Source organism: Coccinella septempunctata, chromosome 8, assembly GCF_907165205.1.
Source record: "Coccinella septempunctata chromosome 8, icCocSept1.1, whole genome shotgun sequence".
NCBI lineage: Eukaryota > Metazoa > Arthropoda > Insecta > Coleoptera > Coccinellidae > Coccinella > Coccinella septempunctata.
Window position 1 is genome coordinate 16,870,397 of NC_058196.1, and position 105,471 is coordinate 16,975,867.

The 105,471-nt window shown below is 36.0% G+C and overlaps 4 protein-coding genes and 1 long non-coding RNA gene across 5 annotated transcripts; 3 read left to right on the forward strand and 2 right to left on the reverse strand.

Moving 5' to 3' along the window:
- The first annotated feature begins 8,481 nt into the window (after positions 1-8,481).
- LOC123318777 (AMME syndrome candidate gene 1 protein homolog) lies at positions 8,482-15,878 on the forward strand. The gene is made up of 3 exons (XM_044905516.1): positions 8,482-8,852; positions 9,071-9,387; positions 14,379-15,878. Exons 1-3 carry the CDS (start codon positions 8,659-8,661, stop codon positions 14,543-14,545), a joined length of 678 nt encoding a protein of 225 aa, XP_044761451.1. The 5' UTR covers positions 8,482-8,658; the 3' UTR covers positions 14,546-15,878.
- An 8,955-nt stretch (positions 15,879-24,833) lies between these two features.
- Positions 24,834-41,241, reverse strand: LOC123318896 (trypsin-1-like). The gene is made up of 7 exons (XM_044905672.1): positions 40,825-41,241; positions 40,723-40,765; positions 30,787-30,949; positions 26,383-26,594; positions 25,768-25,970; positions 25,148-25,208; positions 24,834-25,019 (listed from the first exon to the last, which is right to left on the reverse strand). Exons 1-7 carry the CDS (start codon positions 40,900-40,902, stop codon positions 24,886-24,888), a joined length of 894 nt encoding a protein of 297 aa, XP_044761607.1. The 5' UTR covers positions 40,903-41,241; the 3' UTR covers positions 24,834-24,885.
- A 16,950-nt stretch (positions 41,242-58,191) lies between these two features.
- Positions 58,192-74,049, forward strand: LOC123318784 (trypsin-1-like). Its single transcript, XM_044905524.1, has 7 exons — positions 58,192-58,420; positions 61,810-62,143; positions 62,214-62,376; positions 67,694-67,929; positions 69,862-70,040; positions 72,069-72,123; positions 73,921-74,049. Exons 1-7 carry the CDS (start codon positions 58,358-58,360, stop codon positions 74,034-74,036), a joined length of 1,146 nt encoding a protein of 381 aa, XP_044761459.1. The 5' UTR covers positions 58,192-58,357; the 3' UTR covers positions 74,037-74,049.
- LOC123318785 lies at positions 65,684-65,983 on the forward strand. The gene is made up of 2 exons (XR_006538395.1): positions 65,684-65,872; positions 65,935-65,983. It is a non-coding gene; the product is annotated as an uncharacterized LOC123318785 (long non-coding RNA).
- Positions 74,050-81,597: 7,548 nt separating the features above from the next.
- LOC123319407 lies at positions 81,598-92,679 on the reverse strand. Its single transcript, XM_044906342.1, has 4 exons — positions 92,456-92,679; positions 88,383-88,482; positions 86,249-86,338; positions 81,598-81,821 (listed from the first exon to the last, which is right to left on the reverse strand). The coding sequence occupies exons 1-4, from the start codon at positions 92,626-92,628 to the stop codon at positions 81,639-81,641; spliced, it is 546 nt and encodes a 181-aa protein (XP_044762277.1). The 5' UTR covers positions 92,629-92,679; the 3' UTR covers positions 81,598-81,638.
- Positions 92,680-105,471: the final 12,792 nt, after the last annotated feature.

Genomic DNA, 105,471 nt, shown 5'->3' on the forward strand with positions numbered 1-105,471 from the left:
CACTTATGGAGTTCACTCCATAGGTTCACTTCACTATTGTGAACTGTACAGAGAACAAGCGCTCAAGCGCATATGGATTTTCCGTACCCTGTAGCAGAGATAAACTCTTGTCTCTGCCTATAGAGTTCACCACAACCACAATTGCAAACAAGGAGATATATCTCCTTGCGTTGCAAACCACTCTACGAACAAACGTATTATGATAATTAATTATAGTTAATTAATATCTTCATTATAATATTAATGATAATAATAATTAGGTCCTTTAATTCGTTTGCATAAAAAGTGTAGCACTTTTCCACACTCGATTTTAGTATTCGTTTGCTGATTGAATTTACACCAGTGTAGAGGAGTTATCTACATTTCCTTTTGACTATGTGTAGATAAACTACACTTCCTCTACACTGGTGTAAATCAAATCGAGTGTAGAAAAGTGCTACACTTTTGCAAACGAAAGGACCTATAATCTGGCCTGACTGGCAGCTATCTATAATGAATGGCCTGTCAAGTGGGAAGTGGGCACCGTAACGACGTAGACGGTGCAAGCAAAGATATATATCTTTGGGCAAAGATTATAGAGTTACCTAACTCTATAATCTGCTCTATAATCGCTGAATGTGCTGCGCAGGATATTCATCAGCCAGTACTCACCCAAGCTGAGTTAGTAACAAAGCGCATGAAGTGGACAATGACCATAATTTTTATGAAACTATTGTGCGCGGTATAACATCACGGAACTAGGGCAGAACACGAACAACTATAGGAAAAGGCTCTATGAGGAATTTTGTTATGCCTACCCACATCTCAATGTTACTAAACAACGGGTGGCAGAGACCAATACCACGTAATTTTGAGGAATGAACTCATACGCAAAGCCAACATCGAGGCAATAAACAAGAACTTCACTGTCAGTTATCAATAGAGAACAATACCAAAGCCTGAATACCAGCACGAAAGGGGAGAACTTCACCGACAAATTGACTCTGACATGAGGAGACACGTTGCTGAGTTTGAAGGAACAAATACTTTTCATTGAATAGCAATTCCTGACTCAATATATCCAAGAAATTATCAGTTGTACCTAATTGACATCTTGCATAAGGACGTTTTACCCGAGTACTTTCAGGACCAAAATCATTGGAAATTGGAATATCTGGAAATAGTTTTTTACTGTGCAGTATACTATAACAACTAAAACAACAGCAAAAACGTTGTGGGCAAAAATTCGCCGAACGAACACTGATGGTCCAAGATTGAATAAATTACATATGCCACCATGGAAGAAACGTCTACAAAACAACTCTAAGAAGAGACATTGGACGACAGTCGGAGTACTTGAAAGGGAATCGAGAAACGAAAAAGGCGAATATGGCTGAAACATTAAGGCTGAACACAGGACACACACAGACAGAGAGATGAAGAATACTACGACTTACCACTGCCTCGACACATTAAAGCAGAAACTAACTCTGTATGCGGAACTTCTGAGGAGATATAAAATCAATTACAGCCTGAAAAAAGACAATTTATTTGAAAAGAAGAAGAAACATTCAACAGGTCACTCACATCGCCTCTGGTAGAGAAAATGGAAAGTTACCAACAAAGTAAGCCATTCAACAATTCTGGACAGAGCAATTATCTATAAAAACTCAGTTCAATTGAGAATATTGAGATACTAGATAGACTGAAGATGAAAATTCTGAAGCTCTGAATTACGAACCGATGCAACATGACAGAATCAAAATTGAAAAAATGAAATCAGCTATCAAAGAACTTCACAACTGGAAAACACCTGGACCTGATGGTTTGCAGTACTTCTGAATCAAGAAACATTGGATAATGCATGAAGATTTTACCCTTGAAATAAACGAGGTCATGAAATATCTTGAAAGTATGCCAATAATTCTAACACATGGCACAACATACCTATATGAAGGGTTCAGAGCTGAAGTGAACCAAGTCCAATCAGCCTAGTTTTGGGATGAATGACTTAGAAGTTGTTTATCACCCATTAATTTAAAAGTGACTTAATTAATTTAATTAATTGGTGATAAACAACTTCTAAGCCATTCATTTCAAAATTAGGCTGAATGAACTCGGTTCACTTCAGCTCTGAACCCTTCATATATTGCCTGAAGACCAAAGGAATACAGGAGAAGATCCATCGAAATATCAACCAATCACATGCCTTCCAACGCTATATAAGTTAACCATATCGTGCATTTCAAACCGCATTGAAAAGAATAACATCATCGCCACACAACAGAGAGGATGCACCAAAGACCGCCGAGGATGCAAAGAACAGCTAATAATAGATTCAGTTGTCTGCGATCACGCATTCTCCAAACGAAGGGTAGACCACAAAAAAGCATTCGATTACATATCCCACGAATGGCTCTTGACGATCTTGAAGATTTACAAGGTAGATCCCAATATTGTTAAGGGAAAACGCTATGTCAACCTGGCGCACCAGTCTACAGATGAAAGCAGCACATGGCCCCATCGCAACTGGTGCAACAGGATCGCATATAAATCGTTAGAAATCGCGCAGAAAGCAAAATGCAAACCTTTACATGGGAGACACCAGAACGAGGTCAACCATGATTATATCTGTGTCGAACTAGTTGAATTCCGTAAGGTTATAGTCCGAGAGCTGGCAGCAAAAACAACTACCTCATAAGTTACCAAAGATTTGGTTTGGTACTTTGATTCAACTTTATAATGTGAACTTGAAACCGTCCGTCTGCCGTGCGTGAGTGGTCGCCTTATTGGATAAAAAAAATTGAAAAGATGAGAAAAAATCGATTAGAACCTCCTCATCAGTTACCACTGTAATTTTTATGTCAAATTTTCAATTAATATATCACAAATCGAAATTCAGAAAGAAAACATTGGCAGACGGTCGCATTCTCAAGACAGACGGCCTAAAAGTATAACTACCTGAGGTACGTAGTTCACGTAGATTCGCAAAATTTGTCGCGGTTTTGAACCAATTGTGATTTTTCCTGATGTGAATATTGTCTTTTGAAATAAGAGCTTACATGTATTTTAAAAAGCGTCATCAACTTCTTCACAAGGGATATCAATTTCGATTGCCAGATCATTTTCATCATTGAAAGTTATGAGGACGAATAGAAAAATCGGCATACGGTCGCATCCTACGAACAGATGGCTTCAATTCTATGAATATGTTAAAGGCCTTGTGTAATTATTCGCAACAACAACGGATACATTAAGGTCGTCAAGCAGAAATTTCATGTAAAAAATGAGCAATTTAAAATTAATCTCATTTTGTGTATATTGTTTAGAAAAACAGGAGCCAAAATACAACAAAAAATTGCAAAGATAACACACATTGAAAATCTGAATAGCTAACAAAGAAAAATGAATAAATAATTGTTATCTAATAAGAAGTATTAAAATTTAAATTCTAACTCAGTACGTTAATTATTAATTCATCGATTAATCTTCATCACTCCTCGCACTGTGGAATACTTATCTTCTTCTATGTCTGGAGTTGGTTTTCACATATTTCTTGAATTGTAGAAGGGCTCTGTTCGTGGTCCAATAACGCATTTCAGTTTGTATCTTCCATCAACTAGAAGCCAGGCATGTTTTCCAGAATAAAAAAAAAGCGGATGCACTTTTCAGACGTAATTCCAGATGGCTCAAACTTGATTAACCCTTTCCATTTCATTTCTAATTTTTTTTACGAGGTGGCATTAAGCATCTATCACAATTTTTTTCTTTCTGAAGCTTTATCTGCCTGTCATGCTTTAATAGGCGGTGATTATACAGCATCATTTACTGATGCACACAATTATATAAGCATTTTAGTATTATTGAAAAAGATCCCAATATTGCCAAAATTTCTGCGTCTTCTTGACATTCTCAAGAAACATTAAAAGAGCAAATTCAAGGCATTTAAGAATTTGTATGCTGCATGTATGGCTATGCTGATAAATAAAGTAGGGCTGGATTTGTTCCTTGAAAAGAAACTATGGTAGTTCTGTGTCTCAGGCATGTAATTCATAAAAAAAAGAAAAAAAAAATTATGGGAGCTTGATGTCACCATGTTAAAAGGTGCTTATAAATGAAAAAAAAGTGCGAATCAAATTTGCGGAATCTGGAATTACGCCACAGAAGCCTATTCGAATTTTTTGATATTGAAAAACAAGTCTGGCTTCTAGTTGAGGGAAGATAAAAACTGAAATGGTTTATTGAACCACAAACCCCTTCTGCACTTCAAGAAATATGTGAAGACCAAACTCCAGGCATACGAGGAATGTTGCCAAAGTTCTGAAATTTAGCTGTAATTTTTATAATTTTGTTAATTCTTGTCAATATCACAGTGTGAATTTTCAACATAATCTTATTTTGCATACGATTGAATGTCAATCTGGGAGGACTCTCTCCATCTTCTGAAACTCTTTGCAGGAGCAAATCGACTATTATAATTTTTTAATCGATTTTGTTTCAGAGACTGAGAGTGAAAACACTAAAAAATCTCAGAAGATATAATTTTTATTTTTAACCGAATATATTCATCTCAACCTGATGAGTGATCTTATCCATATACAATATTGAATAAATGATAACGGGAATTTGGACTGATTAAAAAAGTGTATATAGTGATGTTACCTGAATCATTTATAACTTGGCCAACGTTTCGGACACTATTTGTACTTTCTCAAGGCTGCAATGATACGAATTCATAAATCATACATCCAGAAGAACACAACTGACACTCAGCTCGTTATAATATTTCTCTTGGTAATGAATCTTTTTTTCGAAGTTCGATCAAAAAGTTTGGTTATTGTATCAAATTATTAGTTTATCTTATCTTTCTTATGTTAGTGAGTCGGTAAATCTGTTCCTTCATAACAAATGTACTTCTCAGTTACAACGCATTAAAATCCACAAAACATCACAACTTATTAAAAATATCAAAAGTCAAGAGATTACAAAAGTATATCAAAGTCAGGAGTTGAAATAATATAAGCTACAAACCTCCAGTCAATGTATCACTGAACCAAAATGCCAAAACAATCTCAGCCTAATTTAAATATATTTCCCTCTGAGTAGTCACCGATAAACAGTACTTTACGATTCTGCAGACTCACCAAATACTCCTTGCAGATGCTGTATGGTTTCTTATGTTTCCACATCTACTTTTCACAAAAATAAAATCTGTCTTTGAGATTTTGCTGCCACTTTCATGATTACAAAAACAGTGATGAAAACGCGCCCCTATTAGTTAAACAACTGAATAATTAAAATATATTGAATAATCATAATAAATATCTGTTGTGATTAGTGCAATATTATTCAGTTGTATTGTGATGATTTCTCTGGGTGTGAAGGATCGATTGAAACAAGAACACTCTTCGCTTCTGAGCTGACATTTTGCTTTTATTTAAAAGTGCTGAAGCCCTGAATATGCTTTTACATAAAAGCGAAACGTGAGCTAAGAAGCAAAGAGTGTACTTGTTTCAATCGATCCTTCACAACCAAAGAAATCATCATAATACAACTGAATAATATTGCACTTGATAATTGCATAAACATGTTAAAACTTGTCTAGTAGTTGGCTACAAGTTCTGCATATTTAATTACAGCACAATTCTCAGAACTTTGAAAACATCCCTCTTAGATGAAGATGAAGTATTTCACGGTGCAAGCACTGCAAGCAGTGATGGAGATAAGGCCATTAAATAATCGACTCATCGAGTTAGCATTTTCAATTTAACACTTTTTTGAATTTTCAATTGTGTGTTTTATCTTTTGTTATATTTTGCTCCTGTTTTTCTAAACAATATCCACAAAATAAAATCAATTTTGAATTGCCATCTTTTCTTAGGATGCGACCGTATGCCGTAAGATGTTTCATTCGTCCTCATAACTTACAATGATGAATGATCTGGCAATCGAAATTGATGACCCTTGTGAAGAAGTTGATGGCGCTTTTTAAAATACATGTAAGCTCTTATTTCAAAAGACAATATTCACATCAGGAAAAATCACAATTGGTTCAAAACCGCGACAAATTTTGCGAATCTACATGTACTACGTACCTCAGGTAGTTATACTTTTAGGCCGTCTGTCTTGAGAATGCGACCGTCTGCCAATGTTTTCTTTCTGAATTTCGATTTGTGATATATTAATTGAAAATTTGACACAAAAATTACAGTGGTAACTGATGAGGAGGTTCTAATCGATTTTTTCTCATCTTTTCAATTTTTTTTATCCAATAAGGCGACCACTCACGCACGGCAGACGGACGGTTTTAAGTTTATATTATAAAGTTGAATCAAAGTACCAAACCAAATCTTTGGTAACTTATGAGGTAGTTGTTTTTGCTGCCAGCTCTCGGACTATTATTTCCTGAGACAGAGGTATATTCATCACTGCCATCCAAGATCAAGTGATTCCAACAAGGAACTATATGAAATATATCGCCAAGGATATCCAGTGGCGGACGATAGCTGTCATTATGGCTGTGCGACACATGAAACCATCTAGCACTTCACTGGGGATACCAGAAGTTCGCAGACACGGAGTATAAGAATAGACATGATGCTGTTGCCAAGATTCTTAACCAAGAATTGGCTATAAAATACCAACTTCTGAGGTCACAAAAGGTTCCTTATTACAATTACCATACAGATTTTGTATTTGAAAATGAACATCACAAGTACTACTGGGATGGCACGGTTCTCACAGACCGGAAAATAACCCACAATAGACCAGATCTCATATTACTGAATAAAGATGAGAATAGAGCATCGATGTGGGGATCCCAAATAATAACTACCTTTAAAAATACAGAGATCTCGACGAACAAACCAGGAAACAATGGAAATTGAAAGATATCAAGACCATTCCTATTGTCATTTCATCAACCGTCCTGATACCGAAGAAACTGACAGATAATCTGGAGAAACTTGAATTGGACGAATCCATATATTCATCCATTCATTCTTTGCTGTATCCCGTTACCGGGAATAAATCTACAAAAAGACATAAAAAAAAGAACATACTTATAATTTCTTAGGGCTAATTGCGAATATGTGCCCTCCTGTGACTGAAGAGACCCAACCATGACCTACATATCTTTCCACACACCAACCAGATCTGGCCGCCGCTGAATTCTTCTCGAGTCTCCACACTGAACTCTATGGGAACCCCATAGAGTTCAATGAGTCTCCATTATAACTGTGCACCACAGACCTCCACTGTGACCTGTCCAACGCTAGTTGTTCCCAGTTATGATTAGCATTAACTGATTTTAGGGATTGATGTATAGTGTATCCTTAAAACGCTTATACTGGCCTCCTCTCTCAATTCGCCATACAGAGCTATTTTGGGGAGTCTTGGTCTTGCATCCTCAGAATGTTGCCGCTCCATACGAGTCGGGCCCTCGTTACTTGAGTCTCACTTGTTGTACAACTCGCGCGTTGCAAGACTTCTGCATTCGAAACTTTGTGGAACCATCTGATGTGCATTATCTATCTTAGATGACGTTGTTGCGTTTGTTCAAGCTGTTTCAATATGTCGCTTGTAGGGCGTCCAGCTTTCGCTTCCGTAAAGTAGCGTTGGCACGTTGGCAGGACGACTGCTTTATAAACAGCTGCCTTGGTCTTCAGATTGGGGTAGTGATTTTGAAATACTCTGACCTTTAGCTTCCAGAATGCCCGTGATCCCGAATTGATACAGTTGTGTATTTCCGTGTCTAGGTTAGCCCTAATATTTATAAAGCTTCCCAAGTATTTGAACTGCTCGACCTGTTCTAGAGTTCCTTTCTCCGGGCTGATATGTGTTTGAAGGCTTTCTGGCGGACTTACCAGGATTTTGGTTTTGTCGATGTTGAGTCTAAAGCCTAAAGCTTCGTATATATGTTTATATGTGTCCAGCATTATCTGTAGATCCTCTAGGCTGCTAGCGATAAGTACGCAGTCGTCTGCATGTTGAAGTTCCGTGATAGGCAGCTAAGTAGTTGTAAATTCTTTTTAATGCCGATACATATATGTTTTATATGTATCGTCTAGGACTAGAAAACTTGTTTGCTTACAATTTTAAATTTGCAGCTGCAATTTGCTTCCACCAACCAGAAACGGGATGAAGTTGAGACAAACTTTCATGGAATTTGCCGACGCCGAAGTGTTAATTTTGTATTATTCAAATATTCGAAAAATATTTTTTTGGCTTGTTGAGAAGGGTTTATAGTTATTCCAATAGAAATAAATCTTAAGAAATCAGCTAGAATATCCAAAAAAAAAAAAGGCGAGAAGTACGCGTCATTTTTAAGCCCATAAGAATTGCATGGGGATTTCAATGAGGAGATCCACGCGATTTAAATTTCCCGCATAAAATGCAGTAGTGTCTATGAATCAATGACACTTTTGTTCTGTGATTACACTTCCACCTCCATCCAATTTGACACATTGAACTGATTTGACAGTTCATCTTCTATCTCTTTTTCACCCTTCAATTCGATTGTTTGATTGGAAGAGGAAGGACCGTGGTGGCAGAAATCAGGTGTTCTTTGTGTTCGTTCGCCTTGAGCGGTTTCACAGGTTTGGGAACGGAGTGTGTGGGAAAGACGAGAATTTTTGGTGGTTTTGTTGGTGATTGGTTTGTTGAAATCGGACTGGAATTATGGCTACTGGTTGTTGCGGCACGAAAAAACAGAAATTGAATAATTCATCCAGTGTACCATCCTGCAACGGCACCTCCGTTTCTAATCAAATGGTTGCCTTGCCTGAAATGTGTTTCTTTTGTTTTGATGTGCTTTATTGTCATCTTTATAACCTTGCTCCGCCAAAAACTCCGTCTTTCAGTAACGATGCCTAGTAAGTTTTCAACCTGTGTTGAACCAAAGAGAACCTCTTTGGTTGAACCTCAGAATCGAGTTTTTAAGTGACATTTCAGAGAATTAAATCTGGAGGTCAGTGCTCTTAGTTCAAAATTCACGCATTGTTCACCTTTTATAAATAGATTATGTTTTGGCTTTCAGTTCCATTCCATCTGTATCATTCAAGTTTAAAAAATCCCCTATTATTATTTTCAGTCCTCTGTTTGTGACATGGGCCATTGGGAAAGACAAGAGACTCAGAGGATGTATCGGTACATTTAATGCTATGAATTTGCAGTCTGGGCTTAGAGAATATGCAATCACCAGTGCTTTTAAGGATTCCAGATTCAGTCCAGTGACTAGAGATGAGTTTCCAAAATTGAGTGTGTCTGTTTCTATTCTCAGACATTTTGAAGATGGAGAGGACTATCTTGATTGGGAAGTTGGTGTTCATGGAATTAGAATTGAGTTCATCAATGAGAAAGGAAATAAGAGGACTGCTACATATTTACCTGAGGTTGCCTCTGAGCAAGGTAAGCTTTAGGATTCTAAAATACTTGATTCCTGTTGTGAATATTGGACCAGTTTATTCCAATGAATTATGAAAACTTCACTCTTCTTGGAACGAATTAATGGGTTACTGCTAAATGCTTCACTACAACATTCACATATGTATATGGAAGGGTTCAGTGCAATGAGAAGAACTAAAAGAAATAAGTGAAGATATTTATTTCATTTGCAGTAGTTTTATGGAGAAATTTTTCTTCAGTTTGCTTCCATTGCTGATCACTACATTGTATTTTTTCTGTAACAGCGTTCAGCATTTGGCATTTTTGTCAGGGACAAAGATTTCTTGATTTTGTCCAAAACTAGGATGCATAGAAATAATTAGGTCAGATTTCTTCCATATTATTCTTGGCCTTATTTAAAATTATGGGGAGGAAATTGTAGTATCAACTGTTTGAATGGGGACAAATAAGGTACCTCCACGAGAGACAAATTCTGTCCGGTGTCCCTGGAAACAATGTTGTCTTCACATTGAACGATGATATTGGCTAAACCTTTGAGAACAGCCTTCAACAGCTGTGCTTGTTCTTATTATATCATTCATATTTTTCTGTTATTTTTTTCTTTCGAAACACATTGGAAGTGTGTTTTGGAAGTTGGAGTTTTCCGAGAGATAACTCAATTTTCGGTAAGCCTTTTAGAATTGTAAGAATCAATTGTTAATGATAACATCAAACAAATTGTAGCCCCCTGAAGATGGCCAAGATATTGGCCGAAAGCTAGGAGAAATGGAATAAAGAGTTAATCAAGATCTAGAGATTCATTATCCGATACCATACATATTATATAATTACATCAGAATCAATATTTCCTGCTTCCACATTGGAAGTGTCTTTTACTCACTGAAAAACATAGACAATGAAACAAGTATGAAAGATCATATAGTGCACTGGTTCTTAACCAATGATCTATGGACCACTGCCACCACTGGTGATCCCTAGAACCAAATAAGCACAATGTACCATGTTTCAATCAATGGTAGATATTCAAGCTCTCTGATTGGCTGTGATGAAACCCAGGTGCGTTTCGTTAGTTCTGAATGAAACATGGTGCACTTTTTTGCTCTTTCTGCATGAACAAAATAAATGTATTTGCGATTAACATCCAGTTGCAGGAACGTCAATTATAATTAGATGGCGTGTTAAAATTTTAATCCTCCATTGAACTGAGTATACAGGGTTTTCCATAGGTGAGGCTCCTTTTGACAGAAGGTAGAAGTCATCAAAATAAGTCATTTCACAAACAATTGTCTTTATAAAATTTCCAAGATGGCTGAGGTACAACCGTTAGAAGTTCGACAAAACATATTGCTTGACAATGAATGAAATCTTTCAGTACTTTCGAGTCGGTCTGATTAGTTGCATCAGGTTACTTGAAAAAAATTTTGTATCATGCGATTCTGGTCTACAGAAAACAATACATTTGATTCGACTCAACACGCATCACGTTTCATCGGGTCGCGTCGCGTTTTAATAATGTGTTTCCGCCTTTGGGGTGAAGAAAATTGATACACCTTATTGTGCTTATGTTGCTATTATTGTTACCCTATTTCATTCCATTTTTACGAAGATTGTCGGAGAAATACGCTCATTACGAATTAAGGAACACAAGGTATCCAATTTTAATTTGTGAATTTCATTCAGAAGGTTCAGTGGGGTTAGATCATTAATTTGAAAATATGCAGAAAAGACTTGCTCGAGCCCCGGTAACTTTTACCGTCTTTACCGCCCTCTAGACGGCCCTGTCTAGGCAAACTGAGTTTTGTCAGAATCATTATATTGATAAACTGGTTGGTTAGACCAAGATTAAAGTTCATTGTGGTGTATGTAGCAATAGAAACAGGCCAAAGGATTGTTCGCTCCGTATGCAAGACAACATATCCAAAAAAAATGACAAGCTCTGTAACTCAAAATGCCTTGTGAGTTTGTCTTGTAATAACAAGTAGATAATCTTACCTCATCATTGTTTTCATTTTATGGTTGTTATTTGTTAAGATGTTTATGATATTTCTTCATTTAATTGTTTTAATAACTTTCATTTTGTTGCCATAGCATTACTGTTATTTATTCAAATACATGAATAAACTGAGTTTCGAGGTTAGTAGTTTAATCTGGAATTTATGTTTGTTGGGGCCACCATTAACAAAATTAATTGCGTATCTTGCAACTGGGCTTAAAACTATTAGTGTCATTCTTTCTTATCCTCACCCAAAATTATACAGAGAACTATGAAATATGATGTCATTTCGATCATGATATTACCGAGTATCTGAAGCGTTCCAGATATATATTGGAGTGGGAGTGCCGAAGAAAACTCAACGAAATAAGCAAAAACAACAAGGTATAAATGAATCTTCCCGGTCACTCGGCTATCAGAGGAACGAAGAAGGGGACTTGACAGAAAGGGATCACGAACGCTTACTGGTCCAGAACCTTTCTGAGGTATAGGAAAATGGACCTATACGTGCAAGGGGAAAACCGAAAGGGAAACACTCTGGCGGAATCTTCTAATCCAATCCAAACAACATTTGGATCTCAGAAAGAATATGTTACGCCTCCTTACTGGTTTTCTCAAAGGACATTATCGACTTAGAAGGCATTTGATGAGAATGAGTTTATCAGAAACTGACGAGAGCAGATTCTGTTCAACTAATCACAGAGTGCCTCGCCATTATAAACCAACGCAAAAAATGGCTTGGACAAGAAAATATTAAAAGAAACGAGGACCTAGCCTCCTTGAAGGATTCCAGATACTGGTGTCCGTTGGAGTTCTGCAGCTGGAGATCGAGCTGTAGATAGCGCAGCCATGACAGCAGCTCTGATGCGAGGCACAATAGGCCTCAAGGTCGCAGTGAACTGTAACTCCCTTTTAAACTACAACTATATTCAAAATAAGACAAAAGAGTTTCATTGTTAAAGTTGTCCTTGGGACCACATAAAAAAGTATTATAAAGCCCGTTTGCAACAGCCGAGAATTCTCTAGAAAATTTACTCGAGATTTCATGCGCCGTGAATTCTTTACCGTTACGTAAGCACTCTCGGTGGAATTCCCTGTTCAGTTGCATACAACATAATCTCTGCCGTTTTCTTACCAAAATTTGGTAGAGAATTCTCGGCTGTTACAAAGGGGCTTTAGACAATATAACACAACTGTAAATCTCTCTCATAGTTTTTAAAACAATAATTGTACATGTCTTAATAATTGTATAATTCGTACCTTTAGCATAGAACAACGTGGAGTTCAAATAACGGCCTGGTTATTCGTACAGATAAGAGATAAAACCGCCATATTTATTACTGGGTCAAACATTTAGAAGAACCATTTTAAACTGCATTTTGTGTCCTGAATTGGTTTCTATCGCTCATCGCATCCGAAGGTTTTAAAAGGAGATAATCATCTGGTACAGATTAATTTTTCTGACAGATAAACTCACTCGACTACTGTACTTGATTTGATTCGCTTAAGATGAAATAGTAGTCAAAACTTGACCAACCATTGTGTCTCAACTATATCATGCTCATAACTAAATTTATGAAACTCGGTTTTCATTATTACATATCGATAACAGCGTAGATAACCTCTGAACACTGTCTCCGAACTATTAGGAACATACCTGGGTGGGTTTGCTGCTTTGCGTTGAAACACAGTGAAAGCAGGTCACCCGCTTTCCGGCGCCAATTTCTAACATAGAAGTGAGTCTGCGCCGACAAGCTTCAACCGGTTTGGGAGTGTTACCCATACAATAATATAAGATGTTTTTGAAAATTGCCAGCGCCTACCACTGGAAAGCAGGTCACTCACTTTCTTTATGTGTACATAAAAAACAGCTAGCATTCGAGAATAAAACATCGTTATAGTGACAATCAATAGAGATATGGAAGCATCTGTAACCTCATGCGGTAATAACGTCAAGCGCTATTAACGTTACGACGCATGCGTATTTCCATTTTCAGAATAACGGGCGGTATTAACGTTACCGCATCCCGTAATTTACGGGTGGATAACGTAGTACGTTATCGTAATTAACGTTGTTTTCTTGCCTTGCGCAGTTCTATTTTGCCATTTGTTTTGACAGAAATAGGTTATGTTTTGAAACAGGGGCCTCTTAATTGAAATTTAATCGAATTTTTTTAAGAGAATAGTTGCAGAAGAGACGAAATGAGTTCCTCAAGAATAATCTAATAACCAAAGCTAAAAGTGTATATCTTCAATTAATGGCTCACATGAAAGGAAGAGTCGAATGAAAATAGAAATTTCCATATAGTGTTTAATTCTGAGAACCTATTTCAATCCCATATTGATGACATTGAACTCTAAAAGAATGAGAGTTCAATGATTGATGATTATGAGCTATGTAACTTGTTTTCAATAGGAAAGGGTTCAATTCGAGCTTTTTTTTATTAAGACTTATAAAAGTAGAAACACTAGATTGGACATTGGCTTATGGCTTGATGGCAGTAAACAAATAATACTACGTTATCTCTACATATCCTCCAGATGATATTCCAATTATTTCTTGGTAACTATAGTGGCCACTTATAGGTCTATGTTCATAAATTTTAAAATTATTAAAGCATCACTGTGAAGAGGTATGGTTCAATACAGTTTAATCCAACTCCACAAACAAAAAATCCTGTAGATATGCATCCATATAAACGCACATAATCCACAAAAACAGCATAAAATCAACCCAAAGAGCATTAGAAACCTATATCGACAACAAACTTTGACATTTACCGATCATCTGTTGCTTACGCTAATAACGTAAATTCGTATCTTCCATACGACTAAAATCTGAGCCAGATAGCGCAAGACGTTATTCCATTACCGCATAACGTTATTAGCGTACGTCGGCGTTATACGCTTCTTCCATATCTCTCTATTGCCTTGTTATGACTCCTTATTCTTTTTTTCATATTATTTCACAGCAATTCACCTTAATTTGCATACCTTGCAGGCTGGGATCAACTCCAAACAATCGATTCCCTTCTCCGAAAGGGAGGCTACAAAGCTGCCATTTCGAACGAGGTTCGTCGCACAATAAAACTGACCCGTTATCAAAGTGAAAAAATAACAGTGACTTATCAGGACTACATGAATCATTGGAACAGTCAAAGATGCTAGCAAATAGTGTGGGGGCGTCCCCAACAGGCCACGCCCTCACAGCCGTTCTACTCTCACTCAGTGCCCTCCTCCGCGTTCCTGATGGTCCAGCAGCCTTTGCCGCTTCCAGCCTACGAGCCGACTACCAGCGTCGCCATGTTTCAACCCGTGTTGCCGGCCAGTAACACGTGGTGGGACCATTATCCGGGACCTTCGTACCAACGGGAATTTCCAATACTGTCGCCACCTAGCAGTTACAGCGGATATCAAGCGTCTCCTTTTCGTAAAAGGAAGTGACCGTTAGTGTTACTTGCAGCGATGCTGATTTGTTGCACAATGTGCAGCCAGACAGGGCAGTTTTTCATGTCTATTATATAGGTTTTATGAATAATTCATTTTCTTAAGGAGAAACTTGGCACTTACTGCCCCATTCGCTCAGGTTTTCTTTTTTTCAGGTTTTTGACGATTTTTTCATGATTATTGAGAAAATATCCTTAAAAAGCTTAAAGGGTGGGGGAAGGTGTCGGAAAGGATTTCATTCAATTTCATCAGAGGCAAATTGTCATTAAAAATTCATTCTGATGTGAAGTTGAATAAAAATAATGGCCATAACGATGCATCATTATCAGTTGATTTCAATTCTTAAGGAATTGAGTCTAATAGGTTATTTACCTTATCTACCACAAGCTAACCCTTCCCCATCTTTGATGCAGACACCGACAGGTTCGGGGATATTTTATTGTGTCCTCATATCGGTAACATTACCTAAACTTTCTTTGGCAGCCGTACCAGATGTCCTCATGCATTTTACACATTGTCTAACATTTCATTTTATACAAGGTGTAGATATGGATATAATTCAGCAAAGGTCGTTCGTTCATTTTGAATCATAGATAGGTCGATCTAATATCAAAGGATTTTTTTTTGCTACCGTTTGGGGCACTTCTCAACTTGCATTTTGTTATTTCCATCTCAATATAATAATTTTCATGACACCTTCCCTTGCTTTTTGTTGATGAACACCGAATTTCAATTTTGTAGACTAAGAGTATTTCATAGGGCTAAGTGATGTTGGTAGGGCGCGTGATACGTCAACGATTATTGAATTTATCACATTCAAAATCGAATTGATACTTCATTACATATATGTATATCTATTCATATTAATTTTGTTATACGAAGTTTGCCAGTAGTTTTCATTTTTATATTTGATTTGATTTTTATATTGTTAAGTGATAAGAAAATCTCAATGTTTATAACAAGATCATGTGTGGAAAAAACGAATGGTAAAGAAGTTTATTTAAATTGGGTGGCCTGATTTCGGGACCCGTCGTCGATTATAATTTCTGTTTTATTCTTGTTTTTATCTTCGTTGATGAAAAATGATAGATGAATGACGATGAAAATGTTATTACACTTAATACCATTTGACGGCCCGAGATGTAATATCCTGTGCCGTCCCGCTTCTTATTCGAAGAATGTTCGACTAACCCGTCGAACCAATATCAGCCCTCATGTTATTCTCAAAAATTGATAGGTGAAGTTATGAGCTCGGAGTGAGTATACTACGAAAGCGCTGAGCGAACATACTCAAAAATATTATAAATGCCAGTTTGAACTGGCAATCATACATAATTGCCAGTTATTTTTGACCATTATATATAATTGCCAGTTCATGTTGCAATTATACCTTATCGTTAGAATTGGCTTAAATGAACAATAATTGGTTCATGTTGCAATTATACCTTATTGTTGGAATTGGCTCAAATGAACAATAATGACAAGTTTATGTTCGCAATTTTGTATAATTGTCAGTTCAAACCGGCAATTACTTATGTATTATTTCCAGTTAGAACTGGCATTTAGATATTACTCTGTACAAATGTCAGTTTGAACTGAAATGAACTTGCTTCACGAGTTGCTCGGGATCAATATATTCGGTGTTTCTATGAACCGTTCAAGTACCGATTAGCTTTCTTTTCACATCCCACAATGAAGGTCTCAGAATCCAATTCTAATTAACTCGGGAAATAATTATGCAGATCATTATTTTTAAGCTAACATCAATACACAGGGTCTATACTGTTATCGAGAGCAGCATTTTCAGTCTGCAGTGATAACCGCAACTAACATGCCCGTTGTACAAGATAGATCTCACCATAATTTTTCCGTTTCATTCTCTCAAAATAATTGTTGTACGGTTTAATTAAAAACCAAATGTTGAAGAGAAAAACTGCATCAAGTCTATTTGCCCTGCAGTCGGATAACTAACCGGATATGAATATTGAGATTTTCATGTGTTTCTTTATTACCACTTTTATACTACTTCTTGGAATGATTGATTAAATGCGTCCTAGTAATCAGGTTAGAATCGCCAATAAGCTCAAATTTCGGTGTGGTAATATTTCAGCCGAAATAGCTTATCTATTTATTAAATATAGTAATTATTATATTATCAGTGAAACACTCTTTATCCTTTTTAACATATCCCTGAATTATTATCATTCCGAAACCAGATATATAATAGGATTAACGGTTGGTAACATCCCTTGTCACTGATCGTGTTTTCGCATTTCATAGAAGAAAATGAGTTATTCATATGTGCATAGGATATTTTTTGTAACACCAGAAAGTCTTCATCCATTTAGATATTAAAGAAAAATAAGATTTTTTCACTATTGTGCCTAGACACCGGACACAAATAGAAAATTGTTGAATTAGTATTGTTCGTGGCCGTTTTAGTTAAGGAACAGAAGAGGTGTTTTTGTTATCCCAGAATTACAGGGATCGTAAGCTACGGTTATTATTTGGATTTAATGGTACATATGGATTTATTGTTGATTAGAATTTACAACTCAAAACGACTATCTTATTGTATGATAATTTTTTATCCACCAGAAGAATAGAAAGTGGTTGATGCAGCATTTGTTTTCTTTTTACCACTTGAGTTTGACGATAACTATACTACTGAGCAGGCGATTAAGAGGCTATTTCGCCAAGGATATAAACCGAGATTGGATGTACTGGCCGATTTATGACAATGCATGATGCATCTTGATTTCACTTAAAATGGAGTGTCTCTGTTGTGTAGTTTCTTTACCCCCCTTTCTTCACTTTATGGACAAAGCAGATTTCAATGTTTGAAACAGTTTGTTTGAATTTTAATCTGAGTTTGAGTAAAGCGAAGTTATCAGAAGAGTACCGAGTTGCTGATCCGTAAATTACCCTTCCAGAGGTTGGTACGTGAGATCGCTCAGGATTTCAAAACTGATCTCAGATTTCAAAGTTCCGCCGTAATGGCACTTCATGAAGCTAGCGAAGCTTATTTGGTTGGACTTTTCGAGGATACCAACTTGTGTGCGATCCACGCCAAAAGAGTAACTATCATATATATATATATATCACCGTATGGTGGAACTGGCCCTAAAAAGTACTAGCTAAAATAAAAAAACGCAAATTTTTATGGGGTTAACGGATTCAACCTCAATACATCTTACTCCTTTCGAATTATCCAATTATATAAATTTAACTTCTACACTTCAGTTAAACTTCAGTTAACTGAAGTAAGTAAAAAGTTAGAGTAAGAAATGATGGTGTGAATTCACACCATCAATTCCTACTTACAAACAAGCGAAAACAAAAAATATAAGTTTTCCCAACTGGCACTGGGAGTAATAAAAATTATGTGGAAAAAAAATTGTTTTAATTTACATTTACTGAGGTTTTCGATTAACTTCCTAGAATAATTTCAATAAGGGGTGATAATACAATAATCTAGGATTAATATGAGCTAAAAACGCTATCTTTAATCACGAACTGGCCCTGTGATTGAAAAAAATAGTTCGAAAATCGGCAATTTCAAGTATTTTCATGAAATTCGAATTATTTTGTAAACTACATTTTCGCTCGACTAATGTTGGTGCCATTGGATAGTATTTGATAGAGGGCCTGTTCCGATATTGCTGGTTTTACTGGCCAGCAATCGAATAACAATAGAACTCGAACGACTGGGCCAATAGGCATCGTCTCTGAAATACTGACAGTACTGTTCAGGAATATCGGAACAGACGCCTACTCTATCGTGGTGTGACGTTTGATTAACTACATTTGGGACATCCTGTATAAAATTTTTTAAGATCAACTCAAAAGCCACGAATAAAGAGAAAATTGTACTTGATATCTATCAATTGCGGAGCCATATTTTATTCTAAGATTAGGCATGTGCAAAACATTTATTAGATTTGGATGTCTTTCTTGTTACAAGGGTGGAGGTTGTGCACACTAAAAGGCGAATATCAATTAATACACAGGTTACTTGAGTGTGGAATTATTTTATTTTGAGTCTGTTTTGTTCCTGGTGCCGAAAAGGTATCGACCTGAAAAAATTGTGCTTTAACCCGTATGAGGCGGTGTTTTGGTCAGAAGTGTTTTAGCAAATGATTCATTTTGTTACTCCAAATAAGAATATATCCTTACGCGGAATAGAAAATATCACCTCAATATCAATATATTAACTAAAAATAATTTAAACATTTTAAGACACTGACGATTTGCGTGAAATGCGAATACTTTTTAATTTGAACTATTTTATGTAGCCAAGAGATGGCGTAGCCGAAGTGATAGAGTATTTGGCAACCTGGTCAGGCGAAATCAGTAGTAAGGAGAGAAGTTGATAGACAGCACTGGCAGCGGTACTGTTATCGTTATACAAAAAACTATTTTCAAAGAGTAACAGTTCTAACTCTTCGGAGATATTCACAAATGTCAAGTTAATAATGAAAGCACCTGTTTGTTTGGAAGTGTTTAGTAAACGTTTTGACGTTATTGAAAAAGAGGGCGATTACCAAAGCAAGTTCTCATTGCTGAACATTCCATAACCAAGGAATAATTCATTTTTATGGCATTCAAAAAACATACAATTGATAAATTATGAGAGGTTTAAAATGAGAGTACTAATGAGTGAAATCACTAATCGTTAGTTTCGAGAAGAGAAGAATGCTTAAGAACTAATCTGCATATCGTGCAAGATGAATGAATATGATGATATATCAATAAGAGTACAAAGTATAATGAGCAGATCATACCAATTTAGAGAGTACACGATTAGCAGAACAGACCTTCCAGGGTGGAACCAGAACAGAATCTGTCAAAACGTATCATGGCTTACTACTGACCATATTCAAGAGTTCACATGCATCGTGTTCTGAAGGAAAACTACAAATTCCAGGGTGTGAAATTAATAATTTCGAGAAGACTGAGAGTAGGTAGGTACATCACTTTTTGAGAGAACAACTTAGCACCAGAATTGAATGAAAATTACTTTGATGAACTGTTAGAGGAGTTTTTCAATAATCTAGGTTAACATAATGAGAAGTTATTCCAACAAAGTGATCATAGAGAATGGTACTTGCTTCAGAGGAAACGTTAAGATCTAACATCTTGTTGAGAGGGGGTCGCGTCGGTCGAGCAACGTTGAGCGAGGCACCATAGAGAACTTCTGTAGCGTAGACAAGAGCAAGGTCAGAGGGGGCTCAATTTTCAACATACGTGAACGTTTTCAGCAAAACTTATGATTCATTCATCATTCATTTCCAGCATTTGAAGAACTAATCACATGAGTAAGTACTCTTTACCTGTCATTTCGTTATCGATGTAAAGAAGCGAAATTTCAAGATCAGATAATACTTGATAAGATCTTCATCATAGCCCAGGTAGAAGGATGTTGTTTCGAAGACGTCTTCATTAGGTCTTTATTGGTCTTCGACGTCACTCGGACGTACAATAACGTCTGAGACGTCAATTCAAGTAGACGTCTGAATGACTTTATTCTTAGACGACTCTGAGACTTAAGACTTATAATTTTTTCGAGGTACAATATATATCGGACAGTTTGAATATAGATATGTAGATATGAAACGGAGGATAAGGTCCGTTAAATTATAGATCGCTATATTCATATCCTTTAGATTCAAGGAAAATGAAAATATTTGCAGTCAAAAACCGGAAAAAAAATATGACTAGCTATCCGGTTCCATTTATTCTATGTAAATGCATGCAATGCATTTTCGTTAGTACACAGTCTAGAAAATAACTTTTTTGACACACCTTTTCGTGCTACCAATAATATACCGATATCTTAAACGGCCTGACGGTCGCGTTGGCAGCGAACTCGGCTAGGATGCCGGAGTTTAACGGGTTCGAATCCCGCCGACTTTGATATTTGTGCCATTTGTGGGTGTCTTGTACCTAGGATTCAAATAATGCTGGGTGATGTGCACGATCACAAGGCCAGGGAGGGATGGGAAGAGAAAAAAAATGTAACAATCGATATTGGTTCACCTTATGTTGTTTCTTGTTTCATTTTTATCGATGAAATTCTAAAATTTTCAGAAAAATGCTAACGTCCTCAGTACGTAAGAAAGACGTACGCAAGACATAAAAAGTACCGAATAATCGTCTTCCAAATGCGTCTTCAATACGTTACCGAAAGACGTCTTCAGGCTGTGTTTTTCACATTTTTCTTTTGAAGCCGGTAAAAAGAGGTGTTTAGTTTTCGTTGGAAGATACTGCAGAAGATGTGCCATGTCAAGAATGAAGTTGAAAAACTAAACATCTTAGAAACGAATGACATTTCTGAAACGTTTAATAAGATGCCTTTCGAAAAATCTGTTAATGAAAACTGCCTCAAAAATTTTAGGGTGTCCCATTTATAGAAATTATTTACTCTCATTTATATCTATACTGGAATGGTAAGTAATTTCTATGATTCTTTGTGAATATCGCATAAAACATGAATATTCCTGCTGCAAAAATGGTTTGGAATTTTAATATCTCGAACATAAACCAAGATATAGCGAAATATTTGAAACATTCATTTTTCTTGAGATCAAATCAAGATATCTATGATTTGCTTTCTGATATCTAAATATTTCGAAAAAAGAGATTGGCGGTCACTAAAGATTTGCAGTCCCGTACTCTTCAATTTGGCAATAGATGTGTTCGGGTTCTTTAGCCATTTTCGGTGTATTCTGACCTATTGTGGTACCACAATAGAATTTTGGTCAGGTAGGTGTATTGTATATGATATCAACTTCATGATTCATTCCAAACGGAAATTTATCGATTTATTTCACTTGCATGTATTAACTTCATGATGGGTTCAAGTGTAACAGGAAGCTTAATTGTAATCTGTAATTTGATATAGAAGACGCGAAGGACATCAACATTCAGGTGATTACTCAGATCTTCCAGAGCTTCCATTTCATAAGTACTACTTTCTATATTCAGGTGAAGTACTCTCAAAAGCTCTTTTTGAAAAGGTTTGCTTCCTTTCATCTAGTAGGTAAGAGTAGGCTAATGACCATAGCAGTCGATGCCTATAAAAAAAAAAAAAGGTAAGAGATGTTGTAATGAGGATGTATTTGTCTGGCAAAAATGCACCCTCATTTTAAGCCCGTTTGCAACAGCCGAGAATTCTATAGTAAATTTACTCGAGAATTCATGCGCCGTGAATTCTTTACCGTTACATACGCACTTTCGGTAGAATTCTCTGTTCAGTTGCATAAAAAATAATCTCTGCCGTTTTCTTACCAAAATTTATTACAAACGGGCTTTAGAATAATCTTTAATTAATTTTAAGTAATTTTATTTCGAATTAATTTTGAGAGGAATATTTTCAGTTTCCAATTCAGGATTTCGACATCGTTCGGAATTTTAAACATTCCGCACCGACATTAAACGATGTCGAGCCGTATAAAACATCCTGAATTGGAAGATACTGTTATGGTTTAAGTTTTCTAAAAATAATTTCGTTTAGTTTGCTGTGTTAGGAAATTTTTGGTAGGCATGGAGACATAAAAAAAAGATATGGATTGTCAGTCAGAATATTTTTGAGAAAAGTCACATTTTTCAGTTGAGATTGAATTTCATTTTCAAGTTGCGATTCCGTTGATTTGAATTACAAATTAATTTATAATAAAAAAATAAAAGGTAAAATGGCGCCCAACGTGGGGCAAGTTGAGTAATGGAAATACTGAATCCAGACACAAGAGTTCAGCTGGAGCACAAGAAAATAATAATTCAAACATATTGGATGTTTTAATGAAGATGAAAGAAGATTTTAAAGAGTTTGCGGAAAGAATTGAAAATAAAATGGAAGAAAATTCGAGAGCAATGAAAGTAACAGCAGAAAGATTGGAAGATATAGAAAAAAGATTTGAAAATAGAATGGAAGAAGGTTTCATGAAAATTAATGAAATTTTCAATGAAAGAGTCAATAAAACAGAAGAGAAAATAGGTAGGAAAATGGGTATGATGATGAGACAATGTCAGGAAGATTTGGAAACAACAGAAAATAACATTCGAAAGGAGGTGAGAGAGAAATTAGATATGGATATAAATAAAATTAAAGAGAATATAGACAAACAAAATGAAACATCAGAAGGAGTCATGAACAAAGAAAATTCTTCGTCAGAAATAATCAAGTTAGGGGATAAAAAATGGAATTTCAATGGAAAAGTAAAAGCAAAATTCACTGTCCTGTTGTGGAATTACACAAGGAACAGAAAATGGGTGAATATCATCCAAAGAGTGAGAGAAAAAATGGAATGGATTGGAGAAAATTATTCAAGGAGGAAAAAGAGAAAAAAATGGAGAAATCATAAAAAGTTAAAAAAAAAAAGATTTAGGTTAATAATTAATGAATTTTTTTTTGTGTAAAATTCAGTTTGTTAAATTTAAAATGTTTATTCCCAAAATTTTCAATTTGGGGAATAAATATTTTAATTTTGGGGATTTTGTTATGGTTCAAGTTTTCTACAAATAATTTCGTTTAGTTTGCTGTGTTAGGAAATTTTGGGTAGGCATGGAGACATAAAAAAAAAGATATGGGATTGTCAGTCAGAATAAATTTGAGAAAAGTCACTCATTATAGTTTGGAATTAAATAATTTTCCTAAGTTGCGATTTCGTTCATTCAAATAACAATTTCATGTATAAAATAAAATAAAAGTGTATTAAACGGATCGTAACAATACCTAACCGAGTTTTTGTTCGCCAACACAGATCAGACTAAATTAAGACGTCTTCATCGACGCAAATTTTACCGATTTTCGACACATCTAGATTACGCACCCCCCGTGTGGGTATAAAATTAGATTTCCCCCCGCAGGTCCCTTACTTCCAATTAATTGCCTTGCGAAATTCTGAACTTGCGCCGTGATCAACCGAGAATTTTCTTTGTCAATTTCATTTTAGGGGCTTATTGAGAGTTTCTTATTTTTTTCGTTTTACTTTGGGGAATTTTAGAACAAGCTTTAGTTTATTTTTTGTTGCCGTTCCGGTGAGAGTGAACCACCCATTAGAACCCAGAGGTAAGACGACACTCCTTTTTTTTAATATTGTTGGAACTTTCAGCCTCCATTTCTACCCTTCCTATGCCACAGTTCGAGTTCCACCCCCTACTGTTAGTAAGACACCCTGCTGGTGTGGATACCCGGGAGGTACAGAACGCACTTTGGTGTGGCTACCCTTCCTTAATTTTTCCCGTTCTTTCCAGTGTTCACCCCTACTGTTAATACGATACTCTGCTGGTGTGGATACCCGGGGAGCGCAGAACGCACCTAGGGGGTGGGCCGTCGTAGGTCTGTGCCGTCTTATTTCACCCCCTAACCTTGCTGAGTTCCGACACTCGTCCGTTAAGTGTGGGTCTTAGGTTCTGGCTGGCGAACGCATCCGTAAACCCCGTATCAAGTTTGAGATCGGATTCCCTGTTTCATTCCGTGCGTTTTGCTCTGTAAATTCACTAATATTGTCATTTGTATATGATTCCGAGAAAAACACCTTTTCTCCGGCTCGTAGCTACCAGGGTAGATTTGCTATTTTCCCTTAAAGAATAGCTGGCGCTCGAGTACCGCGAGAAAAAAGGCGTTACAATGTCCAAGTCTGAAGCTGTGCTGAGTTACCACCCTATTATTTTCCTGGGTTTGTTTAACTTATAAATGTTTCGCTTTATGTAGTTAGTTTCATCTCAAATTCTGACTTATATATTTCTTTATTATTTCTGGACCAACATGATGTTCTATTCTTTCTAGAATATATTATTGAAGTAATGATGACTATGAGGGCTTTCAAGCAATTGATAAAAGAGGAACGAACATTTATTCACAAACTTAAAAATTAAATAACAAATTATGGGTACAATCTGATTCTTATCACAATACATAATAAAAACGGTATATACATTTCGACTAGAATAATTTCAGAAATCTGTGTCTCTCATTGCAATCTTCACGGAGAAATAGTAGTATATCATATAAATATTCAGGATCAAATTGATCGGATCACAGAATTTTGAGGTGGAGCTCAAGCATATATCTGGGGACGACAAAGACATTCTCCATTCAAAGCATTGTTCACCCAGTCCAAATAGTTTGTGACCTTTGTATAAATTCCTGGTAGATTCGGCCTAGCGCATCCTCTTCCCCAGGAAACTAGACCTACAACAACGTTATTTCCAAATATATAACAACATTTATTATTATTTTTAAGCATTCCCAATCCCAAAATTTGAGGAAGCAACACACCGAAACGATCTATTTTGAGTTATGAGAGTACGACAACTTACCAATTATTTCCATTACGCCACTGTTAGCATTATTCATGTGTAAGGGACCACCACTGTCGCCCTAAAAGCAATATCAATTAGTAAATGCTAGCTGAACATTCAGCTTCGGGAGTATGCAGTAGGGCTTCTACGTTTTTTCCAAGTTCTTCAAACACGTAAATCAACGTTGAGGTAACGTTTTTTACATATCATCGAATAAACGTTGATCAGATATGATAACAACACTTTTCATTATGGTTGCTCAATTAACGGGTTGTTGTCATATTCAACGATGCTGTAAAGTTTCTTACTTTTTATTGAATATATGTTAACCAAGCTCTATGAGGAAAGGTTTTTTCTGGGTGGTTACAACGTTATGTTGAATGGTGTCTCTTTCAACGTTGTAGTTACGTTTCTAACTTCTTATTGTATATACATTCAGGACGATGAGGACACGTTTCGTATAGATGACAACAATAACGAGTTGAATCATGTACTCTGACGTAAAGTTGAATTTACGTTTCGAAATAAACATAATAAAATTCATCGTATAACTCTAAGCAACGGGCTTTATCAGGTATGTAATACACATGACATGTATGTGTTTATTGAGTACCAATGTGTCTGTTTGTCGAATGTACCTGACAAGCATCCTGTTTTCCAGCAGGAAAGCCAGCGCAGAACATGTTATCAGATATTTTTCTCTGACCGTAGTTGGAATTCAAACACTGGTCTCTGCTCCAAACTGGGAGGGTCACTTTCCTTAAAATATTCGATGTTATTTCATTTTCACCTGTCTTTCCCCAACCAGCCACGACTGCGTCACGTCCGGTGTAATCAGCAGCTGAAAATAATGTGGAGATTAATTTTACTCTAGGAAGATGTTGATCATCTACATTTAATATTGAACTCTAAAAGAACTGGAACGGCATCTAGATGCAGGTAAACTGAGGAAGACTGAAAGATAAGATGTAGAGCAATCTATCTCTCTCTGCGCTCTGTGAATTTGATGTAAACCAAAACAACCCGGGGCGTTTAAGCAAAGAGTAACCAACAAGTTGGTTACTCTTTGGTTTAAGTGAGACGACTGCTACGTCCGACTTCTGATGCGGTTGTTCGATTGGTTGCCGAACCATTAGAAAGAGATGGGTTGCTCTACATCTTCCCTCTCAATGGGATACACTTTTCGTCGTATTTCGGTACCTAAGAGGCCCTTCCAGTTCACTGACATTTAAGAAGAAATCATGGAAATTTACCCCTTCTAGGAAGGCACGCTGGCTGTACTGTGGTAGTGAAGTCTACAGGGCTGTCCATTTCCAGAATGGCTATATCGTTGTTGAAACTATATTTGTCGAAACGTTCATGTTCTCTGATACTTCTCAAACCTCTCACAACTATCGTTGATAGTCTATTTGGAGAAACCCTGTTATGATCGGCCAAAACGACTGACATTTCTCGAATATCGAATCTGAAATATTGCAGAACAAATTAACACTTGTATATTTCGAAAATTAATTACTTTATATTTCATTCAGCGTTGAGCTGAAAAGATCAATAAATGAATAGAATAAGTAGGTCTCAAAATAATTTCATACACTTCTTGTACATAAATTGCTCGATTTTGGCTGTTTCTCGTACCTCCATGCCAAATAGGCAGACTTCTCGATCTTGATTTACATGAAAACTGCAGAAGTGAGAACTTTTATTCCATATATATTCATTTGTGTTTTAGATATGACCATGTAACGTGCGCTAAAAAAAAATCGTCGTCTAGTTGGCTATGGAATTCTGAACCTCTAAAATCGGGGATAAACAAGAAGAAGACTGGAAATATTCTTGAATATTCTAGCGACTTCATAGAAGTACCCGAATGTTGCTATAGATTATTATTAATCTCTCCAACCTACTGTTTTGCGATGTGTTGACACAATGTTGCTGTAGATTATTATCAATTGCGATGAGTTGACGTTTTCCGGGAAACTGGTATGTTCAAGCAAAAAAGGAAGTGGTAGACCAAAGAAGAAAACCTCAGATTAATTCAGCAATATTGAAAATATGATGACAGAAGTTCCACGAACCTCTGTTCGGTTTTTATCTCAACTGGCTGAAGTATCCGTTAGCATATGCCACACGATTAAAAAAAAAAAAGATATCAAGATTTAATTGCTGCTTTTCGTCGCTTCGTAGCATGCCTGTTATCTTTTCGAATAACAGGACCAACTTCGTGGGTGAACATAACTACCTTCGTGACCTTGGCCACTTATTGTCTATTCCACAATCAGCAATGATAATGATAATGATAATGTTTATTCATCCAAGAACTTATTGTTACAAAAATTGTACAATCAAGGTTGAATATATCATATATCAAAGTCTTCGTGATGCAGCCTCGTCTTCCGGTACTGACTGCCGGTTCAAAACCCCTTTCAGACCTCACATTGGCGGCATTTGTGTCAAATCTGTTAAGCATAATCTCTTTCGCGTTATCGGCGAGCAAAAACTCATTTACGAGGAGTTTCCTACCGTCTGCACTGAGGTTAAGGCAATCCTCAACTTTCGTCCTCTGTATCTCCCATCGTATGACTCTTCTGATTTTGAGGCCCTTACACCAGGGCATTTTCTGGTTTTCGCTCCTTCACTGCTCCTTCTGATAAAGATGTCAGTTCCGTGTCTGTGTACCGTCTGTCTCGTTGACAACTAGTCCAACGATTTCAGCAGGACTTCTGGAAGCGTTGGCGTCAGGAGTACTTGCATACCTTGCAGCAACGTAACAAGTGGTTGCATCCATCTACTCCTATCCTCCCAGGTACCGTTCTCATCATTCGAGATGACGATCTTCCTCCTCTGACATTGTACATCGGCCATATATCCTCTATTTCTCGAGGAGTTGATTCCACAACACAAGTAGCGGATGTTGCTACTGCATTCCAACTCAGCAGATTGCTCCTGGCTTATTTCATCTGTTCACTCCTTTCAGTTCATCTTACTGAAGGGACAATTCAGGGCGGGCGGTATGTTCCGTCGTGAACATCAGAACATGTTGGGTTGCCTAACTCGGGCGTAGAAAAAAGTAAACAAATTTTTTGTCTATCGATCACGCCAAGAATAATTTCATCGTCGGATGCTCCGAAAGGTTTTTTGAAAAACAAAGTTATCCTCTGTAGCATCGCCGCATTTATCGCACCATTTGTCATATTTATTGAAATCATCTGTATTAATTAAACCAGAGTGATATTGAGCAACTGTGAGTGGAATGCCATGTGTCTTCTTTATCTACGAGTTACATCCACGAAGCTGGTTCGGAAGAAAGGTTAGTTCACTGTTTCCCTTCTCTTTGGAAACCCTCTTTCTACTACCAGACTAGTGGAGGTTCGCCTAGCTTTCTTCTTAAGTCCGTTGGGGTAAGTAATTGCATTTTCCCAATCCACAATAATAATCATCAAGAAATTGGTTGCAAACCCTTTGCGATCATTCAGTTTCCATAAAGGTTGACATGTTTCAGAAAATTAAAAAAGTTGATTACCTACCCTTATAGCATCCAAAAAACATTGGTTTTTGGTATGCACCAGTCAGAGGCGAAATGTGGGACTTATTTTCTTTGATGGAACTTCAACAGTAGAATGTTATGAGGGAGATATCATTATGCCTTTTATAGCTAAAATGAATTTGGATGAATTGTCCAATAGTTATTGTTAAGAGCTGTAGGAACCTTAGTTATTCTAAAGAATGATTTTCAGGATTCGCTCATTAGCCCTGATAACGAATATGAATTTCCTCCATGATCGCGTTATCTCACACTGTGTGACTTTCTCCTACTACCTCATTTGAATAATTCCATAATTCAAATATCTAGACTAGTATCATTGAAAAAATCATCAAATTAACGCTTTTCCATGACGTTTTGAATATATCAGAAGTGTTGGAAGCAATGAGAAAGACATTTATAGCAACTACTTCAATTAAAGAGAACCAGACAACTCATTCTAATGAAAATTATATAATCCAGTTTCTTTATTTTGGTTATGGATTTTCAGTGTTGATAAAATGAATTCAAAATTTATGGATATGTAATTAATAAACCATTGCGCTAGTAATCGAGTACACACCAAATGACCCACTTGCTTAGTAGCCAACTAGCTGGCTGGCCTGCTATAGTTTACGAACTGCTTGTGAAAAAGTCGGCTTTAGTCTTTAAACTCCAGTGTATTGGACCCTTAAGTATTCTTATACGGAATCAGTAAAAACTTCTCTCATTTGTATTTCAAATCCGAAATATATTTTTCAGTGACCCTAATGACAATAAAAGGTCAAGTGCACGGGGCGAGTTCACGAGCCAACAAGCAGGCTTGTAAGAAGCCGGCGGGTCTGAGAGTGCGCTACTAATCGAGTACCCACTTGCTCAGTAGCCAACTAGTTGGCGAGTAGAAACCACGTGTTGCTAATGCCATTAACCACTTGTGTGTAAGCTACTGTGAGTACACGTGGCTAGTTTACAAGCTACTCACTCAAAAGCTGGCAAGTAGCCTGTAAAGTCACCGGCAGTTCAACTTTTTCAAGAGCATTTTCACAAGCAGCTAACGGAGCGAGAGCGTCGAGTACATTGGACCACGGGCGTAGCCAGGGGGGGGGGGTTTGGGGGTTCAACCCCCCCCCCCCCCCCGAAATAATATAGGTACACATGATATCAGTTTCAAAGAGTCTCACTTTATATGTCAAAATCAGAAAATTTTCATTTCAAACCCCCCCCGAAACTCAACCCTGGCTACGCCCATGCATTGGACTAATTTACGAGCTGCTTGTGAAAAAGCCGGCTTGTGACTTGCAAACTCAATCAGTGTACTTGACCCTTTTGAAACAGTACCACCCTTAATATCTAGACCCCCATGCAAAATCAGAAAAAATGCAAAAATAGGTAGGTAGGTTTGTTTGTGTCCTCTACGAATGTATGAATGATGAACAAAATTATTATTATTATGAAAACATTTGTTCCATTAGGAACAAAGTTCGAACACAATTCAGTCATAATGATTTTTTATAAAAGTGAAAGTAAGTATTTTAAAAAACTGCTTCTGGATCAATGATACAGAACATGTGAAAATTAGATGTGACAATATCTAGTAACAATAGATGTTGGAAAGTAATAGTAGCACTATAGCTGAGTACGGATCGCCTATAAAAAATTTATTTCTGACTCATTAATCCTCATTTGAATTGTTTAGGGTGAAGGTGTAACAAATTATATTTATTTGCTTCTAACGATTTTTGTTAGTGGGAAGCAGCAATCTTCAATTAAATCGTGAACTCTTTTTTCTTGCTCGAGCTTTCGAAGATTGTTGCTTCCCACTAATAAAAATCGTTATAATTCATATGAATAGCAACGAATTACAAATCATATTATTTGCTTATACTTGCTTGAAGTAATTCATAAGTGAGGCAATAAAAAGCAGAAATAAAATTTGCTTCAAGACGAAATATGAATTCCTCTAATGTCCAAACATATTCTGTTGAAATTGGCCAATAGAATCTACCGATTACTGCTTTTGTTCTAAAATTTGTTGTTATCGACGAATTCATGATGGGGTTCAGAAACTGCATGAATAATCTGCCAGCCCATGTTTTCTTATACAACATTATGATGATATTAATATATTTTCACTTACCCATTTACGCAGTGAGCAGCAGTTAATAAATGTCTTTTTGTGATTAAACTAGCACCACACTGAATTTCTCCATCTCTTGTCAATCCCACTAACCAAGGGAATTCGTGAGCATCTGCTTCGTTTCCTCCCACTACTCTCATGTGTCGGTAATTTTTGCCACATACTGAAACAAAAATTTAACAATTCTGTTTATCGATAAAACTACCAGATAACTGAGTTAGATCAAGTAATCGAAAAGAGTGAAAAACTTTGATCGTTTGGTGAAACTCCATTTACAATGTAGAATGTGGATAGTGTTTTCCAATTGATGTAATATAAGGAGATTCATCTATGCATTATTTAAATCAAGAAGTTTATATGAATATTGTTCCTTTATCACTTCGTTGATTACTTCGATGAGTGCTTTGATAACAGGTCACATGTTGCGGTGCTGTTCTTTTACCTTTCCCGAGCGTTCGATAGCCTATCGTTCCAATTAACCCTCAACTGCTATCGTCATTTCATATAACGATTCTTATATGGTGGGGTAAATTCTGACCCCAAAACTTTGAACTATGTCTACCCATGAAAATTGTCTATATTTGATAGTTTTTTGTTTATTGAGTGAAGTTCAAAGTCTGCTGAAGTGAAATAAACATTTATTCATCAAATAATTTGAACATTTCGAAAAGAAAACAACCATTACTCAAATAATAAAAAAAAAATTGCTGCAATGTAAGGCTTCATTTACAGCTATCCTCTACAACGTTATTGATTTCTTTGGTGAAAACTATTGCTGGTGTTCAGCTTATGAGGAGTAAGATTAGTACTAAAAAGTAAAAAAATTGCATTATATTGCATTAAAAAAAAACTGCCGCCTAACTTTTGGGGATCAAAATTTCGGATGCTCTAAAATACGTATTGCACTCAATGCAATGCATGGAAATTATTTTTTCCATGAAAGTAATTTGTATTTCGACTATGTGTCTCAATATTGTCTTCGGATTCTGTCTCAGAAATATTCGAATCAGTATCATGAATGCTATGTTGACTTTCTGCGTCGCTCATACGGTCATCCTCATGAAAAATTTCTTCATCACTATGAAAATCCGTATCCAATTCGCTCAAATAAGACATGACCTGCTCAGCATTCATGAGTTTTCCTTCTACCACTATACTATCTGAATTTGCCATCTTCAATTATGAAGAAGTAATTTTTCAATATATCAAGAAGCCCGAAATTTTTCGCGTGAGTACTGTGGTGGGGTACAAACTGACCCCAAGACAATCAGATCGCGTAAACTAGTGCAGTCGAGAATAAGATGCACTCACTATCGGCACAGGCACAGTGAGTACTGAGAATACCTAGAGGCGGAAGAATCTACAGCGATGCGTTCATACGATTATACACGATTAATGACGAGTGGGGTCAAATTTGACCCCAACGATAGCAGTTGAGGGTTAATTATGGACAAATGCTACAACCTAGGTTTTCGAGGTGTGTTCTTTGATTGGGTTCGCAGCTATCTGGAAGGTAGATCCATGTGCGAGGGTGGGACATTCATTATCTGCAGAGTACTTGGGTGTACCATAGTGCTTTGCTCTTCGACCGCTCTAGTTGGTTCTCTTCCTTAACGATTTTCCCGTTAATCTGAGGATAAGGATTGCCAAGTGGTTAACCCTCGGGATACACAGCTGGTAAAAGATTTTTCGTTCAATTAATTTGCTGATGATGCTTCAGTGGCAGTAACAGCTCCATCTTTTGAGGAGCTGCAAGTGTTGTATGGGCTTCCTTTGGAAAGCTTTGTTAACTGCTGTCAGGAAAACACTTTGATGATAAACATATAGAAAACTGAGTGTGTTTACTCCACAATAGTCACAATAATCGTCATCTGGTCATTCGACATCTAAACAATATCATTCCATCTAAAGACGGTGCTCAATTTCTTGGCTGAATAACCGACTGAAGTGGTCTAGGTATTCATATCGATGCATTATGTCATCAACCCTAAAGTTGATACTCTTTGATACTAAGTAGGGTAAGGAATCTACTTCCTCCAGATTATCTCAAAGATCTTTATTACAGTCTGGTTGACAGCCACCTGTAGTACAACATTTTACTATGGGGAAGCACTTCGGATGCTTATGGCTTTTATATTGCAGAAGGGAATTCTTTGTATGATATTCAAAATAACTCCTTTTTGGTCATACAGACCTTTGTGGAGACTGATATCCTTTTCTTTTCTTCCATTTTAATTTTGAAGAGTGTCACACACTATTTGAAAGAGAACGAAAAAAAAATATATTGAAATTATCCTCAAACAAAAGAATGTTCAAGTTTGAAGCGTCCTATCTGTATGCATCAAAATTTATAATCATCTGCTAAATAGTTAAAAATCTCTCAATTTTAACAAATTCAAGATATATGCCGAATGTTTGTTTCAGAACACTGTGGATGATTATTTGAATGATTGTATCAGTGTTTAGCTGAAATTTGTTATTTCTCTTTCACATGTCCTAAAGGATCAATAAATTATTAATATTATAATTATCATTTTATCTTTACTATACTCATTATTAGAAATTATTATTATATACTGGGTGATTTACCGCGGTGTCTTATTAGAAGTTTATAGAAAACTAATCACAATTTTGTGCTGAAAATTTGCATGTGCATGTGGGAGTTTTAGACAATGAACTTTCTCTCTAAAATATTTTCAGTTCTCTGCAATTTCTGGTTATAACGAAAACACTCCACCACTTACCATATTTCAAATGACACACCCAGTATATATCTCTACATCGTTGACCAACCGATTTGATGGCAATTCCAACAGTAGGCCATACCTTGGGCAAAGACTCAATGGTGTATGAATTATTTCGATTCTTATGAAAAAAATGGTGAAAATGGAAGGCAACACTTTTTGTTATATTTCTGCAGGAAATATTTTCTCATTTTTTTTTCCATTTTCAATTTTTCGATTCTGTAGTATATAACGCTGTTTACTGTTTGGATCAAAAATGTATAGGCAGTACAAAACAAATTCATCAAAACTAAATATTTTCCAATAATCAACCATAATTTTTATTATTTCAGTCGATTCTACGTAAAACAGAGGGAGGGTTGTCTAAATGAAACCCATGGGCACAATAGACCTTAAGGTCGCAGTGAACTGTAACCTCTTCTCACTATACTAAATGAAACCCATACATAAAATCGACGTTGGATTCAAATCGTGATATTTGCGGATTTTTAAATCGGCGGGTGCTATGCGTCTGAATATTATTTACCCGGAGGTATTAACCCATTAGTGGGCAGCGTCAATTTTTAAGGACAACTTACATCTCAATTTTTTTTCGGGGGAATGAATATGCATATATCTGATCGATGTAAACTGTTGAGGAAACTACTTGTCCCATCTCATACACATTTCGGTTTTGTACAATGTATGTTCCGGATAAGTTTATTCACTTTTAATGAATCCAGAATTATATTCTTCGTGAAATTGGAGCTAATCGTCCATTTAATATTGTTGTATATCGAACAATAAAAATGAACAACGAAAATGTCCGTATAAAATCCGATTTAGAAAATGGGATAATGTTCTGATACAGTTAATTTAAATTTGGTCGTATATTTTCATCATTTAATTTAAATGTTGCCTCCCTTATGACGGACTCTGCACCAAATGTTCTGGCACAATGATTACTACATATTACCATCAACACTCAACTACTCTTGCCCAGTGGCAAGATACATCAAAGTCGTAACCTTGGCCTCTATCTTCGAGGATCGCTCAATTCATGAAGTCTTTCATTTGGACAGGATATCGAATTAAAAAAAGTGCCACAACCAAAAATTGCTCCGGATATAATAATTGCATGGGTGGAGTTCATGAATAGATGCACTCGCTGCAGCATATCGAATCATAATTCGACCAAGAAAGTGGTACAGGCCATGGTGAAGTATTTTAGATGTTTCAGTCGTTGATGGATTCCTTTTTATGAAACGCTTGAAAGCAGGGAAAAAATTTATTTGGTGTAAAACCTCATCAGGGTCGAACATCGAATCCCTTGATTGATCAGATTTGATAATATTGGCCATATGAATTAATCGTGTTTAGAACTTCATTTGTGAGTTTCTTATTCACTTACTTATAAGGGACACCATAAAATACATCCATGTTTGTATACCGGTTTGTTGCATATTCTTGGCTTGATTCAGGTGACTTTGAGTTTCAATACACTATGTATCATACACAGGGTGTTTTACGGACATGTTTTCGTCTTATGAAATTTTATGAAGCCTAGTCTGTATTCTATGTTTGTTTTTTGCACTAGTCGATGGAGATATGCAGGTTAGACATTCCCACCACCGAAATGAAATGGTTCCTAACATGGCTTTCGGAAAATATGGACCAAATGAATATAACAGTCTGAATATTCTTAAATATGCTTTTTAGACTGCGTAACAAACACTTGGTGGATGAAGGTGCAATGTTGACCTTCACCCACTCATGTTAGTGAGAAATTTGTGATTAAGTTTTCAGTTTTGATTGGTAATTATTGGTTATGGTGTTATATTGCCCTTTAAAGATTTGAATCGGGATAATGTGCCTATAAAAATCGCTCTAGCGTTAGTAGACTAGCTGAATCTGAAGAAACGGGTTTTGTGAAAGATTTACTAAAATCTGGACGACCTAAAATTCCGGATGGCCTGCGTATGAATGTTCTACTTGTAGCATATATCTGAAGGTCACTTAGCTATTGTGGAAAAATTTTGATACTTGAACGCTCAATTACTTCAATTATAAGGGAATAAAATTCGATCACCTTTCGAATCCTAAACAACATTAACTACGGGACACCTGTTTTTGACATACCTAGGTACTCAGGAATAATTTTATTGAGAGAAAGATGAGTTGTAGTAAAAATGGTTGACTGTAGTGAATTTGTAGGAAGTATAGAAAAAAATGACAATTAAACATTATTTATGAAAAAATCAAAATGGGATTCGTTTCTTACGTTGTGTGAATTAACTGTTATGAGAAAACAAGAACAATTCATGAATTTCCTGATAACTTCCACAAAATTTTGAGGAAGCTTCGCTAGTATCCGTCAGGATGACAAACGTTCGATTGACGATGGCGTAACTATTTTTTCATCATGAATTCCTGGAAGACGAAGTGGGAAAGCAGGTCAACAAAGCTGCAGCAATATCAGAAGTACTCATTGCAATTCAAGAATATATAAAACATGTCCAAGATCAGTAATGACATAAGGAGCGCAGACCAGAGCCGAAAGGTCTATAATAAAGAGGATTTTATCTTTTATCATTAACTGAAATGAAGGCTCTAAGAACAATAACGGGATACACACTGGCTGGCAGGCAGAGAAATTCTGCTATTAGAGAGAAGTGCCAAGCGGACGCTCTAGTCAGATGGATAAGGAAGAGGCGGAGAGAGTGGAATCAATGCGGAATCAATCCTTGACTTGTACTTACATCGCAAGCCAAAGTTACTAAGTTACTAAGAGAGCGCCTTCAAATCTCCAAATTACAAAATCCTTCCACAAAGGAAAGATTAACAGCTGCCGTCAAAGATAGACTAACAACACCGGATTATAACGACGACTATGACAGTCATTGGCTTCGCTTCAAATCATCTCTTTCAAATACAGCCAAAGAAATACTGGGCACAGAACGCTCCCGAAAATCCCCAGACTGGTTCGCCGACAGCGAAATTCATATCGCACCTCTTTTGGAGGCAAAACGCAAAGCAATGAAAACAGCAATTAACAATCCTGTCGATGTTGAAGTCTAAAACAGTCTTATAAACATAAAACGCGAGGTCCGTCAAGAAATAAGAAAAATCAAGGATAGCTGGTGGAAAGAAAAAGCTAGGGAAATACAAGCTTACACTGATAACCATGACTACAGGCGTTTTTTCGAAACTATTAAAACTGTTTATGGTTTAAGCAGAAAAGCTAACTTTCCTATAAGAAATGCTCATGGAGCCTTCCTAACTGATGATTCTCGAAAAATGGACGGAACATTACTCTCAGGTGCTGAATCAAAACAACGACTCGGATTTATCCATTTTAAACCGGCTCCCCGTGTAAAGTCCGATGATATCGCTTTTTCACATGTTTGGATGAGGGAGTATGTGTAGCTGGACTATTCTTCGACTTGAGTCGCGCCTTCGACTGTCTAAAACACGTACATATCTGTTTTGGGGGTGTGATATATGACTGGCTGAAAAATGTCACAAGGAACAATAAGAGTGCGGGTTGGAAACGCTCGGTACGAGGAGAAAACGTTAAAGTAAGGTGTTCCTCAGGGATCGCAAGTGGGAATAATGCTCCTATTTTTTGAATTTTGTAAATGTCCTTCCCTAAAACTTGAACATCGAATTATCACATAACGTCGCTATTTTTATGGACCACACCAGCAAATAGTGCTCGGAGATTTATGCGGAGTACTTTTTGAAAAAATATCTAAATGATGCACCAGAAATGCAGTGCTGTTAAATATCGCAAAATCAGAGTGTATCACATCCAAAGTTAGGGGAAGCTAGCACGAAAATTGAAGACTTAGTGGTGGTGAATTCACATCCTTAAATCCTGCGTTGAGTTCCTGGGCTTAGGGGAAAGGTGTTGATCGCTTTGGGTAAGATGATCCCTTTCGATTACAGACTCATGAAAAATGCCATCTGGTTGAATTCTTTGCCATAACATAGCCTCTACCACACTTCTACCTCAGTCAATTTTTTAGTACAGTGCAAGCGAACAGTCGATATTCACAACGAAAAATTTGAATTGTGACCGCTTATTCTAAGATTAGGTTAACTTTAAGATTATGCTACTTTCGTTGTGAATGGTTGATAACAATGATTTTTATATTTGTTGCTTCCTTATATGCTTATATGCGTATAGGTTATAATATCTAATGCTGAATGAAAAAGTTGAACTTGGGGCAGGATGATCCCCCAACTTGTGTACAAGATGATCCCTGGGGATCATCTTACACCATAATTTTTTTACATACTGTTCTGAGGTCTAATAATCGTCAGAAGGGTATACCCATAAATTTTTACAGTAATTTTCAGTTAGGAATTATGCCGCATAAATATAAATATTAATAAATAAATAAAAAAAATCATTCGAGGCGGATGGTCCAAATAAGAATCAATGTTAAGTGCTATTGTTGCCATTAAAAAGGGAATAGCAATTAAAAGAGCGAGTAGGAAGTTTTCACTTTCGCTAATTTCATTGAAACGAAGGACTAAAGAAATTAAGATAATTAAACTCGTGGTGCAGTGAAATATCTGGGAGTAAGAAAAACTGTTTCCACTAATGAACAAGAAACCGAGCTCGTGAACAATATGAAGGACATGGAGCTTAGAATGTATGGATCAATAAGAAGAGAAATTTCGTACTTTATTTTGTTATTTCAGAAAATTTTTAATATTTTAATGGATCTCAAATTAGCTTTTGTCGGTGGTGTATTGAAACCACCATTTACATGTTCGTTTCAAATTTTTGTGATATTACATTTTATATGTAATTTTTAGTTGTTTATTCACTTGATAATTTATAATGTTTTATGCCCAATAAAATTATTTTACAATCTCCAAAGATATTTGTTTTACATACTTCATTCTTGAAAATATGGGAGCTAATTGAAAGAATGGGGTCAAGATGATCCCTGGGATCATCTTAACCATACCACAGGGATCATCTTAAACACAAGGGTGTATAAGATGATTCTTTTGTAACGTTTTGGAAAATCGAAAATATTTCAAAAAACCTTTTGTGACCGACTATTTCGAGTAGGACAATAGAAGGATGGATACTTCTAAGAGGAGTAGACGTTTTCATTTTTGTGCTACCCGAAGAAACTACGGAATCACGCAAATTCTTGCTTAAGGGGATCGCCTTGGGCACCTTTCCCCGATATGTAGATTACAATTTAAGCCGGAGTGACCAATGAAACCATATTTCGGAAGTCTGTGAAAAGATCAGTGAATTTAATTTCGCGTTGATACGAATAAAATATTCTCTACGAAACAGTTCAATTGAATATTTATCATGGCCTAGCTTATAGTCAGTGGAGTTATAATATTGTAGTGTGGGGAAGCAGAGGGGACTTGAACAGGTTGTTTGCTGCTCAGAAAAGAATAACAAGACTTTTTTCAACATTGTTTTTCGGATGTCTAGCAGGCCATTTTTTTGTTGGGCATAAAATGCTGGAATTTGAATAGAATAAGGGACCTTTTAATTATTCTATTTTTAAAATTGACTATAGTTATTTTAACTCTAAAATTCTTCAATTTTACATAGTATCTGTTTTTGTCCACCCAATTTTTGGAGTAAGACTTTGACAGTTTACTGACCTATATAGTACAACTCTACTTCGAGAAGATGAACTTTTTCACCAAATTGAAATAAAATGCAGATCCTATGCCATCTACCTATAGGTATATATTTTGAGATCTATAAGAGAAAATCGATATAAATACTTGAGAAAAGTCACCAGCATATCAGGAGAGTCGCATGTTTAATCATAATTCTCCATGTACAAATAACATGGAATCAAGAAGAGTTCTGCGAAGATCATAATATTTGTAGCTCTCTTATTGAGTGAATTATCATTTTTGGTATGAACATTTGTTTTTTTTTAAATTGAAGTGTTCTTCATATTCTCACGTATAATAATATGCGCCGTTTTTGAGTAATTGGATATTCCAAATAAAAATATATTCTGTAGCTTGTTATTCTGAAGGGAATTTTGTTTTTTCAGGGTTGGCATAGCTCATTATGAAAACTTAAAATGGCTTTATCTTTTTATCTAGGCTGAAGCGAAAAAAATAGTGAAGGAAAAAGGTGTCAAAGGACTCACCGGCTTTGTTATAATAATTATATCAATGAATAGAACTCAATCGTTACACAACATTTTCGGCTGGAAATTCGAAATCGACAGAAATAATAGGTCTTGAAGGAACTACTCCCTTGCTTATTCTAGGGAATTGAGGATTATCCAACAGTAACTATGGCAGTAAGAGAAAACGTTAGCAGATTCGTTGACTTGTTCGCACAAGTATTGTTGAATGTCTTCTGATCAAAGATAGTAAAATTGACATCAGACAGACATTTGAAATCACAGAATAATCGAATAATCACAGAATAATAACTGTGTACCCTAAATTGGAGATATATGTTAAAGGAAATATTATATTTGAAAGAATATTATTTTTGTCTTCTTTTAATTTGTTCATTTGTATTCAGGTCCTTTTTCTATGTTGCAATTTTTTCGAATAATGAAATTTATTGATGGAAAATTTACTTGCAGCATTCTGCGGATTTAACATCATTTTAGCCCTTTGCATGTTTTCTTCACTGCAAGTTCTTTATGCACGATTACTTAGCTGTTATTGTAGGTTCTTAATTGTAGGTTCTAACCATATTTGCACATTTTTTTTTTCATTTTAAAAAATCAACAGCGGAATGCTGAAACACGTACGGACAATAATTATTATATTATAAAGAAGAAACTAAAATACAATATCTCTGTTTCTGCTTATACGTTGAAAGATAGGCCCGAAATATGTCAGTGTATTAAGTCCAAAAATCCCTAGTTTACGGTAATTTTAATTAAATAAATTTCAAAACATATGACCCTTCACGGATATTAGGTATTTGTAACAAACACAGGGAAATTTTCTACTTCAAATATTTCCACGTGAGCCTTTCATAAATAGATCATGAAATAATCAAAATTATATAGAATTGTATGATGCAATGAGAATTTCACAATTCAAAAAAATCTTCGCATCATCAATATCTTCCTTATTTTATTCTTATAAGTCATCATTCTAAGCATCTAAGCCACAAAAATTATAATATGCCATAGACACAGCACTAATACTCTTGCCCAAAGCGTATCAGAAAAATACTCACTACAGTCACAATTATTGATACTCCTAGACTTCCTCGGGTTTGTCTACGAAACAACAAAAATTATTGAACACCAATAGCAACAATGAAACCCTATAAATCTACCTCATTCGCAGGCGCAGTACGGCCAGTGACCAACGTAGCCAGAAAAAAAATCGCAAAAACGATAATCTTCGAGCACATTTTTTTCCCTCCGAATCGTCCCGTTAACCAAACCCGGCAAAATCAAAAGTGCAAACTACATAACACAATATTGCTGTTATTTGTTTTTATACGAAATTGGAACGCTCTCGAGTGGGGGTGCGTTCGCCTTGGCAGTGACTGGGAACGCAACGCATCCATTTTTTTTCAATGTCTAGGAAAAACTATTCGGGAAAGGTCACTGCAAATAATGCATAAGCTTGACATAATTCACGCAACGTGAGATAACCGAGAGACGCAACGGTACCGGCTCTAGGACGGTGCGTCTGTCCGTCTGTCTGTCGATGATTCGGCTTCACCTTCCATTGTCTTCACGCGATGGTGACAACGATTGTTTTAGGTGATTTATCGGATTAACAGCCATGAAATTATCTCGGCCGCAGGCACTACCTTTATTTTTTCTTATCTGTTGATATTATCTCATTATGCGTAATTGTCGATATCGCATATTTGTCCCTAAACCTTAAATGTTTTGTTAATCGGGAAGGTTGAAATTTAAACACAATTGTATTTATTTTGCGCGTATGTCAGCTTTAACGTCTATGAAATAGTTAGGAAGCCCAAGGGAGAAATTCGGGATTTACTCGAGCGTGTCAGATATAAGGGGAGATGCATTGAACCCTGTAGAGTATCTCGTATCTCTGCCAATAATTAGACATGTCTAAGACAGCCTGTCAGAATAGTAAAAAAAAAACGATCATTTTACATATTCGAGCGTGTCAGATTAAGATATATGCGGTTAATTGCATATTGAAAAGTATATATTCTCTTAATCTGACAATTTAAGCGTGTCGAAAATGTGTAGGAGGGCGCCAAAGTAGCAAAAAATAACGTCACGTGTACATTCTCGAGCGCGGTGGCGTTTTTTCTTATTTTGAAGCTAATGATTCAAGAATAACGGAAAAAATATAATCTGACAGTTTTAGCAAGCCGAAACAATACAAGTTGACCATAAAGGTCCCAAAAATCAGTTTTTTTGAATTATCTCCTCCCCCGTGTTTCGAATCTTTTTCGCATTCATTATAAAAGTTGTATAACATAACATTTTCTACAAATTTTGTCCCAAGCAATTTTTTCTACGTTCAAAAGTTTTTGAGAAATATGGCGATTAATGCGAGGTGCTTAGCGATACATGCTGAAGCGAAAATTCATTCGTTGGAAAATAGTACATTCTAAGGTTCAGTCAAAGACAACATTTTCGTGACTAATTTCGAAATTGTCATCATAGAAATACCTTGTCATTTTGACAATTATTGTAGATTAGGATTCTACATTGACCTTGCCCTTTCGCATGTGTGGCTAAGCATGTCGCCCTTATCGTCCTCTAACTCGAGAACGGTTAAGAGTATGTAAAATTGCTTCAGACAAAAGTTGTGTAGAATTTTATTATCTACAATTTTCATAATGAATACAAAAACGATTAGAGGTACAGGGAGGGCAATATTCGAAAAAAAGGGATTTTTATCATCTTCGAAGTGTCAGATTAAGAAAACCCCCCCTGATTAGTGTCAGATTAATGGGTCAACACGTCTACAACACCCAGATTAACCATCTGTATGAAAATCTGAAACGTTCGAGTATGTACAAGTAACGATTGTTTTTTACATTTTCAAAGGACCACTGTGACCTTGCGTCACTTCCAAATTGTCAGTCCCTTGAAAAGTAGCTTCCTTTGGGTCCAATTAACATATCCTCCAAAAATCTGGCACGCTGGAACAAATTCTTTTTTTACAATTTTTAACTCTTCCGTACGGCCAGTTCCACCGCGCAAACTGTCAGATAAGCATGAATTCATTATCAGAGACACGTAGAGCATATACAGAATCTTAATCTGACACGATCGAGTATGTACACCTGACGATTTTTTTTTACATCTTTGAGACCCTGCAGACGCTTTCACCACCGCTGAAAGTGCATACATCATAGAACCTTTTTTTCTTTCTACCATCTTATCTTCAAAATCCACTAGGTCTCGACGACGCTCGAGTAAATCCCGATATAGAATCGTCGGCTCCCCAACTATTGCCCTTTCGCATGTGTGGCTAAGCTCCTCCGCCTTATCGCCCTCTAACTCGAGAACGGTTAGGAGTATGTAAAATTGCTTCAGACGAAAGTTGTGTAGAATTTTATTATCTACGATATTCATAATGAATACAAAAACGATTAGAGGGTACAGGTAGGGAAATATTCGAAGAAAAAGCATTTTTATCATCTGTGTCAGATTAAGAAAACTCCCCATGATTAGTGTCATATTAATGGATCAATACGTCTACAACACTGAAAATAACCATCTGTATGAAAATCTGACACGCTCGAGTATGTACAAGTAACGATTTTTTTTTACATTTTCAAAGGACCGCTGTGACCTTAAGTGACGTCCAAATTGTCAGTTCCTTGAAAAGTAGCTTCATTTGGGTCCAATTAACATATCCACCAAAAATCTGACACGCTGAAAATTTTTTTTTTACCATTTTCCGTACGGTCAGTCCCACCGCGCAAACTGTCAGAAAAGCATAAATTCATTATCAGAGACACGTAGGGCTGTATACAGTATCTTAATCTGACACGCTCGAGTTTGTACACCTGACGATTTTTTTTTACATCTTTGAGACCCTGCAGACGCTTTCACCACCGCTGAAAGTGCATACATCATAGAACCTTTCTTTCTTTCTACCATCTTATCTTCAAAATCCACTAGGTCTCGACGACGCTCGAGTAAATCCCGATTTAGCATCGTCGGCTCCCCAACTATAATCCAGGAACGAAAGACTTCTTCGATGTTGCACCAGCAAACTCCGCAAGGTCTTGCTCTTTCTAATGATGCAACAGCCTCATTGTTTACACCCGTTTAGTGCGTCTCGAAAACTGATAAATCGACCCATGCATATCGACATCTTTTTAACATCAGAGGTGGGCGTTATTAATAAATACCTTCAGACGTAATTGAGAAATGCACCGGGGACTGCTTTAATGATTTAGAGGTTGACTTTGAATCGGCGGTAGGTAAAGTTACGGTGACCCACTTCCATCATAATAACAGGTGACTAATTTTTACGGTAACCCTTGGGAAAAAAATTCTGTCAATGGAGGTATCTAAAGCCTCCTTTGTGCGTCCCAAAATTCGGTCAATGCCAGAGGTACGTAGGAGTTTGTTTCGATTGAAATATAAATAATGGGTTTACGTTGGAACGAATGGATGTGAAAGATAATAGAGCGAGGATTTTTAGATAAGATAGTTTCAAGTTCAGAACTGAGAGGTTTTATTACAGTTCGAATAATTTATCAATTGGTTACGAAACCATTTGTTTATATTATTTATTCGTTCAAGACGAGCATAGGTATAACTTGAGTGAATCCTTTCATTTAATGAGGGCTATCAACTGTGAATTCAACGATATAATAATTATTATACGGGGTGTGACCCCCACCGGAACTCAGAAACGAAGAACCTGTTGAGTTTGCGGTGACCAGAGCGATTGAATTGACAGGAAAAATTAACGAATTCAGGAGAGTAAAAGCGCGTTTTTTTATGGCCCTCATACTTTCTAGTCTCCTGTACAGGGTGGGCAAAATAGGTGATACCTGAATTACAACTTTTTCAGCCAACTTCCCAGGTTCCAGGTTTTTTTGAGTGTTTTGGAGAAAATTTTTGTATGTTGGAAAACATAAGTGATAATGCAGTAGTTATATTGGGTGACTTTAATTTGTGTTTTAATGCTCCTGATAGAAACTGCATCATTCTGTGATTTGTTAGCGTCTAGTGGTTTGGTCCGTAGTGTTGTAGCGCCCACGAGAGGAGTGAACTGTATTGAAAATGTAATTAAAAAATTTTCATTGAATAGTTATAGTTTCCAGGAGACAGACGAGGTGATGGGCATGAGAACTGATAATCACTAAAACCAGCACGGATGGAACCTTCAGTTCTCTGATTCCAAGCAGAGACGAATGGCTCCGTCACAAGGAATTCTATATACAAGGACCTTGCTGGTTTACTGATGGCTCCAGAACCAGTCAGGGAGCTGGAGCCGGAGTCTACAGTCGTAGACCGCCGACTGAACTCAGTGCCAGTCTGGGAAAGTCGGCGACCGCCTTTCAGACAGAAATCTTCGCCATTGATCTATGCGCAAGCCATTTGCTTAACATTGGTTGGGCGGGTAGATCAATAAAAATCCTAACGGATAGTCAAGCTGCGATTATATCTCTCGCAGCAGACAAATGCAACTCGGAACAGGTATTTGAATGCAGATCTAAACTCTCCAAATTGGGAAGCTTAAACAGACTGCAACTGATTTGGGTACCTGGACACTCTGGCTTCAGGGGCAACGATGCATCGGATGAGCTAGCCAGAGAAGGCGCAACATCAGCGCTTATCGGCCCGGAACCTAGTATAGGAATTTCCAATTCCTTAATCAGGGACCGAAACAACAGCTGGATAAGGCAAAAGGTCCTGGAGTACTGGCGCAACCGTCCTGGACTGCGTCACTCGCATAGGGCTATTTCAGTGCCTTCCAGCCCATACACCAATCGTTGGCTAGGATTTTCTAGAACAAATCTGAGATCTATAATGGCGGTTTTCACTGGACACTGCAGACTCAGAGCCCACCTTAAAAAACTTAGCATCGTCAATGACCCGCTCTGCAGACTCTGCTTAGCGGAGGACGAAACGATTGAGCACATCCTCTGTGACTGCCCGGCGGCAGACAGGGTATATGGAGTATATGGTTCTCCGAAGATGGTCCTAGATGAACTCAAGGGTCACTGTCCCTCCGACATCATCTCCTTTCTGGGTAGGATGGGACTGGAGGGAGAGATCTAGCTCTACGAGCTTGCCTGTGTGCTACAATAGACCGCTTGGTCGCAGTGGCAGGTTTGGTTTATCCGTCTAACACACCCAGCAATATCAGCAGTAATCAGTATAGGTTCTAGGTTGTTGATTTTGAGTTTTAAGATGGTAGGGCTCAGGTGTTTGGCGTTGACTTCCTGGTGGGGCCGGTTCCCCTGGGTACTGTGGCGAAGAAGGTTCTACAATTGACTCAGAGCGGGTTGAATTCATTCCATAACATTTTGTGTTTTTCGTAGGATCTTGTTGGTGATGGCAATAGGGATGTTGATTAGAGATTCAGTATTTTTAAAGATCATGCTGTCGATTCCTTCTTGACTTCATTTCCTGAAAAAGGAATTGAAGCAAAAAAAGTAATGATGGAGGTGTGAAGTGGATTTCCTCGGAACTGCATGAAATGCGTAATAGATTGACTCTGTAGAAAGATATGTATAACTATTATAAGACTGCTGAACTACGAATTGCTCATGATGAATTGAAACGAATTTATAAAAGAAAAATTAAACAATCTAAAATAAATGATACTAATGATAAAATTATTAAAAATACTTCAAAACCCCCTCGAACATAGTGGAATTTAATAAACACGGTAAAAAACACTACGAGTGAACGCTGTTGCCCCTCTATCTCTCCTCAATATTTCAATAACTACTTCTTGTTAGTAGCCGAGGAAACCATCAGAGAACTATCGAATAGGGTTTTTGATCCTGTTGGCTTGCTCACGAATAAAGGTGGAACACCAAAGATTATAGAGTAGAAAGATAGGAAACGAAGCGACTAAAGTGATGTGAGCGCCATCTGTGTTTCAAATGTGTTTTTAAGGCCCTAAGACTGGTTAAAATATTAATTCGAGGGAGATATGAAATTTTGTGAGATGTCAGATGGCCATTTTGATCAAAGAGGTTTTGAATGTTTTGATTCTCTTATCGCCTTTTGTTTATCAAGCTCGTTCCTAGTTGCTGATTATTCAAATTTTGTCTAATTTCTTGGCAAAAACCTCAAAATATCTTTCGAAAATTATTGTGGTGAAGAACTGTGAATCAAATAAGACGAATTTTACTAAAGCTGCATTCACAATCAATTCGCGGCCGAAGTGCACTTCGGCACGAAATTCACCATTCGCAATAATCTTGGAACCAAATACTCAAATGAATCAAAAATGTAACTGATCAAAACATAAGCATCAGCATCATCTATAGCCGGCACGAAATTCCTTGCCGAAGTGATAGTTTGCAACTTGCAAGAAATTTTGTCTTGAATTTCATTGTGAATGGTAACGGAGAACGCCATCTGCTAAGCTTCCGTGCACTTCAGCCCGCGAATTGATTGTGAATGTAGCTTAAGTATTAAAACTGGTAACATGTGATTTTTATTTGCAGTGCTACGAAGTGTATAAAATTTTCAGGGCGTAAAGGTCTGCAAACACTACTGACTACACCATGTGCAATGAACATTTTACTTCAAGTCGATTGAGAACTGTTCATCCACGTAAATTGTTGTATGCAGGAAGCATACCTTGCATCAAGGGCTCATTTAGGGGAAATTATGACTTTTATACGTCCTTTAAAACATTCTCATTTGCCTTCAATATATTTAGGAATGCAAAGTTTTATGGATTTCGATTTGAGAATCAGGTGACTCTCAAATTGTTGTTTGGAAAGTCGAAGTTTTATGAAACCTTCTGTGAGTGTTTTGTTCATTCACTAATCAATTTGTTTATTGTGTCATAAAGAGACCATACCGCCCATACCACGAAGAAATCATAAAAAAGCATGAAGAAATTTTACTGACGGGCTTGAATACAGGTCTTGTATACCTCTGTAAGGTTTTTTCAATTGTGGTTCTGAAAATTTTGTAAATAATATGTAAGTAAAGGAAATGTGTATCCTATGACGGTAAATTGAATATTGGTTTACATAAATTTCCGATATAAATTGTACAAATTCAACTAAATTTATTTATTCGTTCATTAATTTTTTAATAATCAATTAATTATTTAATTAATCAATTAATTAATTAATTAATTATTAAATTTATTAATTCAAAACGTTTTCACAGAAAAAACACCTTTGACTTACCTATAGCAGATAACCATACTCTTGTGTGTGTAGTCAAAGCTCTTTTCGTTGTTCATAATTTCAAATTTTTGTAAATTTTTTATAGATTGCGAATAAAAATTGAAATCCAATACAAGGAATAGAATTCGAATTTTGCGCCCCTCAATTATAAAACAGAAAACTGTTATTGAAGAGTTTTTCTGTATTGACAATACGTTTTCAGCGCCATCTCATTGTCAAATGTGTTTTCACTGGCCAAAATGTAGTCGGTTTTTAGCACTAGCGATATGAGGGCGTTTCCTATCTTTCTACTCTATAATCTTTGGTGGAACACTATTTTTCCCCAAGTTTCATTCAACGATGTATATGCCATAAAACATTGTGAGTAGTAATAAAAGCACGGACTCTTATGGTATATCCTCAATCAAATATATTGATTCTTCAATCAATTATAAATATGATAATGCAAAACTGCTTCACAACTCATCAATAAAATCGATTAAACTGTACTACAGTTCAGTTATGGAGAAAACGGATAATAAACAAATTAATTCAGATGCATAACATCCGCAGATAATTAAATCAACGAATGTTACGATCTAAATCGAACTAACAAACTATCATCGCTCGAAGTATCACCAGAATTTTCATTTCGTCGACAAAGAGTAGATGCTGACCATGGTTTCGGTCTTATTTGACCTCGTCAGAGCAACAAAACTCATTCGTCAACGAAATGCTATGAATTACCAGCTCCTTTTATTCCATATCAGTAGCGGGTATGATGTATAAATATACATCGTACCGACATCTGACAGAGAAACGGGAACCAACCCAATTCAATTTCTTAACTCTCAGAGCGAAAATAGCAGTATGCATCCATATGCTTTATTCCCATATTGCAGATATCGTATATTACGATAATTAAGTATATTCAACTCATTCACGGGGAAAACCGATCTTATGACCCAGTAGTTATTAGGGTAGTGGGTAGTTGGAGTGAAGTATGACAGTCCTTCAGAACTGGTCAGTAAATCACTAACTATCGTCCTATTTCTATATTGAGCGTTTTACCTGAGGTCGTTGAGTAAATAGTTTTTGCTAGAATGTCGAAATACCTGAATAAGTTTGAAATACTGAGTCTAGCTCAGCATGGCTTGAGAAGTGGTCGGTCAACTCAGACTGCTGCGCTTAGTTTCATAGAATCCGTGTATTAAGGTATGAATAGCAACTCACATGATGCAGCTCTTTTTTTTGACTTGTCTTGTGCCTTCGACACACTATCGTTTGAATTTATTTTAACTAATTGCTACAGCCTAGAGTTCAGGGGAATATTTTCTGACTGGTTGCGTAGCTACCTCAATTAGAGATATATGCGTGTTAGAGTTGGTTCCACTTAGTCGGAAAAGTTCTCTATTGATTGTTGAGTTCCTCAGGGCTCTGTCCTGGGATCACTATTATTTCAATTGTTTATTAATGATTTGCTTATTGACATTTTTTTTTTGCTGGTTCTATTTGCTGACGACACCTCGGTTGTGGTTTCGGCACGGAGTAGAGAGAAACTTCGCCAAGCTTGCGAGGCAATTATAGATCAGTTCGTTCGTTGGTGCCATTCAAACAGAGTTGTGTTAAATGTGAACAAGACAGTCTGTATCTACTTCGGATCGAGGAACGGTTCTGATGACACTTTAATAAAGCGCCATTCTTATTCTGCAATAACATCTACTGATAGTAGTAAATTTTTAGGTGCATCTGTGGATAGAAAAATGAGCTGGTCTGCACATGTTGATATGCTCTGGAAAAAGCTAAATTCTTCAATTTTTGCAATCAATAGAGTTAGGTATACGCTACCCCTCAGTTCGATAAGTCAAGTCTATTACAGTTTTCAGTCATCTTTCCTATAATACTCAATCTCATATAGCTGTGTTGATTCCAACAGAGCTTTCGTCGCTCAGAAACGGATTATACGTGGAATTTTCAATATATCTGCACGCATACCCTGTCGACCAACTTTCATTACACATAACTTACTATCATTGCCATGTATTTATAATACTTATTCAAATTTTTGCTCTATGCTGAAGAAAATGTTGAGGAATGTACCAAATTATCTGATTACCATGATTATCACACTAGAAATCAAGATATTTTACTTTAACCGAAGCATAAAACTTTGAGAATTTTCCTTTGTATCAGGGTATCAAAATGTACAACTGCCTGCATCCCTAAAACTTTGAAGTTTTATTTCCTTTCGGATAATGTCTACAATTTGTGAGGCGCAGAGTTAAATAGCTTAAGCCCCATGAATGAGGGAGATTTTTTTGTGAGAGCCAATGAATTCCGCAGATATAAGTGTTCCTTGTATATACAGGTTAAATAGTCCTTGAAGTATTCAGGATGAGCAGTCATGAAAACAAGAACCTTGATATATAAACCATATACAGTTATAATATTATGCACTCTGAAGTGCACTCTAGAGAATTACTCGAATCCCAATTTCATTCAACATTACCCTCAATATGAAATTTTATCTCAAAAAGACGGATTCAATTGCCGAACTACTACCCCAAAAAATTATCCCTAATAAGATGGACTGAAAGTTAGAGTAGTTATAATTTTCAATGTTGGAAAATCAAACATAGTCTTCATTCCAAACACATTCATTGAGCAGATAACTGAGTTAACATGCTTGAGATTTCCATCCAGACTGTGATTCCACAATTCGATGAACGCTAGATTTCGGAAGATTAGATGATCGTGTTGAAGTTCTTATAGATTGCCGATTATCCATCTCTAAATGTCCCAATACTGCTATTTCCACAGCTTCATTTCGGAGTAGACGCACAACTTCATGTTCCTTATTCTTAATGGAATCAGTAGTTTTCACTTCATTCATTAAATGCTTAACATACTGGTGACTTTTCTTTCTGGTTGATTTTTATTAAAATACCTTGCAGTTAATCTAACATTTTCGTTATTCCGATAGTATAATTTGTTAATTTCTATTCTTTTTTCCATAGAGTATACCGTTTTCGCTCACGTAAGTAAATATATAAGTCTCAAACCGAGTTATGATGCAAAAACGAACGACTGTTGAGAAAGAATTTTCAAAAAAATAGCATGTGTAATGAAACTAATATTGCATTAGTTTGTCTATGCTCAGGCCCAACTGGTGAACACGAAAACGGTAGCCCTGTTCTGTAAACAAATTCTGCATCTTTTTCAGAATTCACTGTATTCAACAGCATAACGCGGGATGGCTTTCCCGACTCCCTGCTTCAAATCAAACCCCATTTATGGCTGAAAATTTCATTTTTAACATATCCCCATACGAAAAAAACCAAACGTTTGAGATCTGGTGATCCTGCTGGCCAGGCAATAGCACCATAGCCACTGGTTGCCTATATCTTTGGCAATGCTTCTCTTTGGAAATAATCTAGAGCAAAAAATTAATGAAAATTCATCTCATTTTATGGCCTTTACTATTTCATTGCATTGAAGTAATCCATGTTCTCCTCCACTTCATTCATAGAATAATGCAGAATAATGCTCGGAATAATGTATGTGAGACTCAACAGTAAGTCATTATTTTCCTTTTATGCTGATTTCGCCTTGGAGATGTAAGTAATTTATCGACATATGTATAGCTAGATATTTTTGAAAAGATATTTTGTTGTTGTTTGATATGAGATCAAAAAAAGAATGCTTTCGTATTTAAAATAAGGAAATTTTTTTCAAGAGATAAAAGAAGTCGAATATAGTTATGGCATATTTTCGAAATCGACAGAATATCAAAATTTGGTTATATCTTCAAGGCCCGGTACTTTCACCTTCGAATAAATTTTATTCACTGTCAATAAGTATCCGTCAAATAATTTCCTATCTGAAGGATACCTTATTTCGGTGCTTTCAGATAAAATTATTTGACGAATAACAATTCTGTGAAAACACGGTTCACTACTTTTCACTGATTAATGTAAAATAAGAGACCGCATTGTAGAAATTGTCATAATTCCAACTACAAAGCAAATAATTCGTGAAAATCACACAAAAAATAACCATACATCCAGAATATTCTAAATTCAACCATTAATGACGTACCGATATTCGATCTATGACAAATAAAATCTTATTAACGAGTTTCAATGACAGATTTATTCGATGAATAACACTATCTGAAAGTGAAAAGACTGCATTTTTACTTATTCTACGAATAAGACTTATCTATCGAATAAATTTATTTATTCGCACGTGAAAGTACCGGGCCCAACTTAAATGAAGATATCGTGAAGCGGTTTCCATTAAAGGACTTTTCACGAAAATCTCCTTTCAACGCTTTCACCTATCTAGGCAGGAAGTACCAAAAACAGCCAATATCAAGCAATTTGGGATAACCTGTACATAGAGGAAAATATTCTCTTTTATAAATTCAGCATATATTAACGCATATTCTTTATTACGCAACATATTATGACGCCTCTGTAAAACGGTGCAATATTGCAGTTTTATGCTAATTCTCCTGTTTAACCTCTAAATTGTGGGTCAGAGGAAAAAGCATAACAATGACATTGTTTATGAATTGTCAAAGCCGGAAAACAATTTGGGTCTATCGTGGTAGGTGCTTTTGTTTACATTGATAAATAAATAAACGTTTTTCATCTATTTACAGTGTTATCGTTGAGAAACGATAATTATTATTTGCCCAGATGGAGATTATTGATTTTTCGACAGATTAATTGAACACAACCATACTCACAGGGATATACACAGCATTTCACATGAATATACCTAATAAAAAATTCACTTGCGCAGTGTGTTTCACGAAAGTAAAAGCATTCTGTGACTTCTGCATGAAGAAAAAGTCCATGGTGCCTAAAGTAATGGGGGGTCAAATTAATCATTGTATTTCAGGAGTCATATAAAGAATATAAAACGGCTGTATCTTCGAATGGTGGGTGATTCTGAAAAAATAGTTATTTTCCTAAAGCCCGTTTGCAACAGCCGAGAATTTTCTAGAGAATTTACTCGAAAATTCATGCGCCGTGAATTATATACCGTTGCATACGCACTTTCGGTAGAATTCTCTGTTCACTAGCATACAAAATAATCTCTGCCGTTTTCTTGCGAGAATTTTGTAGAGAATTCTCCATAGAATTCTCGGCTGTTGCAAACGGGCTTAACAAGTGTGGAAAGAGATTGCAGTTGACCGAACTACACGGAGCGTACACCACAAAGTAAAATAAGAAATCCTCAAAATCAGATCACAGCACCGAGATGAATGAAATTTTCAGAATTATTACTAGAAGAATTGCTCTTTCACAATATGTATCACATTTCACATTTCCATCAAGGGTTACTTTTATTGAGAGATAAACGACTCGAAAGCTGACCTTCGAAAAAGTTGGGTTCAGTTAAAAATTCGTCAACACCGAACGGTTGCACTTAGATCTATGAAGTTCTCAGATTTATTACAAGAAGAGTTGCATGCTTCTGTAGTTGAATAAATGAAGTAATTGGGTGGACAAAAGTGAACTAACGTTGGACAAACGATATTTACCATCGTTTTCGCAATTTAGCTGAGCTGCTCAGAAAATGTACCGAAAAAACTTATTTTTCCATATCTTTCAAACGGTGCCTGGACAAATGAAAAAAATAGGTGGACAATTATGGACCTACGATAGACAAACGATCCTGAAATTTTTGTTTAAAAATTTTCATTTGGGGTGCTAACTTCACACTTTACAAAATTTGCGTAAATGGATTTCTATGGTTCTGTGGATGGACAAATGAAAAAGTTGGGTGGACCAAACTTACGTTGAACAAACGATCCATATAATTAAAAATATGTTTCTGCATTTTGGGGGTGCTGCTCCAGAAAATGCACCGAAACAACTTCTTTTTCCATACCTCTCAAACGGTGACCGTTTGTTAGCTGAATTATCGCAAAGCAGTGGGAAAAAATTATCTCCTGATTCGATCATGTGGTTTCGTTTAGGATATTGGCTCGTTCGATATTTAATGAAAATGGAAACTTAGATTGCCGAATTGTTCTCATTATTTTTTAGTAACTTACACGATTTTATGAAATGGCTTATTTCGATACCAACTGACAGAAGAGACTTAGGACACAAGTGTAAAAATAGAAAAATACTTCAGAATCTCACCAATAAAATTCGTCTGAATTATTCACGAATTTTGTCACAAGGGGTATCACAATCTTCTTGTTCGAACATTCCAAGAATCGTCATAAAAATGGGATGAAATGGGGAAATATCATAGCACTTTTTCAACATAACTACCATGAGTACTTTTAAGAAACTGCCTCGATTTTCTATACTTTTTTAACCCTAAATTGCATCATACCACAATTATTATTCTCTCAAAAGTGACCCGATGAATCTAATCCGATGAACTTGGTACTCATTTTCCGGTCATATGTTTATGTTTTGTTTCGTTTTTGCAATGCCGGAGTCACCTTCCACAGTCCCGTAGTAGATTTGAGACCTTTATTATTAGATTATTCAGTTGATTGACAGGAAAAGGGTCAGGTTCATAGAACAAAAACCACTCCTTAAAATAATGGCTAGTTGTTTTCCATCCGCCTTCTCTCGATGTTTTGTGAGGTGTATTTGTTTCAATTTTTTGATTACATGACTCAGACCATTTAAAACTAGCCCTGAGGATGATTTTAGAATAAAATCGAAACTAGTCAGCATTGTTTTAAGGAGTAGTTTTTGTTCTAAAAACCTGACCTTTTTCCTGTCAATCAACTGAAGAATCTAATAATAAAGGTCTCAAATCTACACTTTCAATACCCTGTATAGACTTCAGACTTACGCCCAACCCTGTATTAACAAAGCTACTGCTCGATTCATTCATAATTTTGATCCATCTTCAGCAATTCATCATTGAAAAATGTATTTGAATGGTGAAGCACGGCTAAATTCAGTTGCTGGTTTTCCGAAACTTCGATTTCCCGATCATCCATCATTTATGTTCGTTTTTCTTGATGGAATCAGTGGAACGTTTTTTTTGTGCAATAATTGAAAAAAACGGAATTTGGAGTCATCTGATGGATGTATATTGATGAAAATTTGACACAACAGTTGTGTAAGAATTGCCACTGAAAAAAATTGTATACTGTAATTGCCTGTAAATTGAAATCCTGTTACATAAAAACTACTTTTGTAACAGAACCTGGAAACATACTGTCGACCTAACATTTCGATTCCTGTCAAATTGGAGTATGTTGTGTGAACAGGAAGAAATGAAGGGTTTGCAGGAACCAAAACTTTGGTATTCTCTATAATGGATTCCTGTTATGAGGAAACAATATTTTGTTGATGCAGCTAGACTGAAATGTGATTATTACAGGAACTGTTGTAATAACAAATGGTTCTGCTTTTGAGCTGCACTTCTGTTAGAGAAACTGGAAACATACTGTCGACCTATCATTTCTATTCCTGTTAAACTAGATGGAGTATGTCGTGTGAACAGGAAGAAATGTGGGTTTGCAGGAACCAAAACTTTGGTGTTCTCTATAATGGATTCCTGTTATAGGAAAATAATATTTTGTTGATGCAGCTAGACTGAAATGTGATCATTACAGGAACTGTTGAGTTTATAGAAGGAATAACAAAGCTTTATGCTTTTGCGTTAGTACAAGGAACTCGTTTGGGACGCTGGTTACTTGAGATCGATTCGCCTGTGAATTAATTTTAGTGCTGATAGGTGTTCTAGGATGATTTCAAAATTTGGATACTCGGAGAGTGAGCATTTCAAAAAATCGATTATTCGAATAAAAATCATTGTTTGCGTATATGTAGGTCGTTAAAAGTGATGAAGAACGAAGCCAATAGCTACTACTATACTTCATTCAACTTTATTTTAGCAGTCGGTTGGCCATGGAAATTTGACACATTTCACTCTGTATAGTACGAAAATGTGGGGTTATGAAGCTTGTCAAAACATTTTTGGGTTTTAAATCAACGCTATGTTGCCCGTTCTACGTAAAAGTTTCTGTTATTACGTATTTTATCACAATGTCGAATCTCTTCGGAAAATATGTGACGAACATAATTGAAGTTTAGACAAACTGATTGAAGGCATACCAAATCCAGTTATTTGCATGGAAAATACAAGAGATCAGTATAATATCATAATATGCACTAGCTTGAGGAGAGTTAATGTTCGTTATCTTCTTTGGCTTACATCATATGTAGATTTCAAAAATATTAACCCGAAGATGAAATTCATATGATGCAGTGGTTGGCAATGGGTATCTCCCGAAGGAATCAACAGATAATTACAAGAATGTTCAGTTTTTCAATAAAAATCATCTTGCATCAATATAAGTAAAAGGAGTTGAAGGAAGTTTCAAGTTAAGATGCAACTTCACCGTTGAACAAAAATTTCACATGAATAAACAGTAACAGGGCAACTTGCGCGTATTTGTGGCTATTCATCTTAATACATTGATGTAATTATAATAATTAGGTATTTATTAGTACCTTAAGACATTTACATTGTATAGGACAAGTCAAATGAAAAACAGAAAAATCCATTATAGGGAACTCATTCTCCGATGACATTTATCGACAATCCTGTAGTTAACTTTTCGCATTTATTCACTCAAACATAAAATTCCCAAATGCCACCACTTTTTTGGGTCTCCCAATAGAAGGAAATTCTTTGTCATACTCTTCATTCACAATCTTTCTGATTGTGGAAATATTCAGCTGAAATATAAGTCGTTTAGATTCAGATGAAACATTATATAAATTCTCTTACCTTGAATATGTTCGCTACCGTCTGACGTATTGCGGATTTTAGAATATCAGGGTATAACTATTTGAATGAGCGGACCTGAATTCTAAATAGCACTTCCTGAAACCCTGTCTCTTTTTTCAATCACTTTCGGAATTTTCGTAATAAAAATTGATATTAGTTGTGGCAACGGCGTTATGACATTTACGACATTTCATGAGTGCCAACCTTACTTCGTTCTAGTTACAAAAACTTGAGAAAATTATTTCATGGCCAACCGACTGCTAAAATAAATTTGAATGAAGTATAGTGTGTGCATTTTGAAACTTCCACTGTATGACAGAATGTGAGTTTACAATATTAGAATAATTTTTTTGAGCTTTTATAGTCTTGAATGGCTTTAGATGATTCAAATTCAGCATTATTGCTGAATTCGAGCCACAAACAGAAGGGGAAGAAAAGTTAGTCCTAGAGGCCATCTAGGATACAGGCAGTTGAGAGCTTCATAACTCACATCAAGTCCACTATCGAAATTGAAGATACTGTCTGTGAACGTCGAGAAAAAATTACAGGTTTGAAAAACCATTTACAGCCATCAGCCGTTTATAATCCGTTTATAATCGCGGGAAATGAGCTCAATAAAATTACCAATGATGTAACTGTTGATCAATTTTTTTGCAAACCTTCCTTTTTTAATCATTTTGAAGCACTGACTCCACCATGCACCACTTCACACATACCCCGAGATAACGTGATATGTATAGATTACATTTACTTATAGTTGTAATAAATATTAAAAAAATATATCTTATTTTTATTTTTTCCCGATTGAGTATTTTTCATTGCCCATGAAATGCTACTTTCAATATAATGTGTTGTATAAAAGAATAACAAATTCCAGGGAATTAAACAGAAAGTAGGTTGAGTGGTAGAGGAAAGTCCTGGTCCATATAACAATTATTTCCTTTCAAATTCAAAAGAACAAACTGTCATAAAAGAAGTTTTACATTATGAAGCTTAACTACATATTCCAGTATAGTCTGAGCTTTCATTGCTTATACACAACAGGAATATTTTGTTGTATAAAACGAATAATACTGTGAATTCAGTTCAGTAGGTACGTTTGAATTTACAAGAATTAATTCCTGTACTTTGTAAAAGAATGAATTACTGTATCTGCAAAAATTGATTTCCATTGTAACAGGAACTGTTCATCCTACAGGAATTGAGGTACTATAATCGTTTATTGACCATAACAGGAAATTACTCCTGTTCCTATTTATATTAGAATTTCCTGTTCTCTTTACTGTATTTTTGTAATGGTTACAAGATTATTTTTTTGAGTGATGTGAAACCGTATTTTTTCTACGCACTTATAGATATGATTATAATTAGATACAGCTCCATAATAAGTAGGTACTTATTGAATAATAAAAATTTCAATAATTTTTTTCGACAGACCGAATTACTACCACAAGTCACGCCAACTTCATTGAAAAATGATAAATTATCGACATCCTGATTCGCTCGAATGATGTCCGATAAAAAGAACTGGAATACGTGCGTGCCAATAGAAAAAAAATATAGAGAAGATTATGCCCGTACAATATGCATATAGAATCGCCTACTACTTCGATCCGTTGGTTTCGGCGTAACACATTTTTTCCAGTTTCTTAATTAGCATCGGTTTAACTGTACTTTTCTCGAATTGTACCTATAATCCAGTACGGGTTTCGATCAGTGATACTCGATCGATTTTAATGAACGGATACGAAGGATGACCTCCTCAGCGATTTGTGCGTTACTGTGCGTTGTTTTGGTGTCTTCGGGAGCTAGAAAAGTGAGTACAGAATTGGACGATCGCATAAGTTTAACAATCTCACCATTTCGTTGGTTCAGGCATTGAAATGGATCGCTGGAAACAAGAATTTTGATTTCGATAACATTTCTTGTATTTTCGGGAATATACGTACTACATTGGAAAAAAAATGAGGAAAACTGCTCTTATCAAAGGAAGTGAACATTTATTTCCAAAATTTGAAGGTTGAAAACTTTTTAATTATAAATGAGTGCATGAACTCTTCTAACGTATTCTTGATGATAAAAGTAAAATAAAGCGCTGCACCAGGGCCGTAGCTAGAGGTTAGTGATGTTTAGAGGATTATTATTAATATTATTCATAGTACTCTGGGTGTGATTCGAAACAAATATAATTTTTTAGAATAATTTTTTTTAAATGCCAAGAATCTAGAATTCCTGGAGCTTTTTATGTTATTTCTGATTCTGCTCCTAGGTAGAGATTATTTGCTGTGCACGCTTTCGGTTATTCGTCTTTCGTTTGCCATTTTTCGCGGACCCCAAGATATGGCGGTTCTTTTACAGATAGCGATTTCTCAAACCTTTGAATCAGCTGATTTTTCCCTCATGCCTCTCCCACTTGGTGTTTCGAAATTAGTATACTCTATTCACTTCTATGAAAGCACTCGGTTCGCCAAGGAAATCTGACACATTCCACACAATATAGCTTGGAACATAGATACAAGGTATGGAAAATAAATATTTGTTGTTGTCCAAAGACTGGAGTGAGATAGTTGCTTATTGTCGCCAATCACAATTGAGATAGTTGAATCTGACATCTTTGTCACGTCAATTTTCCGCAAAGAAAGGTGAGAGCTATATAAATTTATAGAAGCATCGAATGTTTGTACCACAGCAAATACATTCATAGCACGTCAATGTCCATTCCATGTATTTATGTTCTAAGCTATAGGGAACTCTAACGATTTGTCAAAATCGCTAAGCTTTTATTGCCGTGGGGCACACAAGCTTTTCTCTTCATTGATTCGCTTGCTGTTTCAGACGAGTATTGTGTTAAGTGTATGTTTTTGGAAAAAAATGTTCCTTCCAACGTTAGATTAAAGTGATAAGACTTTAACATTCTCAGAAATGCCTCTTTACAGTGATAATAAAAAGCTTTGTGTGCCCCACGGCAACGAACGGTCAGCTGATTTTGACAAATCGTTAGAGTACCCTATATAGTAAGAAAATGTGAGGTTTGGACGTATGTTAAAATATTTTGGGTTATAAATCAGCGCTATGTTGTCCATTCTCCGTAAAAGTCCCACTAATTACGTATGTGGTGGTGAATTTACTTCGGAAATTAAATGAATTCATTTGTGATGAACATAATTATAATGATTGAAGGGATAAGTTATCTTCATGGAAAAGACAAGAGATCAGTTTTTGAAAATACTTATTTTTGCTTTGGGAGAAAATTAAGTTATTGACAGTAATATGCAGTTGCTTGAGAGGAGTTAATGTTGGTTATCTTTTTTGGCTTAAGGTTGAACAAGTTACATCAGTTGTTGGAATTTAAAAAATCAAACCAAAGATGAAATGTATCCGATGCAGTGGTAGGGAATGGGTATCTCAAAAAAAAAATTAATGGATAATTACAAGAATGTTGTTCAACAAAATCATTTTGCAGCATTGGAAGTCAAAATAGTAAAATAGTGAAAGTCAATGGAAACTTCACAAAAATTTCACATGAAATAATAATTGATCCAATTCACAATGTGAAACAAGTCAAATGTACAATTAATCTTCTGGAACTTCTTCTCCAATGACATTCATTGAAAATCCTGAACAAGGTACATTTGACTGTTCTTCCGAGTTGTATTTTATTGAGCAACTAATAGCGTTTTCTATTGGTAAAACTAGTGCTGCACTGGATCACAGAACATCAAATGTGAATTAGGATATCTTGGAAGTTATTGCACTGTTTTTATAATATGCTCTCAATAGGCACCAGTTTCACAAATGAAATTTGCTATTAGGTATAGCATAAAGTAGTGACATCAAAATATGCACTCGCACTGCACTAGTTTGACCAATAGAAAACGCTATAAGAGTGTTAGGGAGATGGCAGGTGATCATACATTATTTTGGCCTGATACATCAGAGACATATGTAGATGTTCCAGTATTATTAGTATGATTACTATTTGAACCGTAATATTCCAGGCACACTTAGCTCAACTCATGAACTTTAACAGAGAATCATTTCGAACATTATTATTATAAATGAATAAATGAATATTTTTATTTCAAAACAAGTCAAGTTGAACAAGAAGAGAAATGAAATATTGTCAGTCAAAAGCGTTTTTCACCAAGAAAATTCTTCCATAGTACATATATGGTTCCATGTGAACATAAATATGGGGCGTTTTCAAAGGTGAGGCTCATCAAAATAAGTCGTTTCGCCAAAAATTGTCTATATAAAATATCTTAGATGGCTTAGATACAACCCCTAGAAGTTCGACGAAATTTCATTGAATTTCAAGTACGGGACTGTGGAAGGTGCAAGATGTTTCTCCATTTCATCCCATTTTTACGACGATTGTTGGAATATTCGAACAAGATGATTGTGATGCCCATTGTGAAAAAATTCGTGAATAATTTAGACAAATTTTATTGGTGAAATTTTGAAGTAATATTTTTTTCACACTTGTGTCCTAAGTCTCTTCTGTCAGTTGGTATTGCAATTATTGTTTAGAAGAAGATTGTGAAAAAAATTGGGAATAATTTTGACGAATTTTATTGATTGTGAATGGATATTCCATTTTTTTACACTTGTGTTCTTTTCTGTCAGTTTGCATCGAAATGCAATTTTATAAAATCGTTAAAGTTGCTTATACCTAATGAGAAAAATTCGGAAATCCTAAATTTCCATTCTCATACCCACGTAAAAAATCGAACGAGCCAATATCCTAAACGGAAACATATGAATATTGGGTCGTATCTATAAGTTTTGTTGATTTTTGGTGAAATCAAGTTCAAGAGAACGAAGTGAAAAAAATATTTCATCGGTCTCCGGAGAGTGCAGAAGAAATTGTTTTGCGCAATCATATCGAATTTGTTCTTCTAATGATTCAGAAACAGCATGAATGAAATATAATCTGCCGGTCCATGATGAATATTCACAAGCCGCCACTGATGCGCAAATATGCAGCTTGAATTGGATGGGTTCGGGAAATACTTGAAGGCCTATATGTGTTCAGCATTTATCTGCTTATGGTTCGTCTCAGGAAAATTTGAATATTGTAGATATTGATTCATTGTCACTTGTATTGTTCACAATATGACCGATATAATTGGTGTATGATGTACCTGTTTTATTCCAATGGTTAAATACATAAAAAGTTCACATGATGTTTAACTTGCAATCCAGATTACGAATAAGAATGGAGTGATTTCTCCTGACTTTCCGAAGCTCAAAACATGGTCATTTTCTGCGACTTCCGCCGTTCCAATCACTATAACAGAAGATGAAACTGACAATCAAACTCATGAGGTGTTCGAAGAAGATGCCTCTTTTGAAACTGAAACCTTCAAGCCGCTGGTTTTGAACCCCAACACTACCTTCGAACAATACCAAGCACAGTCCAACAGGTTTTTTTGGGAATGGATGCTCAGCATCTGGAATGGTGGGATAACTAACCCAGGGAACAATAATAACAATAACAACAACAATCAAACACCTCCAAAGGACTGTCCACCTTGTAGTAAGTAAGGCGCAAGATTTCTGGAGAGTCTGTTCCTTGACAATTTTTTATTGTTTGCTTATGATTGCAGAATGTGGACTCACCAACACAATGCAGAGAATAGTTGGTGGAGTGATAACGAACATAAATCAATGGCCATGGGTAGTTGAACTTCAAAACAATAACCAATTTTATTGTGGTGGGTCTCTCATCAACTCCAGATATGTATTGACAGCAGCACATTGCACAGTTGGGTGAGAAATTTTCATTTGTCTATGAATAGATGTGTGATCAAGCCAATTACGCCACAAATGCGAATGCAATTGCGTTGCCAGACTTAAGAAAGTATCCTCTGAATTAAATTTTTCTTTTCGATTTAAGCCAATTTTACCAAAGGGTGATTAACTCCGCTCAACTTGAACTCGGGTTATAATTTAAATAAACTGTTTCTAATATTGACATCTGCTTTGTCTATGAAGTGAAGTAAGGAGGGTCAAGAACCCACAAACACAGAAATACTCCTTTTAAATTGAAGATAAGGTGCGGAATGGATATAAATCGGCAAGTTTCTTTCCTTAACGCAAGTAACGTCTAATGTCGGTTTATATCCTTAATAAGTTTATCTTCATCTATATGAAGATACTCTTGTCAAGGCGAACTTACGCCTAACTAATGTTAGTGAAACTCATATATTTCTAGTTCACTTCTGTTTTTACTCTTTGTCAATGATCTCGCACTAAATAATTAACTGTGGTTAATTCTGATGATACCACTATAGCCATTAGTGCTCGAACACTAGAGGAACTGTAGATATGATGCGAACTATTGATAAGAAATTATGGAGGGTGGTGCGAGATGAATAGAATCATAATGAATGTAAAAAAACTGTCCCCCGGTTTCAGACAGCTTGATCGGTGAATCAAAGCTTGATTTACGGATAAAAGTCAATTTTTTTTCAATCGATATTTCAGTTATGAGCATTATGTTAAATGTTAAGAAACAACGTTTCAATATTTTGGGAGCTAATTCTAGACTTCAAAATAAGAAAAAAGTTTCATATGAACATGGGTCCACAAATGAGCCGTTTTAGAGATATGTGCGATTTCCTTTTTTCAAAATATTAACTACTAGCGCAACCAAATACGATGAATTTCTTAAGATATTCGATTTATTTTCGAGATCTAGTGTTTTACAAAATGAGGCAGCTCAAACTCAGATATAATAAATTTTCATTAACAAAATGAAAGAAAATAAACAATTCTAATCGGATGCAAAATACTCAATAAAAGTTCATGATGCCTGCTGTCATTTTTTTTTGATAAACCGAATGAAAAAAATTTCGATTTTAAGTTCAGTAAACAAGACATCTGTAAATATATCTTATATCGTTGTTAAATCTTGAACATTTTAGCTTGCCTGAGTCGGGTTTGTCAGGCGGATTTTGTCCTAGTTGGTAGCACTACCTTGCGAACAGAAAACAAACTGTCCGACTGTCATTGATAATAATAATAGTAAATACGTTAAAACACAAGGAACGTGCAGAAATTGAAGCATTGAAGGAAGGAGACAATCAGAGCCAGATGAAGAAAGAACAAACGGAGGAGTTCACCCGAAGATTGAGAAGGATAATGAGAACTTGCCTCAACAGCAAGAATCTGATAAAAGCTATTAATACCTAGGCTTGCTCGGCGCTGAGCTACTCATTCGGTATCATCTCTTGGACCACCACCGATTTAGCAGCCTTACAGAGAAAAATAGGGACGATGCTGACTTAACACAATAAACATCACCCCAAAAGCTCAATAGAACGAACCGAGCTGCCACGACATCTTGGGGGTAGAGGAATTGTTGATTTGTCCAACCGTATGTCCCAGGAAATTGAAGGACTTCGAAAATATTTTCTGAGCAAGGCTGCTTCATCAGAACTCTATCAAGTAGTTTGTTTTGCTGATAGTTCTACACCGTTAAAGCTACAGCAGGACCACTTGGAAACCGTCGAACACTCTGCAGAAAGTAAAATGCAGAAACTGATTGGCAAACCTTTGCATGGAAGGCACCAGAACGAGGTCAACCATGATTACGTCGACATATCTGCGTCGAAATACTGGTTGACTTCCGGAAGGTTGTTTCCTGAGACATTCCTGCTCGCCATCCAAGATCAGGTGATTCCAACAATTAACTACATGAAATATATCGCCAAAGATGCCTCAGTGGCGCATGATAGCTGTCGTTTTGGCTGTACGACACTGAAACTATCCAGCACATCACCGGGGGATGTCAGAAGTTTGCGGGCACGGAGTACAAAAATAGACATGATGCCGTTGCCAAGATTCTTCACCAAGAATTGGCACTAAAACACTAACTTCTAAGTTCGAAAAAGGTTCCTTATTACAATTACCATCCGGATGCTGTATTGGAAAATGAACATCACAAGCTCTACTGGGATCGCACGGTTTTCACAGACCCGAAAATAACCCACAATAGACCAGACGTCACATTGCTTTAAGGATGAGGACAGAGCACTATTCATCAATGTGACGATTCCAAATAATAATAATCTTATTGATAGGTACACTGCAAAAATTTTCAGAGTACAGAGATCTCGAGGAACAAACCAGGAGACAGTGGAAGCTGAAAGATATCGAGACCATCCCTATTGTCATATCATCTACAGGCCTGATACCGAAGAAATTACTAGAGAACTTGAGGAAACTCTAGTTGGACGAAAATATCTACAGAGTCATGCAGAAGGCGGTACTGCTGGGAACGGCGAGAACTGTACGCAAGTACATGGGAAATTCAGAGGAACACCGTCTGCCCCGATAGGAAGTGCGGGTGGAGCAGGAATCCAACCGGCGGCGGCGGCAGGGAGCCGAGGAGCGACCGACCACCACCACGAGCCCGAAAACCTAGAAAGGGCTCCAATAGAGCTTAATCCTTTTGATATCTGAGATATCTGGGATAAGTGAATTTTCCTCTGGAAAGGAGTGTGAAAGCCGCAAGGCTAAAGTCATAAACTTTGAGTGAAGTGCCTTGTGTCTTCTATATCAGTGAGGTGATAACCACGCACATTTGAAAATCTCTTTCAATACTTGAAAAGACCATACAAAAATGAGGAGTGTGCTTCAAATTTTTGCGCAGACAGTTTTATTGTACAATTTTTCAACGTAAAAGTTAAGTTTTTAGGAACTTGGATTCCTGAGAGTTGTACGAGGTGTCTTTTTAAAGATGAATTATAAGAACTTTTGAATCCATAATTATTTTAATCGGGAGGCCAATTGGTTTAAACGCAACGTGGGGGAGATGATCCAAATAAACTTGGCCGACACTGTCAACCTAAGAAGTGACTGTGCTAATCTTAGCATTATATATAGCAACATACTAAATATGTATGCCCGACAAAATATTAAATTCAGGTAGTTTTTCTTTGTTTTAGGTGTAATTTAATTTTAATTTTATTTAAGAAATATTGATGTTCAAAGTAGAATAGTTAGTTTGTCCAATATTTGTCCAGTTCGTGAGATTTTGTGAATTCTCTGTTCAACAGTATTTTCATGTTTCTCTTCTTATGAAAGCGATGACGGAGGCGCATTTCTTTTCCGTTCAGATGTACTATAATAATAAATATTCAACAATATGAAATTCAGTATGAATTTGACGACGGGAAGGAGTGTGTCGCTGTCACCTGTTTTACCTACATGTTATTGCGATCTTTTTGTCATGGACTAGAGGAACACAGTTGAATTCTAGGTAGAGAATTTTTTATTGTTGTGTAATGTTTGTATATTCACTGTTGTCTGTATGTTTTTTAGAGCTTGAGAAAGCAACAATAAAGTTGCGAAACGTCGCTCATAGAAGAAGTTGGAGTTCTTTGTGAAATTTATTCCGATCCCACGACCACTATCAATCTTTAGTTGAAGGAATACGATCGACAAATTACTGAATTATTTTAACATTACTTGGTGATTACTTATTATGAAAAGGTTGAAATGAATCAGGTCGATTTTATTTCTGTGAAAACAATTTTGTAGATGTTTTCAAAATAAATAAATGAACACAACAAGCATAAATCAAGGTACTCTGATTTCAATCCTGTAGATTATTATGTCTGGGGTTACATGAAATCACTAGTATATTCCCCTGAGATCAATACTCGGGATCATCTTATTATAAAAATAGAAGAAGCTAGCCAGAAAATAAAGAACATTCCGAATGTAGGTTATTCGGAAAGCAGTACCGGATGTTCTGAAACGAGCAAGGAAATGTTTAGATCAAAATGGAGGACATTTCGAGCAGTTTATGTAGTTTTTCCTTTTAATTTTGTATTTATGTATGTTCTTTTTTTTTATTTTGAGAACATGTACAGAATTGTTTTAACAAAAATGAAATCGACCTAATTCATCTCAATTCTTTCACTGAAACATTCAATAACAATCTCGAAGCAATATCATTTTCGATAATCAGTTATGAACATACAGGGTCTTAATTTTTTCTGGAAATGACGAGAGAGTAACTCAAAAATGAAAACTCAAATGGCCTGCAGCTATAAAAATATTAAAACCAAGGTAATAAGTAATTACCAAGTAATGTTAAAAAAATTTCGGATCCAATAGTTTTGATATTTCATCATAAAAAGTCACTTCAAACCACTCTCAGGAATCCAAGTCCTTAAAAACTTGACTTTTACGTTGAAAAATTGTGCAGTAAAACTGTTTGCCCGAAAATTTGAAGCACACTCCCCAGTTTTGTTTTTTATGGTCTTTTCAAATATTGAAACAGATTTTTACACTCTCGAGTTAAAGGGTGTTGTTTCGAGGATTCAAACGATTCATAATTTTTTGTTAACACGTTTGCCAAATATGAAGAAAATATATCAGGTGGTTTGCCTAATATGGCCTCAGGAAGAAACGAGCAAAATTCATAAAACATCCAGTATCTCGGCTACGAAGACAGTAAGAGCCCATAAATGTGGCATCTCCAGAACCACCTCGGTGCTACCAATCCGTCTGTTAAGTATTTCCGTTTCCGAATGAAACACCCTGTATATCGCTGTAACATGGAAAAAAATTTTCGAGTTACAAGAATTTTTATGATTCAATATCGTAATATTTTTTTATGAATATTGCAAGCTATTTATTTATGCTATATGGTTATTGAAACTGATAAAAATGATTCCATAATTTGTCTCAATAAGTATTTTTATATCCAACAGCAGCGTTCCACCAAAAAAAAATGAGATGGAGGGGATAGGATACATGTTAGGTTAGGATAGCAGCATATGAAGAAGAGGTTTCAAATAGCTTGCAATATTCATGAAGAAGTGTCTTTATATAAGAACCTACTTTATTCACATCTTCCATTTGAAAAATAAAAGTTGGATGGGGTTGCTGGTGAGGAGTTGAAGAAAATAACTCAATTTCATTGCAAGAAAATGATATGAACTCATAACTTGTAATCTTGTATTTTTTAGTGAAATTTCACATTTTAATTGTTTTTGCTTGTTGTCTTTGTACCGGGATATTTCTTAAGTAACTTATTGCTCTTGAATGACTTTTTCGTATAAATTTCCAGAGTATCGAAGGAACGTATACGAGCAGTATTCTTGGAACACGACAGATCGAATCCATCGGAAACGAAAACGTTCACAAGAAAAATCACTAACATTTACAGACATGTCAGATATAATGCCAATGCGAACTACAATAACGACATTTCCTTGTTGAGATTAGCGGAGCAGGTTATGTTCACGGACAAGTTGAAACCAGTTTGTTTACCATATTTGGAGCAGAGTTACGTTGGATATGTAGGTATGATTTCTCACAAAACATTCGTGTATCCAGGTTTGAAATAATGGTATCGAACAAATAAAATGCGTGTTGGTTTATTCTCCTTCATTTTGAAAAAGGAATAGACCTATAAATACGAGGTGTCCGGTAAATATTGTACCACATTAGAACTGGGGATAGATCAGGTTGTGACTATTCTCGAAATAAGAAAGTAAAAATTTCCCCGTTCGCGTGGTAATGATCATTTTTCGAATTTCTAGAAAATCGCTACCTCACCTTCTGTAAGTGCAATTCTTACGAATTGAGACTTACCTATTCAAATATCTTTATTGCTGGAAATTTATTGATGAATAATGTGGGAATAGCGAAAATGCTTGATTTCCAATGGATTTAGTTGACGAATTTGTCATTATTGTCCGCAGGAACTATAACCAATAGCTGTTCAACAATTGATAGGGATCACGTATAAATTTCTCCTTATCCTTACTTTTGTTACGTAAGCTAGAACATATGTTATGTAGACGTGTTCTTTCATTAAAACCTGGAATATTAAGGTTGTTTATATCATAGAGCTCTTGAACTCTGAAATCGATAAATTTTAGCAGGATGTATATTGTGGCATAAAAACCAACCTGTTTTTTTCGGTTTGAGGGCATAACTTCCATATGAATAGACAATAATTGAAGAAATGGGAGCAATATCAATGCATCAGTCATGCCGGTAAGACATTTGGCTCCTGTGAAGCTTGCCCAAATGATACGTAAGAATCAGGAAGGGTTTTCCCAACGAGAAGTGTCCCAGCGGTTGAATATTTCGTGTTGTAAGTTGAGCTTGGTATAGGTTCATTCGAAACATCTTCATGGGGGAGGTCAGCAGCTAGCATGGGGAATCCAACATATCCGGCATCCCAGCTCAATAGATCACTGAGGAAAACTGCCGCCAGACATTTCACTGCCCCGGCCAAATTAAATTTTGACCATGGTTCCTATCTTTTTTGATCTTGTCAGAAGAGATTAACACAACTCCATCCTTGATGAAAACAGTTACAAAATTTCCTGACTATATTAATGCTGGCAAGTTCCACCCAGTACTCGAGCGCCCTCCAGCAGCCAACAAGCCAAGATTGAATTCCCTTCCTCCTGACCCCAGAATGCTCTATGGGGATGGTAGCGTTCAGCCTGAAATGCTTCAAATCTCAGTCATGGACAGCAGACGCAGCCATCATATGTGAGGAGAAGAAGCGCGGAATCACTGGAATTGTACCATTGTGTTGCTCTGACGTTTATCAAAGAAACCGACTTGCTTGATAGGCCGAAACTCGTAAAAATGGGTCAGTAAGAGTGGCCGCTCATTTCACTGGCTGACTGGTATACTTATTTATGAGCAGAATTAGGCATCGTTGGTTGTTTTTCATCTGGCGGTATTCCCCTTGTTTCTGGTTGTATTGCATTTTTGTTCGGTACTATATTAAGTATTTACACATATGAATTGTTTGGTTGGCCCAGCTCAAAAAGCCGCCCAAAAATCTTGTCGTCTTTTAGATTAATTTAGGTTGAACCGATTTGCCGCCCTTAGCGTGCCTGGTTTGGCGGTTCTGACGGCACAGCATCCCAGTTAACATCAAGTTAATTCAGATTATTTAATCGCTTGTGTACGAAGACAAAAATGAATATGTTCGTTTTATATTTGTCAGCAGCCATCCAGTTGCTCGAAGGAAATTTTTGCCGCTACTTAATAGTCGCCTGGGCGCATTTTATTTCCTCATTCAGAAAGTTGCTTCTCTGATGTTTTGAATGTGGGGCCTTTCGAAAGCCATAATCAACCTCACCAGTGGAGTTGTTACATTCGTTGATAATATCATTATTCTGCTTGAGATTGATTTCTATTCAGTTTTTCATCATAGAATTCTACAGAAAATCATCTAATGATGTAAAGCATGAATTTGCATTCCAGGTACAGTAACAGGATGGGGAGCCACAGCAGAATATGGTTCAACATCGCAACAACTGAGAGAGGTGAAAGTTCCAATTATTTCGAACGATGATTGCAGGAAAACCAAGTATGGCAATAAAATAACTACGAATATGCTCTGTGCTGGATTTGTCGGGAAAGGTGGTAAAGACGCTTGTCAGGTGAGAATATTCATCCTATAATTAAGGTACATTTTCTACTGAAGGCTGAGAAGGTAAACTTCACCTTCAGCCACCTGAATAATAATAATAATAATAATAATACTTTATTGTCCAAACAGGCTCTAGGCCCAATTACAGGACACTGGTAATATCTTAAATTTATACAAACAGTAAAAAATCAAAAACAAAATATTCACATATACAGATATAGATATAAGTAGTGGCAACCAATTCAACAAAAGATAAAAAAAATATATATATTCTCAAATGAAAGTTTTGGAGGCTTAACTAGTGCTACTGGGCCTCAAACAGCAACGCTTTCAATTGCCTCCTGAATCGAGACAGACCAACAGAATTGGCATCCATATTTCGGCAGCATAGATTGAATCTATTGCACATCGAAAAAAGTGAGCGAACGTAGTGAGTGACGAAGAGCGTTAGTACGTGGTGTAGCCAAATAGAAACACTGCCTAAATCTGCTATTGACTCTAGGAACATGGAAGTTCAGCTGAGACAACGGGCCTGGAGAGCCAACGAGGTAATTCACCAACTTGTATACGAATATACAAGCTTAATAAGTTCTCCTGTCTTCGAGGGAAAGCAGATGGAAAAAACGCCTCAACAATATTGTATTCTCCGTACCACGCTGGGGGTAGACGCCAGTAACTTTTGAACGAGAGGTACTTCACGAACTGACGCTGGACCGATTCGATGAACCGTATATGAACCGCATAAATGGGCGACCAAACAAGGTTGCCATACTCCAAAAGAGACGCATCATAGAGAGTGATGAAACTTTTCTCGGTCTTGAAATCTTTACAACTTCTGCTTATAAGTCCCAACATTTTCTTCGCAGACGCAGCGCTCATCTCAATATGATATGCAAAAGAAAGTTTTTGGTCGAAATAAATGCCAAGATCCTTACAAGAATCAATCTTATTCAACGGAGTATTATTGATCGAATAGGCATAGTTGACAGAGCTGTGCTTCCCAGAGAAAGTGAAAAAACTGCACTTGTCCATATCAAAGGGTAGTCGGTTCAACAGGCACCAGCTGGATAAAGTGTTCAGATCGTTTTGCAGAAGCATACACTCGTATACGGTTGAAGATGCTATTGATATGGCGAAACAAGTGTCGTGGTTATTGGTTTAAAAACTCATTTTGTGAAAATTGTATAATCTATTTCAAATTAAGTTATCGATTTTCATCAAGTATCGGCCACATCGATTCAATGTACGATAGATTTGTTCTGTGAAAACTTCGTTGGTGCGTGTAGAACTCGTGGTTGTGCGGCTTAGACCGTTCTTTCTCAATCTGGGCTCCAACCTGCTTACTTTTCGGCATCTTGTGATCCTGAATGATCCCTCCACCATCCCTAGCTGCGGAAACATTTTTTATATCAGCTCACAAAATTAATTGTTCGAACCAATTCATGAAATAAAAATCGATTCTTAATATGCGAAAAAATATTTCTCACAACTAGAAGTGAAATTACATTCTTCATGTTATAAAAATTAACTCGAATATTTGCTTTTCGACCTTTTCGTTCATCACACAAAATCATCAGATATTCACACTCAAATGGATTGATTTTGTTCGTTCTTGAATATATTTCGGTATTATGGTTATCAACATTCAGACAGACAATTGTCTCTCTGAATGGATGTACAATTCGATGAAGTACTAAAGATCAACCAGGTTTATAATCCTTGCAAATGATGGATTGATTTATTGGTGATCTACTATATTTATTTCGATGAATGGATATTGGATATACACTATGGATTTCGATCAGTATTTCGAATGAATATCGAAATTATATAGAGTTAATATTATTATCAGTGCTAAATAATAACATAACAGACAATCGAAATATAACTCTGTATATATGAATTATATGAATATACCATTCTATGAAAAACATAACAAATCAATGTAAATGATAGATAAATATTATTTAATGTGTGATATATATCGTGTTAAATGGGAATGTATTTAATTCTGCATTTTCTGTTCTGATTGTTCTAGGGTGACAGTGGTGGACCTCTTCATGTTGCTAACGGCACGAGACATATGATTGTAGGTAAGAAATATTCTCTCAGTAACTTTGCCCGCCTGAAATTGAACCTACGACACATGCAGCACACACGGTAAATAGCAAAGAAAGGAGATCTTATGCTGGGTTCAATATGCGGTTACTCATTCAAAAGTGAACTTAAAACAGAGTATATGATTTTCACAAACACGAGTTTTCAAACCAGGACACATGTTTTGCTGTCACAAGGTGGGTGAAGGTAAACCTTGCCTTCTGTTTTAAGTTCAATTATGGTCAATGGATTTCTATCAAGTGTCGCCCACATCAATCTAATCATTCAGAAGTGTTTTACAGACTTACCCACTCTTTTTGCGTGCATGCATGTACTCTACGTATAAAAGGTTCAATTTTCAGAGCCTCCGTTAGTAAAAAATGCTTCAAAATTGCTGTATGTATACTAACTGACAAAGAAACAGCAGCACCCAGAAGGAGCTGTTTGAATTTTAATTATTTTTGGTAAAACATAGATAGCATAGCAATCAGTAAATGATTGAAATTTGAAGAAAAAAAAACAACAATTCCAATGTCATCGTTCTTTGCACCACTGTAATCGTTGCTGTCGATGCTCAACCGTAAGAGGTAACACAAGTTGGGGTCTTTAATGCTTCAGTCCAAAAGACCTTATACGGCGGTAAACCGTTCGAACAGTTATAGGATGGCCTTGTTTTCCTAACCACTCATCAGCCAAAGATCGAGTTGTCGAAAATCGGTCTCTAGACGCCGATCTTGAACTTCATTTGTGCCCCTTCGACGTCCGGTGTCTACTCTTCTTCGATTTTAGGCATTATCAAACAGCTGGTTTGTTTTTGAAAATTAAAAAAAAATTTCAAAAAACGACTACAATATTTAAGTAACAGAAAAAACAGTTTATTTTAAAAAACCTTCACGATTTTTTTTCCAAATTTTGATCGTTTACTCCTTGCTATACTATTTATGTTTCAAAAACAAAAATTAATTCAAACAGCTCCTTCTGGGTGTTGCAGTTTCTTTGTCAGTTAGTATATGTGACCACGAAGTCATAATGCGTAAGTCAAGGGTTTTTTGAATATTTGAAGTTTTTGGAGTTATCACTACGTGATTTCCTTAGTTTTGGTCGCATTTTCGTTTCTCACTATTTGTGTACACGACTCCATCACAAATATAATGATCAAAATTTTGAGCACACATTACTTTTTTCTGAACATTTTCAATTTCGTTATCATGAATTATTTTGCTTCATCACTATCCATAATTCATTTGATTGGCAACATTGCTTTCAATTTCCTCAACTGGAACTGACACTCGAAAACTGTTACTGACTTCGACACAGTGCAATAAGAAAACTGTTACGCTGTATACCTACTATATACGAGTATTTTACGCTCCGACTGACATGATTGAAACACAAAACAAAAATATCAAATATTATCAAAACTACTTTGAAAAATCAAGTAACAGTTGTGGTCGCCCACTTCGCATTCCTCATTTTTCTTACTTGTTCCAAGATGGCACCGGGATGGGGAGTTAAATAGTAAATATGAAGTCTTAAGCCTTCCTTAAAGTCAAATTCAATGGTGACACCCGAGGTGAAACCGGACAAACAGGCAAAAACTTCAAGAAGTGTTGATTAGATTAAGATTTCGTGAAAATAAACAAAAACAAAAACTCCAAAGAAAGATATATATTTGAAAATTACAGACGGACACTCCAACATCATCTGTTTGTTCAGATAGATAATTAGCAGCAGAATTTATGCTACGATAATATTTCCTATTCATGCATTAACTATTTATTTTCTTGTTCCAGGAATCGTTTCTTGGGGAGAAGGTTGTGCTGAACGAGACTACCCTGGAGTTTACACTCGGGTCAATAGATATCTCAGTTGGATACAAGCAAATACAAAAGATTCGTGTTATTGTTGAGATCAAAATATAAAGAATGTTGATTTTTCATTCTGCAGTTTTATTTGTACAATACTAGCTGTACCCTGTTTTGCAGGACGAATTTTTTCAGAAGATGAAATTTATCCATACAGTGACAACCTCCTGGAAGAGAAACCACACCTCACAAATATCACGTACTTCATAACTGTGCCATCTGAATGATGTAAGGTGTAACGGGTTTAGTTTGCAAAAGGGTTTAATCTCGAGCGCCAGCTATTCTTTCAATAGGGATAAATAGCAAACCCACCCAGGTACCTACTAGTCGGAGACAGAGTTCGGGGTTATCTAAGGTGGTAGCGATAACAAGTACTTTAAAACCCAATTTATTAGAAAAATTTAAATGACAGTAAACCATACAATTATTTCCAAGTCAAGAAATATATACAGCTGATGACCCAGTTCAAAATGAGGAAAACAGAAATGCAATAATTAATCTGTCACGGTGATCCGAAATTCAAACTCAACACATTGAAATTAATGAATTAACAATATTCAAATTAATTATATTCATTTAAAATATCAGATATTGAAGAAATCAATAGCGGTCACTTTGATTCCTTCAGAGACAGTGAGGGATATACGGGGTTTACACAAAATTTACAGTAACCGGTTGTCTCAGAAAGATCCCTGTCATCGGTTAATTTAACGATGGGTTTGATCCCGAGCACTTTCAGTGATTTTCAGTGTACAGGCCGATCAGAATTGAAACTATTCAATAAACGGGACGGGGTTGATTCAGGTGAAACACAATGCAACAATTTACAGGATAACGGGGTAGTTTATCGTGGTCTCTCTGTGGCAACCTTGGGTGTACACGCCAAGTATTACCAGCAGAAAGACTTCGAGACCTCTGCCGATGGGTTTCCAGAGAGCCAGGCGACAGAAGTCTGCGGTAAACGGGAAATCTAAATGGAACACTACAGAGGTAGGGGAGACGGGATGGGCTACTGTGGTCTTTCCGTGGCAACCTTGGGTGTACACGCCAAGCATTACCAGCGGAACGACTTCGAGACTTCCGTCGGTTGGTCTTGGTTCACTAGAAAGCCAGGCGACAGAAGTCGCGTGTAGCGTTAAACAGGGGGATTAACAATAAGGATTAACACAATTAAACAAATAAAAGAATGCAACTTTGAATCACGAAGTATGCGGTATCAAGAAAAAGACTTACGGTTTGTTCCGGTACGGTCACACCACCACTTAAAGAAGAAAAAAAACAGATCGTAGGCTCTTCGAATTTAGAAAAATTAAAAGTAAAATCAAATCAAATCAGGAGCTGAATAAATCAAGAATAATGTCGCACACTGACTAAGGAATGAACAATTGCCGAATAATGAACAATGGTCGAACAATGAATCGGGAATCAAAAATAAAGAAGAATCATGAATAACTGTCGAAAAATGAAATCATGAATGACCGAATAAAGAATGACGTTCGTCTGGTGGTGCGGCCCTATTTATCAACTTGCCAACATGTGGACGGTAATGTGATTAAAATTGCATTCAAAAATTCGCTATTCTCGAATATTCTCCCCAGCAGAAATATTCTCGGTGACGGTTATCTCTTTATCGGCAAAAGAAACTGTCGTTATCTGCAATCCACGTTGTTTCACGCTGAATTCGGTGTGTTTTTGTGGACGGAAAATCAGCGCCGAATGCAAAAAGACACTTTTCCTTTGTTTTGGATCATTACGGCAGATTAATGATGGAAATTTCAATTATACGGAATTTGAATTTATTAGTCAGGATTCTGAAACGGAATATCTATATTAAAACTGAAATCTCCATCAGACGGTGTTGCATTGCTTCAACTGGAAAGTTCAGGGAAACGGACATTTAAAACGAGGCTTGATTTTTAATATAAAACAATCAAGTATCGTTACAAAGGACCAATTGAATTGCATTCCATCTATAGATTGATGATGCCTACCTCAAATAATATAATGGTCTAAATTTGTAATTGAAACACTTATTTTCGTTGCCCAAAATATTTGAAGGTGGAATTTTCGGTAACAGGAACAAATTAAACCAGGCAACAACAAAATATCGCTGTAGAAACCCATGTTGTTAAAGACCAATTATATAGAATTAACTTAATTTCTTTCCTCAAAATAATAGAAAGTGGGATTTTCGGTCAAAGGTAACTTCCACTTCCACTTTTTGGGGCCATTTGAAAACATTGCTCTACAAGACTCTTGTCCAAGATAAGGAAGACTTAAGAAATCGCAGTGTTCAGGTAGGGTTATTCAAAATACTCCCAGATTTTTCGACCGTGTAACCTTATTTATGCGTCAACTTCTAGACTCTTGTATCAAGGCCGAAGATGGTCACTTTGAACATTTAATATTCAATATGAACACAAATAGCAAGAAGGAAATATTCATCGAAAGTTATATTTCTTGGTTACAATCGATGAATATTTCTTTCTTACTACCGTATTTATGATGTAAGTATTGCATTCGGCGTTTACCGTTTACCTATTGAATATGGTATTTAATATGTGAAAAATTTTAAGTTGTTTGTTTTCTTGAATTTATTTGATATTTGTACCAGTTCTCATAGAAATACCAACAGTTTTTAATGAAAATTTCAACTTGACATTCGATTAATTGACGAATTTATGGTCGAAAATAATTCCAGCCCCTACGACTCAGGCCTATTGTTTTTTTTTTCGAATACCGTAAACTTTAGCAGGATATTTCATGAGACCTACCGTCTGTTCCGATATTCCTGAACAGTACTGTCAGTATTTCAGAGACGATGCCTATTGGCCCAGTCGTTCGAGTTCTATTGTTATTCGATTGCTGGCCAGTAAAACCAGCAATATCGGAACAGGCCCCTCATTTATTAAGAATAGAAAAAGCCATCCAAGATTGATTTTTTCATTGTGAAATATGAATATGGAAAGAAGGTTTAGAGGTGGCCACTTGCTATAAGAGAAGAACACCATCAAAAATGTTTTCAGTGCCTTCTTGCTCGCATAAAAAGTCTGCTCAGTTCAATTCTTGTCGGCTTTTTTATTTAAAAAAAATTAAAAGCTGATTCTCGGGAAACATAATATTTCAGGAGTTGTAAATAAGCAGGTGAACTCAAAAAAAGTTCATATGAAAGACCCACCTTATTTTATGACACAGGGGAATCACCCCCTAATTTTTTTTCGCAACTATTTATATACACTCTGTATATAGTTCACAACATTTATATATTATTTCAGATCGAACGTTAACTCATTCAATCCCAGTTTCCGAAAATCCTTCTCTGAAAACAAATTCAGTAAAAAAAATTTGATCAAGCAGAGATAATATAATAATTTGACTGTAACTTATTACTTTACTGACTGACAGGATAGTAAAGTTAGGTTAGGTTGAAATGACAATAATCATCGGTGAGCGGCCAGCCAATGAAATGGCTTTATCGGACTAGTATGAAGCTGCACCCAAATGAAAAACTGAAATATCACTAGATAGAAAAACTTATGGGACCCTAAGTTAAGATTTTGTTAAGCCACAGTCATGCAACTGGGAATGAAATTAAGCGTCCATTAACTTTAAACGACGCTTACTTAAAGTACTCCTTTTAAGGGCTACTAATGCAAACGGGCCTTAGTAAAACATAAAAATTTATTCAACCCTGTTATCAAATAAACAATATTGGTACCTACAAGTAGGTGGCATATCACACGACTAGGAAATGATGAAGAAGAATTTATTGAGTATATTGTGAAATGACATTCTGAATTTTAATAGTCATAAACAGTTTTCATTGAAGCCACTGATATCGCTTAGATTAATATCTCAATCTCCTGGGATGATGCTATACAAAACGAATATGAGTGGATTGTTCTGAATGATAAGTATGTCACCTGGAGACTTAGTTCATCTGAATCATCATCATGAAGAATGAGTAAATGCTACGCAACATCTGAAAAATAAACATAATATTTGATCAGAATCGATTATAACCCTGGAGAATTTATAGTATATTCTAGTTATCATAGCAAGAGATTGATGGGCTGTCCAGCGCTGTTAACTCTAACTCAGAAACGTTCACAAAATTGGCCAATTTCAAAAGTTTCAGTTGTTAATACATTGATGGTGTGCTGATTCCGATTGTGTTAACCCTTTGTAGCCTCGTGTGACATTTCTGTAACAAACCTTAATAATCCTTGTAAAATGTATAGGTACTCAACATTTGAGTTCATTCAATTCAGTATCACAGTATTATAACACACCACACCGAACATTTTAGTATCAAATATAAACCATAGGAGGTATAATTTGATGCATTTAGCGGGTTTGAATTTCATAAGTTGATGAAAGTGACCAGAAAAAACATTTTGGAAGTTTGAATATTATAAAAATATACTAAAAATGTATAAAATTGTATTCTTTTCGTCGAAACCTATGGGGAAGTGATTGACTTTGTTCATATATTGTTACCAAAGCATCTTTTTGCGTTTTTATGTGCAAAACGTATTTTTATATGTTTGTAACATTTCTGTCACATTGGGTGACGATAGAAATATTATTTGGAACTAAAGTATGTGGATATTCATGTAAAATTGGTGATGACAGCGTTATTGATCCAGATTTTCAGCCGTTATTAGAAGAAAAAAGTTCAACTTTTATCTGATTGTGAAGAAGATACAGCAGTATCTTCTTCTAGATTCAATTATTGAAAAATCTGAACGCAGTGAGCCTATTGCTGGCCCCTTGTCTGCATATCCTGGACAGCAAGGTAGCCATTCGAATAAAGCTTCCACTAATCAAAGGCAAAAAAAGCGGCAACTACAATGGAAGAACAAAACCTAGTTCTTCACGACCAGCAGTTACGATTTACCAGAAATACTACTTTACCGCCTAATTTACTGGAGCTTGATACACCAATTCATATTTTTTTTTTCAAAAGAATTGAACTTTTATTAGAGAACAAACAAATCTTTACATAATTCAAAAAAAAAAACCAAACCAATCCTTTCAAATTACCGATACCGATATCCAGCAGTTTATTGGTGCAGCTTATATAATGTCATTGATTCAATTGCCAAGGGTAATCAGTCATTGGAACACATCTTCCTTCCATACCTCATAAGTGTATTTTCTTTTAGTTTCACTCAATGTTACAGTAATGTTACACTCCCTAAATTGTCAAATAAATAAATAATAATGAATATTTTTCAATTTTTGAGAAATACGTGTTTTTTTATATGTTAAAACCTATCATATGCTAAAGTGATTTGAAATTTCATGACCTTGGGCTACAAAGGGTTAATTTATTTCTACCAAATATTCTAAATGAGATTCATGATGGTTTTTATCAATTCAATTACTATACTGCATTCACATTTATTTTAGCAGTCGGTTGGCTATGAAATAATTTTCTCAAGTTTTTGTAACTAGAACGTAGTAAGGTTGACACTCATAAAATGTCGTTAATGTCATAACGCCGTTGCCACAACTTACAACTTATATCAACTTCTATTACGAAAATGCAGAAAGTGATTGAAAAAAGGGACAGGGTTTCAGGAAGTGCTATTTAGAATTCAGGTCCGCTCATTTAAATAGTTATACCCAGATATTCTAAAATCCACAATACGTCAGACGGTAGCGAACATATTCAATGTAAGAGAATTTATATAATGTTTCATCTGAATCTAAACGACTTATATTTCAGCTGAATATTTCCACAATCAGAAAGATTGCGAATGAAGAGGATGACAAAGAATTTCCTTCTATTGGGAGACCCAAAAAAGTGGTGGCATTTGAGAATTTTATGTTTGAGTGAATTAATGCGAAAAGTTTACTACAGGATTTTCGATGAATGCCATCGTAGAATAAGTTCCCGAAAATTGATTTTTCTATTTTCCATTTGACTTGTCCTATACATTGTAAATGTCTTAAGGTACCAATAAATACCTAATTATTATTATTATATCATTGCATTAGGATGAAAAGCCACAAATACGAGCCAGTTGTCCTGTTAATTGTTTATTCATGTGAAATTTTTGTTCAAAGGTGCATTTCATCTTGATTGAAACTTCCTTTAATTCCTTTTACTTATATTGATGCAAGATGATTTTTCTTGAAGAATTTAACATTCTTGTGATTATCTATTAATTCCTGCGAGAGACACCTATTACCAACCACTGCAACATATGCATTTCATCTTCGGGTTAATATTTTTGAAATCTACAACTGATATAACGTATTCAAACTATAGCCAAAGAAGATAACTAACATTAACTCTCCTCAAGCTAGTGCATATTATGATATTATACTGATCCCTTGTATTTTCCATGCAAATAATTGGATTTGGTATGCCTTCAATCAGTTTGTATAAACTTCAATTACGTTCGTCACATATTTTCCGAAGAGATTCGACATTGTGATAAAATACGTAATAACAGGAACTTTTACGTAGAACGGGCAACATAGCGTTGATTTGAAACCCAAAAATATTTTGACAAGCGTCATAACCCTACATTTTCGTACTATACAGAGTGAAATGTGTCAAATTTCCATGGCCAACCGACTGCTAAAATAAAAGTGAATGAAGTATAGTTTTTCTATTCATACTTTTTCAAATAACTTTTGTACAAGGAATATATAAAGCATTTATAGTTATTTTCCTAAGCAGTGCGGAAAGTGATACTTTCGTTTCGTTCGGTCGAGGGCAGTTGTGAACATTATTTTCTCTACGACCTTTTCTCTCTCCAGTTATCTTAGCTCATTTCAGTTTCTGAATAATCATTTTTCCGCACCAGGAAAATAGTTATTTTCCTACTAAGGGATGAAAGTGGTACTTGCAGTAGTTCAGTGTAGGCAAGACGTAAGAATTAGGAACTCGTTATTTTCCTAACAAGTGTGTAAAGTGATACTTTTCCGCAAGAGACCGCTGCCGAGTGCGGAAAATGCACTTTCCACATGAGTTCAGAACAATATTTTTCCTACTAGCGTAACTAAATGAAACACTTTCACGAGGTTGACTTATCGTTTTGAAACTGACGTTATAAGAAATAATATTTTTGTGCGTTCAGCCTAAGATGTCTAAAACTCTAGAGATCTTAGTTCAGCCGCATAGAGAAACGATTGAATTCTATGATTGGTACATAGAGACATGCCAAAATTTTATGATTGATGCGACTCTTTAATATTTGCGTGCGGAAAAGTTCTACTTTCCAAATGTCAATACGTGTGGAAAGTAATACTTTCGAAACGCTAGTAGGAAAAAGTTTTTTTTATTTTTTTCTACAAGCGCTTGAATTATGCATATAAATATATCGATTTTCAGAAACAGATCAAATTTGATTTGATCAATTCATTTATTATGACGTAATTCTTCATGTCGTTACCATGGCTATCTCATCATTAGCGTTCGGTGCATAGAGACATGACAGAATTTAATTTACTCTTTAACATTTGGGTGCGGGAAAGTGACTCTTTACGATTTGAAATACGTGCACGAATAGAATAGAACGTGCAAGCTTGTAGAAAAAATCATTTTCCGCCAATGGTAGAAGTGACGCTTTCGAAACCTAAATGAGTGCGGAGAAGTAGATAAAAACACACGGCAATAGCAAAAATTATTAAAAAATCATTAGCAAGAAGAAAGTTACCGAGAGATATAAAGGCTTCTGCATAACGAACCAAAATGACTTGATCTCAAGAGGCAATTGAAGTTTCATAAGGAAAATAATGAATTCATTATTCATCTTCTTATCCATTTCATACCAATCCATGCCATAAGCAGTCTCTTGAATAATTTCACCCTAGAACAAGATCAAAAAGAACGTAAAAATTCAACACTATATTCGAATGACATATTTACTAGGTGAGTTTTATAATTATGTGTAGAACTTTTTTATTAAAAAGGCCGGTATTTCATCCATACTGAATGACTTTCTGTTCTTAATTTTTGATACTAGAGTATAAAAAGTTCAATTTATGTCTATCGGCGATCATATCTGAAGAATGGCAACATTTGAATTGATTTATTTAATTTTTTTTTAAGGTCTCTCACATGATGATAACGGACATCAATATGTTTGGCCCTAGACGTTGATCGCTTCGGTCAATTTTATGCATCCCTGATTATCTTCAAATATATAAGTTGCTCTTTCACAACACATATCATCAAAATCTGTTATCAGTTGTCTCAACCAAATAACGTCTTGGCTTTCCAAAGCTGCTGTTATATATTCAGTGTTGAAGATAATGCCACTGACGTTTGCTTTTTATTTGTCCGGATAATCGAATTCTCTCCCAAAATAAAAATCAATGTATATCGGACACATCCCCTGCCCAATTCCCGTAGAATCGAATCTGTAACGACACTCGGTTTCAGTTTGAAATTTCTTGTTTCCCAATCTATTTGACGAGGTTGACTCACTGTGCATGTTATAGTATATAACATTACTGGTAAGGCAAGAGGGTTTTTACTGGCGAATGGAGGACGAGCCGCAGGCGAGTCAGTTACCTCCTCGAGCCAGTAAAACCGGTTACCTTGCGTGTATTGTTTTATATTTTATTTGTTTCTCATTTGTAAAAAGTTAGATAAATTCCAAGAAATCTCAATAATTTGTCGCAAATGTCGTAAGCTATGGAAGCGTTGCCATGAACATGTCTGTTTATTTTTCTTTACATTTGTTTTGGCAAAAGCGAAAATGAATGTACCAAAAGAAATTATTGAGGCAGCCAGCAGCTTCAAGTTTATTACCTGCAAAATCAGCTTCAAAGTACGAGCGAGAATACGACGACTTCAAAAAGTGGCAAAACAAAAATAGTGTGATTGGGGTAACTGAAGGTGTTTTGTTGGTCTACTTGAATCAACTATCAGCTAGATTCAGCCCTAATACTGTATGGGCAAAATGGTCTATGCTGAAAAGCTGCTTGGAAATGAAAGAAAATGCCGCTGTTCGCAGGTTTGTTTTCCTTAAAAAATTTATTGAAAAATATGACGTTTAGTTGTCATTTGCTGATTTCAAAAGGTAATAGCGTTTCTGAAACGAAAAAATGAGCGTTATACGCCAAAAAAGGCCAAGGTATTAAGCAAATAAATGGCTGAACAATTTCTTTTACATGCTCCTGATGACCAGTGGTTGCTGGCGAAAATTGGAACAAAATTTGGGATTTTTGGATGTTGTCGATGTGACGAAATTCTCTCCTTAAACATGAATGATGTAGAAGATATGGGAAAATACGTTATTGTGACATTGCGGCGAACAAAAAATTTAACAACAAGAAGATTCAGCATAACCGATGATGGCTGCAGCTTCCAGCCCTGCATGTTATACAGAAAATATGTAAATCTTCGGCCTCCTGGAAGAGAAAGCCTAAGATTTTTTTTGACATACCGACATGGAAAGTGCATTTCCCTTAATGCTGGCCAGCACACTATTGGTGGTGTCCCAAAGCAAATAGCGAAATATTTAGGTTTAAAAGACCCAGAGTTATACATCGGCCACTCTTTTCGCAGAACTGGAGCCACTATGGTTGCGGATTCGGGTGGAGATATTTTAGCACTAAAGCGTGCAGGAGGGTGGAAGAGCACCGAAATTGCGATGAGTTATGTCGATGATTCGGTCAAGAAAAAATCGAAATGTCTAGCAAATTATTTGGTAGTAAGGAGAGTACAAATGTTCTGCAGTCCTCGAGATCAGCAGTTTCTGAGTCAACAGATGGTTCATCATCATCATCAGTATCAACTCTTTCATCATCAAAAATCTGTGTTACTGAAAATAACAATTGTACCATGATTTTCAACATATATGACGATAAAACAAAATTTTCTAATGTGAATAATACTACTAACTTGTAAAAATTTTGCAAGTTATAACTGTCGTTTCACAAGTTAGTGACTTGATAAAATAAACTTTCTTGATTAATATTGTGTTTTTGGAAACTGACGTTTACAAATGAGAAACAAATAAAAAAATTACAATGCAATGTCTGGTCTAGTCATGATTAATAAATACAACAAAACCCCCACTTTTTTTTTTGGTGTAGCAGGGGGAAAATCTGCAAGACAGACGAACACACCCCCTCCTGAGGAGGAACAAGTGTGGGGATTCTCACTCTCCTGAGCTCGAGACTCACTAAAAACCCTAAACTGCTTCTTCATAGGTTCTGGATATTTTGCCTATTAACCAGTTGACTCTTATGGATTCTGGACTCTCACACGATCATAGTCGTGTTGATAGTTGTATGCTCTTTTTTGGTTATTTTAAATCCTTAACTGATCTCTCGGTCTCCGGTAGTAGGTTCTTGACCTTCTAGCTTCTTCTGTTGGATCGTAGTCGATTAATCTTCGTAGTTCCTCATTTGGATGTTGTTTGGCTTTGTCGAATATCCTTTCCGTCTTTCTCTTCATAAATTCATTCCAAGTCCTTGTAAATTTGTTTGTTCCTAACAAATCAGGGTACATCCATCGCCATTCTAAGGAGTTTATTCTTAGTGGCCTGTATTCTCTTGATGTGAAACCCCCACTGTTTTACTGTACGCCTTGTTGTTTAGTAGCAATTCCGAATCTTTATTCAATTTGTGGTGCTCTGTGGGTGTGGATACAGGTTAGGCACTGATTAAACCAAGATCATAGACATAGAGACATGGACTGAGCAATGTCAGCATGAAATTGGCTTTTTTTATAGAAAGAGAGAAATGATGGTCGGGCATTTACCATCTCTTTTTTGTTCACATAGAGGTGAGTGTGGACCAATCAATATTCTAGAAAGAGACAACTGCATTCCCGACGTGCGTTTCTCTCTGTCACTTTTTATGACAGTATTTCATGCATAGATATAAAGGGAAGGCATGTCTATATGTCTATGACCAAGATCAACAATAATTTTACTGATCTTATTTTCTTGGTCCAAATAATAACTTCCATTCATATCACGAATATGACTGTCTGACCCATTTGGAAGTAATGAGGGCCATCGCGTGTGCATTCGTCAATAAAAGTGCTAGTGTAGCATGAGGTCTCCATCATAGATTTGATTATGTATGATTATTATTAAGTATATAGTCTGTATATATCTATTATACCAATATTTTATTTTATTTATTTTTTATTTATTTACAGAAAAGAGCCGAGGAAGTAAACCTATAAAAGACTCAGAATATATATTTAACAAAAATGAACACAAAATTCTAAATGATCAATCGAAACGTGAAGAAAAAAAAAGGTTATGCTCTCACTATGCACCAACAAACTCAATCGAAATTTACGCAATCACGAAAGAATTAACCCATTTCACACTATTAGACATCACATAATCTAAGAAGATGTAATCGATTCTTGAATACATTAGGGTGAGTTCACTACTTCATTTGGCAACGCATTCCAACCTTGGAAAACTCGGTTGGTAAGAAAGTGCTGTCTTGGTGTTGTCCGGAAATTTTCCTTGCGGAGCTTCAAATTATGTCCTCTCAGGTGGTTATGGTTGATTGTATATAGCTCAGATAAATCAAGTTCAAGGCTCCTGTGCAAGACCCTGTTTGTGAAAATTAGATCAACTGTATCCCTGCGGTCAGAGAATCTCGGCAAATTTATGATCCTCAAGCGGTCATCAAAAGCAGGTCTAACAAGTCCATATGGTATACGGGTGGCCCAGGGCTGAACCGACTCCAACAACTCAACATCACCTTTAAGAGTGGGACACCAGACTGAACCGGCATATTCTAGAAGAGGGAGGACATAGATCTTGTATATGTTGCTGCATACTCCAGGATCACAATAACGGAATGATCTTGAGATGTCTTTCGAGCCTTAGCACAAATATCATCAAAGATCCAAATTCGGCATGTGAAAGTTATTGATGGAATACTGAGTCACTCTGTATAATAATAAAGCGATGAAAAAAAATACACTTATGCAAGAATTTGAATTGCCTTTCCAACAATGTGCTGCTAGACTCCTTTTCCCTATTCAAAAATGAGAGCAGTTAGGGGTTGCGGCTAGGGGGGTAGTGATATCAAACTCATTCGAACATCCTTATTTGTACCCCTTTCAACAAAATTTGACCTGTCTGAGCGTTTTTTCGTTATTCCATCCCAAAGCTCAAAATTCGGTGTGGAAAGTTATGGATGGCCCAGCTGCCCAGCCTGTATAAATTATATAATTATAAGACCTCATATTTATCCTGAATTGTTTATTCAATCAAACATTGCAATAAACTTCATTTCACTTGATACTCACCAAATCTGTAATTCTCTGAATGGAATCCACGCAGAGGTAGCATAAAATAATAGTTAATACAAACACTTGTAAGTAGGCGATATTGAAATCCTAGAAAATAAAAAATAAAGTTATTCTAAAAATCCTGTTTCACTTGTAAGACATGGAAACATTGTTTTAATGATCAAAATATTTATTACTACGAAAATTTTTGGATGAGCTTTGAAGGGCAGAATGAATTTGTTTCTTCGTTCTACCTCATATGAAGACACGGATAAATAGTCAATGCAATTTTTCGTCCTATACCTAGTTATTGTTCTATTTCAGAAATGCAAAAATTGAAATAGGAAAGATGGATTCCGCACGGACTTGCTAGAACAACCTGCATTCATAAATGAGTTATTATTGAGAATTTGCCAAAAATGTTTTTTCTACCCAGTGACATAAAAAACAGAGGAAGATGTTATTAATATATACGTTATCAAACATACGATTTTCTGCTGGAGCTTTGAAATTGTTCTGACGTGATAAGGCAAAACACGTCCCACCTCAAGTCAGCACAATTCGAACGCTTCCGCATCCGCACAAAATCGTATGTAAGATTTTTGAATCAGGCGAATTATGGCGTGGTTCCAAGTCATCACGTCAGAGTAATCTGTATACACATTAACACGCATGCGCGAATCAGAAATTTGAAAATGACGATCAGGTTATTGGTTAGTTTGTTTTCATCTTTGACGTTAAATGATTAAATGAATTCGAACGATGGATTTTTTGAAATTCTCAAGTAAAAAACATTTATATGAGGCGAAAATTCCTAACTGCCTTCAGAATATTAAATTATTCGATAATGAACCTATTCGTTTTTTTCCAATTTCCAGATGAATCAGAACGAAGGAGATCAAACGAAATAAATGCAAAAAAAAATATTTTCCGCCGACCTTCTAATAATAGCACTGTTTAACGTACACGAAATTAGCCGTTAATGAACCCTTCAATTGGTTAATTTCCTATTAATACATTATTGTCATGGGTAATCTAACATAGAAGTATTCAGCAGCTACCCAAATAATTATTTTATTTATATGTCGCATTGATTTTCGTAGTAGGTATCTAGCGTGTGAATTGAGAAGAGACGAATTGCATAAAAATTATGATCGTTAGTGGGAGCGCCAACCAAAGTAGCGTAGCACTGACATGCAAAATTTTCAGACATGAACTGAGAACGACATATTTCACGCAACTTATACTTCACTCAGATGTGGGATATCTGAAAATTTTGCATCTCCTTAGTCATGTATGTGCCATGTCAGTGCTACGCTACTTTCAATAATAAGTAAATATATCTATGTACTACAACTCCAGCTTCCACCAGCTCCACACATTCTTTAACAGATATTATAATAATAATAATGAACTGCTTTATTTCAGATAATTTTGTACAAGACAAATTACAAATGAAACATTGTCAATACCTACATTATATTATCTACAAAACATTATTTAGTTTGTAAGGCTCAATTTGCACCAAATATTCATGTACAGCTTTTTTGTATTTCTTGAAGTCTTTTTCTTTTTGTATATTGGCTGGTAAGGAATTAAAAAATTTCAAACATCTATATTCTACTTGTTTTTGGGTCTTCGTTAGATGTACTTTAGGATATATATAGTTGCTGTTTCTTATGTTGTGATTTAGTTTATGTGGGTTGTAGTGTTCAGAAAAGAGTTCCTGGTTTTTATGCAGAAATAGAAGACATAAGACATTCTTGGGCATATATAGCAAAGATAGTTAGCATTTTGTTACTCTTGAAAATTCCACGGCATGAATCCTTATGTATACCTCACTGTTTTGTACATATCATTTTCTGTTTAATCATCGATTTATGTGTTCAGTTTAGGGCTTGATGTTCATTGTGGACACTGCTTTGGGTTCGTCCTGTTTGTGTCCCGAATCAATAAATAAAAAATAAAAATGAATAAATAAATTCCTACCATGTATAAAGGATAAGAAAATTTTCTCTTCAATTTTGTGTGAAAGATTGGAAAATTTTGGGAATTTTACAGCTCACAACTGATTCGTACTTGACAGTTAGTTGAATTATTATGACGGATCGAACTTTTCGACAACTTTACGAAAGGACGATGTGTTACTCACCCTCATGAAAGCTACTGAGACAGTCGCAGCGGCTGGTATAAACACCGTTACTCCTGGTGCTATTATTCCACCTATTATATCCCTTATCAATCTGAAACACCTGTAACAAAACGTTCACGGATTTGCATAAATGTTTCTTGAAAATCCTGCTGACTAATTACTTGCAAGAAAATGATTTGATAGCATTTTTTTTGTAAAGGAAAATACAAAATCTTGCCTGTCAGATATAATACTTATAATGTGCGTGGTTTGGTGGTTAAAGCGTTGGTTCAGTATACCGCAGGTACTGCCTTCGATCCCGGGCTAGAGAAGAAATTTTCTAGTCGATAAGGGAACGTGCCATCATTTGCACTGTTGAATTAAAATTAACAGTGCTGTGCCTAAGGACACAGTAACAAAGCCTACACAGAACACAACTGGTTCTCCGAACTCGCACAAGCTCATGGAGCTTCTGAGGGGTACTTCGATACCTACGGAGAACCAGGATAATATGATATGATATGAAATTATATATCGTCGCCTCAGAGCAACAGTGAGACAAGTGAAAAATTCAAGTTCCGAGAAAATCGAGTTTAAAAATATTCTAATAATTCAACTATGGATAAGTTTTTTACTAACTGATCTTTTAATCACTAAAACACATATGTAACTCAGTGTTACAATAGTTTATTTTCATAATTTGGAACTCAAAAATGGAGGTATCCCAAAATCGCAAATTTCCAACTTGTCACACTCTTGTGTGAAGATCAACCCCCATACAGTTTATTATTTCAACGTTCACTGAATTCAATACTTCCATGAAAGAAGTAAATAATAATAATAATAATAACACAGGCCAACACACATTTTGGTGCCTGCGATTTTTCAACTGTTCCTGAGTAATTTTTGGATGCAGAATGTGAAAAAGTTCTCAGATTTTGTCTATCAGATCTAGTTTTTGAGATTTTTCTAAAAAATTGTGCATATAATTTACGTTATAACTGTTATAATATATAATATTACTATTGACAGTTAAAAAAAACAAAGACACATGGATTTAAGTATTTATTGCAAAAACTTAATTTACATAATTACATTAGTCACTAATCACATACAAATTTTCTTTTATACGATTTTCTAGAATGGAGTTTACTAGGGCAGTCTCGCTGAAGGCTCCAGCAGTAGTCCGCCATCATGTGGCTATCCCATCGTCCTTGATAACGATCTTCCATAGTTTTAATATCCTGATGGAATCTTTCCCCCTGTTCTTCACTACAATCACCTAAGTTTTCTGGAAAACGATCTAGGTGGCTGTGGAGGTAGTGAACTTTTATACTCATGTTACAGCCTAGAATATTAAAATTTGAAAGCATAGTTTCCACTAATTCTACGTAATTCTCTGCTTTATGATTGCCAAGAAAATTTTGTGCTACTTGAACAAATGAACTCCAAGCGTTAGATTCAGTCTCGTTCATTGATGTGGTGAATTGTGGATCTTTCAAGTTGCCTTAGTTGAGGACCATCAAATATACCAGCTTTTAGTTTTTCCGTGCTAATGCCAGGAAATTTACGTGACAAATACCCAAAACAATTTACATCTCGATTTAAAGCCTTCACAAATTGCTTCATTAGGCCTAGCTTGATATGCAAGGGCGGAAGTAAGATTTTTTCTCTTGAAACCAAAGGTTCGTTGATCACGTTTTGTATTCCTTGAATCATGACATCTCTTGAAGGCCAATTTTTGTTAACCCAGTGCTCATTTTTAGCTCTGCTGTCCCAAAGGCACAAAAAACAAGGATATTTTGTATAACCACTCTGCTGTCCAAGGAGGAAGTTAATCATTTTTAAATCAACACAAATTGTTCTTCGTATTTAATTTTTCTCAAAACTAATGCTATTGTTTCATATTCTTCCTTCATGGTAGTAGAATGACCAATAGGAATTGAGCCATATTTGTTACCGTTATGTAAAAGAACACATTTGTTGTCCTTTATCAGAAAAAAATATACCATTTAACCTGTAACGTGTATCTCAGTAACTAGAGCTGATAGAAAAAATCTGGTGGCATTTTTGGAATCAGCACATTGAAAACATCTAAAATCAGATGTTAGATTTCCGGCACCAAATTTTTTTTTTCATTTTGTTGGCCTGTGTAATACTTTGATTTAATTTTTACAACAGTGGATAATGCAAAAAGAGTGGAGTATCTGTTATAGCTTAACATCTCGAGTTACGTCCAGACTAGACAAATCGGCATGGTTCTTCTCGCTCAACCAGTTTGCACTTGCCGTTAGACTTTGCCGCAGTGACTAAGGTTTTTTTCACAACACAGGTTTTTACTGCTCGCGTTTCACCTTTAAACAACCGTATCAAAAATTATTCATCGTGCTAGGGTATTCATGTTCATCCTTTTCGGATATCACTCCTTGGTATCATTTATTTCTTCAACAGCTTATTCTTGTTCTGGCGATGTCAAATTACGATTCCAGGTTCGTCAGCGTATAGTGTCATTTTTTGGAATATCGTGAATGTATATGTTGTAGAGTAGTGGCCAAATACTGACCCCTGAGGCAAACCTGCTTCCACATATCTGATGGTTGTGGAGATTTCACGTAGAATTTCCTGTTACTTAAATAATTTCTAATCATCTTGCATGTTTGATCGAATATCCAACATATCTCATTTTATAAATCAATCCTTCATTCCTCTGTCGAATGCTCTGGCTACATCTAGTAGAACAATACCTGTTGCTTTTTTATTCTGGAATTTTTCTGTTATAAATTCTGTGAGTCTAAGTAAGATGTCTAAAACTCTGGTGTATTCACTGATTCGATTTTGTTTTTAATTTCGTGGGGATATGGGATCAGTTTCCTTTTTCCCACTGTAGGTAGCGCTGTTTAGAATTTGACAGAGCATTGTCGATTGATATTTGAAAACAAAGATTATAGAGTATAATCTTTAATTTGAAAATAATCTGAATACTTTCCTACGACTCACGAATATATTGTATTTATAAGCGATTATTGTGTGTGTGTGAAAATGTATTAGTTTCGAGAAAGGGGTGTAGAAAATTCATTTATTCAACATGTCGTTCAGTAAGTTCAGTTTTCTGTATGGAGAATCAAGAACTTCAGCTAAGAATTCGGTGTTGTTGGAATTTGAGGCAGAACCAAATCAGATGAACGAACATTCGGGACGCATATAGCTAAGTTTTATGGCAGCTTCAGCAATATTTCAAAGAAACTGTATTGGAAATACGTAATGTGGATTGTGATCATGTATTGAGAATCAGAAATACATAAATCTATTCGAGTCAAATATTCTTCCTGAGTAGATATAGTGAAAATTCCCTTTCCGTCAACTGAATACATTGGACATTCGACCAATCAACTGTGTTTCATTAAAATCATATTGAATTACCCCCCTCATGAATTCAATTTGTGAAACGGAAATTATCTTGAAGAAGAATAGTAAATACTTCTTCGAACCCTCATTCGATGGTGTTGAAATATTGACAGATTTATTTTTGCAACGAAAATTAAACTGTAAGTGACAAATATTCCTTAACAGCTTACAAAATGGGTCAGTTCATATTTTGAATTCGTTGATCGATGTTCGATGTCAACGCAAAACAAAATAAAACGAGAGAGTATCATTGGACTTCCTTTGGCAGAACAAGGATAGACCTAAGCAAATGACATGGTGGCGCCGCTACGAAACTGATCCCATATCCCCGATTTTCTGAAATGTTGATGCATGCAAAAAGTGACAAGTGCACACACCAGTGTTTTAGACATCTTAGTCTAAGTAATTGCTGCTCTGTTGAGAGGGTGTTTCTGAATCCGAGTCGCTCTGCTGGTATGAGATTCAGTTTTTCTCTTTCTAATGTTCAACGAAATTATTAAATTGAAACTTATTTGTGACAGGCGAGTACTTGATTGATAATAAAATTGAATCCCTAAGAATACAGAAGATATCCCTACAGAGAACAACTTATTTAGTTATCTCGTAGGGGATATATTAATAAAATAAAATGCTTAGTCTATTATGGGGAACCCTAACAATAAAAAAATAAAAATAATTGGACAACTTACTCGTAAAGTTCTTGTTGATAAACCACAATATCGTGAAAGTTTTGTTTCACAATTTCCAAACTCTGCCGTCGACTCAATGAAGTTCTCTGCATTAGTTTTATCAACTCTAAACTTTTATATTCAAAAAGTTCAGCCAGAAAATATGTATCAATAGATTGGTGCACTGTTATCATCACTAGACGGTATGTTATCAATATTTCCACAATTTGAATTATTTCTCTCACTGAAAAAAACTCTATGATTTATTTTTCATGCAACTTGCAGTAAACGGAATTGGATCAGTGGCGGACTGACGATTTCCGGGGCCCTACGATAGAAAACATGTGGGGCCCCCCTCTACCTTTGATATTTTCTGCAAAACAATTTTTTCAATGAGATTTCGGTTTTCTCAAAACAAACACAAATTTTATTGATAAATTATTAGTTAAATCAATTGAATTATAACGAATGAATCAAAAATTGAAAAAAGGGAACAACTACACAAGAATAAATCAGATACAAAATACAACTCGAAATTGGTTTATATACCTATAATATTTAAAAAAAGAACATTCACATCAAAAATTATGGGGTGATAAAAATGATATATACTCGTAATATGAAATTCCGAAAAACCAATCAAGAAAACTTTTTCTTTTCATTTTCATGTCCACATATTCTTTTATTACAGCAATAGCTTCTTCGTTTTCAACCGAGAGTATTCCTGAGAACTGCAATCTGTTTTCCTTCATAACTATTCTATATTTATTTTTTTTTTATACTTATACAAAAGAGTGAGTATGGAAAGCCTCAATCATCTCGAAAATAGCATAGGATCTTGTTAATATGGCCGATATTATTGTGGTATTGACATTTTCGTCAAATCCTTCCTTTTTCCGGAATAACAATGAATTTTGATATTTCAAATGGATCATCATGTATATTTTTTGCCTTTAAGAATTCTCAAAAAATATTGTATAGGTGCTTCTCATGTAAGTTCCTTCCACCTAAATAACATGATTTTTTTTAGATTTATAGCTACATTTATATTATCTTCGCATTCTTCGCCAAATTTGACATGATACATTTCACTTCTATAAAAGATTGAAAACTCGTTTCATTTTAATAACATTTGAATGTTATAGGTACCTATGTCCTCACTAGAATAGTGGAAAAATTAGAAATTTTTGATTACATAAAGTACAGCCGATTACAGTAGAAATAATTAACTTTGATTTTCTACTTCATAAAGGATAACAGGTGAGGTCAGTTACACAAAAGTTTAAATATTTGCCAGAAAAATCCGAACCGATCATCTTACCAGGATACGAATTGTAGCCAATGGCGAGACATTTCGAGAAATATTTTCATAAGGAAATTCATAGAAGATATCAATTTACCTCGGAAAGTTAATAACATAAATGAATATTTGTTCTTCAATGAAAAATTAAATTCAAAAAAATTAATTTTTTTTTCGTTTGACGAATAAAAAAGTTTTTGACTTTCCGAGGAGACGAACTGATTGAATTGAATCGCAATGGAAACCCCATATGAATTTGTGGTTTCTGACGTGAGACATTTATTTTCTCTTTTTGAACGGACCACTAAAACGGTGTGGACCCGTCTTAATTGGTGTGACAGTTACGAATGCACTACATTTGCTAGTTATATACTCTTACATACAAAACAATAGCGAATTGCTGGAAAACCAAAAATGATATTGAAGTAATTTGAACACAATAAATTGGAACAAATTCGGTACTAAATAATGGCATTGAAATTTTTTCGAAACGAGAAAGTGTTGGTGCCGAGTATGATCTTGGCACCAAAAGTTATGAATGCGAATAAACAAATATCTATTTGAGATATTGAAGTAATTTCAACCGAATTGAGAACTAAATTTTGTCATCAGAATGTTTTTGAAATTAGAACAAATTGAGTACTAAATATTTAGCTTGGTTTCAGAATTTGTTCTTCCAATTTCACGCGGTCCCACCTGCTCTATGTTTGAGGTTATCATAATTTGTTTTTGATTATAGGGAAAAAGTTATGAGCACCATGTAATTTATACACAATACCTGAAAGACTTGGTTGTACGAGAAAACCTTTTTGAAGAATCAGTTATGTATTTAAGTACATTGCTTGTCGCTTCGCATCATTACTATTCGTTGAGAGAGCTATTTATTATAGTTAGGGAGCCGACGATGCTGAATCGGGATTTACTCGAGCGTCGTGGAGACCAAGTGGATTTTGAAGATTAGATGGTAGAAAGTAAAAAAGGTTCTATGATGTATGCACTTTCAGCGGTGGGGAAAGCTTCTGCGGGGTCTCAAAGATGTAAAAAAAAATCGTCAGGTGTACATACTCGAGCGTGACAGATTAATGGTTGTATTCTGCTTTTCATTCGTAAGTTACGAATCTGTAGCGTACGATCGATCTGTAAGTTTCCGATTGACAGATTCGTAAATAATGCAATTCTGGAAATGTTTCTGTCACTATCTTATTGACAGTGTCACTTTTGAACTACTTATCTTAAATAGTTACGGATTCCTGTTAGCTACAGACCACTAAAATCCGTTCAAAATTGCAATTTTTCTGTAAGCTTATGAAAAGTTACAGATTGGCTTACAGATGAAAGCAGAATACCACCATAAGATACTGTATAGGCTCTACGTGTCTCTGATAATGAATTCATGCTTATCTGACAGTTAGCGCGGTGGCACTGGCCTTACGGAAGAGTTTTAAATGGTAAAAAAAAAACATTCCATAGTGTGAGATTTTTGGAGGATATGTTAATTGGACCCACAGGAAGCTACTTTTCGAGGGACTGACAATTTGGACGTGACGCAAGGTCACAGCGGTCTTTTGAAAATGTAAAAAAAAATCGTTACCTGTAGATACCGAGCGTGTCAGATTTTCATACAGATGATTAATCTCGTAGACATGTTGAAACATTAATCTGACACTAATCAGAGGGGGTAAAAATGCTTTTTTGCCGAATATTTTCCTGCCTGTACCTCTGATCGTTTTTGTATTCATTATGAAAGTTGTAGATAATAAAATTCTACACAACTTTTGTCTGACCAATTTTACATACTCTCAACTGTTCTCGAGTCAGAGGGCGATAAGGGCGAGGTGATTAGCCACACATGCGAAAGGGCAAGGTCAATGTAGAATCCCAGTCTAATCTACATTTATCCAATTGTCAAAATGACAAGGTATTTCTATGATGACAATTTGGAAATTAGTCTTTGACTGAACCTTAGAATGTACTATTTTCCAACGAGTGAATTTTCGCTCCAGCATGTATTGCTTAACACCTCGCATTAATCGCCGTATATCTCAAAAACGTTTGAACGTAGAAAAAATTGTAGAAAATGTTATGCTCTACAACTTCAATAATGAATGCGAAAAAGGAGGAGAGGAAAAAAATCAAAAAAACTCATTTTTGTGACCTTTATGGCCAATTCTTATTGTTTCGGCTTGCTAAATCTGTCAGATTATATATTTCCCGTTATTTTCGAATTATTAGCTTCAAAATAAGAAAAAACGCCACCGCGCTCAAGAATGACGTTTTTTTTTGCAACTTTGGCGCCCTCCCACACATTTTCGACGCGCTTAAATTATCAGATTAAGAGAATATATACTTTTCACCATGTAATTCACCACATATATCTTAATCTGACACGCTCGAGTATGTACAATGATCGTTTTTTTTTTTACTTTTCTGACAGGCTGTCCCAGACAATTACCCCATATATACAGGTCTAATTTTTGATAGAGGTACTCCACAGGGTCCAAGGTATGTCCACTTATATTAATCTGACACGCTCGAGTAAATCCCGAATTTCCCTATTGAATAGTTGGGGAGCCGAATATGTCTGATAAGACATATTCGGGTTATGTGTGTATTACGTGTATGTGTTTGGTGAATATATTCAAGTTGTTACCTTTATTTTTGTAAAGGACATTTTGACCTTATGTCGACTCACCTGGAAAGTAGTTGGTTTCTATGGGAATCCATACAGGCACATAGAGTCCACAAACAAATCTGAGATCTCTATCGGAACAGGTAGTTCGCTCCCAAATGTGAACAAGCATGGATAACACTGAGATAAAACGGAAGCATCGTTTGAATAAAATTCTCTTGAGAGTTAGTAATTTGTAAAAATCCCTCGAAGGTCGTGCTATCCCTTTGCATGTATCCGTAAGTGTACTCGTGAGTTTCACCATGTTTTCCGATTGTAGAAAGTACGCCAATATTTGTGTTGGAGGTTCGTAAAATTCGGACAGGCTAAACATAGCTATTATTTTATATTGCTTCAACTTTTCATCTATAAATCAAATCATGTTAAGATTGAGTGATTGTTCTGTGCAATATAGTTGAAGATTGGTATCACTTTTGCTCTCAACAATTAATCGTTAAGTAGTGTTGAACGTCGAAACTTTACCAATGGAAAAACTGTAAAAGGCCGACAAAAATTTTGAAACTGAAGAAAAACAAGAACTGACAGATGACTCATTCAATAGTGAGTATAGTTGTCGCTACCGTAATGGTTATGAAATGTCATGCCTTGTAACGTGTTTTCCTCGGAGAAAACTTATCTCGAGCGCCAGCTATTCTTTTCACTAGGAAGAATAGCAAACCTACCAGAGTAGCTACTCGTCGGAGACAGAGTTCGCTGTTATCTAGGGTGGTAGCGATAACGAAGTAGTCAAAAGCAAATTATGTACCAGTTTATTCACACCTTCGGAAACTGATTATATAAGCAACGGAAATATGTGTAGGTATGAAATATGAGCGCATCGATCAGCAAGCATACATTCGGGAAATTCGATCCGATCACGAGCACTTTATAAATTTTATACCGGGTACAGTGAAAAATCAAAGGTTGTTCAATAAAATGCGCCAACCAGAACTGACGAAATGGATACTAAGGATGACCCTGCGAAGTGAAATGACTTGCTATACGGTATCGGGATGTAATTAATTGTATTTCTCCAGAACTGAAAGAAACACAACCAGGGCGGATCTACTCGAGACTTTTATTCGCTATCCCAAGGGCTACGTTCCATGACTGATAGCGAAGAAAAGGTCTATTTTGAGCGCAACTACGGGATTTCACTGAGGACGAGCGGTACCTCTTATTCTCTACCCCAAGAGCTTACGCACCATGACTGATAGAAAAGAAGAGATTTCTATTCCAACACTTATGACGCGGGAACGCGAACAGGGGGGTTGACGGGACTTCCTCTTCACTACCCCAAGGGCTTACGCACCATGACTGATAGCGAAGGGAAAAGTCAGACTCGCAAAACAGGGCAAAGTACGGCACAAGATAACAGAAAGCGATACAGTACAGCAGTGTCAAAGAAGTAACCGGTGTAGGTCTAATAAAGAACGGTATAGACGGGGACCTACCTCCTTTATTTCAAGGCACTCGCGGAAAAAAAACAAAAATAAAAATTAATTTTTAAGAGCACTACCTTCGTAACACAAAATTTATTCTAAATTCGCTGATCGTCTCGTCGGGCACACAATCGCAGAGACAAGAGAAAAGAGAGTCAAGTGACAAAAGAGACTAAAGAGTAAAAGAGGCCGTCGCGGGGAAAAATCTGCTTTCATACGCAAATCCCCCCACAAGTTAAAAATCTGAAAATTCCAAAATGCCACAAGAGTGAAAAACGTCGTCTGCTCCGGTTTATCGCATATCAACATAAGAAAAACGCCAAAATCTTCAACGGCATGCAAGAAAAACAACGTTAAACACAGATAAACGGTTTTTTTACATTTACTCTGCCTATCGAAATGAATGTACTGAATATTTGAGAATTAAATATTTTCAAAGGCGAAAATGTGGAATGAAAGGAATGCACTAAAATGAACTCTAATTTTCTCAGAAAACTGGGATTCATTACAGCCTTTATTCGGTAAGTGTGATATCATTGTTTGGATTAATGTAAAGATTATAGAGTTAGGAAGATAGAAAACGAAACGACTAAAGTGAAGTGAGCGCTATCGCGTGTTTCAAATGTGTTACTAAGACCCCAAGACTGGTAAAAAATTTATTTGCTATTCGCAGAAACATTTGAAATTTTGGCCTTTCTGTTTTTGACCATTATCAAATAACCATGAAATCGTTTGAAAGTTTATAAGACTATTTGAACTGATTATACTTACATGAAATTATTTTCATACTCACCTTCAGAAGCTTTAAGTATGAATTGAATTAATCCATAGCCAAAAATTACCAATACAAACAAAAAAAATATGAATAGTTTCAAGAATCCATTAAATATTTTTGGTTGTATATTCTTGTAATCTCGAAAATCCATATATTCTGTAATTCCGAAGAAATCGATTTGTTGCTTGAGAACCAATCTAGCTACGATAATCTGCTCCTCTTGGGTAGAAACTTCCTTCCGTTTCGTACGGAATTCTGCACAATCTGTGAAATTTGTAAGATATTTACAGTTTCAAAAAAGCACAAAGTTTGCTAAAAAAATTTTCTCCGAAAAAATATCAATCCGAAAATTTAAGGAAAGATGCATTGAATCTGTTTCATATTAGGTGTGTTATATTCCTCGTTTGAATAAAAAAAATACGCAAGAAAAATTCTTAACGTAAATACGGAGGATTTTAATTGAACCAACGGAAAAAATTAAAATGAGACATTTTAGCCATCCTTTCAAGAACTTTTTTGAGTTTTTCTATGTACCAAACATAACGCAGATATTTTTCAGAGGTATATGTTTGAATAGAAAGACAATTCATCACAGTAAAACATTTCACTAAAAAACTGTCCCGGGAAGAATGCGACAAACGGAAATTATCAACTAAGGCCATCAAGGTGAACTATTATAAGGAAGTTTCAATGGCCTGAGGGCCTTCGTTTAGGATATACAGGAAGATAATCAGATATTGAATGAAATTTCAAAAAACAATAGAGCTAGAACTAATAAACAGACTGATTTCAAATTTTGCACTAATCGTTGGTCTCTTGGGCATCACTACTTTTCAGTAGAGTCACCTTCTCCGACCTTTTATTTCGTTCAACATTTTTCAACTCTTTCTATACACCTTAATATTCGATTATTGAAGCCGCTGCTAGGCCTCAACTGACTTATGGATCAGTTGCCTGGGATTTCGTGGCAAAGAGCCATATCATAAGAATTCAGGTCACTGAAAACAAGCTGGTGCGATGCACCTTGGTTTGTCAGGAATAGACTGATTTATCGGGACCTAAAATGGGAAACCATAATGGAATTCATGATTAGAAAAGCAGAGAAATAATTCGAAACAGCTAAAAACCATCCGAATCAAGAACTCAGGAGACTAGTGGACTACGACCCAGAGGAAGACAAAAGGAGTATGGGAATTCACCGAAGGAGACCAAAAGATCAATTAAAAAGAGATTCAAATAAGAACAGAAACTTATTGAAAAATCCAATAAAGTGTTATCGAATAGGGGATAAACACATAAATTCCAGCACAATAGTGTGCGAGAAGAAAACCGACTAAGAGATGAACGGTTTATAGGCAAATGCCCGGAACCAATATTCAAGAAGCAGTTAAGGGTTTTTAGTGGGTCTTGAGCTCAGGAAAGTGAGAATCCCCATACTTGTTCCCCCTCAGGAGAGAGTGGTTCGTCTGACTTGCGGATTTTCCTCCTGCTACACAAAAAAAAGGGCCAATCGAGGAAAGTAGATGCTGACCATGGCTTCGGACTCATTTGACCACGTAGAGAAACAACTTCCTCTCCGATGAAAAACGCTTTGAATTGAAGGAACCCGGATCAAATTCTATACTCCATTCACATTTATTTTAGCAGTCGGTTGGCCATGAAATAATTTTCTCAAGTTTTTGTAACTAGAATGGAGTAAGGTTGGCACTCATGAAATGTCGTTAATGTCATAACGCCGTTGCCACAACTCATATCAATTTTTAATACGAAAATGCCGAAAGTGATCGAAAAAAGAGACATGGTTTCGGAAAGTGCCATTTAGAATTCAGGTCCGCTCATTCAAATAGTTATACCCTGATATTCTAAAATCCTCGATACGTCAGACGGTAGAGAGCATATTCAATGTAAAAAAATTTATATAATGTTTCATCGGAAGCTAAACGACTTATATTTCAGCTGAATATTTCCACAATCAGAAAGATTGTGAATGAAGAGGATGACAAAGAATTTCCTTCTATTGGGAGACCCAAAAAAGTGGTGGCATTTGAGAATTTTATGTTTGAGTTAATTAATGAGAAAAGTTTACTACAGGATTCTCGATGAATGTCATCGTAGAATAAGTTCCCGAAAATTGATTTTTCTATTTTTCATTTAACTTGTCCTTTACACTGTAAATGTCTTAAGGCACCAATAAATACCTAATTATTATTATTATATCAATGTATTAAGATGAACAGCCACAAATACGCGCCAGTTGTCCTGTTAATTGTTTGTTCATGTGAAATTTTTGTTCAAAGTTGAAGTTCATCTTGACTAGAAACCTGTAATTCCTTTTACTTATATTGATGCAAGATGATTTTTGTTGAAGAATTTAACATTCTTGTAATTATCTGTTAATTCCTTCGGGAGATACCCATTCCCAACCACTGCATCATATGCATTTCATCTTCGGGTTAATATTTTTGAAATCTACAACTGATGTAACGTATTCAAACTTTAGCCAAAGAAGATAACGATCATTAACTCTCCTCAAGCTAGTGCATATTATGTTATTATACTGATCTCTTGTAATTTCCATGCAAATAACTGGATTTGGTATGCCTTCAATCAGTTTGTATAAACTTCAATTATGTTCGTCACATATTTTCCGAAGAGATTCGACACTGTGATAAAATACGTAATAACAGAAACTTTTACGTAGAACGGGCAACATAGCGTTGATTTCAAACCCAAAAATGTATTGATAAGCTTCATAACCCCACATTTTCGTACTATACAGAGTGAAATGTGTCAAATTTCCATGGCCAACCGAGTGCTAAGATAAAAGTGAATGGAGTATAGTCAGAGCTACTGAGTATTATTAAGTACTCGAGCGCCATCTAGTTAGTAATGAGATCCAAATCAATTCCTCCTAGATCGGGAACCAAATGAAGACAATGGCATATGTCCATAATAATAAACCAAGAAGAATATTGACGGCATGCGGCAATTACTCAATTCTGAGGAAGTACGCCTCTAGGCAGGATTCGAACCCCCTTGATTACCGGTCAGGTGCTCTTACCAACCGAGCCACGGCTTCCATCTGCGTTGACGGACCTATACTGAACCAGAATCCATTTGTTAGTAGGGGTCTCCTTTCGAACGTTTTTTTAATGTTCTGCTGTCATTTATTATTACTCATAGACATTAATTCCACAACCAGAACAACCAGAGTTCAGTATCTACCTTAGACAAAAGGTCTAAGGTATCTACTTTTCTTCGATGGGGCGTGTTTCCTGACGGGGTCCGACACATGGCAAGTTGATTCGGACCGTAATACTTCTTGACATTCATATTAGGGACGATGTGTGTCTGAATTTGGGTATTCTTATTTATGCATTCATGCCTCACTGATATAGGCATTATGTCTTTTTCAATTTAATGTACCTTTTTTTGTGTGATATTTGGTTTTTCAAAACTCACCCCTGAGCAAAAATTTTTCGAGGCATTTCGGTATTTTCAATTCCATATTTGAGTGAATTATTTACTTGATATTAGAAGTTATCGTATTATATCCTTATGAAGGTTTCCATAGTTGCACATTACTCGCTGAAACCTTCTCAGTTCAGTCTATTCTGTAGACACGAACGATTTTTATCAGAACCATAGTTCAATCGGTTCGCTCTTCGGCTACAATTACATTCATAACAAAAAAAGTTCATTCAGGCAGTGGACATTTTTTTTTGTATTCAAATTAGCATTTAACGATCGACTTTTGCATCAACATTCGACTCTTTCTGTATCTTGACCTAGTTCATTTTGAATATTCTATAGATGTGGTCGATAGCTATTCGACATTAATTCACCATCGGGTAAATATGAACTCAATGATCATTAACCAAAATTGTTCCATAGTAGAATAATGAATGATTTCGAATTTCTAAATTTTGATCATATATGTATAATGAGCATTGCTTGATGTATATTAATGATTGAAGCTTAATGTAGATGGAGATAGCCTTGATCTCTATATATATCCGAAAGCAAAAAAAACTAATGAATAATGCTAGGGTAGAAAGTCTCTATAGGGATCTTGATTAGGCTTTTAATTTAATTTAGCCATGTTTTCGGCCCCTCACATCGCCTACTTAACTAAACAGAACACCACGAAGGGAGTCATTCCAATATACGGGGTGAACAAATTTAATATATTATTCTCTGAGTTATTTACGGTCAGTGTGCTGCCTACATGTATTTCAAAATAATAATAATTGCCCATTTTTAATAATTCCTGTAATTTGAAAAGGTTTTAGATTTATTGAAATTCACTATTGTCGATTATTTTTATGAATAACAGAAAGTTTTCAATTTTTCACTCAAATGTAGTGCATCCTAAAGAAAGGACGCAGAGGTTTTTTCGTTCTAATTTGAACAAAAATTCTGAAAGTATTGTAACCAGTCCGGCCCTTGCGGTCGGACCTTTCGAGAACCAGGGCGGTCGTTTCCTTCTGGAAGAATCGCGAAAGGTTCGCGAAGGTACCTGAATGTTTCCGGCGCCTATATAAGCCAAGCGGAGGAGCAGGTAGGCAAGTACAAGTACAGTTACAGTGCAAGCGACTAGTGAAAATAAACAAAAGTGGAAATAAATAGTAGTGTAATAGTTAGTTTGTGAGTCATAAGTGTATTAAGTGTAAATAAATAATTTTAATAAGTTGGACGTTTTAATCAAGCGAAGAAAACGTTACATTGGTGTCAAGTGTGCGGTTCAACATCGCTCGAATTAAATAAATAATTTTGGATATTTGGAGTTCATGCCAGTGACCACAAGACTGCAGAACACGATGGAGACTCAAGCGGTAATGGACTTTTTGAGAAAATTAAATGAGAAAATGGACGAGAATTCTTGTAAGTTGGAAGAAAATTCTCGAAAATTGAATGAGAAAATGGACGAGAACTCTTGTAAATTGAATGAGAAAATGGACGAGAACTCTTGTAAAATGAATGAGAAAATGGACGAGAACTCTTGTAAGTTGAATGAACAAATGGAAGAAAATTCTCGAAAATTGAATGAGAAAATGGACCAGATTAAGGAAAATTGTAATGATGTGGTGAGTCAACTTACAGATAAATTGGATAAGATACTGGAAACCATAAATGAAAAATTTGAAAAAGTAGACGAGAAGTTTGATATAGTGAACGAGAAATTTTACGAAGTTTATGAAAGTGTTCATGAAAAATTTGACAAAGTTTATGAAAGAGTTGACGAAAAGTTTGACAAAGTTTATGACGACGTTAATGGAAAATTGGAGGAAATGGCAGGAATAATTGAACATCATTCCAAATTGATAGATTCCTTGAAAAGAATGTCAAACAAAACAGATATTCTGGCTTCAACACCCTACAGCACAGCGAAAGCGGAAAATGACGGCGAAGGTAGTAGAATGAAGATCAAGCCTCCAACTTTTGATGGAAAAATACCCTGGTCAACTTACCAAAAACAGTTTGAAGCTGCTGCGCTGGCAAACAATTGGAACGATAACGAAAAAGCCACGTCATTAAAAATAGCTCTACGAGGAGAGGCACTCAACATTCTGCAAACGATTCCGGAGAGCCAACAAGCCTGTTACGAAGTTCTTACATCGAAACTTCAGATGAGATATGGTGATGCTCATCTACAACAAGTATACCATGCACAAATAAAGAATCGAGTGCAGAAAACGGGGGAAAATCTCCAGGAGTTTGAAGCTGATGTGGCGAGATTAGTCAGGCTGGCTTATCCATCTGCTCCAGATAGCTTTCTGGAACAGTTATCAATCCAGACATTCGTGGATGGGATAAAGGATAGCGAAATACAACAAGCCCTGAGACTAGCACGCCCTAGAACCATTGATGATGCCTTAGCCCAGGCTTTGGAAATTGAGGCAGCGAAGCAAGCGTCGCATAGGGGACACCTTCGTGTGAGACAAGAGCAAGAAACAGATCGATCTGTTGAGGAGATTGTCAGAGAAAAAGTCCGCAGAATATTGCTTGCTAGGAAAAAGGATGCTGTGTGCTGGAACTGCAACAAAAGGAGGCATTTCAAGCAAAATCGTCCAGAATTTGAAAGGGCTACAGCTGGGAAAATAAAAGGAGTCGCTGTGGTAGACAATGGCTCGACCAAAACCATTGAGTGTCCCCAGAATTCCAGCCATTGTTCGCGCCTGGAAGAAAAGATCGATTTAAGGCGAACCACCGTAATCGAAGACGACTGGCTACCTGAAGAAATTCAAAGAGCACAAGAGGAAGATAACGACTTGAAAGTAATCCTGAGTTGGAAGAAGAGCGGTAGACGACCTACTTGGGAAGAAGTATCCAGACTGAGCCAGAATGTAAAGTCGTATTGGGCACAATGGGAAACGCTGAAGATTGATGGAGGTCTTCTGAAACGTTGTTGGGAAAATGAAGATGGAACTGAGCAGAGACTTCAGATGATTGTGCCGAAGAGCCGTGTGACAGACATTCTGACCAGACTACATAATGGAACTTCAGGTGGACATTTCGGGATAACTAAGACGTTGGAAAAAGTCAGGCAGCGATTTTATTGGCTAAATTGTAAGAGGGACGTTAAAGATTGGTGTAGAAGATGCAAGGTTTGCGCTGCTGCTAACGGACCTTATGGTAAAGGAAAAGCACCAATGAGGCAATATAACGTCGGATCCCCCATGGAACGAGTAGCTATCGACATCGCTGGCCCCTTTCCCGAAACAGACCATGGGAACAAGTACATTTTGGTAGCGATGGACTATTTCACGAAATGGGTGGAAGCCTACGGTATTCCTAATCAAGAGGCAAGCACGGTAGCTGATAAATTGGTCAGAGAATTCTTCTGCAGAT

Excerpts from the sequence above, each read along its gene's own strand:
- LOC123319407 (XM_044906342.1), bottom strand. The coding sequence starts at position 92,628 with ATGATAACAGTGCACCAATCTATTGATACATATTTTCTGGCTGAACTT. Across the intron at positions 88,483-92,455 it reads TATCAACAAGAACTTTACGA|GTGTTTCAGATTGATAAGGG; the intron begins GTAAGTTGTCCA and ends GTTTTGTTACAG. Across the intron at positions 86,339-88,382 it reads TCTCAGTAGCTTTCATGAGG|GATTTCAATATCGCCTACTT; the intron begins GTGAGTAACACA and ends TTTATTTTCTAG.
- LOC123318784 (XM_044905524.1), top strand. The coding sequence starts at position 58,358 with ATGACCTCCTCAGCGATTTGTGCGTTACTGTGCGTTGTTTTGGTGTCT. Across the intron at positions 67,930-69,861 it reads GAGTTACGTTGGATATGTAG|GTACAGTAACAGGATGGGGA; the intron begins GTATGATTTCTC and ends TTTGCATTCCAG. Across the intron at positions 70,041-72,068 it reads GTGGTAAAGACGCTTGTCAG|GGTGACAGTGGTGGACCTCT; the intron begins GTGAGAATATTC and ends TGATTGTTCTAG.
- LOC123318777 (XM_044905516.1), top strand. The coding sequence starts at position 8,659 with ATGGCTACTGGTTGTTGCGGCACGAAAAAACAGAAATTGAATAATTCA. Across the intron at positions 8,853-9,070 it reads TCTTTCAGTAACGATGCCTA|TCCTCTGTTTGTGACATGGG; the intron begins GTAAGTTTTCAA and ends TATTATTTTCAG. Across the intron at positions 9,388-14,378 it reads TGAGGTTGCCTCTGAGCAAG|GCTGGGATCAACTCCAAACA; the intron begins GTAAGCTTTAGG and ends CATACCTTGCAG.
- LOC123318896 (XM_044905672.1), bottom strand. The coding sequence starts at position 40,902 with ATGTGCTCGAAGATTATCGTTTTTGCGATTTTTTTTCTGGCTACGTTG. Across the intron at positions 30,950-40,722 it reads TATCAATAATTGTGACTGTA|TATGTGGCAAAAATTACCGA; the intron begins GTGAGTATTTTT and ends TTTTTGTTTCAG. Across the intron at positions 25,209-25,767 it reads GAAAACAGGATGCTTGTCAG|GGCGACAGTGGTGGTCCCTT; the intron begins GTACATTCGACA and ends TATTGCTTTTAG.